Genomic DNA, 141,708 nt, shown 5'->3' with positions numbered 1-141,708 from the left:
TCCTTTCTCTCTCTCTTCTCCTTCTGGGACCCCTATAATGCGAATGTTGTTGCGTTTAATGTTGTCCCAGAGGTCTCTTAGGCTGTCTTCATTTCTTTTCATTCTTTTTTCTTTATTCTGTTCTGCAGCAGTGAATTCCACTATTCTGCCTTCCAGGTCACTTATCCGTTCTTCTGCCTCAGTTATTCTGCTATTGATTCCTTCTAGTGTAGTTTTCATTTCAGTTATTGTATTGTTCATCTCTGTTTGTTTGTTCTTTAATTCTAGGTCTTTGTTAAACCTTTCTTGCATCTTCTCAGTCTTTGCCTCCATTCTTTTTCCAAAGTCCTGGATCATCTTCGCTATCATTCTGAATTCTTTTTCTGGAAGCTTGCCTGTCTCCACTTCATTTAGTTGTTTTTCTGGGGTTTTATCTTGTTCCTTCATCTGGTACATAGCCCTCTGCCTTTTCATCTTACCTGTCTTTCTGTGAATGTGGTTTTTGTTCCACAGGCTGCAGGATTGTGGTTCTTCTTGCTTCTGCTGTCTGCCCTCTGAGAATTTTCTTATTTTAGTTGGAGGAGTCAGGGTTCACATTGTGATGATAGCTCGGCCTCCCGTCCCCCAAGAACATCCCCCTACCTGGGATGTTTCAGGTGGAATTCGTGCTGTCCCCTGCTTATTATGCCCAGCTCCGTGTGATACTGTGTGTCCTTGACAGGAGTCTGGTGGCCAAGGGCCAAGGAATGCCAGGAGCTAAGAAGCCATTCAGGAGGAAGACGCTTGAGCAAGGTCAGGGGTGCGCAGGAGTGCAGGAGGAGACTGTAAGTCGTCGAAGGTGCGCCAGCACCATTATACAAGTGCTAAAGAATGAATGGGGCTGGGCACTGAGCATTAGTGCTGCTCACCTCGCAAGAAGGGCAGAGGACCACACAGTGCGTGCCTCCTGAGGGAAGAACAGAACCACCTGTGAAGTTGCAAACCTGAATCTGATCAAACCTCCCACTTCCAATTCACAGGAAATACAGAGAGCAGAGAAACGTGTTAAACAGCACCATGAGGATGCAACCAGCACAGTCCAGATGCTGGGAAATTTACCTACAGGATGAACAACCAAGTTGCAAGGAAAAGCAAAACGATAGAGGTGGAGAGGGAACCTACAGATCTAAAAATACTTAAATATATATATCAACCACTAACGGTGTGTGGACCTTATTTGGATCCTGAATCAAAGAAACAAATGGTGATGGGAAAAATTAGTGAGACCACTGACTGGATATTTGATATTAAGGAATTAGTGTTAACTTTTTAAGGTATGACAGTGGTCAAAGCCCTTATCTTTTAAGGACACATACTGAAATATTTACAGCTTACATGAGATGTCTGGTATTTGCTTCAAAATTACACAGGAAGGGGTAAGTGGATGGGAGCGTAAGTAAAAAGATTGAGCACTAGTTGATAATCGTTGAAGCTGGATGCTGGATACATGGGAATTATTTTATACTATTCTGGCACTTTCTCGAAGTGTATGTTTGAAAATTGCCATAATAAAAATACTTAATAAAACTATAAAACATATGTGGTGAGGAGAAAACATCTGGATTTGGAAGGAAGGTGCAATCAGCCAACTGGCTGGGGGCCGTGAGTGGGAGTGCAGGAGTCAGGCTGCCTGGGCCTGGGACACACATGTGGGGAGGGCCTCCTGGATGGGCAGATGGGGTGAAAAGGTGAAGGAGTGGTCGGCAAGCCTTGCAGTTCTCAACTGTTGATTAACAGTCAGCTTCCTCCGTTTCCAAGACCTTAAAAGTGTTTAAAAGAAAATAATTCCACAGAAACAAAATTGGCCACAGAAAGCTGTCCATGCCTCCCACCTACTTTCAGGCTCTGTTGTGAGCACCGGTTTCCAAGCCCTACACGATGTCGTCTTTGCTTGGAGCCTGAGGGTGCGTGCAAGCTGCTGCTGTTTGCCGTCCCTGACCTCGGGCTGGCCAGGCATCCTGGCTTCAGTCATGTCCTCATGGGCAAAGTCCCAGAGCCAATAACAGTGTTCCAGCTGATGGAGTACGGACGTCATCGGGTCCAGCCCTCTACAACTGCTCTCCAGAGAAGCCCCAGGGAGTAGAGTCTTTGTGTCCAAGCAGCACTGGGAGCAGTCTTAGGTAAAAGTAAGTAATTCTGCGGAGTTTTCATGTTGAAGCATACGTTCACCCAGTACACTTGTATTGCATGTCTGCTGCATGTCAAGCCCTGGCTGGGCTTTTCCGTGAGGGATTCGCAGATGAGTAAGAAATAATTTCTGTCCTAGAATAGCTAACTAGATCTGAGTTGGAGGGAAGGGAGAAGGAAGGAGCAGAGAATTAAACAGAATATTCACATACGTTATGGGCAAGAGAGCACTGGCATGGGAATCAGAAAGTCCAGGGGCTACTATCAACTGTGGGTTTCTGGGCAAGTGACTTTCCCTCTCTGACCCTTGGCAATCCTGTCTACAAAATGGGTGTGATAACCTCAGCTTGGCCTAACCCACAGAGAAGGCATCTGGAGAACCAATACATTAGCTCATGTAATATATGGTTGAAGGTATTTTGATAAATGAATAAATATGTTGATTTCAAACAGATACGTTTTTACCACACCAAGGGACTGGTAAGTGGCGAAAAGATTACATACTGCCTCCTACCTTAGCTGAAAGCAGCCCCCTCCCAAGGCCCTGAGCTCAAGACCCTGGGCAGATGTACAAAAGGGGAGACAACATGTCTGGGGTGGCTGGAGGGGGCCAGCTGGCGGAGGCGGCGCAGAAAGAGGTAATGGAAGAGGTGAGATGAACATTTCCTTCCTGCTGTGCTGTCAATGGAGAATAATAGGAAGAAACTGGTCTGAGATTTTGACACAACGTCTAATCATAGTGACTAGACACAGGTGCTAACAGAACTTCTAAACTGTGGGGCAAGTTTGAGATTTAGGAATTCCAACTTTAAGACCCTGGAGATGGACCAGACTGACCCTCTTGTGGGCTCAGCCCAGAATCGGGTGAACTTTGCTCAAGGAATACAGAGAAATAGAAAGAAAGAGACAGCAAGTGAGACAGAGGCTGAGGCAGGGCCAACCCGGGGCTCTTTCATCTAAAAGCCACTTTGTCAAGTGCTGGCTGGGCTCCATCAGCAAATCAACTGGCCGCCTCTCAAGCTCCTGTTCTGTGTGGGTAGCACTGGATACTCTGTGTGCAGAGGAACAAGGCCCTTGACCTTGGAGAATTTGCAGAATGATGGAGAAACAGATTTGCCCCTGAATAATAATTCCCCTACAGACTCGGGAAGCTCAGAGCAGGGCATCAGGGAGGCCTGGAGAGACTTGGGGAGGCTTCTGTGGGGAGACAGGCCTGGAGCTGGCTCATGGAGGACAGACTACAGGCAAAAGCTTGACAGATTCACAGTCAGTCCTTGACTGAAGAGAGAAGCAGGTGTTTTGAAAACGTGATGCCACTTTTCACTGTAATTAGTAAATGTGCCCTGTGAGTTAGGAGTATGCCAGTATAGTAAAGATTTTAAGGTCCCTACCCTATAGTTTAAGGGCATTGTGTCCTGTGGGAGAGGCCTGTGTATCCTGGCTGAGTGGCTTCAGAGGCTGCGTCTACTCCCTTCCCAGGGAAGATAATCTTTGCACATCTTAAAGAGAGCAGAGAAGATGAGTTCAGAGCCCTCTCCCTGCAGCCCACATGGGAAAGTCCTGCTGCCCCCTGACTAGTTTCTCTTGCTGCAATGCACTGCAGTCACTGTTTTGGCTGCCCTTGGAGCCAGTGGAAGACAGCTGGTAGCTCTCTCTTGGGTGGAGAGCAGTTCCTCTGTATGAATTTGAGTAAGTGTTGCCCAACTGTCTGCCACCCGGGCTTCTCAGCAACTGTCACTGCAGCAGATCAGAGAAGGGGAAGTCAAGAACGAAAACCTCAGGGCATGAGGTTGGCCGGTGCAGCTATGGGCCGGGTCAGGATTGGGGTGGAGAACAGGATGACAGACTGGAGAGGAATGGAAAGACCTGGGCCTACCTGGCCAGCCCTTCCTGGAACTCCCTGGCACTGGAGCCATGACTGACTTCCCCTGACTGGAACATGCCTGTTCCAGGAAAAGGCCCAGCTCTTGCTGGAAAGATGCCTCAGTGGGTTCCAGGGAAACATGACCACTCATGCAAAGACTCTGAGCTGCCCCCATAACCTGCCCTGCCCACCAGGGAGTGTTTGATGTGCTGTGGCTGGGAAGTCAAGTCAGCAGGAAGCAGATGGTTTGAGATATTTCAAAAGAGGATGAGACAATTTGAACAGCAAAAGAAATAATGATAATAATGAAATAAAATTAATACTCATGAGTCTATACTGATATAAATAAATAAATAGGAAGAAAGGCTAACTTTCTTACAGTAAAATTCCAATTAAAAAATATAGAAAGGGGCTTCCCTGGTGGCGCAGTGGTTGAGAGTCCACCTGCTGATGCAGGGGACACGGGTTTGTGCCCTGGTCCGGGGAGATCCCACATGCCTCGGAGCGGCTGGGCCCGTGAGCCATGGCCGCTGAGCCTGTGCGTCTGGAGCCTGTTGCTCTGCAACGGGAGAGGCCACAGCAGTGAGAGACCCGCGTACCGCAAAAAAAAAAAAAAAAAAAATATATATATATATATATATATATATATATATAGAAAGAATGATGGAAATAGAAAGTGACCATTTGGCAAACACCACAGTAATAATCGTTGTCAGAAAGCATCATCGGTAGATGCTAAAATTAGTGGTAAAAGTATGATAAGAAGCAGGATATTTGCATAGTTTCAAAGTACCTCCCCACAAGATGCTTATTACAAAGGAATAAATAGTAATTTCATGGTGGAAAAACCTGGCAGATACTACCTTACCAAGTGATCAAAGTTAACATTGCCAGTAATGAGCCATATTAAAATGAGGTACATCTGGTATCATGCGCTGAGAGGGACACATCACTTCTCTGGTGTTCCTGCCCAAAATGCATAGCCTCAATCTAATCATGAAGAAGCATCAGACCAAAATTTAGGGGCATTCTACAGTTCTCTTCAGAACTGTCAGGTCATGAAAGATAAAGCAAGACTGAGGAACTGTCTCAGAATGGCGAGACCAAGGAGACACAACAACAAAATGCAGGGTGGGGTTCTGCTTCAGATCCTGGACCAGAGAAGGGACATTAGTGGGACAATTGGTGACATTCGAATAAGGTCTGCAGATTAGTTAACTGTGTTGTGTCATGGTTCAGATCGTTGTATTGTGGTTTTGTAAGATGTTAACGGGAATTCTGTGCACAATTTTTTCAAGTCTAAAAATTATTTTTAAATTAAAAAATTTTTAAAAGCGAGTGAGGAAGGAGCCCAGGTTCTAGAACTTAGTTGTTCCCCAAGATGGAAGCAGGACTCTTTGCCTTATTCTCCCTATTGGTAACTAGCATTTGGCCTGGAGAGACTTGGAGACCCACCCACTAGGAAGGTCCCCTGCTTCCCTCTGTGAGAGTGAGAACCCATCACAGGCTTGGCCTCCTGTGGCCTGTCGATGCCAGAGAAAGGCAAATGTCTGCCTTTGTCCACCTCTCTGGGGACCTTCAGTTCTCATGCCTGTCTGAGGGAGGCACCATCCCCACACCCCCAAAAGATCTGAAAACCACGGCTCAGAGAGGTGAAGCCACCATCTCTAGGTCACACAGCAGGTACATAGCCAGATTCAAGCCCAGCTCTGTGTAACCCAATTGCCAGTGTCTGTAACCACCTGACATTATTCTATTACTGCTCAGTTCAGGTAGGGGCAACGAGCATTCACCAAGCAACTACTGTGTGTCAGGCTGGCAGTGGGGCTGGAGGTGAAGGTGGCTGAGACATTGACCCTGGACCACAGGTGCCATCCTGGCGGAGAGGAACCCTCATACTGCCAAGCATATGGCAGGCAGTGTGTCGCACACACATATTCGTTCATTCAGTCTGCTCTTGCCTGGCCCTGGACTCAGGCTGGTGGGTCAAATATGGTCCTTGCCCTGGGAGCTCGTGACCCAGTAGCGGAGCAGACAAGTGAACAGACAGCTAGCTATGCGGAGATTCATGCCATGATGGGAATGGCAGGGGGAGTAGGGAAAGGGAAAGAGGGAATATGGTCTAGAAAGTCTAGGAGATGAGAATATCCCTGACACTGTGGGTGGAACAGACACAGCACTGCTTGGAGGGAGTTAGGGTCAGAGAAGGAGGGTTGGGGGTGAATGAGGGAGTGGGTAGAATCCTGCTGGGGAGGTATCCAGGACCAATGAAGCTGGAGGCTGGGAAGGCCACCTAGATAGGGGACAGGGTAAGCGAAAGCCTGGAAGTCTGGACTGAGACAGTTCATGTTCTTGGCCCAGCTGCAGGGGAATCGTTCCAGAGAAGTATGGTTGGGGACACATGTTTTCCAAAGTAATTAGAACCTCTCTTTGGGGGAGATGTTCTTTCATGGGGGCAGTCATTTGAGCTTGACTCATCTTCAGTGAGGGAAACAGCTTGTGGCTGTGCAGCTGAGGTGGGTCTGGGGCAGGCGCAAAGAGGTACTTTGTTCCAGCCGGAAGGCAGGATGTGTGCAGGAAGCTGTCCAGGGAGGGGAAGAGCTTATGAAGGATCACTCCCTCTGCACTTCACTGAGGAAGAAGGACCCAGGCGCTACTGCTCTCCTCCTGGGTGCCAGGTGGACATCCCTAGGCAAGTGGAGCTGGCTCTGGTAGGTTTCTGAAACTCTCGGAATGGGGTGGGCCCTACACAGGGGCCACAGGTTGAGACAGGATCTAGTGGCCTGGAGAGTGTGGACTGTGTGGGGAGAGGCAGGTGCTAAGCGGGGTGAGTGTGGAGCTCTGTCTCTAGGGCAGCTGTTGGAGCAGTTGCCCCAGCAGCTGGGGAGTAAGGTGGTCTGCTGGCCCCTTGCCCCCTTGATTCCAGCTCAGAATCTGTTTCGTGGATTCTGGAAATCCCTGAGAGTTGCTACCGACATGGCTGGGTGACCTCAGGCATTCCCTTTCCTCTCTGAGCTGTACTGTGATGGGGACAGATGAGATGGCCTTTAAGGGTCCCCCTCCCAGGGCTGAGGTTCCCAGCACCCATCCACACTCACTCTTTATGCACCCCCATCCTCTCTTTTTACCCCCAACTCCTGCCAAGTTCTCAGTCCCTCCATCTGCCCCAAACAGTCCCAGGATCCTCTCTTATTCATCCCAGCTTGAGCCAAGTGTCATTTTAGGGTCTGGAGGGGAACCAATAGTTATGTGCTAGGCACTTATTTCATTATTATAAAAATGCCACCAGGAAGCATTTTATAGGTGAGAAAACTAAGGCTCAGAGAGGTTAAGTAATTTGCCCAGGGTTACTCAGCCATTAAGAACTGGACCAATCTATAGTCTATTCTTCCATGCTGCACCATGCTGTGTGTACCACCCTCCCTGGGGGTGGTGGCGGTGGAGCGGGTATTTCATTTTGACCCCAGCATAATGCTGAAATGCAAACGCGAGGAGCTCGAGTAGCGAAATTTTGGGCAACAGCGAGAGAGGCCCCAAAAAAGGCAAAAATAGTTCAGGAAAGATGTGAAAATCTTCAGCAGCAGCTCCTTGAAGAGTCGGGCTCTAAAATTGCTTAGTTTTTATTAATTGAAACAAACTTTGGGAGGAGGGGTTGCTCTTATGATTTCATCAATGTCACAAGCATCTCTGTTTCCTGGTAAGAGCCAGGAAACATAGAGTAGTGTGAGGTCCCAGGGAGTGGGAAGTGGGTGGGCCTTACGGATCCCAGGGAGTAGGAGGCAGCATGTCCATCAGGAGGCTGCAAGGGGCCCCCTGCCTGGTGGGGACCGGACAAGGCCACTTTCTTCCAGCCAGGCTCTGTGACTCCACAAACCTAGGGAAGGTTAGTGCAGGAGATGGGGGCTCTGGGCATGAAAAAGGCAAGATACACCAATATGTTCCCAAGGGTTATTTTGGAGGGAGGTAAGATTATGGGGAGATTTTTAGCCTCTTTTCTATTTTTTTTCTTGTATTTTCACATTTTACATTGAGCATATATTACTTTTGTAATCAGGAAAAATACATGTCAAAAAAGTAAAAAGGGGGCTTCCCTGGTGGCGCAGTGGTTGAGAGTCCACCTGCCAGTGCAGGGGATACGGGTTCGTGCCCCGGTCTGGGAAGATCCCACATGCCGCGGAGCGGCTGGGCCTGTGAGCCATGGCCGCTGAGCCTGTGCTTCGCAACGGGAGAGGCCACAGCAGTGAGAGGCCCGCGTACCGCAAAAAAAAAAAAAAAAGTAAAAAGGGAGAGTGTGTGCAGTGGTCCAGGACTCAGTGATCAGGGCTCTAGGGTCAGCTCTGCCTGGTTTGTGGTGAGGCCCTGAGCTTCCTGTGAAACCGGGGAGGGGACACCTGCTACTCTCCTCACAGGGAAGCCAGGAAGACTTGCAAGGACCAGGGTATAAAAGAGCCTCATGTAAATGTCAGGACTGGTTTGTATTGTTTGCATTGTGTTTTATCATCACAAGGAATCCAAATGCCATGCTTCCCAAGGGGGACGGTGCAGGGGGCAGATGTCAGTCCTGTGAGTCTGCGAGGGCTCACAGCAGCTCGCAGTGTGTGGTCCAAGGCTCCAGATCTAGAGCCGACTGGTGGGACTTGATTTCTAATCCTGCAGTACACTTGCTGTGTGTCCTTGGGCATGTTACTCCCCCTCTGTGAGCCTCAGTTCCTCACTTGTAAAATGGGAATAACAGTAGTGCTTGTCTCAAAAGGTCATTGTGAGAGCAGTAAGTACCTTAACACATATAAAGCTTGGCAGGCAAGTGGGGGAGCGGTGGGGGGAGGGACCACAACTCACTTGTTATTTTCTTTGAGAGGCAATGTAATTTAGTGTTTAAAAGCATGGACTCGGGGGAATTCTCTGGCGGTCCAGTGGTTAAGACTCTGTGCTTTCACTGCTGAGGGCATGGTTTTAACTCCTGGTTAGGGAACTAAGCCATGCTGCATGGTGGAAAAAAGGAAATGGACTCTGGGTTATAGTTCCTGGTCTACTACTCACTTGCTCTTGGGCCAGTTCCCTAATCTCTGTGCCTCAGTGTTCTCAGCTAGAAAATGGGACTAATGATATGTTTAATTTCTATAAGGTAAATATGAGAATTAAATAATATATGTGAAGCTCCTTGTCCCTGCACCCAGCACACTGTCAGGGCTCCATGGTGTTAGCCATTATAATAACTGCACCACATTTAATCCCACGAAATCCTTTGCTGTAGTATTATTTATTTTATGATGAGAAAACAGCCTCGTGGAATTCAAGGGTTTAGGATGGAAGCCCTGACTTTGTCTTGGGGCTGCATGAAGGTTTAAGCCCAAGAGCATCCCAAACTGAGCAGTGGAGCAGAGACCCACCTCTGCCCCCTGAGTTGGTCATTCCTGAATTCTCCCCCTGCATGCCATTCCCATGGCCCTGGACCTCTTTCCTCCTGTCCTTGTGTGGCTCCCGTTCCTTTTCCTGTTTTCTATTCACATACCGTCAGTCCCACAACCAGCCTTCCATTCAAGCATCCTGAGCAATGGCAGCCTGGTCTCCTGTCACTCTCCATCTCTAGTCCCCAACCTTCACCCCTATCTTTTTTTTTTTTTTTTTTTTTTTTTTTTTGCTGTACGCGGGCCTCTCACTGTTGTGGCCTCTCCCATTGTGGAGCACAGGCTCCGGACACGCAGGCTCAGCGGCCATGGCTCACGGGCCCAGCCGCTCCGCGGCATGTGGGATCTTCCCGGACCGGGGCACGAACCCCTGTCCCCTGAATTGGCAGGTGGACTCTCAACCACTGCGCCACCTGGGAAGCCCTTCACCCCTATCTTTTAATGAGCTAGCCTAGACTCTGGGCCTAGGTTCAAATCCCAGCTCTGCTACTTACTAGCTATGTGCCCTTGGGCATGTTCCCTAGCCCCTCTATGACTCAGTTTCCTCACAGGTAAAATAGAGGTAATAACTATCCGCCTCAGAGTGTTATTGCAAAGATGAAATGAATTAATGCATGTAAGGTTCTGAGAACAGAGCCTGGCCCATAGGAAGTGCTATGTAAGTGGTGGGTATTGTTGTTGTTATTGTTATACATACAGTAGAGTTTGATATCTTGTGTTTTCCCAAACCCAGCAGGAAGAAAAGAGAGATCCCAATGCTGTTACCAGGTCCCCCACCTGTGCCCCAACAGAGCACTTTCCACAGCCCGACACTGTGGTCGGAGTGTCAGTCACTTCACAACTCCTGCCTCAACTTTTCCAGCCACAGCTGGGCCAGGAATACAGGATGGGAATGCTAGAATTATAGGCAGAGAGGGGGGCCCATCACTAGCTGAGCCAGGTTGGAGTCCAGGCCTTGGGACTCTGTCTCCACCCTAATCCTCCCAAAGCAGTCAGGGGAGCCTTCTGAGGGAGGGAGCAGGGGGTGGCCACAGGGAGGCTTGCGCCAGCTGGAAGTGGCCTTGAACTTGGCTCAAGTGGAAACAGTGGGGGCTCTGGGCCGGTCACACTCCATGATCACGGGCTCCCAAGACTGCTGAGGCAGAGCTTGCCCAAGCTGAGGAAATAACTCACAGAAGGAGGGTCTTGGCTCAGCTGTGTGCAGGGCACCAGTGTGGGAGGGAGAAAATCAGGCCAGGGAAAAAGGAGGCGAGAGAAGAAGGGAGGGAGAGGGTGATTGTGCTGATTAATTGCCTGGTCATTTGTTGAATGCCTCTCAGATGTCAGCCCTGTGCCGGGGAGTTCCAACGCCTGGGAATCCCCAGTCTAGCAGAGGAGGCAAGTGATCCTCAAAAGGTGACTCTGTTTCTGGGAGGTGGATTTGAGGCTGAGGAGTGACCTTTTTTTTTTTTTTGCGGTACGCGGGCCTCTCACTGTTGTGGCCTCTCCCGCTGCGGAGCACAGACTCCGGACGTGCAGGCCCAGCGGCCACGGCTCGCAGGCCTAGCCGCTCCGCGGCATGTGGGATCTTCCCAGACTGGGGCACGAACCCGTGTCCCCTGCATCGGCAGGCGGACTCTCAACCACTGCGCCACCAGGGAAGCCCAGGGAAGCCCAGGAGTGACCTTCTGTGAGTGCTTGGGGGGCTGGGGCAGGGGGTTCACCAGGCCAGTGGCCCAGGTAGCCTCCTGGGAGGGAAGGATTGAGATTGCATTTTAAAGGATATAAATCTTTTTCCAAGGAAGCCAGCAAAATTATCGTCCACTGAAAGTGATCTCAAATGTTATTCTTTGTTTTATATTACAAAAGCCGGTGTGGCCTCTTAGGGTCATGTTTGATCTTGTTTATTCACTGGTCTCAGCTGCACTGTGGGCAGCACACTCAACATGGGGGTGCTGTGGTCAACTGGGAGGGGACCTACACGTGACCCTGTCCTCAAGGCCTCTTGGCTGGGGAGGAGGGCAGCTGTGGGGTTGATGTGAAAGGTGTAAAAGGGAAGGTGGTGGGTGACAGCAAGACAGGCAGGTTTGGTCATGCTCCATGGGATCCTGATCGGAGGTATGCTGCTAAAGGTTTAACAGCCGATTCTCAGCAACGGTGGGTGAGGGAAGGGAAGCTCCCGTTTATAGCATTTGCCTTGGTGTAAATATTCCCACCATGATCAGTTTCAGGCTACTGATTTATCACTGAATGTGGAATTGGTTAATCCCATGACGGCTTGTTGAATGCCTCCCGGATGTTGCATTACTGGCTCTCGCCAGCCGGTACGAGACAGCCTCAGCATATGGCTGACTTTGAGTCTTCTCTGCCACCCATTAATGAGGCCAAAAGTCCCACTATCAGAGGCTCATCCTTCAAATTCAAGTTTGGTTCATGTTGAAAAGGGGAGCTGGGGGAAAAGGGCCAGTTCTGTTACTGAGTCCAAGCTTGTACTGCTCCCCTGCACGACAGGGGACGAGGCGTTGGGCAAGGAATAGCGACTTTATTCAGAAAGCCAGCAGGCCGAGAAGATGGGGGACCCGTGTCCCAAAGAATCATCTTACCTGAGTTATTAGAATTCAGGCTTCTTTTCTACTAAAAGGGAAGCGGGGTGTGGCTGGTTGTTGCAGACCTCTTGGTACCAGCCAGACCTCGGTGGGGATGTGATGATCCTTTGTTCCTGCAGCTGACCACGTGGGACTGGTCAGATGTTCCTATAAACCTTCAACAGACAAATGTTATTTTTTGTTCTGCAAATTTTTATCTCTATATGAATGAAAAGTGTTACACCTTTAATGGTCAAGCTTGGGAGGCAGAGTCTTGAGAAAGGGTTATTATGTATATTTCAGGCTGTAAGCATCATTCTTTTACTGTTGGATGAGACAAAGGTACAGAGCCTGCATGGCTAAGCCCAGGCAACAGAGCCCATGTGGAGTCAGCTTTGTTCTTCTCTGTTGCAGTTCTACCTTGTATTGTTAGGGCCATCCAATCCTGGGCCCATCATTTGCTGATCTTAAGCTGTGGGCAATTGGGCTTCACCTCTCCAAGCCTCAGTTTCCTTATCTGGAAAATGGGGATCATAATGGTACTGCTTATCAGAACTATGGTGAAGATTAAATGAGAAGGAGCTCAACTAACATAGCTGCCTTCCTGTCTAGATGGACATAGCAGTATCCTCTCTCTTATTGCCTTAACTTTGACTTCTCTGAGAGGCCTGGGGAGGGGAGGCCTGGATCCTCAGGAGAAGACATTAATCTTCAGCCAGATTCTTGCTAAGTTAAAGCTGGAGCCAGCCCAGGCCAGCAGCCTCAGGATGATGTTACTGCCCCAGAGACAAGCTGTAGTTTGCCCTTGTGCCCTTGGCTTCATTGTACGGGAAGCTCAGCTGACCTTGCCCTTGCTGTCCCTGCTCCTTTCAGCCTCCTCTCTATCTAGTTGTCCGGATTCCCCAGAGGTTCTACTCCAGAGCTTCATTCGGGATTGCCTTACTATCTGTGAAGATGTGAATAACTGACACTGCAATCCATTCCTCTCAAGGTGTTTCTGGGTAAGCCAAATAAATGAATTCCAGTATTAAGGAAAAGTGAAAAAACAAAAAAAGGGAAAATAGAACAGGGCTAGATGGACTATTAGGGGTGGGGTAACAGAGACCTGAAGGGCAGTCAAACATGGGGTTTGTGGCTCAGTGCAGCCGTACAGAGATGACTCACTGTATGCTTTGCGCAAGTAGTTCTCTTTCTTTGAGTCTCTGTTTCCCCACCTGTAAGTTGGAGGAGGTGGACACCATGCACTCTCACTCCCTCAGTGTGAGATGTGGAGGGCACAAAGGGTCACAGGAAGTGACCCTATTGCCACTGTGTCAAATTACCACAAATTCAGTGGCTTAAGGCAACACAAATTTATTAGCTTAAAATTCTAGAGATCAAAAGTCTAAAATGGGTCAGCCCAGCTGCATTCCTTCCGGAGGCTCAGGGGAGGATTAGTTCCCTGCCTCTTCTAGCCTTTAGAGGCTGCCTGCATCCCTTGTCCTGCAACCACATCCCTCTGACCTCTGTTTCCACCGTCACATTTCCTTCTCTGATTCAGATACTCCTGCCTCCCTTATAAAGGACCTTGTGAGTACAGTGGCCCCACTGGGATAATCCAGAGTACTCTCCCTAGCTCAGGATCCTTAATTACTTCTGTCAAGTCCCTTTGGATATGTAAGGTAACATATCCACAGGCTTCAGGGATTAGGATCTGGATATTTTGGGGAGGCTACTCTGTTGACCTGTAGGGAGACTATGTTTCCCAAGGAGGCTCCATAAAGCCTTGGGGACATTAATGGTGGAATCTACCAAGGGTGGACCAGCCAATGAGGGCGAAACCTGGGCAAGCAAGACCCCCTGAGCTCAAATCACACCTCTCTCAGGTGGCCCCTTTGAAAACTGCTAGACAGGGCAGAACAGAGGCCGAGAATGAGATGAGACCAAGGACAAGGCACTGTTTCTGAGTCTGAAGACCTGGGGCTCAGATGCGCTCAGCCAGTGACTTCCTGCGTGATTGTGGAGAAGTTACTTTGCTCCTGGGTTAAGTGGGGCTGACAGTTCCTTCCTGGTTTGCCTTCCAGGACTACCAGAGTTGACATGAAAGTGCCTGGCCAATTGTCACATGCATATGACACATGTTGGTTGCTGTTGTCATCGTTGTTGGTATTATTGATGAAAGTGATGGGAGGGGCTGGTGGCCCCAGAGGTCCAGAGAATGTGGAAAGATTTCCAAGGTGAACGATCAGGAGGCCAGAGGCCCCGAGAGGGAAAAGAACGGAGTGTTCCAGGTGAAGGGAGCCTTGTAAAGGTGACCTGGTCCAGCCTGGGGCCTGCTGGCCCTGACTTCTGGCTTTGACCAAAGCAATTATCAGACTTGGTTGTTTGCGAAAGCAAAAGCCAGAGACTTTCAGAAGCCAGGTCAGGATCAAGGTCAGTGCTAACAGACTAGAAGAGCTGGTATTTAATTAGTGGTAACTCCTGACTAATAAGCCCTCATCAGGCCCAAGTGCAGAAGGGCACTCCCTCCTCCCAATGCCAGCAGCTCATGGACTCCCAAACCAGCCATGTGCTGGGGGTGGGGGTGGGTGCCTATACTGGTGCCCAGGAAAGAGGGGCTCAGGGACAGGAGAGCCCAGATGCACAGGAGGGGAGTGAAGGACGGAGAAAGGAAGGCACAGGGCCAAGTTCTCAAGGCCAGTCAGGAGCAGAGCCCAGCCCTAGTTAAAACCTCCCAGGCTGAGGTCTTGGGGTGGGGTTAGGACATCTGTGTTTCCCCAACATCTGGCCCAGAAGCCAGTTGACAGGAGCCCAAGGGTGGGGCAGAGGCTCAAGGAGTAGGAGGACTCCAGGGCTCTCCTGAGAGAGGTTCTGCCTCAGCAGAATTGCATATTTCCATCACAGGGTCACGGTGTCATGGATACTAGAAGGATCAGCTGAGGACCTGAGTCAACATTTCTTTCAAAATTCTACCTGGAAAAAAAAAACAGACTAAACTTCTACTGGGAGGGAAAGGACTGGGGAAAATGTTTGCAATATATATGTAAAAAGCTAAAATCCTTACTATATAAAACCTCTTATAAAATGAGAATCCCACCCATTAAAACAGTAAATCATGCACAGAAGACACACATACAAAATAATACATTCACTGTATTAAGAGTTCAACCTCATTTGAATCAAGGAGTAAAAACTAAAATACAGAGGCACAAGGTGGAGTTGGTTTGTATTTCTGGGTTTGTGGCCCATTATCATCACCAGCCAACAGGTCTTATTCTGGTGGCTGTGCATGATTGCCTGCTTGGGCCACAAATTCTTTTTTTTATCTCTTTCCTCTCTCCTCCCCAAACCCTCTTCCCCATTGGTGAACAATCTAGTGGGCTGAACATGAAATCTCTCTCCTTTTAGAACACAGAACAGGATTGAGCATAATCCTTGGTTCATGACACGTTTCTCACTGGTTCATGTGAGGCTCTCTTTTTAAAATTATGTTTAATAATACAATTAAAACCTGGGAAACTGCTGCCCAGAGAGAACTTGACCATGGACAGTGACCTGCCCCATCCCATGTCTCTGGCTTCTCCTGCCCAGGCAGCCACCATCTTCAGTCTTGTGCCTATCTTTCCCCTGTCTTTTATCTCTTTGAGCTCCTTCACAGCATATATTCATATACTTCCTGAGGTGGTGGTTGTTTTATATATATATATATATATGTTTCATTTGTCTTAATTTTATTAAAAAGAGTATCATGTAAATATTTTTATCATGTATGTATTTTTATGGAACCTGGAGATAGCAGTAAAGAGGTAGAGACACACAGGGTGATGATGAGGGTTGGGGGGAAGGGGTCTGTGATGTCTCCCACGTTTCAGTCTTAGGTGACCGAATAGCTGGTGGAGCTCTTCAGTTAGATAGACAAGGGAGAGGAGAAGAGGCTGGTTTGGAAGATGATGAACTCAGCTCTGGGCAAAGCAATAATTTAAGCAAATGTTTATTGAGTGCCTCCTATGTTCTGGGCATTCTTCATAGAGCTCGAAATGCTCTGCCTGAATTATAACATTTAAGCCTCACAAGAACCCCACGGAAAGGCACTATAATTAATATCATGTTAAAGATGGGGAAACTGAGGGATTAGTAGGTTTAGTTCTGAGTCTGTCGACATGCTGGTTCACACCTTTCTGCTGCAAACCTAGAAATAGCGGATAAAATATTTTTAAAATATTAAATATTTATAAATGAAGATATTGACATTAAATATGTATAAATAAAATATTTTTAAAATAACCAAAAGAAGGGAAATCCTCAAGTGAGAGAAGTAAAGAGAGTTCAAAGCCAGAGTGGGCACACTAGGTATTTATAGAAAAAGCAAGCCCCACTGAAGAGAAGCTCTCATTAAAAAGAAAAAATTATAAGCCACACAAAGAAGAATAATTTCAAGCCACACGTGAGGAAGAGTATGTACACAATAAATAAGTGAATTGGTCTCCCTAAATAATAAAGAAAAACATGAAAGACATTATCAGTCTTTATAAATGATGAGGGGGAACATAAAGAAGAGAAACCATCATGAAAGAAGTGAGTACTGGGCTTCCCTGGTGGTGCAGTGGTTGAGAGTCCGCCTGCCGATGCAGGGGACACGGGTTCGTGCCCCGGTCCGGGAGGATCCCACATGCCGCGGAGCGGCTGGGCCCGTGAGCCATGGCCGCTGAGCCGGCGCGTCCGGAGCCTGTGCTCCGCAACGGGAGAGGCCGCAACAGTGAGAGGCCCACGTACCAAAAAATAAAAATAAAAAAAAAGAAGAGAGTACTGTGAGAACATCTGAGGTTAAGTCAGCTACCCAAGGTGACATAACTATTAAGTGGTAGTTAATAGTTATGTTAATAGTTGGGCTCCTCATCCTTGTTCCCGTACTTGCTAGCCTGTGGGTTACTGGCGTGAATGCGAAGAGTCTATTGGACACCCCAGAGCACTGGCTAAAGTGGGTTTGGAGAGAGGGTGGATTTGTCTCCTGTTGCTCACACTGCTCTCTGGCCCACAGAACTCCAGCACTGGATGTGTCCTCCCGCCATGGCCGCCACCGCCTCTCCTCTGCCACCCAGCACCAAGGTGGCCAGTTCTGAGAACAGCAGCTCCTTCTATGACTATGAGTACTTCCTGGGCGACGTGGTCTTCATGCTCTGCAGGAAGGATGAGGTGCTGTCGTTTGGCAGAGTCTTTCTGCCACTCTTCTATGGCCTGATCTTTGTGCTGGGCCTGAGCGGGAACCTCCTTCTCCTAGTGGTCTTGCTCCGGTATGTGCCTCGAAGGCGGATGACCGAGATCTATCTGCTGAACCTGGCCATCTCCAACCTCCTGTTTCTGGTGACGCTGCCCTTTTGGGGCATCTCTGTGGCCTGGCATTGGGTCTTTGGGAGTTTCTTATGCAAGGTGGTGAGCACCCTCTACACCATTAACTTCTACAGCGGCATCTTCTTCATTAGCTGCATGAGCCTCGACAAGTACCTGGAGATTGTTCACGCTCAGCCCCACCACCGGCTGAGGACCCGGGCCAAGAGCCTGCTCCTCGCAGCTGCCGTGTGGGCTGTGGCCCTGGCTGTCTCCATCCCCGACATGGTCTTTGTGAGGACGCAGGAAAACGCCCCAGGCGTGTGGGACTGCTTTGCGGATTTTGGGGGGCACGGGACCATCTGGAAGCTCTTCCTCCGCTTCCAGCAGAACCTCCTGGGGTTTCTCCTCCCCCTGCTTGCCATGATCTTCTTCTATTCCCGCATTGGCTCCGTCTTGGCCAGGCTGAGGCCCCCAGGCCAGAGCCGGGCTCTGAGGATGGCCATAGGCCTGGTGGTGGCCTTCTTTGTGCTGTGGTTCCCGTACAACGTCACCTTGTTTCTGCACTCGCTGCTGGACCTGCAAGTCTTTGGGGACTGCAAGGTCAGCCAGCACCTGGACTATGCGCTTCAGGTGACAGAGAGCATCGCCTTCCTCCACTGCTGCTTCACCCCCGTCCTCTATGCGTTTTCCAGCCGCCGCTTCCGCCAGTACCTCAAGGCTTTCCTGGCCACTGTGCTCAGACGACACCAGGCTCCTTACCTTGCCCAGACCCCACCGTCCAGCTATTCTGAGAGTAGTAGGCTCAGTGGCCAAGAAGATATAACTGGCATGAATGACCTCGGGGAGAGGCAGGCTGAGGACTCCCCCAACAAGGGGGACACAAGGAAAAATTCAGCCTGAGTGGCCACACCACAGTCCATGAGAGCAGATGGGACCCAGCTCAGCTGTGCGTCCACCAAAGTCCTCCCTTCAGAGGTCTCAGTGACCATGTTGCTAAACCAGTCAGTTCTTGGTCCTCAGCCATCAGCAGCGTTCACTGTCTCCTGTCTTCTCCCTCCTCTTTCTCCACTGCCTTCCAGGACTCCATACTCGCTGACCTGAATGGCTGCCGTAGTTTTCCAGCTGACCTCTGTGCTTCCTATCCTCGTGCTCTCATCCAATCTACACCCAGCAACCAGAGTAACCACAACACCCTCAGCCATCTCTCCCATCCCCCTCAGAGTAGCCCGAGGCCTGCCACCCACCAGACTTCCGCCTTCCCTGTGGCTCAGCTGGGGGAATATTACTGCAAGACTGTTTGCTATCACAGCCTTGAAGGTGGATCCAGGGTCTGGCAGTCAGGAGGGGCTGGAGGTGCTCCACACATGGGAGTCTGCGGGTGGGAGGCAGAGTGAACACGTGTTCCTGGTGGTCCAGGAGCATCTGCCTCCCTCTGCCTCCCACGCCCCCTCTCAGGAGGCTTCAGGGCTCCCTAGACCCTGCACTATCAAGTCCAGAACGTTTGTCCAATTTAAGCCTGGAGCTTTCACAATTAGAATCCCATACACCGTTTCACGCTTGTACTCCTTCACCTCCCTTTTCATTTCCTGGTTGCCACGCCCATTGTTCTTTCCTGCAGGTTCCAGTCTTTGCTTTTGCGCTTTCTGGCTCCCTTATGGAACAGGGATCATTTTCCAGCCAGGTATCCCCTCACCCTTGTCGTGTAACTGAATCCTACTTGCTCTGGGAAACCACTCCGGGGTCACTCTGCCCTGTGCTTAGGGTGGAGGTTGGGTAGAGCATGGGTCTTTGATCAGTGATGACCTTATGTTTCCCTGGCACAGTGATTCATTTATGGCTGGACACATGACCCAGGCAGAGCTTGTGAAATGTTACGTGACTAGAGCATGCTAGAACAGAGGCATGAAACTGAAGCCAAGGGGATGTGAGGTCTGGAGCTGCTCCTTCATTGGCTCGAACTTCAGAAGGTGAGGTGACAGCAGTGAGTGAGCAGATGCTGGGGGCAGCGCTCGAGCCCTAGAATCAAGGCACGGCTGAAGCTCATCCCAAGCCTGGACTTGACAGTGACACGAACCAATAAATTCTTTTCCAGTTTGGGGTGGTGGTGTTTTGTTACTTGCGATCTAAGGATTCCTGACGGATATGCCCTGCCTGGGTGCTTCATGTCTCCCACGGTCAGCATCCTTCCTGCCCGCTGACACGTCCACTGAGAAGCCTTTCACCAGGGAGCCCCTGGCCTACAGTGCCATCTCTCTTTCCTGAGCTTCTGAAGCATCACTGCTTTCTCCTACCTCCCAGAGCCACGTGGCACAACCTGCCATGTCCTGCCGTGTCTGTCCTGCAAAACCCAGCACAGAGCCTGGCAGACAGTAGTGCTCAGAGGGAAACCTTTAGATGGATAGATGGAGACCAGAAGGACGTACGGCTGGGTGAACGTAAACTCCGGGGAACAGGGACTCTGCCTGGTGTAAAATCTGCATCCCCCGTGCTTCAGTCAGTGCTGGGAATGTAGCAGGTGCTCACTACCTTTTTTTTTTTTTTTTTTTTGAATGAATAGCTGGATGGATAGAGAATTGAGCAGGTGGTCAGTATCCTGCCCACTCTTTCTTCTCTTCCCCTGAGCTTGGATGGTCTGGTCACAGCACATGTGTCATGAGCAGGGCTGTCCCTGGATGTTGCCTGAGTTGACCGGGCTGATTTTTCCCACTGTGTCTCAGCTCTGGTGCCTCTGGTTCTCTCTCCCCAACGCCCCAGATTCCCCACTGTCAGGAAGGACTGTGAGCCCACTCAGTCCCCTGGGAAATGAAGATCCTCTGGATATGAAGGTGGTGGTTTGTTTGAGGATGTGGTGGTGATGTTCTATTTTAGAGCTCTTGAAATCTTGCCCGACAGGGGACCTCAGTCCTGCCCACATGGCAGCCTGACTGGTGAGATACAGCCTGAGCCGTACTGGTAGGATCTAGGTTCCCAGAGTCTCTGACTTGGGTGCCCGTGACACACAGATGGGATGGGACAAGGTATGCCAGGCAAGGGACACCCAGGAGGGCTTGTCACCAGCATTGGTGGATTTGCGTGTGTGCACGTGGGTGGTCTGTGTGCGTGTGTCTGTGTTGCTGTTGGGGCCGTGTGGAGCACATATGGCTGTGTATATGGATCTAGCGTGAATGTGTCGCTGTGTCCACGTGCGTCTGAGTATGGGCCCGTGGGTTTTCCGTGTGTTCCTATGTGCCTTTCTCCGGCTGCGTAAATGTGGGTGTGTGCTCTCTGTAAATAACAGGTGTATAAGATGTAGTGCCCTGAAGCCTGTGCCTAAAGGGGAGGAGAAGGCCTGGCTATAGGTGGCCCATTGGTCCCTCCCACTGTCCAGTTGCCATACACCGCAGCTGACCACGGTGAGGGCTCTGAGTGCAGTTTGCGAGAAGGCTCGCTGGCACTGGTCAGGGAGTGAATTGGAGGTTGGCTCTCATACACAGGTCAGGATGGAGAGGGCCGGGACAGTGCCCTCTCCATCCTGACCTGCCTTCCCAGCCTGGACCTTGGTTCCTCCTGCCACTCTCTGTCCACCCCGAGGCTTGGCTTCCCATCTGCACTGCCCAACATACCTGTATTTCCTACCTGAGGTCTGAGGAAAGCCCCCAGGATTCTCTTGGCTCTCAGACTCTGAGGCAAGGGAGACTCTCCCGCCTGGCTGAGCCAGGGAGAAGGGTGGGCATGGCTCTGCTTGGGAACAGGACTGCCCACCCTCCACCTTGTGAAGTGTGGTGTGAGCGTTCACAGCAGTTACTGCCTATAGAAAAATATCCCTTTATTTTCCTAGGGGCCTGCAATTCCACCACCGGCATGTCATTCCTGATCTTGCTTTGTTATAAGCTATCCTCAGAGAGGATACACAGAGGGAGAGAAAATTTGGTGCAGAAATGAGGGCTTCGCAGACAGAACTGCTGGGTGAGGACAGGCAGCGACTAGATGCGTCCTTGTGGGTCTCAGTCTTTTCACTGCCCCCTCTGCCGGGGCAGGAAGGGTGCCCTTGTGGAGCATGTGTCCAGCAGTCCCCAGGCCAGGGGGAATACAACTACAGGTGCCACGGGCCCCTCCCCTGCCAGCAGGTGGGCATGGGCCTCCACGTGCACAGGCTAATCCTGGCTGCTCGCCACTTCCTGGGGGCTGTTGTTATGGTGGGCATCCCTGACTGTGGGATGGTACACTCGTCTTCACCTCACACCTGACCCCCCCTGAGGCTTCCCTCGGTCCCAGGCAGACCCTCAAACCGATCACAGGATCCATGAAGTTCCTGGGACTTCTGCACGTGGTCACTCTCAGCTGAGGCCTCTTTGTCCTGACTTAGTGGGCTTGGGCCCACAGCCCCGTCCCAACCTGTCCACAGGCCTGGCTCCTGGTCCACAGTCCTCTGGGTGTGTGGAAAATGAAGGGATGCAGCACCCAGGTCCGGGCAGGGCCAAGGAGGTGTAGGGAAGCCCTGTGTCTTTATCCCTGTTCCCTCACCTGCTCTGGCATAGGGCCTGGCTGCGTGGAGGAGGTTGATGGTAAGCTACCCAGAGACACCTCCTGGCCTCCAAGGCCCCTTCTCCCTCTCCTGTGTGCCCCATGGGGCTCTTCTCCTTGCGCCCCTGGCCCTTGTGGAAGGGGGTCAGATGCCTGGCTTCTCCTAGCCAGTCAGAGCTCTATCAGGCTCCAGGCAGATGTCACCATTTGGGGGCAGCTAGACCCAGAAGAAGGCAGGCCCCAGCCCAGAGTCACCCAGCTAGTGAGGACAGACTCCTGTCCCCGGCCCGGCCCCTGCCCACTCTTAACAGCCTGTTATCCTGGCCAAACTCGGGGCAAAACAGGCAACCTTAAGACAAAGGAAGAGGCCAGTCAGAGGTGTAGGGTTGGGGTAGCAGAGAGAAGCCCCCTGGGTGGTCCCTGCAGGGGGTCCATGCTGCCTGGGCCTCCCTTCTCCAGGACCCTCTATCAGCTCCCACAGTCACTGCCCTTCCTGTCCCAGCCCCAGCCAGGGCCCTGCCGTCAGCCCGCTGCAGCTCTAGCAGTAGCACCCTCTCACTCTCTCCCAGCCCTGGTAAGCACGCCTGGCAACAGGGATTGTCTCCATTTCACAGGCCGAAAAGCTGAGTGAAGGTGGGAGGGGAAGGAAATTATTGGAGGACATGAAGTAAATTAGCCGAGTCTGGAAGTCATGTTTCTGTAATTTAATCTACATTTAGGGAATTGGGGTCAGAGATGAAGGAAGAAGATACCAAGCCCTATGGGTTCCAGTCTGGAGCAGGGGGCAGGAGGCAGAAACCAGGACACGGAAAGCAATGACATAACAGATGTGCTGTGATACACTCGGTGGCAGGGGAGATCCAGGGGCTGGAGACCATTTCTGGTCAGAGGATGGGATGGGCGAGGTTCAAGAAGGCTTCCGGGAGTAGCTCGCACCAGGGTTAACAGTGAAAGCGAGCCCTGTACTTTACGGACAGTTCCATTGGAGAAAGTTGCCAGAGTTGAATTGCACTGGATTGAAAATTTGGGGACCAACTGTGGCAAAACTTAAATGTCAGGTGTGTGGAGGTGATGGGGAGCCAGAGAAGTAAAAGGGGGACACCCAGAGGTGCTTTTGGAAAAAAAAGTCTCTGGCAGCAGGGTAAATGGAGGGCCCACAGGCCCCACGTGGAGAGAAATGTCGAGTTCTGAGCTCTGAGAAGGGCAGCGGGGGATGCGGGGGGAAGCGGGGGGACAAGGTTCAGTGGCACCACAGGGGTCAGGCTGACAGAACTCTCTCCCTATGGGGGAGAGAAAGGGAGGAGCCAGTGTGTCTCCTCTGTATCTGCCTCGGGGGAAGGGGTGGATGGTGGTGTCCCGCGCAAAGAGAGGCAGGGAAATCGGGAGAAGCAGGTGGTTCAGGGCAGAGGCTGGGGGGACAGATGCTGAGTTCTGCGTGGGCCGAACTGAGTCAGAGGTGCTGTGAGACCCCTGTGGGGAGATTGGGCGTCTGGAGGTAGCAGAGAGCTCTGAGCCCAGCGATGGTTGTGGAAACCAAGTGAGGGGTTGAGATCACCCCAAGGTAGGGGTGCAGAGGGGAGAGGGGGGCACGGAGGAGGGACCCTGAACAACTCCTATGTGAAAGGCAGCCCTTCTCTAGAGCTGCTCTATCCAATACAGAAGCCACTAGCCCCACGTAGCTATTGAGCACTTAGGATGGGGCTAGTCTGAACTGAGATGTGCTCAGTATCAAGGGTTAAAAAGTACATACCAGATTTTGAAGGGAAAAAGAGATGTAAAAATACTTCATTAATACCTTTATATTGACTCCCTGTTGAAATGCTAATATTTTAGATATATCAGGTCGAGTAAAATATAGTATAAAAATGAATTTCACCTCTTTCTTTTTACTTTAAAAAAAAGGTGTCAACTAGGAAATTAAGAATTATGTGCGTGGCTTGCCTCATACTGCTATAGGATGACACTGTTCTAAACCCTGAATTCCACAGGATGTGGAATAAGTGTTGAGGAAAAACAACAAAAGCAGAGTGGGAGGGTGGAAACTAACGTTTGCAAGATGCTGCATTGCCCACCGTAACCAGTGTCTATACTGCAGGACTTGTCAAGGCATGTATTAGCCCCCAAACTGAGTTGCCCACAGATATTTCCCCTTCCCTGGACTTCCTGTGAGAGGCAGTTTCTGCAGAATCCACTGTGAGAGACAGTGTTTTAAAGAGAGAAGAAGAAGCCTGTGAGGCGCCTAGAAGGAGGCCGAAGAGCAGAGAGGGCAAGCAGGTCAGAGGAAGGGCTGGTCTGGGGCTTCAGAGGGCTGAGCGGAGCTGGAGACCCCAAGGGAAGCCCCTAGCCAGGCTTGCGGCCACCTGGGCAGAGCTAACTCCACAGGCGCAGGCGGTAGCGGAATCGCACCTCGTGGCTGGGCTGTGTGGTGCCAAAGCCCCAGCGCTGGGGGTCCACGGGTGGCACAGGTGTGTCAGGGTCCACCAGCTCCAGGTCAAAGTGTGTGACCACGAGCAGGACAAAGAGCTTCATCTCGCTGAGGGCCAAGAACCTCCCAGGGCAGATGGAGACACCCGAGCCCCATGGCATGGTGTAGTGGTGGATCTTCTTGCCTGCCTTGTAGAAGTCTACTTTTCGGCTGCCGCTGGGGGTGAGGAAGCGATCGTACTTGAAGGTGGTGGGCTCCGAGTGGATGTCGGGGTCCATGTGCACTGAGAGATAAGGGAAGAGGGCCAGGATGTCTCCATTGCGGAGCAGGTACTCCTGCCCATTGGCCATCTTCAGGCTGTGGTCACTGTGCACCACCCTGAGGAGGGTCGGCGCGGCCCTCAGCCGCAGTGTCTCCTCCATCACGCTGTCCAGCACCGGCATGCGGTGCAGGGCACCGACATTAAAGTTGAAGGACTGCTTGGCCTCCAGCCTGGCCTCTCCCAGGACCTGGGTGGCCTCCTCCCTCACAGCCCGCATGGCTTCTGGATGCTTCAGGAGGAACAGGAGGACCCAGAAAGAGGTAGGCCCTGTGTTACCCTGGGAGGCCCAGAGCATCATGAAGTTGAACTTGTCCTGCATGGCTGGGGCGACTCCCTGCTCCCTCAGAAACTGAAGCATATAGGTGATCCAGTTGCTTATGCCGTACTTCTCCATGTTGTGTTCCACAGAGAGCGTCTTATGGAAGAGACGCTGGAGCCGGCCCACTTCCAGCCACTCCCGGGGTCCCAGTAGGGAGTAGACAAACCTGGGGAACAGGCGGTCGAACTTGCGGAACTGCACGAATAATTCCTCTGCCTGTAGCAGGTCCTGTTCCTTGTCCTTTGTGTAGCCAAACAAGCCCAGGTAGCCGGCCTTGAACAAGATGTTGTAGCAGAAGTGAAAGAGGCCATCCTCACGCCAGCTACTGGCATCCAGACTGGGGCCCGTGGGCCCCAGCATAACCAAGGACAGGCTGTCCAGCATGGCTTTGTTGAGCTCCTCCAAGCCATTCCCCATGAGGTGCTTGGTGCTGGCTGAGTGTATCATCTGGTAGTCTCCCTGCAAGGAGCGGTATCCAAATACCTTTAGCACCAGGCTTTCCGCATACTCCACAAAGTCTAGTCTTCTCTGCGTATCCTTGAGGATGGGGCCAAAGGAGAGAGGGTCCATGACAAAGGTGAAGTACTGGCCCCCTAGCTGCACCGTGAATATGTCCCCGTGTTTAGCCCGCATGTGCTTCAGAAATTCAAACATATTCTTCCGGAAAGCTAAAGCATGGCCCAGCCAGGGCACGGAGCCCTTATCCAGAGGGGGCTCCTTGGGTCTCTGTTGCCGGAGCAGCTCCTGCAGGCACAGGTACCCCACAGTGGCCACAATCAGAGCTCCCAGCACCAGACCCCAGAGCACCATGGCTGTGCTCTTCCAGGTTGAGCTCTGGACACGTTGTTCTCTGGGTGCCAGAGAGTTTGGGAGGTCTTGACAAGTTGAGGGTAGAAAAATCTGTCCACTTGGACCTTGCCTGGTGACTGCAAGTTACAGTAAATAACCCTGGCGAGACAGTACCTGGGAGCAAAACGTTCCCCTGGATTTTGTTAGGACCTTGTCATGTGGGAGGAGGAGGCGGGACTAGGAAAAAGCCCAGAAGGAAACCTCTAGCTATGGTCACAGCCCCCTCACCAGCTTCAGGCTTTGTTCTGACCTTTTCAGACCCAGCTCCAGCAGCTTCTCTGCCAAGCCTTCCTTGACTCCATCCTCACCCCCGTGACTTACTGATTATTCACTCCTTTATTTACTCATGAATTCATGTATTCATTAATTTGCTAGTTCATTCAGCAGAAATGCACCGAGCACTTACTAAGTTTCACATCCACCCCTTCCTTATCTTTAAAAGACCCACAGAACCTCCCAGACAGAGGACCCTTCAAGCACAGGCCCAGACTTCAGTCTCCAAGCCTCTCGCCAACTGGCTTGCATACTTCTCTAGCAAGAAATACAGAGTGGGGGGCTTCCCTGCTGGCACAGTGGTTGGGAGTCCGCCTGCCGATGCAGGGGACACGGGTTCGTGCCCCGGTCCAGGAGGATCCCACATGCCGCGGAGCGGCTGGGTCCGTGAGCCGTGGCCGCTGAGCCTGCGCGCCCGGAGCCTGTGCTCCGCAACGGGAGAGGCCACAATGGTGAGAGGCCCGCGTACCGCAAAAAAAAAAAAAAAAAAAAAAAAAAGAAATACAGACTGGGAATCTTGGAATTATGAAATGTCAGAGATGATAGGGACTTCAAACAAACTGTTTTATTTTACAATAAGGATCTAGGTTCAGAGTGTAGTGGGGACTTTTTCTGATACCTGCTCTAGCTTGGGTGAGGTGAGTTGACAGTTTACTGGGGACCTTCTGTGAGATGTCAGGCCAGGTCCCTGCCAGTAGGCCCAAGAAGGGGAAAGCTGTACCGTTGACTCTAAGGGTTTAGTCAAGCAACCTAGCTCATTGTTGCAATAGGTGATGAGGTTCAGACTCGATTCAACCAGTTCTGATAACCCCCAAGTTACTCTTTAACTTCCTAAATGACCTGCAAACAGGGACTTTGTCTCCTCAGATGACCATAAGATTCCTACATCCCCTCTTGAGGGAGCTCCCTTTGCCTTGTGCAGCTCCTCCCAGCAGGGAGCTGAAAACATCCACACTCTGCCTCCATGAAGTCCTCTCTGATTGCTCATGGCAACCACAGCAAGTACTCAGCTCCACCAACTCTCCTTAGCCTTAGAATATGTTCAGAAAGGGAATTCCCAGGACTTCCCTGGTGGTGCAGTGCTTAAGAATCCACCTGCCAATGCAGGGCACACGGGTTCTATCCCTGGTCTGGGAAGATTCCCACATGCCGTGGAGCAACTAAGCCCGTGCGCCACAACTACTGAGCCTGCGCTCTAGAGCCTGCGAGCCACAACTGCTGAAGCCCGCGCGCCTAGACTACAGCCTGTGCTTCACAACAAGAGAAGCCACCGCAATGAGAAGCCCGTGCACCGCAACAAAGAGTAGCCCCAACTAGAGAAAGCCCGCGCGCAGCAACGAAGACCCAACGGAGCCAAAAATATAAATAAATAAATAAAATTTTCAAAAAATAAAAAAAGGGAATTCTCTGGTGATACAGTTGTTAGGACTTGGTGCTTTCACTGCGGTGTCCCAGGTTCAATCCCTGGTCAGGGAACTAAGATTCTGCAAGATGTGTGGCGAAAAAAAAAAAAAAAAAATATATATATATATATATATATATATATATAAAATCAGAAACTGTGGGTCAAATCCAAAAAGCTGAACTTTGTCCCTCAGTTTTTAATGGATGGCAGCACCATCTTACATTCATTCTCACCTTCATTTATTCATTCACTCACACCCACTCATCCATTCATTACCCCCTTTCTTGGAACAGCACCTTCTATCCATTCAACAGATGTTTACTGTGCACTCAATTGCCAGAAATTTTGCTACAACCCTAAATGAGATAGACCTTGTCCCTGCCTTGTTGGAGTTTATGGCCTTGACCAAAGAAGCATATCATCACAATTGTGTTAAGTGCTGCAAAGAAGGGCAGAGTGGAAGGCTTCTCTGGTGGCGCAGTGGTTAAGAATCCGCCTGCCAATGCAGGGCACACAGGTTCCAGCCCTGGCCCGGGAAGACCCCACATGCCGCGGAGCAACAAAGCCCGTGTGCGACAACTACCGAGCCTGCACTCCAGAGCCCGCGAGCCACAACTACTGAGCCCACGTGCCCCAACGACTGAAGCCTGCACGCCTAGAGCCCGTGCTCCGCAACAAGAGAAGCCACTGCAATGAGAAGCCCGCGCACTGCAATGAAGAGTAGCACCCGCTCGCTCGTCGCAACTAGAATAAGCCTGCGCACAGCAACAAGACCCAACGCAGCCAAAACTAAATTAATTAATTAAATAAATTTTAAAAAAGTGGGGGGGGGGGGCAGAGCGGGAAGGAGGGTGGGGAGTCAGGGAGGCCACACTGATCAGGTGGTAATTAAGTGGAGACCTGGAGGACAAGGCCAGGCCAATGTGTGCTGTGTGTAAGGGTGTAGGGGACATGCTTCTAAGGCATGTGGCAGGGTCGTCCCAAGGGAGCCTATGTGGCCGGAGTGCTCAGAGGAGGGGGAAGAGTCTCCAGCTCAGTGCGGTTTCCGTCTTTGACCCATCACGCGGCACTGAGCCCTTCCCATGACAGCAGGTCCAGCCACCCGTTCGTCTGGGTCCGGGCCACTGAAGGGTGGCCAGATATACCAGCAGGTGGAGGCTGGCCTGCCCCTGGGAAATCGGCCCACGAGGCTGCCCTCCCAGTCCTCCGGAATGGCCGGGGCCCAGCAGGGCAGAGTGAGGACCACAGGCCTGCGTCAAGTCTCAGCCTTCCCCACTCCAGCCGCACCTCCGGGTGAGGGTGGGGGTGGAGTCACCATGGTGGGATGGTGGGCGGGGCAGACGAGGAGGATCAACAATCAGCATAGGCGACCTCCGGGCCTGCTAGAGAGGCCTTGGGGCCTGAGGGCCGGAAAGGCGGTGACGTACTTCCGCTCCCCGCCGCCTCCGTAAAGGCGTCTTTAGGTAGGCGCCGCAGGCAGTTCTCAGTCCTGAGGCGCCCTCTCTCCGTAAGTCGGCGGAGCTTTGCGCAGACGGTTGTGTGTCTCTCATTTCGTCTGCGGAGCAATCAGTAAGGGAGTGGGGCTGAGGGGGGGAAGACGTGTCGGAGAGGGCTGACTCCTTCCCGCCCACTGTGATCGGGAGAAGGAAGGCTTTATTATTACTTGCAGCAAGTAAGGAGAACACCAGAGCTCTTACCCAAAGCAGTGTCACCCTGAACAGCAAAGTTGGGGAAGGTTTAAGCTAATGATACATGCATATCATGCATATTCATGAGGGGGCTTGAGGGGAGCAGAATTTAGCATAGAATCCGGGCAAAGGTTGACAGAGTCCAAGCTTTAGTTGATGGAATTCAGGAAGGTTGACATCTTAATTCCATCCTCCACTTGGGGGGGGGGGGCTTAGTTCCTGCAGAACTCAAAGATATGTTATTACGTATATCCCTTGAAGAACCAGGAGGCTGCCCCAAGGCTGCCCTATGGTTTCTTGACTGGTCCTCCGGTGTTTCTGCATTCCCTCCTTTAAGATCATTAATTACTGAGACCTGTTCAAGGGCAAGCGTTGCACCCGGGCTTAGATCACAAAATGGGTTAGGCCAGAATGGGTTCTCAAGAAAGTCATTCTTTGTTCTCTTTCTCAGGGGACCCCCTAACCTATCTGCTTAGACCGCTGCTGTTTCCAATGCGTGCACGCTGAGAGAAGCCACCACTTAAGGCTCACCTCATTTGCACATTACGTGGTGGGCTGGAGGGTGGGATGAGTTCTTTTTTGTTTTTTTGGCCGCTCTGCACAGTATGTGGGATGTGGGGCCTTAGTTCCCCCACCAGGGATGCGCGGAGTCTTAAGCACTGGACCACCAGAGAAGTCGCTGGGTTGACCCACAGGGCTCAGGTGGGTTTCAGGTGCCGTCAGATCTCATGTCTTTTCATTCCATACATGGCCCAGAACTTTAAGCAACTGTGCACCGGCGAAAGAATTTGTTTACCTGCTGTGGTTCCTCTGGGCATGCTCTAGACCGGCTACACTGGCTATCCCTTGAGTCTTGTTTGCCCTTTGTTCCAATTCTGAGTGATATTGACTTCTCCCCCAGTGCTAGCCACTTCCTGCCCACTGCCTAACCCCTAGGAGTCAACAGCAGTACCTTTGAAATGGAGATGCAGGGAAAAAAATTATTTCACTCTACCTTTAGATCAGAAATAGTCTCATTAACTTAGAGCTGGGCTTATTTATGGCTCCTCTTCCTCCCTAGCTTTCAAGTTTTCTTTTTTCCAGGAAGAGAAGGAAACCCATCCACAGCACCTGGGTTCTTGACAGCCTGGCCCCAGGTTAATTACCTTACTCCTAGTCTGCATCTCATGTACCAGGTGACATTGAAGCCAGTGTAGGACTTAAAGGGCAAATTGGATTCTTGTCTCAACTCTGTCACCAACTCACGACATGATATGGGACATTTCATTTCACCTTTCTGGGCCCTGCTGTTCTGCTATATCAAACAGGAGGCTGAACTTGAGGTACTTGCCGGCAGTGAGATGCCATTATAAAGGTATTGGGCTGTTCATTCACTAAGAGGCTAAGAGATATGAGGGCATATGGTGGAAGTGAATGAAGGAATAGGATGGGGATTGGAATAATTGACAGGGGACCCCCTACAAAGGTTCAATGAGGTGGAGAAGAGTGGTCAGTAGGAAGAAAAGGGCCCGGAAAGGATTCCCAGAGGAAGCCTCCTCCCCAGCCTCCCCCCACCCCCACCCCGCTACCGTTCTCCTTGATTTCTGCAGGGCCCGGAGCGCTCTGTGTCTCTAGGAGAGCTGGATCACTCTCCCCTCCCGACTTTGCGTGGCGAGAAGGGAGTACCATGGAGACGCGGAGCCCTCCACCGTCCTAGAGAAGCCGGAATGGCGAGCGTGCTGCAGCCTTTGCCTCTCGCATGCAGAGACCTGGCCCACGCAGAAAGTGGGGAGGTGGGCATGGGGCTGGTAGGGGCTTGGAGCGTGGCTCTTGTTCGGGCGGCTCCCGGGTGGGGGGGGGGGCCGCTATGTCAGCCCCGCCCGGGTCTGGAGCGTCCCTCCCTGACCCCGGGTAGTACCCGGTCGGGCTCGGTGAGCGCTGAGCCGGCGCCACGAAGCTGGCTCGGCTCTGCCCGGGGCTCTAGGCCCACATGAGGGGCGGAGAGGAGGCAGTGCGGCTACCGATAAACCGTGGTACAGCCCAGAGTGGAGGGCCCAGAGGAACAGGTAGGGGCAGAGTGGATTCGACATCCCCCAGGCTTGTGGCGGCAGGGGAAGCACACGTGCAGATGCACAGGCATGAGCCAATTCTGAGGCAGAGGTGGCCCAACACAGAGCGCTGTGTGCGGCGACGAATGGCCAGAATTTCCACGACTGGTTTTACAGAGCTGGTTTTGTTTGAGGTGGGTCTTGAGAAGAACATGAGCTTGCAGGAGTAGGAGGAAGGATCTGGATCTTCAGGCCGGGGGTGGGGGGGGGGGACGGGGGGGTGTAGGTCCAAGGATACAGATCTGGGCAAGGAAAGGGTTTGGGTTCATAACGGAACCGTGACAGTATAGGGCATGAGGGTGGTCTTGCAGGGGATGATCCTTGGGAAGTAAGCTGGGTCCCTGAATGTGACTGGAGTTGTCTGCAGTTCAGAGGAGTTGGACTTTTTTAGGCAGGCAAAAGTGAGCCAGCCAAAGTCTTTGAGCCTTGGAATGCTGGGGAAGTTGCTGTGAGAACATTGCCGGGCAAGGACTGATGGGAATGGACCAGAACTGGCCCCTCCATAGTATTGAGATTGAGACCCTGAATGAGGCAGTGGCTGGGAATTATAAGAAGTCTTCATGGCTCCAAGTTAGCACTGTTTGTGTTTCTCAAGGAAGAGAGTGAGAGAGAAAGGCAAGAAAAGAAAAGGTGCAGGAGCTAGGGCTCCGAGAAATACAGAAAAAGGAACACTGAGACTGGGATGTGGGGAAGAGAGTAGGGTAGGTGCGTTAGGGAGTAGTCAGAGTTGGGCTCTGCCCTGTTGAGTACAGCCTCTCGAGCAGCCTGAGTGTTCTGAGGGGCCCTTAGCTGCCTCTTTGGCTGGTGGCAGTGACTGGGAGGGAGAGAAGAGCAAGAGTCCTAGACAGGGGCAGCAGGGGTGGCAGGAGTGAGGACAGAAGACAGTGTGCCATAGTAGGTAAGAGCCAGAGAGTCCCACAGGCCTGAGTTCTGTCTCAGCTCTTTAACTCGGGGGTTGTTAATCTCTGAGCCTCAGTTTCCCTTCTGTAAAATAGGTCTAATGTCCTTCTCACATTCTGTGAGGCGTGCCCAGAGTAATATATGTAAAGTGCTTGGCACAGGCTCAATAAATGTCAGTTGCTCTTGTTATCAAGGGTTGGTGACCTCTGAAGGAGGATACACTGTGGAGAAAGGTTGGCACTTAGAGCACATATGGGAACGAAAAGGGAAAACTTGCAGAGACTCATGAAAAAGATGAGAGGATGTTTGCTGAAGTAAAAATGAAGAGACATGAGAAGATTGGTAGCTGATCCCTTATATCTTTGTAAGTAGGGGGCAAAAATCTGTTGCGAGTTCCCTTAGACATTCAGAATCCAGAAACTCAGTGGGCATCCCCTCCAGTACCTCTTAGTGCCTGGGTCTACCCAGACTCCAGGCCTGGGTCCTGGGATTGTCCTAGGGCATTTAAACACATGTTGTTTCAGGAGTCAGTGACCTTCGAGGATGTAGCCATCTACTTCTCTGAGAATGAATGGACCGGCCTGACCCCTGCTCAGAGGGCCCTGTACAGGGATGTGATGCCGGAGGATTATGGGGCCGTGGCTTCCTTGGGTAAGGGTCTTTCCCTCTGGACTCTGCCTCTACCCTTTGGAATTTCTTGGCTCCTTCTTCCTCAAAGGCTCAGGAGTCTTTGATAACCTCAGTTGAGTGGCAGCTTCAGGCTCTTGTATTCTTAATGACCCAACCTTAGTGGTTGCTGGGAAGTAGGAAGTCCTGGTATCAATTCAGGCCTCACATAGGACTTCCTTACCCCCGGCTGAGAGCTGGTGTTCTCCTGACTCATGTGCTGTGGATACAGTGGGAGGAGAGAAGATTCCTGGTGCCCCTCTGAGCCCTCAGTTCCCACCACCTCAGTTTGGGAGACCCAGCCCAATACCAACCATCCTCATGCAGACGTCTGAGCTTGAGAGCTCTCGGAGAGGGAGAGCACAAGAAAGCTCAGTTCCTCAAAGAGTGAAGTCATCTGTTTGCTCACTCACGCTGTTATTGAGCGCCCCTTCCTCTCTGTTTCCTGACCTTTGTGAGCCTCCAGGCCCCTCTCCCCTGGGTCTCCTGTCCCTTTCCCCGGACTTCTTTTTCTTGTTCTCCCTAGTAATTTCCCTTCTTTCCCCTCCCACCCCTGAAGACACAGGCCTGGGAGGAGCCCTGGGGTTGCTCTGTGTCACCCTACTCACCCACCTGTCCCATTTCCTTCCTGTCAAGCAGCATTTCCATTTCCCAAGCCGGCTCTGATTTTCCAGCTGGAACGAAGCACCGTGGAGCTTGGCTCCTCAGGGAGCTCTGGATGGAGAGGGCCCGAGGGGCATCTCCTCAGGTGAGTGAGGATACATGTGCCAGTCATCTGACCAGTTCCCTTGTCTTAATCTTTAAATTGTCATGGGTGTGTTCTCTTAACCTAGTGCTGTAGACACCAGTGGGATTCCTTGTTTTCCTCTGTGTTCCCATGGTTTTCCATCTTGAGTCCTTGCTGTATTCATCCGGGCTCTTCTGTCTGCCATCTTCATGCACCTGTTTTTCCTCTTCCCCATCTCCACTGTTATTTTCAGGGCCGTTATGTATCTTTACTCCCTGACTTTTCTGTTTCCTTTCTGATCTGAGGTGGCCTTTCTACTTTCCTGGCCTGCTTATAATCTTCCAGCAGAAGATTCGGACTGCCCTTTGGGGTATCATGGCCATTTTTTTTTTTTTTTTTTTTTTTGCGGTACACAGGCCTCTCACTGTTGTGGCCTCTCCCGCTGCGGAGCACAGGCTCTGGATGCGCAGGCTCAGCGTCTATGGCTCACGGGCCCAGCCGCTCTGCAGCATGTGGGATCTTCCCAGACTGGGGCACGAACCCGTGTCCCCTGCATCGGCAGGCAGACTCTCAACCACTGCGCCACCAGGGAAGCCCTTATCATGGCCATTTTTATCACTAGAAATCAAGAAGTCTAAATAACCCTGAGCCAAATACTTCCTGTTCCTCAGGGATTTCTGGTGGGAAAGCCCTGGCATTTGTTTAGGCCCAACACAGGGCTTCCCTGCTCCTAATTTCCTACTGAGAACTGTGTCCTCTTATTGCCCCCTGGCCCCATTTCATCTTCTTCCCACAGAGGCTCTTCTGTGGGCACAGGTGACTTGAGCTGTGCCCTCAACTTCCCCATTCACACAGTTCCTTGCTGTGTCTGGAAGTCTTTCCATGTTAGGATACCGTTGATTGCAAGTAACAACCCAATTCAAACTGGCTTAAATAAAAAAGAGGAATTTATTGTTTTGTGTAATTGGCAAGTCCATAGGTAGAATGGGCTGCAGGTACATTTGGATCAGAATTTCAGTCTCTGCTCTTCTCTGTCTCCTCGTATGTTGGTTTTGTCTACAGTCTGGCTCCTCTCGTGGTTGTAAGGTGATCGGTAGTTGTAACCAGGACTGTGCTTCTTCACACCGATGGAGAGGAACAGAGCAGGCCTTCCTTAGGCTTTAACCATTGTGAATCACAGTCCCAAGTATTGCTCTGCTGCACCATCTTAAGTCTTATGCCAGCTCTAAATCGGTCTCTACAGCCAGGGAAAAGCTCTGCACTGATTGACTTGGCCTGGATTGCTGGTCCCTGAAAGGATCTCTCATGTAGTGAGTGGGATGGGATAACCTGTTTGGCTTAGCTCAGTGAGGGCCTGTACCAGGAGCTGGACTTGGGATCACTCCCACCCAAAGGGCCTGGCTACTCCCTAGTGGGGGAGGGGTAGAATGGATGTAGGGAGGCACCTACAGTGTCCTCTACATTCTCTCAGCATCTCAGTACCTACTCTCCCTGCCACTCAAGGGCATTCTCATCTCTGCTTTAGGCAGAAAGCTAACAGCTAAGTTATTCCTTGAGCAAAACCCTTAACTCCCTGACTTGCAGCAGCCCTCCTTGGAGCTCATGTCCCTACTCAAAGTCTTAAAGAAGAGAGTACTCACGAGGCATGTAGTCCTTTGCCTCAGCAGCATGAAAGGTCATCATTTTTTTTTTAAGTCCTCTCCATATATATATTTATTTATTTATTTAATTTTTTTATACAGCAGGTTCTTATTAGTTATCCATTTTATACATATTAGTGTATATATGTCAGTCCCAATCTCCCAATTCATCACACTGAAAGGTCATCATTTGGAAATTGCAGAATTGATCTGTTTCTTAGGAGGATTTGGTTGGGAGTTACAAAGAGACCAATCTTAGCTAAGTCTGAAGAATTTATTAGAGTGGACCTTTGTAAATAGAGGTGTTTATTGTTAGAGCAAGAAGTGACTTCTGGGAATGGCTGAATGAGGCTATGAGGCCATTTCTTATGGATGCCATAAGACATGAGAGACCCATTGTTGATCCTTTGTGAAAAGAGAAGGCAGTAGATAAATAGATAGGAAGGAAGGGAAGTAAGAGGTGGTGCTTTCCCAACATAGCCTCAGGGACAGCTCCTTGCAGTTCTTTCCTATCCTGATACTTTGCTATGTGAATTGGCTTTCAGCTCCTAGGGGCAGGTGCAGAAGAGACCTTAGTCTTTCCTGTTTCTTCTTGACATTTTAAAATGAGTGATAACTTTTTGTATATTGGTGAACTGATGGAATCACAACTTCCCTGAACCTCTATTTCCTGTCCTTTATATTCTTATTACTCTCAAGTTTCAGGTCACTGTTTTACCAGTCTTTCCCCCGACCTTCATTCTCCCCTACCACTTCCGTCTCAGCTCCTTTCCTAATGGGCCCCACTCCTCCAGTTGAGTCAGCCTTATTTATATCTTGATCCTGGCAGGATATCCATTTCTAAAGCCTGCTGGGATCTCCCATCTTGAGCAGGTAGAAGAGCCATTGAAACCGAAACTGCAAGGAGAGGGTCCAAGCCTAATTTGTACCGGTAAGTGAGAGGGAAATGAGCACTTTTCTCCCAGTCACACATTTTTCTCCTGTCTTTCCTTTGTAAAGTGTTAAAATTCCATTCCATTTATGTTCTAAATAAAAGACCCTCTAAAAATCCCCAAATCAACTAATTAATCAGAGGAAATGTAAACTCTAAACTTCCAACTTTTATTTGGACAAGTGCAGATAATTAAATTTGGATGGATCTTTCATCTTAGGCTCAAACTGAACAGAGGGCTTACCTATCTGGCTGCAGTGGTCAATCAATATGTTAAAAGGTAAATGCTGTATTTTTCTCATTGTGTTCATTGCTAGGGATCAGAAATCAAGTAATATATGGCTCCTATCCCGGAAAGGCTCACAGTCTGATGAGACATTATACAAAAATGTATAATTATAACAAAATGTGATGCTGTAACAGAGATTTGAATAAGACACTATGGAACAAAGAGACACTTTGGCCAACACTGCCTAAAGTAATTCAGGGAAGCACTTTTCATGGTGGGACCCGGTGTTTGGATTGAATGAGAAGACTTTATTTCCATTCAGTGTTGAAAAGTATAAGAGAGTCTTCTTTGTGCTCCCCACCGTGTGTGATAAGCTCAGGGTCCCCAGGTATACCACAGATATTCTTTATTTCTGAACAGGTCCTCTGTTCTGAATCCTGGCTAGTTCTTCTCATGTTATAAACTGAACTACCTAGAAGGAATTTTGACTTATCTCCCTTAGAATTCAATTCAACTATTTCCCAAGAGCACCCCCCGCCCCCAACTCCCCACCTGCCGGCCCCATGCTTGCTCTGGTGCTGGAAATCAGAGCCCTCAGCCCTCAGGGACTGTCTGCCTAATTTCTGCCTTTTGATTTTTGTTGCTTTCTGTATGTTAGCTCTGTTTCGCCGTTTTCAGCTACGTCAGGGCCACTTAGACACAGGGGTGGCACTTGGAGGAAAATGGACATATTAATCCCACTTGGTGACCTCAGTCACTCTGTCATGGGTAATGATGACATTTGCAGCTCTGGTTTCTTCTTTCAGAGTCTGTGTCCAAGAGTGAGAAAGAAGGTTTTATTCTGAAGGAGGATACTTTTGAGGAGGCACAGGACCACATGGTGCTATCAGGTGGACCCCAGTGCTGTGGTTCCCAGGAATTCTGGTTTGGAAAAACCTGTGAAGAGGAGAAAAGCAGGTTAATGAGATGGCCTGCCTACCCCAATAGGGAAAGTGTGGAGAACACTACATGTGACATTATAGAAGTGATTGTCAAGGATGAGATGACCTCAGTAGGAGAGCATTTGAAAGATGCTGGTGTTTATACCCACCTTGTACCTCAGAAAAGTCTACATGAGCAGGTATTCTATATATGTGAAGAATGTGGCAAGTGTTTTGTTCAAAATGAAGACTTTGATCAACATCAGAGAATTCATATTGGGAAGAAAGTCTGTGGATGTAAGGAATGCGGGAAGACTTTCAGTTTCAGATAACACTGCATTGTACATCAGAGGACTCACACTGGAGTGAAACCCTACGTTTGTCAAGAATGTGCTAAAGCCTTCATTTGGAAGTCAAACCTGATTAGGCACCAGAGAATTCACACTGGAGAGAAACCCTTTGAATGTAAGGAATGTGGGAAGGGCTTTAGTCAGAACGCAAGCCGTACACAACATCAGCGAATCCACACCGGGGAGGAACCATATACATGTAAGGAATGTGGGAAAAGTTTTACTCAGAACCCAGTCCTTCTTCGACATCAGAGAATCCACACCGGGGAGAAAGCTTATGAATGTAAGGACTGTGGGAAAGGCTTCATGTGGAAGTTGGATCTTGCTCAGCACCAATGGGTCCACACTGGAGAGAAGCCTCATGAATGTATTGACTGTGGGAAAAGCTTCATTTGCAAGGCACACCTTACTCGTCATCAGAGAATCCATACTGGGGAAAGACCCTATAAATGTAATGACTGTGGGAAGGCCTTCAGTCAGAATTCTGTTTTGATTATGCACCAGAGGCGCCATGCTAGAGAGAAACCCTATAACTGTCAGACTTCTCACTTTCTTGAACATTAGAGAATGCATAATGGTGATACTTGTTTATAATTCTTATGCTGCAGGAACCCCAGCCACAAGATGAGATGACTGCCCACAGTTTGCTGTAACTGTAATAGCCAGTATTGTCTTGCCCCTTCTCCTGAGTGGATACCCTGTCCTCTAGCAAGACTGGTCTCTCTGTTCAGCCATACTCATACTAGGCAACATTTAGTTGAGCACCTACTCTATTTCAGGTACTGTGCTAACCATTTTACATACATTCCTTAACTTTTCTTAATCCTATAAGGTAGGTACTCTTATCCTCATTTTACAAATGAGAAATCTGAGGTTGAAAGAGGTTATAAACTCATTCAAGTTCACTCAGGTAGTAAAGTTTAGAGTTAAGATTGGAACCAGGCCTATCTGACTCCCGAATCTATTGTTCTTTATCTGTGCACATTTCTGCTTCTGCCTGTTTTTATTTGCTCAAATTTCCCTGGGCTAAAAGTCTCCTTTCCTCATCTAAGACTCAGCTCCTTCAGGTGAACAGACCTCTCTTCATTTTCTAATTGTAGTCAGTACCACCCAAGTTGGTATTTAATTATGTGCTATCTTCTATTTTTTCTAATAGTCTCATGCCTGTTAGTCTGGCTAAATGACTCTTTGAGGACCAACACTGCATTTCTTTATGTTTTTCAAATTTTGAAACGTATTTATTTTTGACTAGCTATAACATACTCATGATAAAAAAAAATTGAAATAGTTCAAAAAGGTGTTCAGCGAAAAGTAAATTTCCTTGTCACTCCTGTCTTCCAGTCCTTCTCAGAGTCAATGCGTTGTTTCTGTGTCTTTCTGGGTACATGCCCGCACAAGTATTTATTAATACTACTTTCCATAAGTCTACCCCACTTAAAACCATATTTGATATAGTGATATTGCTATTACTTTGCCAACTCCAGGACCTTCTCTTCCTCAGAAGTTGTTGGCCTCCTTTAGGTCACTAAGGTAACTTAAGGAAAGCAATGGAGACAGTCTGGGTTGTGCAGTCTTGGGAGACCTGATTGCCCTTGTGTTATAAGAGAGTACTCTGGGACTGGGAAAATGTAAACCAACGGAATTTTTTTTCATAAAAATTTGTAGAGCTACAACCCCTCTCATAGCACCACTATCCTAAATTCTCTCCTAGTCTGTCCCCTTCTCATCACCATAATACCTACGTCCCAAAGTAAGCTGTGGGGCTATCACCAAAGGAGGGAGAAGTGGTCACTTCACGCTCCTTTGGGTATCCTCAATCAGCAGTGGCAATATAATCCAGTACCTTGGTGTCAGGGTCACAAATGCCCTGCATAGGTCCATGATCAAACATAAATGCTAGGCACTCATAGATTCTACGCAGCAAGTAAGGGGAAGGTGAAGAATTCCAAAATTAACTTGATTACAGACTTGAAATCAAGTCTGTAAAATAAAATATTTTTTAAAAGGGGATACAGGCTGTTAAAATATTAATTATGAAGAAATTCAGGATATTAATGAATGGTATGAACCATCTTGAAGAGTCAGAGAACCAAAGGCCCTATTCATAGAAGAAGAACGCTGGCCAAAACAGATGAAACATCCATTCCAGACTCTCCACCTTTAGAGCCATTTTCCAGACTGCAGTTTGCTCCATTGCTATTTAGGCATCCCACTTTATAAGCTCCCAGCCAGTGAGTATAATGGTTGATAAAGGAGCAAGGAGGAGAAGCCAGAGGCCTGCTTGGACCAAACTTCTGCTTCCTGAAAAGTACAAACATACTGATAACTCTGGAGTTTCTGACTGCTGAAGCCAAAGGCCATGTAGTAAGGAGAACTTGGTCTGGTGTAGTCCAGCTAGAGTACCTCTAATAAGCAGGAAAAATTTTATTTTGTTACTACACAGACCCAGGAAATGGAAATGAGTGATGTGAACACGTGTTTTGAGGAAGTTGTTTATTACGCAAATGTTACCGAGCACCTGCTTGTATGCAAAGCACTGTGCCAGGTGCTGTAAAGGAATGATAAGTCAGACCTGCTCCCTGCCTTCCTGGAACATTAATCTAGTGAAGATTAAAGGGACCAACCAAAAAAAATCAAGTGAACAAGATTATTAAAGATTGCTAAGTGCTCTGAAGGGAATGAACAAGGTACAGAAAGTGGGACCCTCTTTCTGTAGATGCTCACAGGAGGCCTATCCTAAGAGGTAACATTAAAGGTATGACTCAGAGGATGAGAAAGAGCCTCTTGTACCAAGAACAGGAAGAACCGCAGGCAGAGGGAACAGCTGTGCAGACTCCCTGATGTGTGAAGAGTTTGGCACGTTCAAGAAAACAGGTTTTAGCAAGACGAACAGGGCATGTGTGGCACCAGCTGGGATTATACAGATCCATGGGCCAGATCATTCAATTCCACCCTAAGTGAAAAGAAGTCATTGAAGAGTATTCAGTGGAGGAATGACGTGTTTGATTCTGATTATAAGATGATGATGAACACTCTGGCTGCTAATAGAAAATGGGTTGTAAGGGGACAAAAGTGAAAGTAGAGATCATGTTGGAGACTGCTAGCCGTCCAAGTTGGGGATGACGGTGGCCTGGAGAGGGTGGTGGTAATGGAAATGAAGAGAAGGTGGATTTAAGATATATTTTGGAAATAAAATCAGTGAGCTGCTGCCAGTGGATTAGATGCAAGGATAATGGACAGGGAGGAATCAGGGATAGCTTTCTGGCTTCTGACTTGAGCAGCTGAGTTAGACAGTGGTGCCATTTACTGGAATGAATAAGACTGGAATGGGAATAGGTTTGGAGATGGAAAAGTCTAGAACTCTACTTTGGATTAACATTTGCAATAAGTGTGAGATGTACAATTAGAAACTTCAAGTAGGTGGTTTTATATATGGGCTGGACCTCTGGGTTAGTGATACCTGGAGCTGTACATTTGAGAGTGGTCAAACGAACAGAAGGTATTTAAAGCCATGGGAAGAAATGAATGTAATCTAGAGCTGCACTATCCAATACAGTAGCCACTAGCCACGTGTGGGTATTAAAATTAAATTTAAAGTGTATGTCCTTAGCCACACTGGCCAGATTCCAAGCACACAGTAACTATATGTGGTAGTTGGCTACCTTATTGGATGGTGTAGGCGTAGAACATTTTCATTGATGCAGAAGGGTCTATTGGACAGTACTGCCCCCAGAGACAGTACAGGCAAATACGAGGGCCCAGGATGAAGTCTTCTGGAATACCAACTCTACTTAGGGAATTGGACAGGGGGACACACCAAGAAGAAATGCTAAGAAAGAGCATCAGTGAGAGATTGGCAACACTACACTACCAGTGGCAACGTTATGCAGGCAGCAGTTGAAATAGGGTTGACTTTCCAATTGGGAATGTAAGGAGGTGATCATTAAAATCCTAAATATTCAAAAGCTCCCAGAGTGAAGGTGACATATACGTTAGATGAGTTCAGTATTTTAAAATGGGAGAGAGAGAGACAATGAATAAGAATAAGAACCCATGGAAATGGAACTATGAAAGAGAAGAAACAGTTTAGACTTACAGAAGAGGATCATGGGAGTTGATCAACCCTAGGAATTCTCTTTCAAAGATGGAAATGTTTGTAGGCAGAGTGGTGGAATGGCAAGACAAATTTTAGAAGTATCACAATGAGAGAATTAGCAAAACATGGCAAAAGATAGGTGGTCTAGGAGGATTAAGAAATAGCACGTGGAAATGGATGTCCAGTAAGGGTCTCTAGCAGATATGAAAATATCCTGGGCATTCCACATGATCTGACTTAAAACACTGGTGACGTGGCAAACCCAAAATTCACATAGGTAGGGTAGGGGAATCTGGAAGATAACTCAAAGAGATTGGAAATTATCCACTGGAGAATCTGGAACTGAGAGTATATTTTCATCAAATTTGGAAGGTGTGTTATGGTATGACAAACATTAGTCTGGTGGGATTCACGAAGTTAAGGTTAGGGCATGAAAGGTACCTATTTAGACACTTAACCTTCAAGCAACTGAGATGAAATACAAATGAGGAGCTTGTGTGACCACTAAGAGAAAATATGATATTAAGGTGCTGTACAAGAAAACAGTGCTTTCAAATATAAGCCAGGATCAGTATAATTAATTTGCAAATGACAGAAAACCCAAATCTAACTAATAAAAGTTGTTTATAGGCTCACATAACTGAAAAGTTCAGAGGTAGGACAATGTTCCAATACCTATTGAGAGGGACAGAGTTCAGACCTAGAGAAGATTCTCTGATGTTGAAAGACAATTCCTCTGCCCAGTGATTGAGATGTAAATTACTTTATAGAGTGGAAAATTGCTTCCTTACTTTAGCAGAAAGAGAAAACAAAAAGAACTGGCTTTAACCATTTTTTTTTCTCCGAAAGAAGGACTATATTTGTCTGGTGGAAGTGATATAGATATTGGAGTTAAGCAACTGAATTGTTCAGCCTCTACCCCCATTTCCAGCATACGTAGTCCAGGCTAAAGTGTGCTTAGCATGAATGCAGCTGGAAACCCGATGTCTTCTGATTTCCACTGTATTGTACCCCCTAAAGTCGATAAAAACTTATTCATTGTCAAGTATATAACATAAACTTTATTCTGTTGATAATATCAAGAGAAATGAGAAAGCACTGGTGTGAAAGAAGAAGCCAAACAGTACATTTGTCTGGCAGACAATCAGCTGGTGTCTTGGGTTGTGTCTCACACTACAGATTTCTCTTCCCACAAGAGCACCCGGTAGAAAACTCGACGTAGACTTTTCACTCTGACCCCTTCTCTTTGAGAAAATATTAACTCTGAGTGCAAGGGATCTAACTACCAGGCCCCAAATTTATTTTATTATTTTCCTAGGAGGCTCAAAGGGTATTCAGGCAAATGGGGCTAAGCTCCCTTACTATTTCTGCCTTGCGGGTGGCAGATCAGATTCCCTGATGTTCCTTTGAAAAATACAAGCCTGGGTGAAGAGGAAACAAGAAAAAGAGGGGAGTGATATATGCTGGAAACTGGTGGCAAATAAGATTCAAAACAAAAAGAACCCCCAGGATATATAAAGCGAAAGTATTCTGAAAAGGTGACAGATATACCTGAGGGAAGCCGCACATGGTGATGTTAATATGGAAACTGAAAATCAACTCAGCGCAAACATAAGAGGTGGACATGGTCCATCCAGAGAGCCTCGATGCCGGCTCCACCTGCAGGTGGGGCTGGAGGCTGTTGCCCTGCAGAGTGGGAGTTGTTCTGAAAGACTAGTTCTGGTTCATGACAGCTACTCTCTGTTTCTCTTCTGTCTGTCCACTAGCTCCTCAGCCCGTAGCAACTGACCTCTGCTCCCACCAAACTCCTTGAACTGAGGTTACTACCAGCGCCTGGCTTCCCGGGCTTCATCATCTGCAGTATGTATCCCTGTTGATAATTTACACCCCTTGCAAATGTCCTCTTGGCTCTCGGGTCACCACTTTCTCCTGACGTTCCTGATTTGTTAGTTCCTGCCTCCTTTGAGTTTCCTCCATTTCTGTCCACCCTCTAAAGATAAGCAGTCACCTAGGGATCCAATCTTGTCCCTCTTCTAACTCTATACAGTGTCACCAGGTGACAGGATTATTTACCCATTTGGATTAAACTATATCTGGGGGACTTCCCTGGAGGTCCAGTGGTTAGGACTCCTTGCTGTCACTGCCGAGGGCCTGGGTTCAATCCCTGGTCAGGGAACTAAGATCCCACAAGCTGCGTGGTATGGCCAAAAATAAATAAATAAAAATAAATTACATCTGGGAGCCACATGTACAAAAATGAACTTATTATCCTTACCCACAGGTACACACTAACCCCTGTTTTCTCCGCCACCTGCCCACTTGTTCAGCCCAGGAACCTCATGGAAATCTTCAGTTCCTCTCTATCCTGCACCCTTATAAATAGACTACGTTTTAATGATTCCATTTCACAGATGCAGCAGGTTGGCCATTTCCTTTCCACATCCTCTGCTCTATTTTCCATAGTTAGCACGTCAGAGTTTTGTGATAGCTGTTGTCTTTTCAATCCTCTCTCATTCTTAGATCAAGAAAATTTCCTTAAAATGAAAATCAAATCGTATCACCCTCTTTCTGGAATTCCTTTAATGATTCTCTCTTGTCTATAAAACAAAACCCAAGTTCCCCAGGTGAGTATTCAAAACTCTGTCAGTGACTGGTTATAATCTATGATTTTATGCTCTCTCTCCTCAATCTCCCACTTAAGTCTCAACGGCACCCATACTTCTCTGCTTCTCATTCTCAACCACATCTTGCTCTTTCAAGGAATGTGTGAATATATCAGTATAGGTCAGTGGTTCTCAACTGGCAGTGATTTTGCGCCTTTCTCCTAGAAGACGTTTGGCAATGTTTAGACACATTTTTTGTTGTCACAATTGGGGATAGGGCTGCTACTGACATCTAGTGGGCATCTAGAGGCCAGGGATGCAACTAAATATACTACAATGCACAGGGAAGTCTCCCACGACAAAGAATTATCTGGCCCCAAATGCCATTAGTGCTGCTGTTAAGAAAATCTTGTATAGGGCAACCACATGTGGAAGTCTGTTGATCATATCTACTGTATCAGACAAATAAGTACAAAGAGAAATAGAACATCCATGTCCAAGGAGTACCTATTTACTCTATTTGCAAGAAATCACTACTTGTGTTAATATTGGATAGAAGCTCTGTGAAATGAGCTTTACGTGTGAGAATTTGTGTTGTGTTTTCTTTTGTGTCCTTCAGTTCATGCTTTTAACTACTCTTTGTCCTTAATAGTCTTTCTACCCACAAAGATGTGTTGTCTAGCATCATCTGACAACTTTTCCCATGACCCACGTGCCTTGCTTCCCTCACCTTCCTGGAAGTCTTTTTTTTTTTAAATTTTTATTTCAGTCTTTTTATTTATTTATTTATTTATTTGGCTGTGCCAGGTCTTAGTTGCGGCACGGGGGATCTTTAGTTGCGGCATGTGGGATCCTTTAGTTGCAGCATGTGGGATCTAGTTCCCTGACCAGGGATCGAACCTGGGCCCCCTGCAGTGAGAGTGCGGAGTCTTAGCCACTGGACCACCAGGGAAGTCCCCCTGGAAGTCTTTAGAGTCAGAATACCATGAACTTGGCGAAACTGCAGACCTGAAATTGGGTTGTGAGATTTTTGTCTTGCTGTTCATGCATGATGTATGAGCAGAGGGAGGAGAACTAGGTGTGACAATAGCAATCATTTTGTCTCAAAACAAACCAGTTAAAGTGTAAAGATCCACCAGCACATATAGTTTTATGCAGTTGGGAATCTGTGGTCTAACCAGTGGCAGCTGTTGTGTTGCAGGCATTGTCATTAATGAGTGTACCTCGCAGAATCAATCCACAGCAGGATCCCTGTTTTCCAGTGATGAACTAAGTAGTTGACACAGAGTGGGGTTTGGAAGTAGGTTACTATTATAATACTGTAATATTTGGGACATGCCTTATAACTTGGGATGTAATTTTAACATGACTACCATTCTTTTTTTTTCCCAACTTACCTTCTCCCCACCCTTGCCAGAGCGATAAAATTAATGAAGAATCTTAAAATCCATTGATATGTCTTAGGAAAAAAATAGTAGTAGGGAGTCATCAAAATTTATTGTTAAACCATCTGTAAGTCTTGTTTCAGTTTTGTTCCTTTGACTCATTGACTTTATTGCTGAAAAGGACATTTGAAGTTGTCTAGTCCAACTATCTTATTTCTAAACAGGAAAAAAACAGAGGTTGAGAGTTAAGGACTTTTTCAAGGTCTTCCAGTGTTTGCCTGCATTTTTTTTTTTTTTTTGAGGAGTGATAGCATCTTTATTATTGCTGTTAATGGAACAAAAGGTACCTAATCACACCAGCTTCTCTTTTCAAAGAAAACTACAGATATCTTAATAACATCACATATCAAAGAGTAGTTACTTTTGCTGCCTTCTATTAAAAGCAGTTACATGCTAGGAAACAACACATTGCTCACACATTGCCAGGAGCATTGAGGGAACTGAATAGACCGAATAGCATCAGTCTATTCTTATCACATGAAGCCAGACACAGTCAACTCTCAGTAAGCCGTTCGCACAGAGGGAACACTGATAATTCACAATAGTTATATCTGCCATTTGCATGCATCACATAGTTTGTCTAGGCTCCTATAAAATTAATTTAAATTAAAAATATGATCCTTAAGCCAGTGTCAACACATGACAAGGAGCATGAGGTAATGGTGCCGGGGAGGCAGGGAAACATCAGACTAGTATTAGTACTGGGCCACTGGCTAAACTAAAGGCACACCACACATACGTGGAGAACTTAGCCAAGAGTGGCTGGGAACTTCAGTATATTGTCACTCTTTCTAGATTGGTTTTATATTGGGAGGTATGTTTTTCAACACACCGTATGTACATTTTGTTTGTTTGTTTAGTGGGCAAATTGATTCATTCAGTTCTGTCACTTTATGAGTATAATTTTACTGGGTCGTATTAATAGAAATACATTAATACTCTACATAAGCTAGGTAGCATTGAGTACACAAGAATAAAGTACTTAAAAGGGCAAGATCACATCAATAGCCTTTCCTTGTCCTGTGGGACAGATAAGGGGATCTTGAATTGAGGTTTTTGATAATAGAGCTTTAATCGGCACAGTCATTCTACGGAGAGATGCAGTGGTGTTGAAAAGCACAGGCTATGGATTCAGTCTCGCTCTAATGATGCCTGCATCTTTAATAAACATTTTCCTATCTCTGGTGTGTAGTCTCTAGGGAACTCTGTTTACAGTTTGGGGGCTCCACATTTCTTCTTGGCTTCTAAATCCTGTATCCATTATCTCCCCCAGCTTCCTCTCCTGGATGCTTTCCTGCGATCCTGTGATTATGAATCTAGGTTCATGGAACCTACAGTTTTCTCAGGCTCCTTACTGGAATGATCTCTGCGTTGTCTCAGCATTCTGAGATGTGCCTGTTATCTTCCTCTTGTGAGCAGAGAATCATGCTGCCAGTACAAACAATGTTAAATGTGAAAACAGAACCTGGGGGAGAGGTTCTTTATGGGAGTTGCGATCAGTCCATCTTGCTGATGTATCATTCTCTGCCTTAAGCTACTGAGAATCATACTTTTCTCCATAAGAAGAATTGAAGAAGCTAGATGATGACAGGTTGTGTCCCTTAAAACCAAGCCTCAGGTGAGCTTTGTTCCCTTTGACCTCTGTCCACTTGAGTTTTGAGGTAAGCCAGTGCAGGTACTTCATGGAAACTGTGTCCGAGGTAAAGATGCATCCATCTATATTCACCAAAAGGAGCCTCTGAGAGGTTTCAGGTAAGACAAGATAGGTACAGAGAAGAAGTACACCTGGCCTGAGAGGACAGGATGAAGCCTGGAACCCGAGTGGTGGCAGCAAGAATTACCCTTAGGACATGGGTGTACATGAGGACAGGCATAAACTAGTCATATGGAAACTCATTCGCTTATTCTCTTATTAACCAACATTTGAATATATTGGCGTAACGCCAAAAATGTGGGATATTCTAACCAACATTTAGAAATGTTGTAATTGATGATTTGGCGTCCATTGATCATAGGGTCAAACTAACAGCCGAAGTTGATTATATTTCCCCTTTGGATGTGCAAAAATCCTATTACAAACCTTCCAACCACAGACCCCAACATCTGTGTTTTGCTTCCTGCCCAGCAGGAGGACATGCCCACCTAACAACTTCCCACCGCTCTAGTAATAGAGGCTTTTGCCTGTGCTTTCTGCCCCCTCCTCTGCCTCCTGACTGACCCCATGGTGCTTCCCATGGGCCCCCTGCATGGTGTGGCATGCCCCCTCTTTTCAGGAACTGTAAGTACTTCTTCTTTCCAAGGCAGTTGTCTTCTTGTCTGTGACCTTACCATACATGATTTCTAAAACTCCTGGGTGTATGTTAAACACGGATGAACCCCACAATGTATAAATTTTTATGGCAAGTAATGGTAAATGCTATGAAGGATAATAAAGCAGGGAAGGGGTATAGAAAGGGATAGATAGAGTGATCAGGGACAGACTCTGATGAGGGGACATGTGAACAAGAGACCAAAGTAGGGAGCGAGATGTGCTGATATTTTGGGGCAGCGTTTCAGGCAGAGGGAATAGCAACTGCTGGGGCCGAGGAGGAGGGAACATGCTTGGACCGTGTCCATAGGGAGGTGGTGAGGCTTCGGTACTTAGGCGCGGGATGGGTTCAGCATATGGCAGGTGGACTGAATTGTGTCCCCCCCCAACTTTATATGTTAAAGCCCTAACCTCCATTACCTCAGCATGTGACTGTATTTGGAGACAGGATCTTCAAAGACATAATTAAGTTAAAATGAGGCTGTTATAGGGTGGTCGCTAATCCAGTCAGACTGGTGTCCATATGAGAAGAGGAGATTAGGACACAGACCCCAGGGGTGCACATGCATAGGGAGGTGACCGTGTGAAGTGGCAGCAAGAGGTTGGCCATCTGCAAGCCAAGGAGAGAGGCCTCAGAGGATACCAGCCAGCTGGCACCTTGATCTTGGACTTCCAGCCTCCTATACCATAAGAAAATTAATTTCTGTTAAGCCATCCAGTCTGTGAAATTTTGTCATGGCCTAGGGCTAAATCATGATGGCCAAATGTTACCTTGCAGTTATGGTTAGTTAGTCAGTGTGGGTGGAAGTTTGATCTGTGTTCTCCTGGCCCAGTGTGGTTTTCTCTAATCTTTTATATTGCTTATGTTTTCAGGTAATTTGCAAGCTTCGTGATAGCATTCCTCACATACCCCTAAGTTGGAATATCTAAGTTATTTGATTTAATTTTTTGTTTGACATTTAATTGATGATGAGGAGTCTCACCAGCCCGCCCAACCCAATATCCTTTTCACTTTTCATTCTTTTTTGGTCTTCTGAGGCCATTCCCATGATCAGATTTCCATTTTCAACAATGTTACTCTCTTGGACCAACCATAATTATCCCGTCTTCTTTTGCATCTTTGGCCGTGAGACCAGATGTAGCCCCTTTCCCTTTTGGGTCCCAGGGCTTTTCCTTGTCTTTCTTCATTCCCTATGCTCTGTGAAACCAATTTGTAAACATACAAAAGCTGTGCATTTACAGCATACAGTTGTATCTTTGATGATCTAGTTCCCTCTCTAACATTTGCATTTATTATTTTTTCTCAGGTTGTGAAATCAGGGCTGAATTTGTGCTTTTAGGCCTCAAAATAAGACATTTCTGAGAAAAGTGAATCCCGTGGCTTGGCCTCAGAGGAACATTAAGAGACCTTCCCCAGGGACCTGGTTTTCAAGTTACCTGTGAATCAGAGAGCAAGATAGAGAGACCTTCAGGAAGTCTCATAAGGGATGGAATGAAGAAAAATAAGAGAGATTCAGCAAAGGAGAGAGTAAATAATGAGAAAATTCCTATAAAAAATAGGAGTGGCTGCGCCCATGAGCCATGGCCGCTGGGCCTGCGCGTCCGGAGCCTGTGCTCCGCAACGGAAGAGGCCACAGCAGTGAGAGGCCCGCGTGCTGCAAAAAAAATAAAGAAAGAAAGAAAAATAGATGTCATGCACATAAGAGATCAGAAAAAAATGTTGGGATCAGTTCACACATCTGCAATTTCCAGGTGTGTAAAGAGTGTGGCAAAGCCTTTAACTTCAACTCAGCACCAGCAAGTCAGCACTGGAGAGAAACCTTTTATTTTTTTACCTGTACGTGGGCTTCTCACTGTTGTGGCCTCTCCCGTTGCGGAGCACAGGCTCCGGACGCGCAGGCTCAGCAGCCATGGCTCACGGGCCCAGCCGCTCCACGGCATGTGGGATCTTCCCAGACCGGGGCACGAACCCGTGTCCCCTGCATCGGCAGGCTGACTCTCAACCACTGCGCCACCACGGAAGCCCGAGAGAAACTTTTTAGATGCAAGGACTACAGCAAGGCCTTCAAGCAAAAAGTCAGCTTAAATCAATATCAATGGATCCAAAAGAAAAAAAGAAAAGGAAGGAAAAAAGAAAAAGAAAACCCCAAGATCAATGGATCCACCCTTGGGTGAAGCCCTACAAATGCAGAGTGTGGGAAAGGCTTCAACAAGAGTTCAGGATTGAAGCAGCACTGAAGGCTTCATGTTAGAGAAAAACCCTGTGAATGTGAGAAATGTGGGAAAGTCTTCATTCAGAACTCAAATTTTATTCGTCATTGGAGAATTCATCCTGGAGAGAAACTTTTAAATGTAATCTTGTTCTGTGTGTCCCCCTAGTGCAGGTTAGCAGGCCCTCCCCTTCTTGGCCTGATTATCCCAATCCAGCTGTACCTCCTGCCCTCCCCAGACTCTGCTCCAGCCAGTCCTCTCTACTCACTGCAGCACACACTGTTGCAGTTTCTTCCTCTGAGCTTGTGCTTTTTCTGCTCCCCCAGATGCCCTCTCACCATCTCTTCCCCTTTCTTTGATCCTATCTAGCCTTAAGACTTTTTGAAGCTTAGCACTTTGACCCTGCCTTTCTTACTACAGCCTCTTTTGTCTGTTTTCTTAAAGGCAACCTTACTACTTTTTAAAATTTTTGGCCATGCCATGCGGCATGTGGAATCTTAGTTCCCCGACCAGGGATCGAACCCACGCCCCCTGCATTGGAAGGGCAGAGTCTTAACCACTGGACTGCCGGGGAATTCCCAAGACAGACATTCTATTTACAATGAATTTATATGCTGGTTGTTTTGTTATTGTTGTTTTGTATTTTTATTTTTTGTTTTCCCTCCAGTTGACTCAATGTTATTTCCAACTCTGCAGTGGTGAGCTTCTCCATAGCAGGATTGGTCAGGAAGGTGGACTGTCCCCAAAGGAGTTGAATATAAGGAATGACCTTGAGAGTGTCTGTCTTTCCTTAGATTTTAGGTAAGTTGTTTGCCCTGAGACTTAACTCTCTGATGTGTTCAAGGAAAAATTTCAGATTATCTGGCTTTTTTTTTTTTTTGGTTGTGCCATGCAGCATGTGGGATTTTAGGTCCCTGACCAGGGACTGAAACCACGCCTCCTGCAGTCTTAATCTCTGGACTGCCAGGGAGGTCCCAGTTTGGCTATTTTTTGTTGTAAAGGTGGAGCCATATTCTTCAGGTTTTTAAAATTATTTATTTATTTTTGGCTGTGTTGGGTCTTCATTGCTGTGCGCAGGCTTTCTCTAGTTGCGGCGAGTGGGGTCTACTCTTCGTCGCGGTGCACTGGCTTCTCATTGCGGTGGCTTCTCTTGTTGTGGAGCACGGGCTCTAGGCACACAGGCGTCAGTAGTTGTGGCACGCAGGCTCAGTAGTTGTGGCGCACGGGCTTAGTTGCTCCGTGGCATGTGGGATCTTCCCGGACCAGGCTCAAACCCGTGTCCTCTGCATTGGCAGGTGGATTCTTAACCACTGCATCACCAGGGAATTCCCTTCTTCAGTTTTTCTACATCTTGAGAAGAGGTGGATTTTTGGATTTTTAAAATTTTCAAAGTGGACCACACTTAAAACAAAACACTGAACAACAATTTGTAGATATTCATTAGCAAGCAATGCAATGTGATGATTTTTGAGAGAGATGAGACACATAACATGAACTTAACATTCCCCAGACCTTCTCCTTGGGAATATTTGCTGAGCTGTGGCCCAGAGAGTTACAGCCTTTCTCAGTGTGTGGAGGAGATAGAGATCAGACCTGCTATATGTTTTTCTTATTTTAACGTATTGTATAAATATGGAGAAATGTGTTGAAAAAGCACCAAGTAGTTGACAAAGGGGAGGAGTGTGTGACATTACCAGTGGCTGAATCTAGAGCCATTTCCAGGTCTATCCTTTGTGGTTGTGATCATCGTGCAAAGAGGAACTGGCTTAAGGGACAGATGGGAGTTGAAATCCTGCCCTTGTTCCATTTGCCATGTCACGCACCTATGGGATTGTATCTTTTTAGGGGCTACTGTTTCCTAATAGGTACTGATGTGCCTTATGGGCTATTCTGGCCTTTCCCAGCATTTTTCTCTGTTGCTGTCTAGAGTATAGGAAAGCTAGATATTCACATTTCCAGACTATCTTGCATTCTATTGTGCAGTGGACATGGTAATGACTGTTACTCGTCACCTAGTCTCCATTCTCTCCTGCTTCCATAGAAATTGCTAAAGTTTCCAGTTTTTTCAGCAGGTGTATTTGGCCATGTGACCAACCTCTGGCCATTGTGAAATGGTACGTGCAACTCTCTGGCCATGCACTTAAATCCATGCCCAGCACCACCATTAGACCAAGGAAAACAGGGTCCCACCCCAGGGCATGTGCCCAGGGTGTTCAGGGGGTCCTGCACTTAGGAGGTCCTTCCTCTACATTTTTTTTTATTGGTTTATTTTTATCCTTTTATTTATTTATTTATTTTGGCTGCACCGGGTCTTAGTTGCGGCATGTGGACTTCTTAGTTGAGGCATGTGAACTCCTAGTTGCGACATGTGAACTCTTAGTTGCGGCATGCAAACTCTTAGTTGCGACATGCATGTGGGATCTAGTTCCCTGACCAGGGATTGAACCTGGGCCCCTCCATTGGGAGCGTGGAGTCTTACCCACTGGACCACCAGGGAAGTCCCCCCTTCCTCTACATTTTTAAAGTCATCTACTGTTGCCTGGGTGTGGCTAGGTCAAATACGGCTGTCAGATGGGGTGCTCCGAGAGTAGATTGTGATCTCTATGGGCCCTGTGCTCTGTTTGTCCCATTTGGGGTGCTCTCTGAGCATTTACTCAGTGTGTGGGCTGACCAGGTGTCCTAAAGAGCTCCAGAATGCACACCTGTAGGATTGTGCCAGGGCCCTATGGCTGGACCTCATTTCTAGGAGGGCGGCCAGCGTGGGTTTTTCCCACAGGATCACATGACACTGGGCCATCAGAATGATGCTGACTGATTCAGGGTAGCTCATTCATCTTAGGCACAGGTTTGAATTCAAGGCTCTGGGCTACTGTGGTTCTGCTGTCAACCCTTGGGGTGGGCTGCATGTGTGGGCCCCTGTGTCAGCTCTTGCTCTTCTGCGTTCCTACTGCAGTGCTGCTTATGGGCTACAATACCCGACGACAAGAGAGGTGGCAGCAAATATCCTTTATCTTGTGCATTCCCCACTCTTGGCCATGAGAGTGGTCACTCTTCCCCGCACAACATGTCAGGCAGTTCTCTGGGGGTGGCCACACCTCTCTCCTCTGAGGGCTTTCTGATAGATGTCCTCTCTTACCCCCCACTGATGCAGTGACGGCATGCCGTCCTGGGTCAGTCTTAAGCTGCACTGGAAGGGGACATTCATTTCTTGGGTGAATTGAACTGCTCTTCTTACTCTTCGCATGGGCCCATTGCTTATCTTCCCCGTTGGTGGTGGTGGTATGGAAGGGAGAAGGATAACTGACATTGAAAGACATCACATTCCAGGAACGCAAAGATTATAGCAGTTGCTATGGTCTCAATGTTTGTGTCCCCTTCAAAATTCATACGTTGAAATCCTAACCCTGATGTGATGGTATTAGGAGGCAGGGCTTTTGGTAGGTGCTCTCATGAATGGGATTAGCGTTCTTACAAAAGAGATCGCACAGAGCTCCTTAGCTCCCTTCCATGTGAGGGCACCGCAAGAAGGCCCTGTCTATGAACCAGGAAGAGGGCCCTCACCAGAATTCGAACATGCTGGTGCCTTGATGGTGAACCTCCCAGCACCCAGAACTGTAAGAAATAAACTTCTGTTCTTTATAAGCTACCCAGGCTATAGTGTTTTGTCTAGCAGCCTGAATGGACTAAGACAGCAGTTTAAGAGCAGTTGTGGTTGTAAAATATATGATTCAGTGATTAGACTATAACATTCCAAATGGTAAATTTAACATGACCAGGAAACCTATTACAGTTAATATTTTCCTGAATATTCTGCGTAAGACTTGTATTTGCACTTATTGTAATAACCTTTGAGGATGTCATTGGAAGCCAATATTCATGGGTGGCATGATGATTCAATGCCGTTAGTAATGATCTAATCAGCATTCAATAAATGGTATTAAAGAACTGAAGAGGCAAGAATATCTATATTGTTTCAATTCTGTGGTGTGTTCAAGGATTTGAGGGATGATCAAGAAAAGACAAGACCTGAAACATATAATATTGTACATCAACTGTACCTCAATCCAAAAAAATTTTTTAAAGAAAAAGAAAAAGATAAGACCACTAGATGGCACTATTGTACAACAAACTACATTGGGAGGCCTCTGTACAGATTGCAGGACAGGGGAAGTCCCTTACTGAAGGGATAACCCAGCAGGGGAAGAAGGCGAGGGAATCCTGGGGAGGGGGTGGGGTGGAGAGGCGAATTGGAAAGGAGGCTTACTTGTCTAGGCAGTGTTGCTCAACAGCAAGGTGGGAGTCTCTGCCCTTCAGAGAGCGTTGAAGGGCAGCAGCAGTTTGGGGTCTTTTACGGCCACAGAGTTTGTCTTATCCATGGCTGGCCGACGTTAGGTGCAGTTTCACGAATTATGCAAAGCAGGCAGGCTCTAAATGGCTAAAATTATGCTAATATGGGTTATGTTTAAAGCAATTGGATGAGTAAGAATTTGTAAAATGTGTAAAAAAATATTGTACCCTTAAAGCTTGATATAAATTTCCTATGTTTATAGGTTATTCCACAATTACAACTGAACATTCAAATTCGATAATATTCAAATTGCATTAATTTAATATTAGGAACAGTGATGTTTTGCTAAAACTAGATTGCTGTTCTAAGATGAGTATTATGCTATAGGGTTTTTTGTTTGCTTGGCCTCACTGCACAGCTAGTGGGCTCTTAGTTCCCCAACCAGGGATCAGACCCAGGCCCTCAGCAGTGAAAGCTCACAGTCCTAACCACTGGACCACCAGGGAATTCCCTGGCATAGGTTGTTTTGATTTTGCCTTGGCAAACCTACCTAACCAAGTATCTTTGGTTGATGGGAATTGGGAATGGCCTACTCCAACTGTCAGCATGATTTCCAGGCTCCATATCTTCTACATGGAAAATATGTCAAAGGGTAGGAGCAGTGACTTACATCTGAGAACATCCCAGTGGGAGGGAAAGAGAAATCATGTTTACTCCTCAGGAATACCGAAGTGCCCTGGAGTAAGCTGACACTCTTTGGTAACAATGTTATCAGTAATGCTTTAAACTCCAGGTTCTTTTGAGCAGGGAGATCCTAACCCCTGCTCTCGCATATTTAAAGGTCTTTTGGAGGTGACCACAGACACTCCTATAAAGCTCTCAGGTTATGCAGACGATTGAGGACTTGAGGTTATCTTGAAAAGATGTGACCTGGATTCCACACAAGGGCCTCGTGGATCCTGGGGAAGTGTCGGCCTCAGTAGGATATGGCTGAGGGCTGGATGCTCCTCTGGACACAGCCTTCTTGGCAGTGTGAGATGAAAAGACTTGTAAACTGTGAGCCCCATGTGGGGCATCACAGTGGCCGGAGTAGTAACTAGACACATGAGGACATTTGGCAGTGGTGGACAAATGAAGTGGCGGACAAGGCTAAGAAAGGTTGCAGGACTGTGTGTAGGCTTCTAACTGGGGCCCGGATTCACTTCTCACCCTCCGTCACTCATTCATGGTGGCTCTCCCTATGCAGGACAGAAAAGCACCTCCTTTTTGACTTTCTAAGGGTCTTCTGGGTATATATTAAGATTGCTACTCTGTTCCTCGACTTTCATTCATTCAGCAAACGTTTCGGTGCCTCCTCTGTCTTGAGGTCTCCACCCCGTCCAGGTCAGGCCCTCAGCCCAGTTCAGCTGTCTCTCCAGGTCCCTGATTTCTCCTCTAGTCCCTGAAGGGAGGGACTCACCAGTAGGTGGAAAATCTGCCAGGCCGGGGCCGGGCCTGTCCCGGCAGGGAAGAGGCTCCTGCCTCCAAGAGGAAGGATGACCTCGCAGGCTCCACTGCTCATTGGCTCAGCTGGGCCCCGCCCCTTCACCCGATATCCAATGGAATGAAGGCCCTGCTTCCTTCTCCGGCCTTAAGGTTAGGACAAGCCAAGTCCTCTGCCTTGACTCAGAACGCGGAGTCTCATGGATTCCCTAGTGGTCCAGTGGTTAGGACTCTGCACTTTGACTGCCGAGGGCCAGGGTTTGATCCCTGGTCAGGGAAATGAAATCCTGCAAGCCGTGTGACGCGGCCAAAAAAATAAAAAAGAATGCGGAGCCTGAGAGGAAGACACTACCTCGCCTTTTTTTCCTCAGGCTCGTCTGGTGGGAACTAGAAGGAGGAATCACCGAGATGTGGGGTCCTCTAAAATCACTAGAGAGAATTTAAGGTAAATTATAGGTTGACAGGTCACTGTGATGACGTACTTCCGGCTCAGCCATTGCTGTTAGCGCGTGAGGGTTTGGTTTTTGAAGACCCGCGAGTGGTTCCTCAAAGCTCTGTTCACTGGAAAGGGGCAGAGGCCCTCAGAGCCCACAGTGAGCGGGTCTGGCTTGGTCTGAGCACGACGGGAAGGACCCTGGGGGAGACCGGCGCGGCTACTGCTGCTCCCGGGGTCCTCACCCCAACGCCCATGCTCGACTCGTTCGCATGGAGAGGGCGCGCTGGCGGGCCGGGGACGCCGGCCGCAGGCTCCTGACGCCTGGTTTCTCGTCCCCAGGACAGCCCGTGGCCTATTCAGACTTGGATACTGACACAAATTCAAGTGTTGACACCGAGGTTCTCAAATTTTTTTGTCTGCGCTCCAGGACGCGCTGTCAGCAGAGAACACTCCCCTTGGTCGCTCCAGCCCCGTCTTGTCCAGGCTGCGGAGACCCCAGCCCTACCCCTAGGCCTGTGCACAATTACTTAACGCTCTTTCCCTTTTCAGGTGGTCTCAGGAAATCAGTCTGTGATCACTTTATTCGCCTTACTCGCCTGGCCATGTTTAAACCCAATCTGGAAGCGATCCGTAGAGTACCCAAAGTTTTAAGAGGACTGAAATGGTTTTCTCCCCCCACCCCCATGGAGGATACTTCCTTCACAGAATTGGAGAACGTGGAGCCCTGGATTAAGATTGGCTCATATGAATGTTTAATCTAAAATCTTGGGACTTCACTGGCGATCCAGTGGTTAAGACTCGGGGCTTCCACTGCAGGGGGCACAGGGTTCCATCCCTGGTTGGGGAACTAAGATGCCTCGTGCTGTGCAGTGCAACAAAAATAAATAAATAAAAATAAAACTCTCTTGAGGGGTTATATCTATCAAGCGCCTAATATGTGTCTAATGTTTAGCATATAATATCCTATGCACAGTATTGGGGCTATGGAAACATTATTTATTTATTTATTATTATTATTTTTAAATTTTATTTAATTTTATTTTTGGCTGTGGTGGGTCTTCATTGCTGCACGTGGGCTTTCTCTAGTTGCGGTGAGTGGGGACTACTCTTCGTTTCAGTGCGCGGGCTTCTCATTGCGGTGGCTTCTCTTGTTGCGGAGCATGGGCTCTAGGCATGTGGGCTTCAGTAGTTGCAGCACGCGGGCTCAGTAGTTGTGGCTTGTGGGCTCTAGAGCACAGGCTCAGTAGTTGTGGCACACGGGCTTTGTTGCTCCATGGCATGTGGGATCTTCCCGGACCAGGGCTTGAACCCGTATCCCCTGTATTGGCAGGTGAATTCTTAACCACTGCGCCAACAGGGAAGCCCAGCATTTCTTGATTTAGTTCTCTTCCCATCCTTTATTTCACTCCTCATTACATTCTCTTAACGTAATTGTCATAACGTAATTGTTAAGGTTCACAATCAATCAGATAAAACATATGGTCCCTGCCATTAGTGAAGTGTGTTGTGATTTGTTTCCCACCTGGGCTTGTTGTTTATGCTTCAATTCCATAGCTATGGTTTTCCCCACAGGAAAGAATGAGTGTTTTGTACTTTGTAAGGGTGGCCTCTGCTGCTGTTCTACTTCCAGATGCTTTGCTTTTCATAGTGTCAACTGTACAGATCACACCTTTTTGCTTAAGGCCATTTGTTTAATATGTCAGTAATATTAAGTATCCACTGTAAGGGATGTTTATTACAAAGATACGATGACAGTATCATGATTTAAGAGAATTAAAGTACACAACTACAAGGGTACCCAGTTACTCAGTATGAATCCCTGCTTTTGTTACCTTTGGACAAAAACCATCCATGAGTTTAGCAGCATTACCTGTGTAGGTTTGCATTGTGTTGTTTTATTTGTTTTTGTTTTTGACAGTGCCACAGGGCTTGTGGGATCTTCGTTCCCAGACCAGGGATCGAACCCAGGCCCCCAGCATTGGCAGCTTAGAGTCCTAACCACTGGACCACCAGGGAATTTCCACATTGTGTTTTATTTTAAAGTTCTTTTGTTTACAGTTATAGCTACTCTTCCCTGTCCATTCCCCGCCCCCCCCATCCTACCCCTGGAATCCCTGCAACTATCAAGATGTGGTTTTTAGCCTCCCCTGACAGCTCTTTCCCTGACAGCCTCAGCTTCCTCTACCTTCCTGGATAGCTTTCTGGATTCGCTAAGTAGGGTCAGTGGAGGAAAGGGCTATGTGCTGACTGTATAAAGTCTTTTGTCTGATGGACCCTGAGACTTAATAGCAAACTGCAGATAAGGAGTTGAAATGGAAGTTGTTTTTAAGTCTACGAGTGCATGCACGTTTATGCTTATTAACGATTTCCAATCTAACTAATGGTGGCTATTTGTATTTCAGGTGTCGCCTTTAATGTGTAAACCTTGCTGATTCATTCTGTGGGATGGCAGAAGGCTTATTTCCTAATGATGAACTGGTTAACTGACCTAGAAAGGGAGTTAGAACTATTAGTTTACAAATAAAATTGCTTGGCTTCCCTGATGCAACAATATTTAGAACTTGGAGTATTTGAGACATGTCATGAAGTTGATGGATCATTTAATATGGTAGTGTTTTTCTTCTCACCACCTATCCCCAACACTCTTATAAAATTGAATGATCATCTTATAATCAATCTGTATTTAGAGGAAAAAAATAGTAGTAGAGAGACATCAAGGTGTTCCTAATATGGGATTTCCCTGGCAGTCCAGTGGTTAAGACTTCCCTGGTGGTCCAGTGGTTAAGACTTCACCTTCCAGTGCAGGGAGTGAAGGTTTGGTCCCTGGTCCAGGAGCTAAGATCCCACATGCCTGTGGCCAAAAAACCAAAAGATAAAACAAAAGCAATATTGTAACAAATTCAATAAAGACTTTAAAAATGGTCCCATATCAGGGCTTCCCTGGTGGCACAGTGGTTAAGAATCTGCCTGCCAATGTAGGAGACACAGGTTCGAGCCCTGGTTCGGGAAGATTCCCCATGCTGTGGAGCAACTAAGCCCTGTGAACCACAACTACTGAGCCGGCACTCTAGAGCCTGCAAGCCACAACTACTGAAGTCCACGTGCCTAGAGCCCTTGCTCTGCAACAAGAGAAGCCACTGCAATGAGAAGCCTGCACACCGCATCGAAGAGTAGCCCCCGCTCACCGCAACTAGAGAAAAGCCTGCACACAGCAACGAAGACCCAACACAGCCAAAAAAAAAAAGAGGTCCCACATCAAATCTTTAAAAAAAAAAAGATGTTCCTAATAAACTATTTTCAAATTCCATTTTGACTTTTACTACTGTCTGACTGTGTGGATTCTTGGGATTTTTTTTTTTTGGCTGCATCGTGTGGCAGGCAGGATCTTCATTCCCAGACCAGGGATCAAACTCACACCCTCATGCAGTGGAAGCATAGAGTTTTAACCACTGGACCACCAGAGAAGTCCTGACTCTAGGGATCTTAATTGGAACTCCAGTTTTCTTTTCAACCCATAACATTCTCTCCACTGTACCACTGTATGCCCTAGTTTCCTTTTCTGTCCTCTTTCCTAAGATGTCTTCTTTGGAGTACTGAAAATTAGTTTTGTCAGTCCACCTTCGCATCTGTTCGCTGAACCAGTCAGCTGAATATGTACCTGGGAAATTGTATACTAATTATATTCTCCACACAATTTCTGTTTCTGTGTTCCCTCTTATGCCTGCTGTCTCACCTCTGTGACTTGAGAATTGCCACCGATACAAGGCAATAACTAATGAATAGTATTGATAGTTCATGTAGCCCCCAAAAAGAATGGGTCAGATGCTATATGCAAGAATTAGGGTCAGTAGAATTATTGTCACTAATGCTTCTTTCTTTACTTTCAGTTCCTGAGAGTGTTACCTTTCCCTGAGACAGGAATAAAAGCGGTCAGATGACGACAACAGTGTCCTTAACAACCTGGCCCCAGGTGAGCTGGGTTCCCTCTGCCCCTGCATGTATGCATGTGCATATGTACAGATATATTTATATATGCACATATTAAAGTATACAAGTGTATATAAATATAAGTTTATATATGTTACATATGCATATATAAAATATATGTAACATACTTTTATATATATAAATATGTAAATTTGCTTTCTCATTGAGGTATAACTTATAATAAATATAACTCACTGTATAGCTCACTTTTTAGAAATATACACACCTGTAAGACCATCATTCATATTGAGACATAGAGCATTATCAGTACCTCAACAGACTCCCTCATGCACCATCCCAAGCAGTCCACCCCAAAGTTGACCTTTATGGGACTTCCCTGGTGGTCCAGTGGTTAGGACTGCCCTCACTGCCAAGGACCTGGGTTCAATCCCTGGTCAGGGGACTAAGATCCCACAAGCCGCGTTGCCAAAACAAACCAAAACAAAAAAAGATGACCATTATTTTGACTGCTATGACAATATATTGGTTTTATTTGTTCTTAAATTTCATGTAAATGGAATCATTCAAAATTTACTTTTTTGTATCTGCCTTCTTTTGCTCAGTTTTATGTCTGTGAACTTCACCCGTGTGGTTGCACATAGCAGTAGTTTGTACTTTTTCATTGCTGAATAGTTTTCCATTATATGATTATACCACATTTTATTTATTCATTCTACCGTGGATGGACATTTTGATTGTTTCCAGTTTTCGACTACCATGAATAAGAAGGCAGTGAACATTCTTGCTTATGCCTTTTGATGGACACATGCACTCGTTTCTCTGGGGTGTATCTTTAGGAGTCAAATTGCTAGGTCATAGGCTATACATTTGGTTAGTTTTAGTAGATGCTGCCCAACAATCTTCTGAAATGGTTGTTCCAATTCATACTTTTACCAGCAGTAGAAGAGAGTTCCAGTTGCTCCACATCCTTGCAAATACTTCTCATTCATTCTTGATATCATATTAGGTTTTTTTAATTGCCTTTTCTCTACTAAGGAGTGATACAGAGCACCATTTCCTATGTTTATTGCATACGTGGATGTCCACTTATGTGAAGTCGCTGTTGAGATACGTTCCCATTGTTTCTTACATTGTGTGTCATTTTTTTCCTCCAAGTTGTAGTAATTGTGGATATGAGTCCTATGTCAGATGTATGTATTATGAAATTCCTTTTCCCAGTCTGTGGCTTGCTTTTTCACTCTCTTATTAATTTATTTTTTTGGCCGTGCCTCGAGGCTTGCAGGATCTTAGTTCCTCAGTCAGGGATGGAACCCGGGCCCCCTGCAGTGGAAGCGCAGAGTCCTAACCACTGGAAAGCAAGGGAATTCCCACTTTTTCACTCTCTTCATGTTGTCCTTTGATAAACAGACTTTTCTCTAGCCCATCTCAAGTAAGCGGTACTTTCCTATGCTTCTCTGACCTCACTACCTCTACATGGGGGTGGGGAGTCATGGACAAATGTGAGAGCATTGTGCCTGGGGTCGTGAGAAAGGAGACAAGAAGGAGGAAGAACTTGGATGAAAGCACAATTGAGAAATGACAGGAATGTGAGCAGCCCAAATAATCAGCCAAATATATTATACAAAGTGGGAAGGGGCTCAGAGCTAAGGTAGCAGCCATATCCCATTATATGTTAGTTTTTCTTTTATATATATATATATGTACATTCATGCTCAGGCCCAAGCCTAGCTTCTATATTATAGTCTATTTGGAGGTCGCATATGTTTGGAAGCTCATAGTGAAGGTGTATTTTGTTCTAACTGGGAAAGTATGTGGAACTCTGGCTGGCTGTCTACCTTTAATTTGTGTCCTCTTCCTCTACACCTTCCAACTTTTACACAAAAACCTCTCAGGCACATGAGGGACCCAGTACTACATGTACGTCCTTGTAGATGCTGTTCTCAGCCTCTCATTGACAGTTTTGACCATCACCAAAGTCCTGAGCCCTGGGATAGGAGGAACTTGTCGTTTCAGGAATCAGTGGCTTTTGAGGATGTGGCTGTGTACTTCACTGAAAAGGAATGGGCCAGCTTGATACCTGCTCAGAGGGCCTTGTACAGGAGTGTGATGCTGGAGAGCTCTATGTAAGGCCTTCCTATGTACGGCCTCTCTGCTGCTGTTCTCTCTGGGCCCTAAGAAGCTAAAGGTTCTCTTACAACTATTAACTGACCCCTAATGGCGATGTTAAGGGTTTCCAGGTACACAGAGCCCTGGAGTCTATTTGACTTTCAAGAAGGCTTTCCTTCTTTTTCCATCATAAAAGCTGTCCTCCCCCTGTACCTGCCTTAGAGGTGATTCTCTGGGTACACCAGGGCTCGAGCAATCTCTTGGTACCCTCACCCTAGTATTGAACCTCCAGATTATCTTGAGAGAACTCAGCCCCTTTGTCTCCGTGTCGGAGTTGCTCCTAGGAGCCATACATCCGTTTTCCACAGTTAGAGAATTTTCCATTCTTTAACAAGGAAGGTAAAACATTTTGTTTTCCTTTAAATAGAAATTCGCCTCCCAGAGTGTCTCAGGCTTCCTTGGAAGCACTGTCCAAGATCTCCTCCCAGAACCTGTCCTGTACCTGTTTAGGGTACCTCTTGCTCAGTTCCCCCAGGGTTACTCTCCCCGCCGAGACTGACCCGTGTGACTCTGCTCTTCATTGTGTTGTTTCTTCTTCCCTTCAAGCAGCATCGTCCACTTCCAAACTAGCTCTGATCTCTCATCTTGAGCAAGGGAAAGTGTCACGTTTCACCCAGCCCCAGGGACCCCTAAGCAGGAGGAAGAGGAGAGCAGGTTCTACAGGTGAGTTAAACAAGGAATGCCCTTTGTTTTTATTTGATTAAAATGATTAAGTGTGTTCTCTCTGCCCAGCATCATGGAGTGTTTGGGATCCTTAATCACACTGTTTCTGATTGGTCTGTTTTTCATCTATTTAAATGGAATATGCAACACCGTGCTTCAGTGTCTTACATACTAGGATGATTTTATCCCTGGGGATATGTGGAATGATTTTTCGAAGTACTTTACTGGTTATGTGTGATAACCATTTACCAGTTTCTCCCAGTTTTACAAAAATGATAAACTCAGTGCAAGTATTATCTTGTCAACTAATCAACAAAACAAATAGAAAAAATTATTTTTGCTTTTCATGATTATTAATAAGTTAAACATTTTTTAAAATTTGATTCTTATTTTATTTTGGAGTACAGTTAATTTACAATGCTGTGTTACTTTCAGGGGTACAACTAAGTGATTTAGTTATACGTATCCATATACCGATTCTTTTTCAGATTCTTTTCCATACAGGTTATTACAGAATATTGAGTAGAGTTCCCTGTGATATACAGTGGGTTCTTGTTAATGATCTATTTTATATGTATATTAATGTGTATATGTTAATCCAAACCTCCTAATATATCCCACCTGCCCACCTTTCTGCTTTGGTAACCACACGTTTCTTTTTTAAATCTGTAGTCTGTTTGGGGCTTGTCAGGTAGTTCATTTGTACCAATTATTAGATTCCCCCTTACGCTTCACCTACCCAGGCAGATGTCAACTCCTGCAAAACCGCTCTGCTGAGGGTTCGTCATCCGTACGTGGGGAGACTCTAAGGAAGGAGGCTGGAGGTGGGGACCTTACTGCTAGGAGACTTGGAGACTAGGTGACTTGTCAAAGCTCTTCGAGGCCAGCGGGTCCACCATCCTTTGGGTGCACTAGGCTTGGTTAAGCTGTAGGGGGGCCCGCCTGGATCTGGTGATGGTGGTCCCATGCAGAGGGGACCAGGCACTACAGGGCCAGCGGGAGTGCATTTGCTGGTACATCCTCCCCAGCTCCCTCAGCCCCAGGACCCTCCATCCTTGGGACCCAAGCCTGCGCAGGCTCCAGAGATGTGACATTAGCTCAGGTTACCAGGCCTGAGGGGAATATAGTAGGCATTTCTTTCCTTCTTCTTTTTGTTTGTTTGTTTCTAATTTAACTTTTAGGTTATATTGGAGTAGAGCTGATTTACAATGTTGTGTTTATTTTAGGTGTAGAGCAACTTGATTCAGTTATACATATCAATATAGAAATTCTTTTTCGAATTCTTTCCCCATTTATGTTATTACAGAGTGCTGAGTAGACTTTCCTGTGCTATAGTGTGGGTCCTTGTTGATGATATATTTTCTATATATATGAGTGTGTGTATGTTAATGCCAACTTCCTAATTTATCCCTCCTGCTCACCCTTCCCCTTTGGTAACCATAAATTTCTTTTTGAAGTCTGCGAGTCTGTTTCAGGCTTGTGAAGTAGTTCATTTGTATCAATTTTTAAATTCCACATGTAAGTGATATCCTATGATATTTGTCATTCTCTGTCTGACTGAGTTCACTTAGAATGATCACTTCTAGGTCCATCCATATTGCTGCAGATGGCATTATTTCATTCTTTTTTTTTTTTTTAATGTCTGATGGATACTCCATTGTGTATATCAACCACATCTGCTTTATCCATTCATATGTTGATGGACATTTTGGTTGCTTTCATGTCTTGGCCATTTTCAATAGGGCAATGAATGTTGGCGTGCATGTGTCTTTTTTTTTTTTTTTTTTTTTTTTTTTTTTTTTGCAGTACGCGGGCCTCTCACTGCCGTGGCCTCTCCCGTTGCGGAGCACAGGCTCCGGATGCACAGGCTCAGCGGCCATGGCTCATGGGCCCAGCCTCTCCGCGGCATGTAGGATCTTCCTAGACCGGGGCACGAACCCGTGTCCCCTGCATCGGCAGGCGGACTCTCAACCACTGCGCCACCAGAGAAGCCCCAAGTGTCTTTTTGAAATAGGATTTTCTGCGGATATACTCCCAGGAATGGGACTGCCGGATCATTTGGTAGCTCTAGTTTTAGTTTTTTAAGGAACCTCCATACTGTTCTTCACAGTGGCTCTTAACCAATTTCCATTCTCACCAACAGGGAGGACGGTTCCCTTTTCTCCACACCCTCTCCAGCATTTATTGTTTGTAGACATCTTGATGATGGCCATTCTGACTGGTGCGATGTGATAGCTCGTTGTCATTTTCATTTTCATTTCTCTGATAATTAGCCACGTTGAGCATCTTTACATGTGCTTTTATTTTCTTTTTCCCTTAAACAGTGTGAGTAAAAGTTATCTCTTGAAATGGGCTTCTGGAAAGTCTTCCCGTTTTTGAATTCTTCTTCGATGACCTACCCCAGGACATTACTTGAGGGCAGGTATCACTTAACGCCCCTCAGGCCTTGTGAACATTAAGTGCCCAGCAGCACCGGGTTTATAGCTGTTGTTACAGGAAGCGGCCACAAGGCGGCAGGATTTCTTCATGCTCCAGTGCGGTGACTCAGGCAGCCAGAGCCTTAGGGAAGGTTGTGTTCCTGGCTTGTAAATGAGAGGGGAGTGTGCCAGCACAAAGACTCAAGGGCTTGTGCCTCATTCCTTCTTCCCCCTTACCCTGGCAGATGGCAACCCCTGCATAACCACTCTGCAGAGGGTGCTGTCGTCCGTACAGGGGGCTACTCTAAGGAAGGAGGCTGGAGGTGGGGACCTTACCACTAGGGGACCTGGTGACCAGGTCCCTTGTCAACGCTCTTTGAGCCCAGGGCGTCCACCATCTTTTGGGTGCAGTAGGCTTCGCTTAGGTGTAGGAGGGCCTGCCTGGATCTGGTGATTGTAGTCCCACCTCGAGGGGACGGGGCACTCTGAGTCCGGGCGGGGCTCATTTGTTGGGACATCCTCTCCCCGGCTCCCTCCGCACCAGCGTACTCCAGCCAGGGGACCCAAGGCTGCTCAGGCTCCAGGGATGTGACACCAGCCCAGGTCACTAGGCCTGAGGGGAATAGAGTAGGCATTTCTTTCCTTATTTTTTTTGTTTTGTTTTTCATTTAACTTTTACTTTAAATTGGAGTTGAGTTGATTTACAATGTTGTTTTTGTTTTAGGTGTACAGCGAATTGATTCGTTATAGATATCCATATGTCTATTGTTTTTCGAATTCTTTCCCCATTTAGGTTATTACAGAGTGCTGAGTAGAGTTCCCTGTTCTGTATAGTAGGTCCCTGTTGATGATCTATTTTATATATGTGTGTGTGTGTGTGTGTGTGTGTGTGTATGTATGTTAATGCCAACCTCCTAATTTATCCTCCCTGCCCACCTTTCCCCTTTGGTAACCATAAATGTCTTTTTGAAGTCTGCGAGTCTGTTTCTGTTTTGTCAAGTTGTCATTTGTATCAATTTTTACATTCCACCTATAAGTGTTATCCTATGATATTTGTCTTTGTCTGACTGTGTTCACTTAGTTTGATCACCTCTACGTCCATCCATTTTGTTGCAGATGGCATTATTTCATTTTTTTAATGGCTGCATCATATTTCATATATATGTATACCACATCTTCTTTATTGAGCACCTAACGTGAGCCAAGTATTATTGTGTGGAGTTTATATTCTTTATCTCAATGGTATAATAGCTCTGTGCAGTTAGGGGTTATTATTGTCACAATTTTTTTTCCCATAAATAAATTTATTTATTTATTTATTTAGCCTGTGTTGGGTCTTCGTTCCTGCATGTGCGCTTTCTCTAGTTGCAGCGAGCGGGGCCTACTCCTCGTTGCGGTGCACAGGCTTCTCACTGTGGTGGCTTCTCTTGCTGCGGAGCACAGGCTCTAGGTGCACAGGCTTCAGTAGTTGTGGCCCGAGGGCTCAGTTGTTGTGGCTCACGGGCTCTAGAGCTCAGACTCAGTAGTCGTGGCACACAGGCTTAGTTGCTCTGGAGCATGTGGGATCTTGCCGTGTCCCCTGCATTGGCAGGCGGATTCTTAACCACTGCACCACCAGGGAAGTCCTATTGTCAGAATTTTACGAATGAATACATGGGGGTTTACTGAGAGGTTTGAATTCATATTCAGTGAGTTTGTCTCCACGTGTGACCGTGGTTGTACCACTTTCGTTTTTCATCTACCCCTATTGCTGCCTTGTGCCCCACTCTAGGTTCTTGAGGTAGGTATCCCAGGCTTCTCTCTCTTCACTACTCCTGGCCCTGCCGCTGAAAGACCTCCCGTGACCTGGCTCCCGTACACGGAGCCTGTGGAAGGGCCAGTCGCAGCCTCTGTCTTCCCTTCCATACTCAGAACTGAAGATCTTACTCAGAGGCCTTACTGGTGAGGAGTCAGACGCTCACAGAAAATAATAGGAACAAAAAACAGAAAGGTTGGGGAAAGCAACTGTAGAGTTTATCACAGCCTGGCGATGGGGAAGGAGGCTAGAGAACCATGTTGGCTGGCAATCGATGTTACATAAATGAATATGTATGTGAAGATCTGATCGTTTATGTAGCAGAGCCAACTGTTGAGATAGGCATGTATGACAAGAAGCTGATAGCTGCTTGGACTTGCTAAAAATTGAATTAATTTTAAGCAATACAGTGTTTAGTGAGAAGTGGCTGTGCCTCAGTATATTTCCAATGCCAAGAATATGCTGGTACCTAATTAGGCACCTGAGTCTTGTGCCACCCTGTGATAGAATCTGCACTGCATGCCATCCGTGCCAGGAGAACCAACCACCAGTCCAGCAACTGGAATGGAGGAGAAGCCCTCAAATGGACACTATAAGGTGGAGGGTTATTGAGATAATACCTGAAACAATGTCCTGAGAGCACCATGTTGCTGGATTTGACTTTAATAAAGTTTTTGCTCCAGGCATATTGATACCTCAGAAAAGCCTGTGTAATTATAACAAAATTAGAAGTTTATTTTTTCTTTATTGAGTGTTGTAGTACAATGGGAGCTGACACAGCAAAATTTGTTAACATTGCTAGAAGGTGGGTTATGTCCTTCTAAATTTCACTGCATCTACCAACTTGTAGGCAATAGGGATATGGTACAACCAATTTAAATTTTATATTTTAAAATACCACTCAGAAATGTTTAACTTAATATGATGATTTGAGCACAGACATCCAACTCTCTAATTCCCCATCCTTGTGACTGATCTTGTCCTGAAAAGAATACAAAAGAGAAGAGAACAAATAGCAATATACTACCTTTTGCCTCAGTTCTTAAGGACTTTTCTTCATTCTTAAGGACTTGTGTAGATGGATCTGAATTGATCCTGAGGGGTGACTCAAAGCCTTTTCTGAGAAAGTTTCTGTTTCTTAGGCAGCAAGTAGAGGAGATTTGAGCAAGGTTTTATTAATGTCCCTGAGTTTGGAGGAGCTAGGAGGGCATACTGAGTGACTGTTGAGGGACCAGATGAGAATGTCAGTATTTGTTGCAATAGCTCAGTAGTAATAGAAACTCTATTAAACATTAAACAAAGCCAAAGATGGATGGGTCTTCTCTCTAACTATCCTATACTGAAGAATAGGACAAAGAAGGAAGGTACACACAACATGGCCAGATCACAGGGCTTCTCGGTCAAAGATAAAACTGCTAAAGCCAGTACCTGGTGGATTGGCATCATCAAATGTGAGAGACACTCTGTAGGTTCCCCTCAATTCCTGAATTCTGGTCGATCTTCGAATGGGAATGTTGACTCGTATCAAACAGTCCTGGAGCTTACTGTCTGTGGGGAGGACCGCTCACACGGGCAATGAGCTCTTATTGCCATTCACCAAAGAGTCACTTATTCTCTCTGCGGGAGGGTTATTCTTCACACTCTGTTGAAGTCAGGCTTGGCCATGAGACTTGTTTTGTCCAATGCAAAGTGACCCTGACCCAGCCTCATGCACAGCATCCCGTTCCCTTTGAGTAGGATGCCTCCCCTTCCCGAGTTGCCTACTTAGAGAGCTGCTACTCATCCCAAACAGTCAGCTGGCTCAGAAGCCTTAGCCCACCTCTTCAGGCAGGTGTCAAGAGCAGCCTTTATGATAGCTCTGGTCATATTATTCATTTCCACACCTTCTCTCTCCCACCTGGAGATCCTTGTGGGCAGAGGATAATGTTCTAGTCATCTTTGTCACCCTGGCCCCTTACATAGTTCATGGCACGTAGAAGATACTTAATAAATCTTGGATCAAGAAGTGAGTGAGTGAAATGATTTCTGCAATCAGTAGTTACAGCATATATTGGACAGTTCAGGCGCGTCAACATTCATTTATTTGGCAGGCATTTATTAAGCTCATTCTTTGTGCCAAGCATCGTGACAGGTGCCAAGATTACATTTGTGAATAAGTTAGTCATGGCATCTGTCCTCATAGTGCTTAGGAAACCTACAAGAAGATAGACAGCCATATACAGTGGAAGGCAGGAGTCTGGCAAGAAATACACTTTCATGAATCCCACCCACATTGAAAGATCAGAGGGCAGAATATAGAATTGGGGTGGAGTACTTCCCTGGTGGTGCAGTGGTTAAGAATCCGCCTGCCATTGCAGGGGACATGGGTTCGAGCCCTGGTCCAGGAAGATCCCACATGCCACGGAGCAACTAAGTCCGTGCACCACAACTACTGAGCCTGCGCTCTAGAGCCTGCAGCCACAACTACTGAGCCCGTGTGCCACAACTACTGAAGCCTGCGCGCCTAGAGACTGTGCTCCACAACAAGAGAGGCCACTGTAGTGAGAAGCCCGTGCACCACAACGAAGAGTAGCCCCCGCTCGCCGCAACTAGAGAAAGCCCGTGTGCAGCAACAAAGACCCAACGCAGCCAAAAATAAATAAATAAATTTATTTATTTTTTTAAAAAAAGGGACTTCCCTGGTGATGCAGTGGTTGAGAGTCTGCCTGCCAATGCAGGGGACATGGGTTAGTGTCCTGGTCCGGGAAGATCTTACATGCCGCGGAGCGGCTGGGCCCGTGAGCCATGGCTGCTGAGCCTGCGTGTCCGGAGCCTGTGCTCCGCAACGGGAGAGGTCACAACAGTGAGAGGCCCGCGTACTGCAAAAACAACAACAACAACAAAAAAAAGGAGTGAGGTGGGGCTTGCTCAGGTTAAGGTCTGTCCAATGCCTATGGCAAGAGGTTGTTGAATTAATGCCTGTTATGAAGCTAGGAGGCCCTAGAGGCATAGTGGGCTCAGAGCCACAGATCTTCTTGGAGAGGAACAGATTATGGGAACAACTGTACTCATTTTCCTGAGTGTGTCTTAGTTCTCTCTCCACCCTTGTGAAGCCAGGACATGATACAGCAGTTAGGCAAAACTCCAGGCTGAATCAAAGCAGAGAACAGCTTCCATATGGAATGTTGGCCACGCAGGGGTGCTATTTACTTCTTCAAATCCTCATTATTTAAAACATTTCTCTTATACTCCTGATTCTGGGACTAGCCTAGGTGGTCTCTGTCAAACCGCACCTGCCAGCCTTGAAGTTCAGTGCAGTTCCTCATTTTTATGCCTTCTGAGGGGGTTGCTGTTTGTGACTGGGGAGAGCAATTCAAGATACCCATTACTATGCGTTCTCGGAATTCATCCTCAGGTCTTAAATGGTGTGATCAGCTAGACAGTGTCTCCTGACCTTGAGAAGGAGCGATTGGCATTAGGAAGCACGATGAGCTGATGCTGCCCTTCACTTATTCTCTAGACTGCCGCTTGGCTCCAGGAACAAGGTAAGAGAATCATCATAGCTTTTCTGAGGGCTCTGTGAGCAAGGCCTTGATGAGGCTGGAAGAGAAGACAGCTGTCATTTGATGAGCACCCATTAGGTATTACGTTCCTTGCGTTCATTGTCTATTTAAAATTTTCTAATAAACTTCACGAGGTAGGCATTATATCCCCATTTTATAGATGAGGAAACTGAGGCTGGATGGGTACATTATTTGTCCAAGGTTATACAGCCCAAAGTGGTGAAATTCAGTTTTAAAACCAGGTCTGACTATCTCCACAGCTCCAAATTCTCTTTCTTCATGTGATTTGCAAGATAGAGCCCCTGCCCTTGTAGCATTTGTAACTTGCTTAGGGAGACAAGATTCCTGAAAGTATGTTTAACAAAAAAAGGTGACAGCAACTTAAACTTGATGAAAGAGAGCTACTTTTATTGACATGGGAATGGTCACAATATATTGCTAAGTAAGAAAAAGCAAGCTTGAGAATAGCAAGGTAGGCTCCAGTGGAGGCAAACAGTGAGGTGTATCGTGCCCCCTACCCGGATCAAGATAGCCCAGACGGCTTCCTCACGTCTTCTGCCTGTCAGCCTCCTCCCAAGGGTCAACCACTGTAATGATTTCTCTTACTATAGGTTAGTGTAGATGACAAACAAAATAATTCAGTATCTGCTCTTTTATGTTTAGATGCTTTTACCACCTTTTGTCTGTGAGGTTTATCCATGTTGTTACGTGTAGCAGAGGCTTTTTTAAATTGCTGAGTACTAGTCCGTTGCCTGAATATACCACTGGTTGATGGCTATTTGGGTGGCTTCAGACTTGGGGCTTTTGTAGATACTATGAACGTTCTTTTACATGCCTTTTAACTGACCTATTCATGTATATCTCTTGAATATCTATAGGTAGATAGATACATTTATATAATTTTATATTAATTATTATATGAGTGGAACTGTTGCATCATACAGATTAGGCATATGCTTGGCTTTGACAGATACTGCCAAAAGTTTTACAAAATAGTTGTAATGATGTATCCTGCTGCCAGCAGTGTATGAGAGTCTTAGATACTCTGCAGCCTCCTCTTCATAGTCTTTTCTAGTTCCCCGAACACGGATCGAACCCATGCCCTCTGCATTGGAAGCACGAGGTCTTCATCACTGGACCACCAGGGAAGCCCCTGGGTAGTCTTTTTAATATTAGCCATTCTGGTGTTAGTATAGATGTAACATATTGTGGTTTTAATTATATTTCCCTAATGACTAATTATGTTGAGTACCTTTTTCATATCCTTTTTGGCCATTTGGCTATTCTTTTTGTGTAGGTAGTAGCATTGGGGTGAGGGTTCTAACTGTGCCTGCAGGGGCTGGCATGGTTTGAACTTCCACTGGCACCAGGAGAGGGAGCCCCCAGGGTTTCTTACAGGCCTGTCGAGGTGTGGAGCAATAGGAGAAGAGGGAGGAAAGAGGCTTGAAAGCTGTTAGTGATCAAATATCAATAATGAAGTTAGACTCTGTATTACAATGTTGCTCAGCTCTGTGGTGATAAGATAATAAATCTGAAATAGCCAATACTCACCTCGTTGCCTACATTTGGAACACAAGACAAATAAGTATGAAAATGAGATACTGGTTATCTTAACCCTTTGGTCTGGGCCAGGGAACTAGCCTTTAAATGTGATGTGTCCTGCTTGGCTGAGCTGTGACTGTTTTCCAGGTGAGAACTAGTGGTAGAATTTCAGGAAAAAAAATACAGTCGTGACATAAGCATGGATCCTTGACTCCCCAAGTAGTAATAAGCTTAAAGAATATGTCTTATGTAAGTTATTTCTTCTCAATTCTCACAGAGACTGTGGAATAGAGAGGGAAGGCATCATTTTATATTTGCTTTTATAAGGAATATAAATGTTAATTAGCTCGCCCGTAGTTACTGCTTTCTGGAGCAGTAATTTCAGACAAGGATTTTGAAATACAAGGTCAAAGTGTATTTAAACGTTTTAATAATGATTTCATTATTTTAACATTAAAGTACATGCTGACCATAAGGTGGTTTACAGCCTCATCCCTGGTCATGTGCCTTGAGTCTAAATTTTCTCTGACCTGCCATTAGAGACAAAGTTTAAGAATTACTGCATAAGGGATGCAACTCTTAATAAAACAAGGTCCTAATGTTCCAGAAACAAAAGGAGCCACCTGGAGGGCGCAAAGGGCAGTGGGACTGGCAGGCCCTAACTCGCCCCTCTATAATTTGTTGTCTTTCCCTGAGAGTTACTGAATTTTCTCCTCTCTGACAGTGTGTCTGACCCCTAGTTTACTCAGATATGGTTCCTCTCTAGCCAAGGCAAGGACAAAAATCCATTTTACACTTTTCCCCAATTCCATGAGTGGTAGAGCCTAGATTTTGAGGCTTACTTTTTCCATCTATAAAATGGAGACTATAACAGCTACTTGTGGGGCTATTATAAATATTTTTTAAAAAATTAAATGCACATGAAAAAACCTTGCACTATACACCTGATCATTGTGGACGCTCAGTAAGTGTAGCTAATTACTCGTTGAATTCATCCATTCTGGAAGTTGATATAACTGATATAGACTCCGAGCTTCCTTTAGGCAAGGGTGACTAACCCCCTGGCTTGCTCCGTACTGTCCCAGTTTTAGCACTGAAAGTTTAGCATCCCAGGAAACCCCTCCTCAGGACACAGAAAGTCCCAGTTTTTGGTGATGGATGTAGAAGTCTGGGGGAGAATATAGAACCCCACAGGGCTACATGAAAAATAGGGGCCGAAAGCAGTGCTATTTTTAGTGTCAGATGGATACGGCATAGATTATCTGCCTTCTGTAGTTGCTGTTGCTTATTTTTTCCCCTTACCATTGATGCAGGCAACCATGATTTATGGTTCACAAAAATGGAGCATTCATTGTAACATCACTCCAAATGATGTGACTTAAACGTCCACCTTAAGTGTGTTGTAATCAGGAGCACTAACAGTCTATTTTACATTTTGCTTGTGAATTAACTATTGGACTTTGTATTGAGATAGTGCTAGTTTAATTTTTGACACTGAATATCATGACCATGTTTTCTAAGAGTTCAGATAATGAAAGCAAGAGTGATTACCCTACCAATGCCAGTATGACACAGACATCACTGAAAAAGAAGGCTAAGTGACTTATTTTTTTATTGAAATATAGTTGATTTACGATGTTGTGCTAGTCTCTGCTGTACAGCAAAGTGACTCAGTTATACACATACAGACATTCTTTTTTTTATATTCTTTCCCATTATGGTTTATCCCAGTAGATTGGATATAGTTCCCTATGCTATACGGTAGGACCTTGTTGTTTTTCCATTCTAAATGTAATAGTTTGCATCTACTAACCACAAACTCCCAGTCCATCCCTCTCCCTCTCCTCTTCCCCCTTGGCAACTACAAGTCTGTTCTCTATGTCTGTGAGTCTATTTCTATTTTGTAGATAGGTTCATTTGTGGCATATTTTAGATTCCACATATAAGTGATATCATATGGTATTTGATAATATCTAGTTGTATCCATTTTGCTGCAAATGGCATTATTTCTTTTTTATGGCTGAGTAGTATTCCATTGTATATATGTACCACATCTTCTTTATCCATTCATCTGTTGATGGACATTTAGGTTGGTTCCATGTCTGGGCTATTATGAATAGTGCTGCTATGAACATAGGGAGGCATGTATCTTTTCGAATTATAGTTTTGTCCAGGTATATGCCCAGGAGTGGGATTGCTGGATCATATGGTAATTCCATTTTGAGTTTTCCGAGGAACCTCCATACTGTTTTTCATAGTGACTGCACCAACTTACATTCCCACCAACAGTGTAGGAGGGTTCCCTTTTCTCCACACCCTCTCCAGCATTTGTTATTTGTAGACTTTTGAATAATTAGTGATGTGGAGCATCTTTTCATGTGTCCGCTGGCCATCTGTATGTCTTCTTTGGAGAAATGTCTATTAATGGCTTCTGCCCATTTTTCGGTTGGGTTGGTTTTTTTCGGCTTTTTTTTTGAGTTGTATGAGCTGTTTGTATATTTTGGAGATTAAGCTCTTGTCAGTTGCATCAGTTGCAAATATTTTCTCCTATTCCATATGTTGTCTTTTCATTGGTTTCCTTTGTTGTGGAAAAGCTTGTAAGTTTGATTAGGTCCCATTTTTTTTTTTGCGGTACGCGGGCCTCTCACTGTTGTGGCCTCTCCCATTGCGGAGCACAGGCTCTGGACGCACGGGCTCAGTGGCCATGGCTCACGGGCCCAGCCGCTCCACGGCATGTGGGATCTTCCCAGACCGGGGCACGAACCCGTGTCCCCTGCATCGGCAGGCGGACTCTCAACCACTGCGCCACCAGGGAAGCCCCATATTATTATTTTTAAATTAAATCTAGGTAATATCTGTTTAAGTAGTCCTATTACATTTCTGTTATCTTTTTAAGCAATCTTACATTTATATAGCTTAAGAATATACAATGATATAGTTTATATAAATATCCAATAAAGAGTTTAAATAAATTACTATATGAGAGGAGAGAAAGAAACCAAAATTTTGTTATATTTTTCTCACATATTTTTCATTGCTACTAATTACTATTGCTAAGTAGTCCTATTTTTGTTTTGTTTAAATAATAGACTTTATGAAACAAAAATAAATAATATAGAATAATAGATAATTTAATATGACATCTGTTTATATATTTTTATGTTGAAGTAATAGCACATATATGTATAATAATTTGTTATATATTATGTTATTATGAGACTTTTTGGTATGATAGAGCTCTTTTTTGTTTTGTTTTTTTTTTTTTGCTATGCGGGCCTCCCACTGCTGTGGCCTCTCCAGTTGTGGAGCACAGGCTCCGGATGTGCAGGCTCAGCGGCCATGGCTCACGGGCTCAGCCGCTCCGCGGCATGTGGGATCTTCCTGGACCGGGGCACGAACTCGTGTCCCTTGCATTGGTAGGTGGACTCTCAACCACTGTGCCACCAGGGAAGCCCTGATAGGCCTCTTTTTTTGACCTGGGAGCCCTTTTGTCCTAGATCGACTCTCTAAGCGCTTGGCCCTCCTACCTGTATGCCTCAACTTTTACTATAATAATGTCATGGAACAAACTTCTCTAAGACTCAGTGATTTCCAATCGCAGCGTTTATCCTCATGCCTCTGGGGCGGCTGGGTGTGACTCCAAGCAGTGAGTTGGGCTCAAGTCTGTCCCACGTGTCTCATTCTAGGGCTCAGACTAGAGGGTAGTGGCTACCCAGGGCTTGTTCTTTACATGGTGAACCCCCAGAATGAAAGCCAAGTGATGCTGCACAAGCAGATATAATGCCTCTACTTGCTCACATTCTAACGGTTATGGTGAGTCCATGGCCAAGCCAAACGACAGTGGCACAGACACATGCTCTGCTCACAGCAGGGCGAAGGGGAGTGAATATTTGCTGAGCAATAATCAAAGCAATGCCAGCCCCCTGGGAAGAGCTTCCTGTGGGCCCCACTCAATGACTTCTATTTACTGCCCATCGACTGTCCCTTTTTGCAAGTGGGGCTGTGAAATACGTAATTCTTTTGGCTGAATACACTGCTGCCCTCTAAAATACAGGGGTTCAGTGAGTGAAGATAAAAAGAGAAAATGTAAACTGGATGTTAGCCACAAAGGAAGCTTCTTTCTTATTCATTCATTCCTTCATTCATGGATTCAACAAATGTTTTTGAAAGTTTGTCATGACACAGGCTTTGTTCTGGATGATGTAATTTATATGAACCCATTATGTGGTTGTAGGAATCCAGGGAGGTGGGCTGGGCAGGGATGATGGTTCTTATTTGTCAGGCGAGGAACGTGAAGCCATTGGAGCAGAGTTGCTTTACTGAGTACCCATAATTGGTGAGCGGCAGATTCATTATTGAACCCCAGTCTTCTCTCTTATTTCTTTATTCAAAAGCATTTACTGAGCAGTTACTTGGTGCTAGGCAAGTAGACACAGAAGGTCCAGAATGGTCCCTTCCTCTAGGGAGTCCAAGGTCCACGAGAGAGACCAACAAGGTAATAACTTCAGGGAACATGCTGTGCTGGGTCTTCAGAATAGAGAGGATTTGGGGGTGGGGGTGAATGGCGGTGGAGGTGTGTCCGGTTAGAAATGAGTGTATCAAGAAAAGGCTTTGAGGGACTTCCCTGGTGGCGCAGTGGTTAAGAATCCATCTGCCAATGCAGGGGACACAGGTTTGAGCCCTGGTCTGGGAAGATCCCACATGCTGCGGAGCAACTAAGCCTGTGTGCCACAACTACTGAGCCTGCACTCTAGAGCCCACGTGCCACAACTACTGAGCCCACGTGCCACAACTACTGAAGCCTGCATGCCTAGAGCCTGTGCTCTGCAACAAGAGAAGCCACTGCAATGAGAAGCCCATGCACCACAATGAAGAGCCGCCCCTGCTCGCCACAACTAGAGAAAGCCCACGCACAGCATCGAAGACCCAACGCAGCCAAAAATAAATTAATTAAAAAAAAAAAAGGCTTTGAGATGGAGGGAACTGCACTTAAGAAGGTTTAGAAATGTGTAAGAGGCCTGAGAGGTCATCAGAAGTCAAACGCTGAAGGACCTTGAAAGTTATGCTGAGGAATTTGCATTTAATCCCAAGAGTTATGGGGAGCAGGCCAGTGGCAGGTCCACATTTACATTTTTGTAGTGATGTGCAGGATGGATTGGAAGGAGCAAAAGCAGGGCCTGGGAGTCCCTCCAAGAGTTCTGTGAGTGAGACAAGAGTTTGGGTCAAAGAAGTGGCAGTGAGAATGGATAGGAGAGAGATTCCAGAATCATTTAGAATGGTCATTTAGACGTGGGAGCCAAGAAAGAGGAGTTGCTTAGCTCAGCAGTTCTCAGCCTGGCTGTGTTTTAGCATTAATTATGGTGCTTAAAAAAATGGATAGATTCTCAAGCCTTGGAAATTTTGATTTAGTAAGTCTGAGTTGGAATGAGACATGGAACCATACCAAGGAGTGGGCCAGTTGTGGGAATTCCCTGGTGGTCCAGTGATTAGGACTCCTCGCTTCCGCTGCAGGGGGCATGGGTTCCATGCCTGGTCGGGGAACTGAGATCCCGCAAGCGCAGGGCACAGCAAAAAAAAAAAAAAAAAAAAAAAAAAAATAGTACCCAGTTGGGCAGCTGTCTGCGGTACCAATTTATAAGGAGCTCTAAAAGTCATTAGAGCAAATTGTAAGTCTTACTCCTCAGGAACGGTTAAGGTGAAGATAGATTCACTCCGCGATGAAGTAGGAAGCTCTCTCTGGTGGAAATAGTAAAATATTCCTCACTAGCACCAACCTGTCTCAGTTGAATGTTTCTCACTTGCAAGCTCCACTGTGTAACCAGAGGCCCTACCAGTATCCTGGGAGCAGCCAACTCTCAAGCAGCCCAAGTTCTGAAAGTAAATACTGCCTGGAGTGCTGTTTCCTAGAAAGGAGGGATTTATTGGTTGTCTAAATTTAATATAACTTCATAGGATTTCAGAGCTGGAAGGAATCAGTGTCAATTAGGAGTTAGTGAAGAAAGGGAAGGCAGGAGTCTAGGCAGGATCTTGTGCAAGGCAGGTGGATGATTGCAGAGCCCACGTGCGTCCTCAGCTGGATAGCTTATCTGCTTCCTCAGCTGTGGTCATTCCTGGACACTGCTCACGGTCATTCTGGGTTGTAAAAGTGGCAGTTGTTCATTTACGAATGGAGTTCCTACATTCACCATCTGGGTAGTTGATCCTTCTCTGAGCAGAGTATCAGGTGAACAGAATGGTGCTGAGCTTGGGAGTCGGGCTTCAGAATGTAGGGTTTTCACTCCCTGTTCGTATGCGACCCTTCACTTGTCTGGACCAGGTCCTGGAACAGCTTTTCCCAAGGGTGTCCCATGAGTCCTGAGAGGTGACTCCTCTGAAAAAGAGTTCTACATCCAGTAAACCTGGGAAAAACTGGGCACTATCCTCCTGTCTCAGAAAACCTCAACATACATTAGCATCAAAGGCTCTGGCAAGTCCTATTGCCAAAAACAAAAACAAAAAGCAAAGAAACTGTGCTCAGTGTTCTCAAACTTGACCAACAAAATCCCTGCCTTTAAAATTCCTTTTCTATATAACAGATACATTCTGTAGAAGACCACAAAGCTCTTTGAAAACGTTAAAGAAATGTCTCTGTTCTACTCTCAAGTACAGTGTTTTTCAAACTATACTCAGTAGTGGATGTTAGGGAAATAGAGTGATTAGAGACCACCGTTAAAAATAATTAAGATGGGGCTTCCCTGGTGGTGCAGTGGTAGAGAGTCTGCCTGCTGATGCAGGGGACACGGGTTTGTGCCCCGGTCGGGGAGGATCTCATATGCCGCGGAGCGGCTGGGCCCGTGAGCCATGGCCGCTGAGCCTGCGCGTCCAGAGCCTGTGCTCCACAACGGGAGAGGCCACATCAGTGAGAGGCCTGCGTACCACACACACACACACACAAAAATAATAATAATTAAGATGGAATAGAATAGAACATATTGGAGTGCACTACGTGTAACAGTGATTTATAAAACTTTGTTTTAGTTACGTTTGTACGTGTATGTTTGTGTAAAAGGTCATGACAAAGAATGTACATCTTATGTGGGTTGCAGTCAGAAAAGGAGGCTCAAAAGACCACATCGTCTCCCCAAACATCTGGAGAGAACACAAAAAAGTTTGTACTGTCTGTCCCTCTCCCCCTTCCTCTACATTCCTCAGCCAGCACTCAGATTCTCAGTTCTCGCCGTCCTCCCTATGCACAAATAAGCTCTGGTTTTCAGCACCGCATCCTGCCTCCTGTTCCTGGCTTATCGATTTCTTCCTCTTTCTCACGTGCTCTAGCAAATAGACTTTGGTTTACTAAACTACTAACTGACTATCTGGCCTCAGGAAAGTCACTTCAACTGCCTAATCCTCAGTTTCCTTATTTGAAAAATGGTGGTAATAAAATTTCTCTCTTAGGATTGCTTGTGATGATGAAATGAAATAACCTCTGGAAAGCATCTGGAACAAGATAAGGACTGAAAAAAATACTTTCCTTTCCATCTGTTGTAGCCCCAGCACACACACACACACACACACACACACACACATACACACACACACACACACAAATTTAAGGAGACCCTCTTAAGAAGCACTGTCATCAGTGACAACCTCAAAGCATTCTGTAGCAGGGAACTTCTGGGAACATACCAGTTTTTGTCCATCTAATGTGGTTTGTACTAGTTTCAATCTTGGAGGGTAATATTTTAGCCTGGTTTTCAGATTCTCTGAGTCCTACTGCTGACACTATCCCCACCTCCACCTTCTTGCCTGCAGGCTGTTAAGAATCCTGAGATACAACGTTGGGCTGCTTAGGGACACTGGTCTCAAAGAGGTCCAGGCACTGGTAGAAGGTCACTGAGCTGTTTACAGAGGGGCCAGCCCCCAATTCCAGGGCTATGGGCTCCAAGCCCAGTCTTCTCTCCAACAAGGAGCATGAAGACCCCGGGGACACAGGGCCCTGCGTTTGCATCCTTAGCAGAGAGGTTGGTATCAGTGGCTTACTGCAGCAACTTAAACACTGATTAGTTCTCAAGGAGAAAACCTGTTCATCGTTAATGATCTTAAGTGGTCAACGGATCCTCCTTCCGTGTTTCCTTCCAAATCGCCCTTGGGGACTGGGCCCAAGCAAGGCTATGAGGTGCCAGTAAAGTTGTCTTTCTGAGGCTTTGCAGGGGAAAGCGATAGTTTGGGAGACCCTCCGCAGGAACCCCCGGGTTGCCAGGGGCTCGCAGTGCACCGCACCCCTTGGAGGAGAGATCGAGGCGACGTCCCCAGGCCTTGCGCAGCGCCCCTCGCCCCCCAGCCTCGGCTCATCACCCAGCGGACCGGCGGGCGGGGCCCATTCCTTCCTAGCACCTGGGCCCCTGCTTCAGGCGGCTGCGGCTGCTCGAGCCCGGGGCAGGGCTTTTATTGTGAAAGGAGCTCCCCCCTCCCGCGCTTTCGGGGAAGTGGGGAGGCTGGGCCGGGACTCGACGCCAGGACTTTGCAAACTCTGCAAACGTCCCTAGCTGATTGAGGAGGCTCGAGGCTGCGGGAAGGCTACCGCAGAACGAGAGATCCCGCGTGTGCATTCTCCTAGACCTCCTCTAACGAAGCCTAACCTCAGAGCATCCTGCCGCGCATCGCCTGCCCCGGAATTGGCCGCTAGAAAGCTGTGGCCCCTCGGTCCGGATCCCGCGTCCCGGGAAGCCCGGAGAGCCACGGTGCCGGGGGCGGGCCGGGGCGGCGGGATGAGCTGGCGAGCAGGCTGAGCACGCCGAGGAGCCGGTCCAGCCACCGAGAGGGACATGGTAGGAACCACGGGAGGGGACGCGCGTGTGGGGTGGGCACCCAGACAGGTGACCGTGGGAAGCGCCCCCGCTCCGGGCGCGCTGAGCCTGCGCAGCCTCCTGGGGCCAGAATTGTTCCCCGAAAGTTGCAGGAGGGCGGGTACTTAGGTCGCTGGCAATCGGCTTTTCTGCTTGCCTTGGCGGGGGGGAGGACCGTAATAAGGCGGCTTTCCTTCTGGACCTGCACACCCTGGCTGCACTGTAGCCCTCTGGCAGCGCTGCACAAACTCCATCCAATCCACAGCGCAGGGAGAGGAAAGGATTCCATGGGACACCCAAGGCAGCCTTTGGAGTCACTTTATTCCTCAGAAAAATGCGTGTGAATTCTGTATTAGCTTGTATCTTAGCCATGTTTTAATATTAAGAAGTAATGCCTTGGGACTTTCCTGGTGGCACAGTGGTTAGGAATCTGCCTGCCAATGCAGGGGATGGGGGTTCGATCCCTGGTCCGGGAAAATCCACATGCCGCAGAGCGACTAAGCCCGTGCACCATAACTACTGAGCCTGTGCTCTAGAGCCCGCGAGCCACAACTACTGAAGCCAGCACGCCTAGAGCCTGTGCTCTGCAACAAGAAAAGCCACCACAATGAGAAGCCCGCGCACCGCAACCAAGAGTAGCCCCTGTTCACCGCAACTAGAGAAAGCCCGTGCACAGCAACAAAGACCCAACACATACAAAAAAAAAAGAGAAGTAATGCCTTACACTTATTACCATAGAATTAATTTGGCCCTGGTAAAGTTCAAATGCCTGTCTCCCAGTGCCCCATTTCCCACCACCTCCTGGGACCACAGGGCAGGTATGGGAGCACTGGATGGCCTGGGGCATCATTCATGAAGCCAGGGACCTTGTGAACAGTGGCCCTTCCATCGATAAAACTCACAAACACCAACAAGCAGGAAAAATAGACCCTTTGAGAATGTGATCCGGGCAGCTTAAAGCACAGGTGCAGCCTCAGGAAAAGGGCTTCCCTCAGCACTGGCTGCTGATCAGCTCTGCTTCCAGGTAGAAGCTACATGGAGCTGCCAGCCCCCCACCCCTCCTGCAGTTCACCGTCCTTCCCCGGGGGCAGGGGCTGGTGTCAGCTACTAGGATGACTTTGAACTCTGAAGGAACCCAGAGGGGCTCTCCTGTCTGCTTCTATGGACAGCCCTCCCCCTCCCCACCCCAAGCTCATAGAGGGCAGATTGGAGCTCAGGGGAGATTCTCCTCAAGGAGCTTAGCTGTGGGGCTGGAGTTGAGAAGGTGCCCAGAGATTCCCCTGTAGGATGGATGGTCTCTGGGAGAATAGTTCCCTGTGTTCCAGGGTGTCCTGGCAGTGTCAGACCCAAAGGCAGGAGCCTGGTCACCAGGAGCGGGGCCTATGAGGCTGGGTGTGTGTGTGTATTTCACTTTACCCCTGCATAACACCTTCTCCGCAATCCTCAGAGTTTTTTGTTTTTTCCCCTCAAGGCTGCTAAAGAGGAGTTAATAATGGAATCTTGAGGTTGGAAAAGGGGAGTGATCAGAGGTACAGGAAGTGAAAAGTGTGGAGATTTTTTTTACCACAAAATTCCCTATTTGGTGGCCAGAGTGTTTGCAGAAGAGAGCACGGGCTAAGGCCGCCCACTCAGGGCTGTTACTGCTGTCTACAGGAGTATTCTGTCCATGGCAGAGCGTCTCAGGCCTCCTGTGGTGGAGGCCGGTGCAGGAGGGAGAAGATACCTGCCTTCTGCTCGGGCAGCCTCTGGGCGCCAGTGGAGTGATTGCTCCACTGCCAGGGTGGGCTTCCTGTTTCCGTGAGCCAGCAGCCTCCTGGCTTCTCATCCTCAGTTCTGGGGTGTGTTAGGAAGAGGACTTGAGTCAGGATTTCACTGTGTCTGGGTCCACTTGCCAGAGAGAGGGGCCTGATGGGCAACCTCTGGCAGCAAAATGGCCTTGGAGATCTGAAGGTTTCCTTTGCTTCTCCCTCTGAATGAAGGGTGTTGTGGTCCAGAGGCCTGGGGGCCCAGCATTGGCAGGAACCAGTATAGGAGGAGACAGGGGACCAGGAGTCCTCAGTTTCTTCCTCTGTAAAATGAGAGATTAAACTAGATGTCCTTTGAGGTGGCATTTAGCTCCAAAAATGGATGATGCCTGAATAATTCTGAGGTTGGACCCCAGCCCTGGTGTTGACCTCTTCTTCTCATGGGTAGCTAAGAGGGTGTGAGGGCGAAGTGGTTCTCAGCACTGACTCTCAGTGCTCCCTAGACCAAATCCAAGGTGGGACCCAGACCAAGAAGTTTTTAAAAACGAAGTCTCTCTAGATGATCGCAGTATGCAGCCAGGACTGAGAACCACCAGGGCTAGAGGGCTGAGGGAACAGAAACTGCGCCTACCCAGATGTCCCTGCATCTATGGAACTGCTGCTCTTTGAGATAGTCCTAAAATAGAAGGCTTTGGTGAACTTCAGCTGGCAAATGATATATGTTATATGCCCCTCTTGGAGGATCTTTCCACAGAGAAACTTCTTTTAATTCATTGAAACTGAGACGTGAACTTCCCCAGCTTGTTTGAATATTCAGTAATTCCTTAACACCATCTTATTACCAATCCAAGGTACCTAAAATGGGAAAGCCTGAGTTAGAAATATAAAAAGTCTGGAATCCTTAAATGTCTTTTTTGCAAAAGTGAACATTGAGCTGCGGGACCTGTAAGGGCATTTTTGATCATCATGAAGGGGCTGTGAGTCTCTGCCAGGGCTTGATGTGTGTATTTCTAAAGCTAAGAGTGGGACACTTGTCCCTTTCCTTACAATAATGGTGGGAGACTTGATGTATGCTGAACACTTTGAACTTGGATGAAAAATATTGATAGAAGAAGTTAAGACTATTACTGCCAACTTAAAAAAAGTTTTCTTTCTGGTCCTTGGGGGATAAAAAATATATATGATAAAAAAATATATGAAATATAATATATTTTATATAACAGCCATACTGCCAACTTCTACAGGTAACCTTGGTTATCATTTTGGTGTATCTTCTACTCTCTTTGAGTATTATTTTAAAGAGTTGTATACCAAACATGCAGTTTTGCAGTCTGATGTGTTTTACTTCACTTTTTGTCAAAGCAAGTTTCCATGTGTGCATCTCTAAAAAGATCTTCATCGCTGTACTTTCAATGCTCAGTACCATGATTTTGATAATCATCTCCCTGCATGTGGACTTCAGGTCATTTCCACTTCGGGGCTGTTTTCAGTGGCATGGGGCCAGCTTCTGATCATCCATGGAAATGGAAATGGGGATCTGAGTGCCTGGTGAAGTGGCACAAGCACAGATTCCTTCAGCCTCTTCGTCAAAAATTTTACTGCAGCCATGCTTGAGGGCCCAGAGTGTGGGTGTAGGAGGAGTTTCCTCTTGTCTCTCTTCACTCTACTATGAGCATGTCATCACGCAGGCCGTGGAGAGAAGGGGGTTCCAGGAGAGCCCACACGTAGGTCAGTTCTCCTCGGAAGAACCAAGACCTCAAGTCCCTGGAGGTTAAGACTCAGAGGGGAATCTCTAGGTGAAGGGGCTAAGGCCAGAGAAGCGGTGTGACCTTCTCAAGGTCACTCAGAGCCGGGCTAGAGCCCAGGTCTCCTAGTTCTTCACTCCTCCACCCCAACCCTACAGGTTCCATCAGACACTGTGGCTTCTTCATATTCTTGAGGCCTTTGGTGCAGCTTGGAGTGGTGGAGCAAAGGCACAGGGTTTGAAATCAGAACGAGGTTTGTGCCAGACGAGCTACCGTGCAGCTTTGAGTAAGCACTCTAGTGCTCTGAAGCCCAGGCCCCTCGTGTGTAAAATGGGCTTATACTAAGGGGTTGCTCTGAGGAGCAAAAGGAATCTTGGAGGTGAAACCACTTGGTACCCCAAAGGTGGTATAAGAATGGGGGTTTGACAAAGAACCCACAAAAATAAGTTTTCTTTTTGTCGGGACCTAAAACAAACAGTAAGGAAGTCATCGATGTATTTCATTCAGTACCTGACTAGGGGGTGCTTCTGGGACTCTAAGTGTGGACCAAGTGTAGACAGATTCTAGCCTAAAGAAGTTTTCTTGCTCCTTTAGATCTCTCTTCTCACCAGGCAGGAAATACCCAGCCCGTAGGAGATGTTTGCCCTCTGTGTGCCCTGGGCCTCCTTGCTGAATGCTGGCTGGGTGAGAAGGCAGCCCCACTCAGCCGCAGCCCCTGAGGTCTAATGACGGGGTGCCCTGGGAAATCACCCTGCCGAAGGTCTAGGTGAAGCCCTCAGGTTCTCGGGCTCAGCCGGAGAAGAGAAGAGGTTAACCAGTTTTGGAATCAGAACTGGGAATCGGGACTTCCAGCCCTTGGAGCCTGCAGGGAATTTGATACCCTCTCTTGTGGGCACCTCCCTCATGGAGCAGCTCCTAAAACATACACAAGCCAGGTTCTGTAGGGCTGGCTGGGGGGGAGCAGAGGGGTTTAAATAATCCACTGATCCCAACCTGACCAAGCAGGAGTTGGTCCAAAAACAGGGGGTTAGAAGGGGTAGGAGGGGGGTGGGGGAACTGATAGGCCTCACAAAGAAGTGAGCAAAGGCCTTAGCAGTTTCAGGGGCCAGGGAGAGAAATGTGCTTCAGATGGGCCGCAAAGATGCTGACAGTCCCCTCAGAAGAGGTCTGGGAGGCTAGCCCTCCCTCCCTACCAGGGTGCTGACGTAGAAGCAGGGTGCTTCCGGTTTCTTTGAGGCCTGGGTGCCTGAGCCACCTGGGCTTTCTTTGCTTGGATTGTTTTTTTGATGTGACTGCTAAAGTGTTTCCATCTGGGGCCTTCGGGGTGCAATCCCTGTATTGTCTGAACGTGTCTACATAGGCCTGCGTCTGATGGGCCACCTGGCCTGAGAGTGAGGATGGAGCAGGGGTTTGTGGGTGACCCCCAGGCTGCCCTTCTCTGTGTGTCCACCCCCCCCCCCCCCCCGCACCATGTGCACATATTCTTGGAAGTGGCCTTGGGGCTCCAGAACTGCTTACTGAGAGGGAGCCAGAAGGTGCTTTAAGGTAGCAGCCGGTGAACTCAGAGGTGAAGGGGGTAAGAGTGAAAGGTGGGGAGAGGGCCTCCGCTGGTCTCCAGGCCTTGACTAGTTCTGAACCAACATGGGTCTCCTTTGGCTAGGGCCTGAGTCATATTCCCTGTGGCTTTGGATTTTTTTTTTAATTAATTTATTTATTTTTGACTGCATTGTGTCTTTGTTGCTGCACACGGGCTTTCTCTAGTTGCGGCGAGCGGGGGCTACTCTTTGTTGCGGTGCGCGGGCTTCTCATTGCGGTGGCTTCTCTTCTTGCGGAGCACGGGCCCTAGGCACACGGGCTTCAGTAGCTGTGGCACGTGGGCTCAGTAGTTGTGGCGCACGGGCTTAGTTGCTCGCGGCATGTGGGATCTTCCCGGACCAGGGCTCGAACCCATGTCCCCTGAATTGGCAGGCGGATTCTTAACCAATGTGCCACCAGGGAAGCCCGGCTTTGGAATTCTTGAGGGAGGTTTTTGGAGTGATGGAACTGTTGTGTCCTGATCGTGGCGGTGGTTCTATGCACATGTTCAGACTTATAGAACTGTATATAAAAATTTTAGTTTTACTGAAAAAATAATAGAAGAAATAGTTAAAAAAGAAGAAGAAGAAGAGGGAAAAGCAGTCTAGCAGAAGGAACTATGTGAGCAAAGCCCTAAAGGCAAAGGTGAGCTATCAAAGTTGCCTGGGAGGGAGTTGGGGGAAACCTTCTGGAAATGGGGGAGGCAGAGCCTGGAAATGGGGCACAAGTGGTGTAGCCAGGAGGGAATTTGTGTTATTATTCTGAGGACAGAGCGGGCAATGGAAGGACTTTGGAGCTTGGAGAGGTGGGACTGTGTTTGCATTTTAGAGAGCAGTTTCCAAGGGAGGGGAGACTCCGGGGTGTGGGGTGGAGGGGGAGCGTCTGGGGAATGATTATGATCCCAGTGGACCAGAGGGAGGAATGGCCCTGTGGCTGGCCAGAGGGAGCAGGGGTGGGAGATATTTGGGCAGGAGAACCTCCAACCCTTGGCAACCTGAGGGCAAGTCAAGAGCAACTTCTGTTTCTTGCTCAGGCATCTGGGTGCAGAGGTTTCTGTGCCTTTCTCCTCTCTCCTCATCTCTATTTTATTTATCTTATGGGGTCCTTTAACTAGTCACATTTAGAAGTAACCATGATATAGAAGGTACTTATTTAAAAATGATACTAACCATTTCAGCTGTATAAAATGGATCACTATGGTATATTCTTAAGAGCCACGGTGAAGTGTCTGACATTTCTCCCTTCATCCTCTGGATTGGTTTTGCCATTATAATCATAAAAATAGGCTAGAGGTAGTGGCAATGGTAAGTGAGTACGGTGTTATTTATGCCGCTCCAGCCACCTTGCCTGCAGCCCCTGAGGCCCTCTGCCAGGCAGCGCAGCCACAGAGGTCCCCTTCCTCCTGGCCTCCAGGCCCTGCTGGAGGGTGGGCAGGGCTGCGGCTGCTCCATCTCTCCTGGCCAGCTTCCCTGCCTGCCATGGGCTTGGGCTTGGGTTTCTGCTAAGTGGCCGCAGGAAGGGCTATGTCATATGCTGTTTACTTGCGGCCAGTTTTTGTTTGGCTTTCAAGGGTATTTGCTTGCAGTGAGCAAACAGCTTCTTCCAGAACCATCTGGAGACTTCAGATCCTTCCATCTTGGCTTGGGCAGCATGGTCACGGTTCCACGTTCAGAAGCCAAGTCGGGTAGGGGTTTTTACAAAAATGCCTTCAGCCAAAGAGCTGGTCAAAGACAGCAGAGGGGTTAGGGCTAGAAGAGAGAAAGGGAGAGAAAAAAGAGAAGAGTAACAGCTGGAGGTGTATGGATGTGAGACGAGTAGACTGAGGCTCAGAGACAGAAAGGACGGCCCCGGGGAGGCCCTTTCACCCCTCGGCAGGTGTGTGGAGCCCACAGGTGCCCCTCGAAGTCTGAGCATGCCAGTCGGGGGACACAGGATCGGGGCTGCGCTGGGCACAGTGCTCCGGGCTGGATTTCAGCGGCGCGCTGCCCTCTGGCAGAGCAGTGATGCTCTCTGCTGGCCTGGCTGCCTAGGGCTGACTGCCACTGCCTCTCTGCGCTTCCTGTGTCCCCGTGTCTGCCCTGTGCTCCTGCCAGGGAACTTTATCAGCAGAACAGACTTGGTCGTCCAGCAGCTGGCCTTGCCTCTGTCCAGGCTGGTTTCGCATCCATGCTATGAGTTGCCTTCCAGTGCACTAGGTACCGGAGAATTCTCAAGACATTCTGTCTCTTATATCTCAGTCTCCACGTTTCCTGAAAGGAGTTTATCCATGAAAGTCCAATCCTCCATTCCAAGTTTCCTTCATATACACACACAGGCAACTTACACCTCCCTCAGTAATTTCTACAGCCTAAGTAATTAGCGCAGCAGTGTTGTGTATGGTCATGTTCTCATCTGGACTGTAAACTAAAGGCAGAGGCCGTGCCTTTCTTCTTCATTCTGGCCATGATTTAAAACTTTGCTTTAGTACTTTTAAATGCTTGGGGTCTTATTTGAGGTGGGAAGGGAAGACCCACATACAGTTAAACCTGTAACCTTAGAAGGTCATAATTTCAGAAAGTACAGGATCCGTAACCCCCTTCATCCTTTTCTCCAAAGGAAATGAAGGAACTCCAGCCCCAGTGATAATGTGATAACTGGTTTCCAGCCAGGTGGATGGAAGAGGCGGGGGGAGTAGCGGACTCACGCTGTGCCCAGGCTGGGATGAGGGCTTTGGGTTGTGCTGCCTGGGATGCCTGGGCCCAGTGGAGGTGGAGGCTGCAGCCAGTTTGAGGCTGGGATGGCCAGTGAATAGGCCATTTGGATGCCCATCCCTGTGCTGGGAGGAGAGTGGGGGCAGGGCACACAGGCCTCTTTCTCCAGGACAAAGTGGCTCTGTTGTCTGTTCACACAGAAGCTCAGTGTGTACCTGTTGGGGGACCTGGTTCCCGGCTGGGGAACTGGCCACCGGCAGCGGTGGCCTCCTGGACAGTACTCCCTCCCGGCCTCCCCTCACACCCAGCCACTGTCTGCAGGCCCCAGTCCGAGTCAGCTCCTACAGTTCTGTCTCACCCTCCTCCCCCCTGCTCTCCCCACTTCTCCTGATGCCCTAGAGATCCTGTTGCAAATACAAAGATGCTATTGTATTCCTTCCTTTCAGAACATTCTCTCTTGAAACTCTAGTTTAAATCTCCTCATTTCCCTTTGGGAAGGGCGTAGGGAGGGCTGGGCAATGCCACCCTGTTCAGCCACTTCTCTGGGTGTCAGGAAAGGCTCCTGGTCCTTGTTCACATTCACCCATCTCCTGGGCAGCGGCCCAGGGTGACTGGGCTTAAACTGTAATTGTCACAATACCTTACTTGGTATGGTTTTAAAGCATGAAGGATTCAGAGGTGAGATGTAATCAGAATTGAATTCAAACCCTGCTTATCTCCTGGGGCAAGTCAGTGAAACTTTAACCTCTCGGCCTCTGTTTCCTCTAAGATAACACTGCCTCCTTGTGGGGTTGTGTGTTCGACCTGTAATGAGCATAAAGCACCTCATACGGTAGTCATCAGCACATAGTAAGTGCTCAGTTAATGGGAGCTGTGGTTACCTTGTCCCTAGACAACAGATAGAAGATGCAGCAAGGAGATGCAGCAAGGCCTGGGCCACTAGGACTGTTAGTAGGATCCTTCAGTGCATCAGGGGAGCAGGAGTTGGGGGGTATCCTTGGACCCTAGCTCCCATGCAGAAGAGATTCTGGAGTGGGGGAATTAGGGAAATATGTGCTATAAAGGGCCTGCCTTTATATAAGCCATATGGATCTATCCCTATAACGGTGAACTAGAGAAAGGCAGAGTCAGATGGTACCAGGTCAAGGGTACCAGTTCAAGGATTCTTGACCGGGATCCATGCCTAGAATTCAGAGGAGCTCTAAACTTGGATGAAGAAAAGTTCCATCTTTATTTTCTCTAATCTCTAACAGAAATTCAGCATTTCTTTAATAATGAATGTAGGCACTGACCACAGTAGCCTTAGCAAGACCTGTGACTTTGTCACCAAGAGGAATCAGAGAGTTTACAACGTGAGAGTAGAACCAGATCCTTTGAAATATAGTCTTTACTCCTCACTACTTTGAAAGTGCATTGGTTATTAGATGTGCTGACAGATCTCATTATTTAATGGGTTAATAAAGAAGCACATGCATTATTATATCGCAAATTTGTTTTTTGGAATATTTTGATGACTGTGTTTCAGTATAATTGATTGCCTTTGTAACCCTATGCCTTTTATTTATACATTTAAAAAAAAAAAAAAAGCATCCTGAGAAAGAGCCATGTCTTTACCAGGCGGCTGAAGTAGTCTTTGGTACTAAAAAGATTCAGAAGTCCTGCTTCTGTGTAGATGTTTGTCTGGGTGACCTGATCTTGGAATATGCCAAGAGTCCCCTTTGTCTAAAAATGTCTTTCCTCACCTTCTACTCCGGGATCATTAAAAAATAATCTTCAACAAACTTCTAGTGAGTGCTGGCCTCTGTGCTGGCTGAGGGAAGATCATTCCGCCTTAGAGCTAATAACAACAAATACTTGTGTTGGGCTTTGTAGCTTTCTTATCCATTATCTCATTGAGTCTTTAATCCTTCAAGTGTTAAGGCTGGTATCATTAGATCCATTTTAGAGAGCAATAAATAAAGTAACTTAGAGATCAATGATGCTGTAATTGCTGAGTCATGCAGTTCATAAGTATGAAGGACTTTAAGGTGGGCCCTACAACCAGGAATCTGAGTCTCTTTCCACTTGATCAACCTGAAAATTCTCACACTTAGATGCAGCTGTTTTCTTTTGGTAGCATCTATGGAAATTTTCTGTTGAAAGTAAATATTCTTGGAAATTAGTTTCTTGTGTAGAGCGTTACCCTGAGGGTCTGGGTCCCAGGAGTGTCTTGTTTAGACATAGGGGAGGGAAAGGCAGTGGCTGGAGTAGGAGCCCTGGGAGTGGGCGAGATCTGGATTCATGGAGAGGACAGAGGACAGCCTCGAGGGGCATGAGGACAGGAGACACAGGCAGTGGGGTGTGTTGGAGTTTGACTCTCCTTGTGTGTTTTGCTTGGGGAGCCTCTAACACTTACGCCAGACATCAAAGCAGCATCACCATGACGGGGCTGAGAGAGTCCCGGTCTCTGGAAGCCTCTGAGGAGACTGCCTGGACTGGGCCGAGAGGGCATGCAATGGGCAAGCAGAGCATTTTCTTTGTATCACGAAAACAGAGACCTGCTCCCCTTCTCTGGCTCTGAGAGGGTCACTGTGACACCAAGGGGTACTTCCTGTCATCTCTTGTCGCTGGCTATGGCTTTCTCCCTAGTTAGATAGTGAACCGCTGGAAGGCAGCAGCTCTCCCCAGAGCTCCCAATGTGGCACAGACGTAGAACTCAACAGGTATCTTCACTGGATGGTAGCCTCCACATCTTATATTTAAATCTCCCCAGAGTCCAGCCTAGTACGACTTTCTGAGATAATGGAAATGTTCTCCTCTGCGCTGTCCACCACGGTGGCCACTACTCCCAGGTAGTGGAGTTGAGTACTTGAAATGTGGTTAGAACAACCAGGAATGGAAATTTTTAATTTTAATTAATTTAATGTAAATAGTTACACGTGGCTCATGGCTCTCATATTGGACAGTGCAGCTCTGGACCGAGAAGTATAAACTGAAGTGCTTATGGAGCCTGGGCTGCTGGCATAAGTGAAAGAAGTGGGCTGGGTATAATGAAGAAAAAAGCAATCTATGTTTTGTTTTCTCAAATTGTCTTGAGCTGTGGTCAGAGAAGTGTTTATCTCCTATGAAAAACAATAAAGCAAGTGAGATTCCAAAGGCAACTGTCCTTCCTTCTCTTGGGAGACAGACAATAGGGAGTGGTGGAGCCTGTGGTGAATGGCAGAAGAGCATATCATTGAGAGAGGGAGCCATACTTGACTCCGGCCATATGAGAATGTGGGCCCAAGTTGTGGCTAGAACTTCCCCCTTTTCAGAGGAAGCCGGAAATCTGGATTTTTGTGGGAAATATCCTGGTTTTTCAACATTGGCTCGAATTTATTCAAAACATTTCAAGCCAAACAAAACGCATCTGCAGGCCAGATTTGGCCCAAGGATCCCAGTTTACAAACTCTCCTCTAGGCCTTATTCTGGAGACGTCCATATGACCTGCTGTGACTGGGATGGATTTAAGGCAAAGAGTGAGGTGGATTTTCCCCTTAGTGTCCCTCATTGGCTTAGCCGCGTGTTGTCACGGGTTTGGTTGGAATTGGGGGGAAGTGTGTATGTAGGAAACAGACCTGCTCCCCCCACCCACCAACTCTTCTCTGGGGCTGTGTCCTGGCCTCTGAGCAGCCAGAGAGTAGAAATCTCTGGAAGGCTGGCACAGAATGGCCCAGAGAGAAACTTTAGTTTTTCAGCCTCAATCCCCACTCCCAGGCCTGAGACCAAAATGTATGGCTGTTAATACCAAGGCAGCCAGAGAAAATTTCCAACAAATGGCAGGGTCTCAAATATTCCATCAGGCCTGCGGTGTTCCCACACTAGTGCTCTTGTGAGCTGGAACAAAATGGTAATTCAGTTATGGGTATGGAGAGGGCTCTTGGGGCAGCCAGCGGGGCTGGAAAAGCCCCAGCATATAATCAGCGTAGAGATTGGAGCAGAGCAACCAGTTGGCAGGGAGGGGGAGAGAAAGGACATGTCGTTTAGCCCCCTCCCATCTCGGGAGTTGGGGGTTCGCAGGCCCACGTGATGGGCATGTGTTGTGAGCGCAGGTGCCAGGAACCCTGCCATGGAGGTAACCCCATGGGTCCTGCTAGAAAATTATGATCAGTTATGAGTAAACATAACTATATTTCAGGTTCTGTTTTGCATGTTTTACCTACAACAGCTCATATAACTTTCACAGTACTTGGTGGAGTGATCTTATTTTTATGAGTGAAAAGTCACATTTTTTTCCCCACCAGAATGTCACCATCATAAGGGGAGTGACTTTTGTCTGTTTTCATGATGTTTCACTTCTGCCTGGAGCAGTGCTTGGCTCAGGAATATCTGCTCAATGAGCTAGTGAATGGTCCACCCTATGAGGGGGGTGCCATTCTTATCGCCACAGTACAGGTGAGGAAATGGAGGCCCAAGTTCACACAGCCAGGATGCAGTGGAGCTGGAATCAACATTCAGGCAGCCTGCCTCTGAACCTATGTGTCATTAAGGGGCTGGTGGTGGTAGGTGAGCCTGGGGAGCTGCTGCATCCCTCTGGGACCAGAGATGAAGCTTGCCAAACAGCTTGGGGACTGGGGGAAGGTCGTGGTGAGCAGATTTGCCCTGGGGGTTGGTCCTGAGGTCAGGGACTGAGTGGGGCCCCCGGGGACATTTGGATGTGGGTGTTCAGTCCCTTGCTCAGCCTATACCCCCTTGCTCAGTGGGCTGTGGGCCGTCCTCACTAAGCCTGAGGGCAGGGGGCTCCCTGGAGAGTGTGCACAACCCCCAAGAGGCTGTTTGTCTTTCTGATGACAAGTAGGTCACTCTGTCCTGGAGCAGAGACCTGGCAGCTGTGCCCCTGCGGTGGGAAGACATCTTAAAGACTGTGTGGCCCATCCCTGCAGCAGCCAGGGTAGGGACTGTATTAGTTTCCCCTTGATGCTGTCATAAATTACCATAGACTTCGTGGGCTAAAACAACACAAATTTGTTCTCTTACAGTTCTGGTCAGAAGTCCGAAATCAGTTTCACTGGGCTGAGGTTAAGGTGTTAGCAGGGATGCTTCCTTCTAGAGGCTCTAGGGTAGAATCCTTTTCCTTGTCTTTTCCAGCTTCTAGTAGCCACCTGTATTCCTTGGCTTGTGGCCCCATCTTCTATCTTCAAATGGAACCACTCCAATCTCTGCTTCCATCATCATACTGCCTTTACCTCTTCTGTAGTCAAGTCTTCTTTCGCCTCCCTCTTATAAAGACACTTGTCATTACATTTAGGGCTCACCCAAGTAATCCAGGATAATTTCCCCGTCTCAAGATCCTTAATTTAATCACATCGGCAAAGTCCCTCTTTGCACATAAAGTAACTTTCACGCGTCCCAGGCATTAGGTCCTGGATGTCTTTGGGAGCCCTTATTCAGTTTACCATAGGAGTCATCCAGCCTCTGCTTTGAGGATCATGAGTTACTCCCCCCTCATCAGCTGGCCCTGCGAGGTCAGGCTTGGGCTGTGCTCTCCTAGGGGTCCTGTGGGACCAATGTGACTTCAAATTCCCAAATCAGTAGTAATTAGGTATTTAACAAATAACTTCCAGAGTTAGGTTTACAGCTCTTCAATCGAGTTCTTTTTTGAGTCTGTGGAAACACAGGGAGCTGCAGAATCTCGGAAGTAGAAGGAACTTAGAGAGCGTATAAACCAGGGGTCTCAAACTGGTGGCCCCTGGGCCAAATTAACCAGATTCTCCAGGCTTGGTACTTGATGCTAAGGAGAGGTGAAGGAATCTGGGAAATTGTCTTTCAAGACAACAGCCTCATCTACAAGTCTGTGTATTTCCACATAATTCTGTTTTGCATGTCAGAAGTTAGAAGGTCTAACTCCTTGTACCTTTTTGTAACATTCTTCTATATCATTCCCAGATAGATGGATAAGATGCAGCTCAGGGTCTCAGGAATGCAAACAGGAATTAATACTTTATAAACACTATCCTTCTTACACTTGTTTTAGAGTGCTACTCCCAAGAGATGAACTGTATAATCATCTAACAAGTGGCTGAGGTTATGGACAATTTCATTTTCGATGTATTTGGGGATAGAATGGGGGCATAGAGGACACTGAAGACTAATTTCTCCTCCTTGCTAGTTTTGCCTTTTAGAGTCTTGCCCTGGACACACCTCCCTAACTACATTTTACATTTTCTTGCAGATGGGGAAAAATCTCATTCTTTTGTCATACACTGATGAGGTACCCAGCGGATGCCTGTCCCAGGAGGGAGATGGAGTTCAGCCACATTTTCCTGCCTAGGAGAGCTCTCTCCTTGGTTCCTCTTCCCTTTTTCCACCTCTGCCCCTCCCCCGGTGTGTCCACCGGACACACATCCCAGATGCTCCAGTGTTGGGAACACCCAGCACCAGATCTTCACCTTGGCAGAACTCTGTCTGACCAGGGCTCTGGCATGTTTGCTTGTTTATTCATGAATACAAAGCTGCAGATGGGGGAAACATCGACTGACTTTATCCCTTTCAAAGAGGAGAGCTGAGATTCAAGGTGGGGCGGGGGCGACAGCTCCTGACTTCCAGAAACACCTGATTTTGCCAGGAGCTTCAGTGAGAAATTAGGGAAACAACGTAGGTAAGGGTGAAGGTGGGCCCCTTGGGTTGTCATCAGAGAGCTGGCATTGGGGGGTGTCTGGGGCAACATTACTTTTAAAAATTTACATGACCAGTGAGAGGGCAGTCAGGCTTGCTTTGGAGAAAGAATTTCTGCAGGCTAGAGAGGCTTCCTGCCAACTGGAACCTAGGCTCACTTCTTTCTCTTATCCTGCAGGCTGCTGCCCCTCTCCTCAGGCACCCTTTTTCCCACCTGAGGTTGTGTTTCCTCAAGGCCCCCAGCTGCCCTTGAGGCAGCTCCCTGACCTTTTTCAAGGTCACACACACCCCCCTCTCCTTTTTGGATTCTTCTTATTACCAGAAACTGCACAACATGGAAACTCTGCTGATTAGAAATCTGGTGTTAATTATTGCTAGTCTTCTTCCAAATGTGAATGGAGCTAAGTGGGTCTGCATTCAGACCTCCCTCCCCCAGAATCTCTTGGTAGATGGTCCAAGTGTTTCTCAAGACACATGGTCTCAGAGGCTGAGTGTGCTACTGGAATTTCCCAACTCTGTGGTTTTATTTGTTTGAGACAAAAGACTCAGCCTCTGTTCTAAGGTTGGAGGAAAACTAGATGTGTATAAATTTCTTTCTTTCTTAAGGGATTTTCAAGGGTAGTTTTGATTTAGACTTCAGTTTTGCCTAATTTGCTCTATTAGAATCTAACTCTCCCGTCAGCTGGAACCCCATCGCACTGCAAATTTTATGCTTGCCTTTGTGTTTGTGTTGACAGCTGCATTGGTCCAAGTGATCTGGTGCTGAGGAGTAAACCATTAGGAAACATTGTATGTCTGAAACTGCTCTTATTTTACCCTCACAGTGGGATTGATAGTTTGGCTGAGTATAAAATTCTAAGGCAGAATATAAAACTCTAAGCCAGAAATCATTTTCTGTCAGATTTTGAAGGATTTGCTCAGTTGCGCTCTAGCCTTCCATGTCGCAGTAATGAGGCCAAAGCCTTTCTTATTCTTGATTACTTTGTATAAAACCTGTTTCAGTTGTTTTCTTTCTCTCTGGAAACTTGTAGGGTATTTCCCCCAGTGTTCTGAACTTTCACAATGATGATGTGTCTTGGTTTGTCTTCACCTGGGTTTCCAGTAGCTGAGCCTGAGGCAGAAAGTTTGTGTGCTATTGTTTTGTTGGAGAGTGAGTGCAAGCTCAAGGAACACACAGAGACGCAGGGAGAGATGTTAAGAGGATCCGTTTTTAAGCTGGCTGCTGCTAAGTGTAATGGGCTGCAGGATCTTACGGCCCTACCGAGATGCTGCACAAATTGAATTCAGGACCACTTGAATTTATCCACTGAGTTCATTCTCCCAGTGATCAAAGGTTTGCTCCACTCGACCTGAATTTCGCTGTGCTTCCAGGTTGTGTAGTCGTGGGTACCACCCACCTGCTAGTCATGGGGGCCAGGGGAGGGGCAGGTGAGAGGCATAGCAACTGTGGTTAGGCTGTCAGGATGTGCCTAGTGGTGGCTGAAAGAGCCTCAAGTAGCCACCGCTGTGGAGGCTTTGGCGTTGGATGGCTGCAGCAACAAACTGACTCCATGACTATGGGGACAAGCCAGGCCATCGCTAGGGCTGATCCATCAACATGCAAATGTGTGAATGTGTGTGTGTGGTGGTGGGATGCAAATAATTGTGTTCACTACTACTTGGGTCTTCTTTTCAGCCATTTTCTTGGCTACTTGGGGTGGGGGGGGCCCTGCAATATTTCAATGTTCAGTGTGTAAATGCTTTCTTAAAGCTTCTCTTCTCTACTCTAGGGCAGTGTAGTTCCCTGCCCTCAGTTGTGCCGGATGCTCCCCAGTATACAGATTCCCTGGCTTTCTCTCTCCAGGTCCTTAGCCAGGTGCAGGGGTGCGTTATCTGGCCAAGCAGCATGCTAGCTTCTTCTTAAGTAGACTTGCAAGCAGCCCTCTTGTTTTTGACTCACCTTCACCCCCTCCTCTGGAGGTACTTGGTGGCACCTCTGGACATGTTGGGGTGGCTTCTGCAGGGTAAATCGTGGTGAGTCTTACCCTTCCGCCTTCCTGTTTAGAATCCAGCCTTCGTGGTCTGCTAAGTCCATTGCCATTCACTCACCTATTTTCTAGCGTCCTGAATTTTGCTTCCATTGCCTCCTGCCCAGTTCTCTTTATCCTTGTGGGTTTGTCCCTTAAAAATAAGAGCCCTTTACTGTCATTTTTATGAGGTTTCAGGAGGGCAGAGAGGAATGGCATGTATTTCATCCACCAGTTTTAGATGAACACCAGCATTGCTTTTTCTAAATTGAATTGTTTGGCTCCAGTCGAGCCCTCACCTAGGTAACCCAATATCAGACAGAAAGCCTAGCTTAATTCACCTCTAGAAGCCTTGGCTTTTGAAAACAAAGGCTTTTTATTCTCTCTTGGGGCAGGATGAGGCCAGCTTTCCAGGTTTGCTTGCTTGCTTGCAGAAGGGTGGCAGGGAGGGAAACAACTCTTGTTCTTTGAGGCTTCTGTAATAGCAGGGACAGAATTCTAGTTAATACACTGATGGAGTCAGCCAGACCCAGGTTTGAATCCCACCTCTGCCACTTAGCTATGAGGCTGTGAGGACGAGACGCGAGCTCCCTGTGCCTCAGTTTCCTCAATGCCTGATGTGAACAGTGATGCCTTCCCTAGAGGGAGGTTGCAGGCAGTAAATGAGCTGTTGTGAGTCAAGTACCTGGCATGGAGCCTGGCACAGGAGGTGTTCCACAATGCTGGCTACAGCCGACGTCATGGAGTTTCCTGGAGGGAGGACCTCCGTGCCTCCAAGACGGTTCCATCTGTGCCCCTAGACATGGCTGCCCAGTTCCTCCCTAGTCCTTTTGAGCCCCAGGCCTCCTGCTGGAAGGAGTTCTATGCCCCATGGTTGTCAGGAAATGCCCCATGAGCCCTCCCACAGGAGGGTCCCTTTATTTCCCCTTCAGCCCACATACTGCCCATCTGATAAACTTGCTCAGGTTCCAAGGGTAGCTTTGTTTTAACCCTCCCAAGGGCTAATCTTCAAGGCATTTCATGGCTGAGCCCTGCTCTCCTGCTGGCAAGCTTCTCTCCAAGAGTATTTAACCCTCTCTGGGGCTCCACAGCCGATGTCCAGAAGTTTGGGGCACTGGGCTGGCCAAGCTGGAGTCAGTGGCTGCTCTTTTGGTCACTTGAGCAAATGGTGGCTCTGAGGATATATCTTAGCATCAGTTCCTGAGACTTCCCAATGCGCCTTCCTCTCAACCATGACTCACCAGTCCTCAGAGCGCTGTGACTTAACCATTACCAGCTGTTCACAGTTGGAGAGAGTGAGGCACAGGATAGTAACCTAAAGAAGGTACTGGAGTCGCAAAGCTCTGCAGGGATTTAATAATCCTGGGATTAAATAATAGTGCTGAGTAATCACGATAAAAATACATGCAGTGCCCTGTTCTTAGCACTTTATTAAAATTAATTGAATCCTCCCCACAATTCTTTGAGGTCGGTACCATTATCATACCCATTTTCCAGGTGAGAAAACTGATGTTATATGACACACTCAGTAGTGGTGGAGCTGGGGTTTGGACCTAGAGAGTCTAGCTCATGTGTGTCCTCCAGGGTGTCCTTTAGGATTCTGCCTTTCTGAAGTGGATGTTTGGTTAAGTATTTACTGAAGGATAATGAAGCCCATCATCTCCCGTGTCTCGGCTGGTATCAGGTTCCCAGCTCATGTAATGAAGAGACAGACGTAGGAATTTCTCAGGTCTTCTAAAGCCTTTTGCTGGCACTGGCTCCCCCATGTCAGCTGGGAGCATCAGAAATGCTTCTGAGAGAAAAACAAATACCGTATGCTAACACATATATATGGAATCTAAAAACAAAAATGGTTCTGATGAACCTAGGGACAGGACAGGAAAAAAGATGCAGATGTAGAGAATGGACTTGAGGACATGGGGAGGGGGAAGGGTAAGCTGGGACGAAGTGAGAGAAGTGGCATGGACATACATACACTACCAAATGTAAAATTGCTAGTGGGAAGCAGCTGCATAGCACAGGGAGATCAGCTTGGTGCTTTGTGACCACCTAGAGGGGTGGGATAGGGAGGGTGGGAGGGAGACGCAAGAGGGAGGGGATATGGGGATATATGTATATGTACAGCTGATTCACTTTGTTATACAGCAGCAACTAACACAACATTGTAAAGCAATTATACTCCAATAAAGATGTTAAAAAAAAAAAAAAGAAAATGCTTCTGGATGAGCACCCAAGGGCCTTAGCTAATGCTTCCCGCGTGTGTTCCCAAATCCCCAGGCCTGGCTCCTGTGTGCAGGAAAGCAGTTGGTCTCTGGAGGCTGAAGACCTGAGTTGGAATCCCAGCTCTTCTATTTAGTTGGTGTGCCACCTTGCGCAAATGGCTAGGTCTCTCTGAGCCTCAATTCCTTCATCTGTAAAATGGGCATGGTGAGAATTCCTTCTTCCCTTCCAGGGTTGTTGTGAGAATGTCTGGAAACAACATCCTTCTAGCCATATAGTGAAAAACACTAAACAAATGTGAGATGTTATCTGACTGTGGTGGAGTCCTTGGGGAGTGGCACCCAGCTCTGCTCCCTGGCTTTCCATACTCTGCCATCTGCACCCCTTCAACCTTAGGAAGATAGATGCCCTGGATGTAGGCAAGGCCAGTTTTGTGGGGGGCTTTGGGGTGGCCAAAACAGGTTTGGGGCAAATGATTGTATCATTCACATTTTTACGATGAGACAGTGAGTTGCTTAAGGGCGGAGCCAAACCTTCCTCATGCTCATGTCCCTGTTTCCTGATCCAGTGCCTGCCCTATTGGGGTACGCAGTATAAAAGGGTAAGATTGTGATGTAGCAGAATTTGGGGAGCAACACTTTTCCTTGCCTCAGCCCTACACTGTCCCTTTGGAGGAAGTTGCCTGCCTCCTGCCCTAGGTACCTTGAATCCCCACACTTGTGCCGTGAGGGTCTCAGAAGTGTCTGACATCACATGGCTCTCCCAGTGTCCTCCACTTCATGGTGCTCTAGTCACGTGTTGGTTTCCAGGCAGTTGTAGATAACAGCTCAATTGCCACTGACAGAAATCACTACAGTGAACGATGGAGACTGAAAAGGCAAACCCATGCTCAGGTGTTACCCAGCCAGAGCCTCCCTCCTGACGGGCGGTGTCCTCCAGTAGAGCTCTAATGCTTGCAAGGGCCACTTCCTAGGCTTTCTTTTTTTAAGTTTTTATAAATTTATTTATTTATTTTTGGCTGCATTGGGTCTTCATTGCTGCGCACAGGCTTTCTCTAGTTGCAGCAAGTGGGGGCTACTCTTCATTGCAGTGCGGGAGCTTCTCATTGCAGTGGGTTCTCATGCAGAGCACGGACTCTAGGTGTGCGGGCTTCAGTAGTTGTGGCACATGGGCTCAATAGTTGTGGTTCGCGGGCGCTAGAGCGCAGGCTCAGTAGTTGTGGCGCATGGGCTTAGTTGCTCTGCGGCATGTGGGATCTTCCCGGACCAGGGCTCAAACCCGTGTCCCCTGCATTGGCAGGCGGATCCTTTTTTTGTTTTTTGGGGTTCGTGGGCCTCTCACTGTTGTGGCCTCTCCCGTTGCGGAGCACAGGCTCTGGACGCGCAGGCTCAGCGGCCATGGCTCACGGGCCTAGCCGCTCCACGGCAGGTGGGATCTTCCCGGACCAGGGCACAAACCTGTGTCCCCTGCATCGGCAGGAGGACTCTCAACCACTGCACCACCAGGGAAGCCCTGGCAGGCGGATTCTTAACCACTGCACCACCGGGGAAGTCCCCTAGGCTTTCTTAAATCCCCAAATCTGAAAACACCTTACAGCCCCTTATGTCCTAAATAAAATGCAGCCAAGTGGGTGGAAAGAGTTGAAATTTCAATTTCTGTTAAAGTTCTTGAAAAATAAGTTTTATTTTGGCTGAACCCTTTGCTGAAACAATTTCTTGAATTGCTTTTCGTATTTTCATGAGGGTGTGGCGAATTCATTTGGCTCATAGATGTCTGCTATCTTGAAATGTAACATTCTTCTCTTTATTGTTTTTAGAGCTTGTATTTTCTGGGGCTCTCCCCACTGTTTCTTTTCTTTCCCCGGAATGAGAACCATCACTTTCTGAGACCTCATTTGGTCTTCCTTTCTATCTCTAGCACTAGCTATTGCCATTGTTCAACCAGGAAGTTTCCATCACATCACAAGGTTACTATGTGCCTGAAGTTATGCTGTGGAAGCTAAGCGGCAGAACCTGGGCAGAGAGCCATGGACTCATTTGCTTGAGGTGAATGAGATTCAGATCTGAGCCTTAGGAGAGCTTCAATTTATCCCCCATCATGAACCTTTAGACCCCGTCTCTGCCATAAATCCCCCAAGGCCGAATACCTGTAGTGCCTTTATGTGTTCAAAATGCTTTATTTCAGGTGTGCCAAGGAGAGCATTTACTTGGGCAGATTAAGGAAAGGTGAAGAGGTAATGAAAAGAGATTTTCATTTTTTTAAAAAAATTGAGGTATAGTTGCTTACACTGTTGTGTTAGTTTCAGGTGTACAGCAAAGTGATTCAGTTTTATATATATATATATATATGTGTATCTGTATATATTTTTTCAGATTCTTTTCTGTTATAGGTTATTACAAGATATTGAATATAGTTTCTCATTGTTTATTTTAAATGTAGTAGTGTTATCTGTTAATCCCAAACTCCTAATTTATTCCTCCTCCCACCCCTTCCCCCTTTGGTAACTGTAAGTTTGTTTTCTATGTCTGTGAGTCTATTTCTGTTTTGTAAATAAGTTCATTTGTATAATTTCTTTAGATTCCACATATAAGTGATATCATATGATATTTGTCTTTCTCTGTCTGACTTACTTCGCTTAGTATGATCATCTCTAGGTCCATCTGTGTTGCTGCAAATGGCATTATTTCATTCTTTTCTATGGCTGAGTAGTATTCCACCGTATATAAGTACCACATCTTCTTTATCCATTCCTCTGTCAATGGACATTTAGGTTGCTTCCATGTCTTGGCTATTGTAAATAGTGCTGCAATGAACATTGGGGTGCATGTATCTTTCTGAGTTACACTTTTCTGCGGATATATGCCCAGGAGTGGGATTGCAGGATCATATGGTAGCTTTGTGTTTAGTCTTTTAAGGAACCTCCGTATTGTTCTCCATAGTGGCTGTACCAATTTACATTCCCACCAACAGTGTAAGAGGGTTTCCTTTTCACCACACCCTCTCTAGCATCGTTTGTAGACTTTTTGATGATGGCCATTCTGATAGGTGTGAGTTTTGATCTGCATTTTTCTAATACTGATTAGTGATGTTGAGCATCTTTTCATGTGCTTTTTAGCCATCTGTATGTCTTCTTTGGAGAAATGTCTGTATATGTCAGATATGTTCAGTTTCCTGGCTACAGTCTTGAGAGTGCTTGAGCTGGAAGGAACTTGGGCACCATCTTCTTTTGGACGGAGCAGGAGACATAGAACCTGCGTGGTTTTGAGTCAAGCCCTAGGTTTAATTTGAGGGTAACAGATTATTAGAAACCCGCTTCTAATGTTACCTCTCAAGTACGCCCAGAGTTGAGTGGGTCAAATGGTGGCATTTTCTCACTGATATTCTTCTATGTAATAAAGTAGAGCATGAAACACAATAAATTATTTTCATTTTTAAAGAAGAATAAATGTAGCCTGAAAACGTTTTATTTTCCCTCAACTTGTCCCAGTGCAAAAAGGCTGTCACCTACCATTGATCTCACTCAAGCTTCATTTTACAGATGAACTGACCAATCCCAAAGAGCTAAACCTTTGAGAGCAGGGCCCACCCCTGAGACCCAGTGCAGTCCTCTGGAATCAGGGCTGGAGCAGGGGCTGTGGGTAGCAGCCCCTTTCTAGAGTGACCCAGTTATTAGGTCACTGGCTCTGGAGCCAGATGGCCTGGGTTCATGTCATGACGCTGTCCTCTGTGAAGTTTGGATCGCCTCATTTCTCTATGCTTTGTATTCCTTACCTGTAAAATGGGTTAGTAATCCTCATATCTACCTTGTAAGACTGGCATACAGATTAAATGAATTAATAGAAGTAAAGTTCTTCAAATAGTCTCGGGCTCATAGTGAACACTGAATAAATGTTAATTATCATTCCTTTGGGTTTCCCCTGCCTAGAGATTGGCTGGACCAGAAATTACAGGGGCAAAATTTCCTTTCTTGTCTTGAAGTTGCTGATGTGGAAGGAAAATCACAGCTCTCCAATGGAGCTGAGCAAGGGGCCTGGCTGGGTGGTGGCCTAGGAGACAGGCAGCCTGGGGTTCTGCCCACAGTAGCACGAACAATTCTGGCCTCCCAGGACCCAGAGATCTGACTGAGAGAGGGACGCCTTGTGCCTGGAGGGTCCGACTGGCTGTGCCTGTCGCCTTTGCCCCCAGAGTCTTGGGCCAGCCCAGCTCCCCCTGCCTAGGGCCTGATTCTGGGTTCACCCAAGAGAAGCAGACTTTGAGCAGGTCTAGCCTGCAGTGTTACTCACAGGACCAACATGTGGTTTTAATCCAGCCCTCTGAAAATATGCTTACGTATTCCCTCTCACCCGAGCCATGGTTTTGTTATGAAAATTATTTAACTGGTCTTTAAAAAATGGAACAGAAATTCCAAATTGCAAAATCTCTGCCAGTCTCACCCAGAGTCTGAGTAGTGATAAATCAGTGATCAGCCAGTGCGGGCTGCTAAGTAGAGGGCAGAGGTCGGGGGATGGAACAGAAGGGGCTGTCACACCTTAGTGATGACTCCAGAACTAGAGCCAAACTTGATTCTTATTACGTACACACATGCACACACACACACACACACACGCACACCCCCCCCCCCCATGTGGCTTTCCTCTGCCCCTTCTCCCACCCAGGAAACTCCCACCAAGAAACACTGTACAAGTGCTTTGTGATTCTGTCTGTTGTGATGGGGAGAGGAACATGCGATCTCTGTATTCTCCCCACCTTCCCTGCCCTGCATGTTACCCCACCTGCCAAGGCAGTTCAGTGGAGGACCAGGTTTTCGTTGTCTTTTTTTGATATCTGGGAGTTGAGAAAAGATGGCTTTGCCTCTGTCCCTGCCAGCTCGTTCCTGTGCAGCAGCTGGTGAAAGTCATATTTGATGAGCCTGGGATGTCAGAGTTTACAGCAGGGCATTCTGGGAGGTAGTCTGGGAAAGGGAGAGCTGGTGCCCCAAAGTGAGGCCAAGTCCTGACTAATTTTCCCAAAGAAGAAGAGCTTTCCTTTTCCTGTGGCCCTTTAGAAATAAGAAAAAGTCTCCTGCTGGTGGTTACAGTACTAACTGTAATCGAGCCCTTTTCTCTAAATGTTCTAGTTTCTCAAACTGTGTCTGTACAAAGGCCACCAGTGTATGTTGGAATTTTTCCAAAAAGTTCTTCTCAAAAGACCGCTCTGGTTTTCATTTGACAGAAGGCATCCTCCATGCCATCTGCCCATCTCATGGGGGAAACTGGTTCACGGGATGTGTCCGTGACCAGGTTGCACCATCATCGTCGTCAGAGTCTGTCATGCATCTGTAGTGACACCACTATGCCCTTATTAGTCAAGGGAAGGGCACTACATTACTAAACTGCCTTACAGTTTTCTGACAAAGGGCACACATTGAGCCCAAAAGAAATCACCAAAGGATCTGTATTAGTTAGGGTTTGCTGTGATCATGCTGCATAGCAAACAGCCCCACAATCACAATGGTTTACAACAATATACACCCTGATCTGGGTTCCAGGGCTGTGGGTATGCTGGGCCCAGTAGTGGGTGGCTGGGTTAGGTCCAGGCTGGGGACTGGGTTCAGGTCTGCTCCAGGTGCCTTGCCTGGGACATGCTCCTGTCATGTTGCAAGACAAGTTTGCAAGGTGGCAAACACCACACAAGCACAGTTAAAGCCTCCAGTAGGACGTGGCCTGTGTTTTGTCCACTTATATTCCATTGGCAAAAGCAAGTCACACGACCGACGTCAAAGACAGTGGGTGAGGAAGTGTATTCCATCTTCAGTGAAGCCATGGCAGGGTGAGGAGGAAGGAATAGTGAACAAATGATTCCATCAGTGGGGACTTCCCTGGCGGTCCAGTGGTTAAGACTTCTCCTTCCAATGCAAGGGGTGCAGGTTCGAACCCTGGTCAGGGAGCTAAGATCCCACATGCCTCGTGACCAAAACAAAACCCAGAAGCAGTATTGTAACAAATTCAATAGAGACTTTAAAGAAATGGTCCACATGATTCCAAAAGTGACACTGTCTTTCACTTCATGTTTAAGAGCTGCCTGCACCCTGTATGGAGGGAGGCGATGATGGGGAGTTTGGTGGCGGCTCCTGTGTCCAGCCCAGCACAGCCCACAGCTTCTCAGTGGACCGGGCTCTTTACTACTCTCCTGGGTCCCCTTCCTACAGTTATTAGGGAAGCCAAAATCTCAGTCTTTTCCTTTTAGGCCTTGTGCATACGTCCTTCTTGGTTCCCACCCTTTCTCTCCTCAACTTCCCATATACTTTTTAAAAAATTTTTAATTTATTTATTTTTGGCTGCATTGGATCTTGTTGCTGCGCACGGGCTTTCTCTAGTTGCAGCGAGTGGGGGCTACTCTTTGTTGCGGTGCGCGGGCTTCTCATTGCAGTGGCTTCTCTTGTTGCGGAGCATGGGCTCTAAGTGTGCAGGCTTCAGTACTTGTGGCATGCGGGCTCAGTAGTTGTGGCTCAAGGGCTGTAGAGCGCAGGCTCAGTAGTTGTGGCACGTGGGCTTAGTTGCTCCGCGGCATGTGGGATCTTCCCAGACTAGGGCTTGAACCCGTGTCCCCTGCATTGGCAGGCAGATTCTTAACCACTGCGCCACCAGGGAAGCCCTCCCATATACTTTTAAGCCAAGTGATTCCTTCCTGTTCCATCCTGGATTATCTTTGGATGGAGCCTCTGCAGGGCAAGACCCTTCTCACTGCCCAGGTGGCCTCCTCCTAATTTATGCTTGTGGCTTTATGATGAAAGAGTTTCTCTTTCTGGCTCTGCCTTGAGCTGTACTTCCAAATGTCCCCATTGCAATATGCCAAAACTCAGGAAGGGGTGGTGGTGGAAAATTTTCAGATCCCAGAAATCAGAGGGGGTTCGGAAAGTGGGGACAGAAACCCTGATCCCACTATGTAAATGTACCAAACTATGTAGTGGGTCCTTTCTATATTTTGACTCATTTTTTTCTCATGCCAGTCTCTGGAGGGAGGAATTATCTCATTCTCGCCCATTTTATAACTGAGGAAATGGGCAGAGTGGTTGTGTATCTCACCCATTGTAACTCAACCCAGAAGGGCGCAAGCTAATCTAGAACTCAAATGTGTCTTCCCCAAAGTTTTTCTGGCTACTCTCTTTTTTCACCCCGCTTCCTCTGCAGCCGTGAGTGGATGTGACTACTGGTCCAGTGGGCATCTTCTCTGAGAAGTTAAGGGGGGGAGTCTTGGTGAAAGGGTGGGAGGTGAGATTTGAGGAGGGAGGAGAAACAGAGCAAACTGTAGAACCAGACACCATTCTCCTTTCCCTACTGCCACCAGCGTCGCAAGAGACCGTGTGTGCGTTTTGGATGGGAGAATTGGGGGCGGGTTCCACTGGCCGGTGTGTAGCAGTGGGGTCAGTTGGGCTCCACCAGCAAACTTTCTAGTACATCATGCATCACTCCCTTTACTACTTTCTCTAAAGTGCTCTTTATTATTCAGCTGAATATTTCTCTTCAGAGGATGTTTTTACAGTTCAATCAAAGCAGCTTTTCTTTTCCCAAAAGCTTTGCTTGTGTGGCCCTACAGGGACATCTGCTCATGGCCGTTTCGAACCTTTTTCTCTGCGCAACTGCACAATTGCCAACTTTCCCCAGGTTGTCTGAAGCCAAGTGAGGCCTAGAGAAGGATCAAAACAGTCTGTCTTCTTGAAACATTTTTAAAAGATGATTTATTTTTCCCTAGTGGTATCCAGAACTTTGAGAGTCCAGATTGTGAATCCAACTTGAAAACATAGTTTTCTTTTTATTGTAGAAGGAAAAAACAAAACCAAACAGATTCTTTGTCCATGGCCATTTCTACTTTTAGTTTTAATTAAAAATACTGGTATTCTTGCCAGCTGTGTGACTCTGGGCAAATTAGCACTCTGGACCTTTCAGTTTTCTCATCTGTAAAACAGGAAATTGAATAATTCCCATTTCCCTACGTTGTTGTGAGGATTAAAGGAGATAATAACTCATATACAATTGAAAAGTTAACATCAATAATGGGGTCTGCAGTTGGTTGAATCTGGGGATGTGGAACCCATGATTATGGAGGACCAACTGTGTTATCTGGGTTTTTCACAGTGCTTATCTATGCATATATTACACGTATGTGTGTGTGTGAAATAGTAATAAAGATCATATTAAAATATATCTAATAAAGACAAAAATTTAGACTCTCACCTCAAAAGGATCATCAGCTAAAGGTGTCTTAGGGGGAGACAAAGATCATCTGTTTTATACAAAAGAGGCTCAGTCCCACTGGGCATATCCTGTGGCATCATATAGGATACTTCTCAGAGTGGTCCCTTTGAAGGACGGAGGCTGGGCATTTACCCACTGACTTTTGTCACCTATGTGTTGAGGGTTGTCCCCAAAGGTGTTAATTTCCTCTGTGCCTCCCTGAGAGTGGGCAAGAAAGCAGGGAATGGTTCCGGGGCTTGAGGTGGGAAGCTGGCAGTGTACAGAGGGATTGTCCACTGTAGGGACAGCTGGACTCAGTCGGGGGCTCAGGGGAACATAACAGAGGGTACAAAAAGCATACTCTATAGAGAGGGGGCCCCTGGAACCCCAAACAGAAATTGGAGGAGCGCTTCTGAGGATTTATCTGAAGGAAAAGAAATCTTGAAGAGATGTCTGCACTCCCATGTTCATTGCAGCTTTATGCCCAATAGCCAAGACATGGAAATAACCTACATGTCCTTCGATGGATGAATGGATACAGAAAAATGCATACATGTATACAATGCAATATTACTCAGCCGTAAAAAAGAAGAAAATCTGCCATTTGCAACAACATGGATAAACCTGGAGGACATTATACTAACTGAAATAATCCAGACAGAGAAAGACAAATACTGTATAGTATCACTTGTATGTAGAATCTAAAAAAAAAAAACAAAAAACTTTCAGCTATAAAATGAATAAGATCTGAGGATCTAATGTACAGCATGGTGACTAGCTAGTACTGTATACTTGAAATTTGCAAAGAGAGTATATCTTAAACATTCTCACTACACACACAAAAAGTTCTATGTAAGGTGATGGATGAGTTAACTAACTTGATTGTGGTAATCATTTCACAATCTATACATAAATCATCATGTTTAATAATTTAAATATACACAATTTTATTTGTCAATTATACCTCAGTAAAGCTGGGGAAAAAATGAAAAAAAAAAAGGGAAGGAAAGGAAAGAATTCTTAGGGCTCCTAGGCAGGGTAAAAAGCCAGTCTAATCTTAGATTTCTCCGCAGCATCATTTGATGTTAGAAAACTGTGGAGCAGAACCTACAAGCTATTCCAAGAAAGAAACTGTGAGCAGTATTTTATATCTTGCCAAACTTTCTTTCAGGTATGAATGCTATAGAAAAATAGTTTTGAACATGCAAGAACCCAGAGACTATTATACCCATGAGTACTTCTTGAGAAAATTATGGAGTTTTAACTTCAGTCAACCAAGAAATAATGGAAAACTAGGGCAAAAGGGGACAGGCGTATGCAAAGAATATATTTAACTGAAGAACTAAGACCGAACAAGTGTAAGTATTGGAGTAATAGAGCAGAAGGGACATGTTTTATATCCTAACAATATAGAAATGACACAAATAGGAAACTTTGGAAGGTGAATGAGGGAAAAGTGGGAGAAAGAACAAACATGCTGTTTGTGAATAATAGCTGGGGACCAAAGAATATCATTTAAAGCTGACAAAATATAGTAGAAACGTAAGCATTTTAAATTGTACAATGGCAAACATTAAAAAAGATAATACTAGTGATTAAAATTGAATAGCAAAAAAATGGTAGGGAATGGGGGAAAGGAAATAATCGTATGATTATTCTTACTCGGGTTTAAGAGCTACTTTTTAAAGAACTAGACATTTAAGGGCATATAATCATAAAGGTAATCATTAGGACCCAGATCAAAATTGCCTAAATGTTATAAGAAATATACACCCCAAAAGCAAAGTAAACATAACTGAAAACATAGTGGAGGACTTCAAAAATTATAAATACAAAAAAATACCATAAGATATTATGACAGAACAAAGACTAAACGTGTATGGAATCTCAAGTGATGGAAATGGGCTAAATCCACCCAGTGAAAGAAGAACAGAGAGCTGGGCCAGGTCAGGACTGGAACCAGAAGCTTCAGGAAGCTGGGCAGGTGCTCCCTCCTGTTTGGGTTTCTGGTTTGCAGCTGTTTCTTCTCTCTCCCTGCAGACTGGCTCTCAATAGCATACGGCCGCTGCTGTCATCGTTAGCTGGGCAGCCACGTGCCCCTGATCTCAAGTGCACGAGCAGAGCAAGCCAACCTTGCTGACTCGTCACAAGCCTTTGTTCCCGGGGCAAGGTTGGGGCTGAGGAGCGATTTGGACCAGTGTAGATCAGGGTCCAGGATGGCCCCATCAGCTTTGGTCAGGGGTCAGTGTGCCTGGACGGATGTAGCTGCTGGGGTGTTGGAGGGGATGGAGATGGCGCCTCAGGCTCACAGTTAGGGGGGCTCCAAAATACAGTGGCTTAAACAGCTCTTGCCAGTTCTGCTCCCATGGGGTCACGCAAGCTCCCAAGTTCCTTCCTTCTGGTGGCTCCACGGTGCCCAAGCAGCAGAATCACCCGGAGAACTTGTTAAAACACAGGTTGCTGCGCCCCTGTTTCTGATCTAGTGGTTCCGGGGTAGGACCTGCGAATTTGCATTTCCCACAAGTTTCCGGGTGATGCTTATGCTGCTGGTGCAGAGACCACATGCTGAAAACTCACTGCCCCAGGGTGTGTCCTTGCCAAGATGTGGAGCTGCCACTGCCACACCTGTGTGCCCAGAGAGGGGAAAGCCGGGGCAGCCAGCCTCCTTTTGGCTGCTTTGGGCCATAGGCAAGGACTTAGTCCCAGGGTCACACTTGGCTGCTAGGGAGGCCGGGCAAGGTCATCTGTAGCTGGGCGGCCGTGTGCCGCAGAAAAGGGAAGAGCGTGTTTGTGGGAGACGACTGCAGGTCCGCAGAGTGGGATCACGTGGAGACGAAACGACAGGGGCCCGCACTTGGTGGTGGGGGAAGATGGGGAAAGGCTCTCAGTGCGTTTGCTGACTAGAGTCATCATGGCAGTTTACTCAGAGAGGAGAAGCCTAGTCTGCCTGCAGGCATCGGCCAGGGCTGTCCTGGGGACAGAGCAGGCTGAGCTTTGAGGCAGGAGCGCAGCTGGCTCCCGGGCCTCTCGAGGACAGCTAGGCGTTACTCCACCTGGCTCTGCTCTTTCCCCTCTTCGTTCACCCACGATGTTCCTTCATCCACCGTCCTGTTGTCTTGTGGGTTAGGGCTGATGTTTTCGCAGGTCTCAAGCTTTTTTTTCTACCCCATCCCCCAGGCATCTTGGCTCTGGAGAAAGCTGCGTGGCAAGAGGCGGTTGGTGACGGCATTCTGCCTCTTAATGGCTCTGTCTGTGGTGGCTGTCACCCGCTTCCCTCCACAGCACCCAGCCGCCAGCCCAGACCCTGGTCCCGTGGAGCCCCAGCAGGTAACTGGTGCCCCTGTCCCCCAGAGCAGGCAGGCTCTGAGCTCCGGCTGGAGGCGGTGGGCAAGAAACCTGAGGTTCCGGAGAGGCTGGGCCTTGCCTGGGAGCTCCATCCTGGTGTGTGCTGAGGAGCAAGGCCACGGAGGGAGCGTGGACAGCAGCAGGCAGTCCCCAGGCATGGACAGCAGGAGTCCAGGGAGGGTCAAGAGGGGCATTACTTTGGCACCTCCAGGAGATCTGAGACTCAGTACCCGGCATCTGGTGCTCCTGAGGGCAGATGAGGTCAGGGGTCCAGGAACCAAAGACCTGGACCTCTCCTGGCACAGTGGTCCCCTCTGGGAGGCACAGAGCGAGACGGGCACCCCAGATGGCCCCCTCGCAGGGCACAACATGGCAGCATTACAGACTTGGAGAGCTACTGCTGGACCGACTCTCCAGCCTCATCCAGCAGAAGGCGGGGATCTGCCAGGACTGAGGAACAGAGCCTTGACTGGTGGACGACAAGCAGGGGGTCCCTCCCCGGCCACGGGGGCTCGTCAGTGGCCTGGCTCTGTTGGGGAGCTGCAAGGATCTGTGTGGTGTGACGCTGAGACCCCCAGGCTGTCGAGTGGCTTGAGGACCAGCGAACAGGTGCCCCCGTGGCTCACAGAGCAGGATGTACAGACCCTCCAGCTGCTGGCGCAGGGGCAGGTGGTGGGCAAAGCCAGGGTCCCTGGCCACGGGCAGGTGCTGCAGGTTGGCTTCTCCGCCAAGGGTGCCCTTCAGGACCTGTCTCCGGGGCTCAGCCACCTCTGCTCCCAGGGGCTCTGTGGCCTGATCAAGAGGCCTGGGGACCTGTCTGAGGTCCTGTCCTTCCACGTGGACCGCGTGCTGGGGCTGCGCCGGAGCCTACCTGCCGTGGCCAGGCGCTTCCACAGCCCCCTGCTGCCCTACCGCTACACGGACGGTGGCGCAAGGCCCGTCATCTGGTGGGCACCCGACGTGCAGCACCTGGGTGATCCAGATGACGACCAGAACTCGCTGGCCTTGGGCTGGCTGCAGTACCAGGCCCTGCTGGCACGTGACTGCAGCCAGCCGGGCCAGGCCGCATGCCTGGGCATCCACCGTACTGAGTGGGCACGCCTGGCACTCTTCGACTTCCTGCTGCAGGTAAGTGGGTCCAGGCGGGGCGGGGGTGGGGAGCAGTGGAGGTAGGGGATTTGAGGTGAATTGAGACGCCAGAACTGTCCACCTGAGGATGGACGGTGACTTTCCCCCTAGTCCTTGTCTTTTGATCACCAAGCACCCGTTTTTGTTATTTTTCTGCCTCTGAGTTCATTCATCCATCGGTGTGCTGGAACGAGCTCATATAGGCTCACAAGAATTTCAGGAATTTTATGACTTGGCTGTGAAACACAGGCGTTATTAAAATTTAAATTATATAAACTCACAATATAATAAGTTATATTAGAAACAAAGGTAATAATACTCTGAACTCATCGCTTCATAATTATTTTACATTGTACTATTATCTGAGCTCTTGAGGTTTTTTGCATCTACCTAGTAAATACTACATAATGATGAGTTACTGCATATCTCTTGCTAGCTCCACATTCATCCATGTTGGTAGCTTGAAATTGGCCAGCGTAGGAGTATTTACATCAAGGGAATCAGCAAATGCTACAAATCAGGACTCCTCCCTATTCCCTGAGAGCTGGTTGTTAAACATTTATCAGCACGCTACTGTTGGTAATGTTTTATCCTTGAATCAAGTAGGATTCAAGATGGTTGCATAATTCGGAAAAGAAAGTCGAGGTGGAGGAGAGACAGAATGGGAGAGGGGAGAGATAAAGGGATGATAATGGTCCAGCTTGGGCCCTGAAGAATGAGAAGGAAGCCACAGGGCCAGCTGAGGCCTCTGCTGGGCCAGGAGTTAACCCTGGAGTTTTCGGGGGTCCTGGAGAAGGGGTTGGCGATCAGGGCCCAGAGGTTAACAGGGGGACTGCAGCCATCAGCTATTTACTAAGTGACCTGTGAACAGCCAGTGTGGCTGTTCTGGGACCTGTGAGCTGGATGTCAGCCGTGGAGACACGAGTGGGAAAATGTGGCCAGAAAGAAAGACAAAAAACGATTAGAGCGCAAAGCAGGTGGATATGTGTGCTAAATGCACACCAAGGCAGCCCCCATTTCTGTAGGGACCCCTGTTGAGGAAAGAGATCAATACTAGCCCTCAATTTACCTACTGGGGTGAGTGGACGCACCACAGAACGAGTTCAGTGCCGTAACCGGGTAGCCAGGGACTGATGCGCCCTCTTTGGTCCATATAAGGTTGGTTCAAAATGTGTTTTAGAAAATTCTCAGACCACATTTAATACTCTGGAGATTTCTCATGAAATCCCACTTCCTTTGAAACATTGGATGGTTTAGTAACATGGGGCCTTCATTCCCACGTGGCAGGAATCCTCCTGAGCTGAGTAGCTGCTGCCCCCTTTAAAGGCTGCCATACTCTCCTTTTGGCCGAAGACCATACCTCTTAATTGTCTAACACCCACCCCCGAACGCTTGGATGTTACCTGTCTGCCTGTGGATGTTTGTCTCCAGTCACTGGACTAGCTGGGCTCCCACGATACTCGCAGCTCCTCTAACCCTTGTCTCGTGGCTGCCCTTGTGGAGGGAGGAATGTGGGCCCTGGTGGTTGGCATGGGCTTTGGCATCAGACAGACCTGGGTTTGAACCCCCTGCCCACAGGCCCCTTGCCACTGTGTGACGCTGAGCAGATTAGTTTGCCTCTCTGAGCTTCACTTCTCTCACCTCTAAAGGGGACCGGGTGTCCCAACCTTATGCCCTTGGGCACATGGTAGCTCTGAATTGCCAGCATCTGCATCTTCGGGCTCTGCGCCCTGAGCCTGCTCTGCGCAGGGTGTGACCAGCTGAGGGCTGGGAATTAATGCCCTCCAGACAGTGTGGCCTGCCATCTAGCCTGGGATGCAGGGGTTTCCCGGACCAGACTTACAGTCCTGGTTAAAGTGGGAGAGCTGGTCATGCTCCCTCCAGGAGCTGCCCTCCTGTGACTGATGGGAGCTGGTGTGTAAAAGCCCCTGGGGTAGCTCTGTGGTGCAATTCCATGTGTCTCTCAGTTCCCTACCAGGACCGAGCCCTAGTTACCCACAGTGGTCATTGCTGGCCCTCCCTGTCTCCCTTCCCTTCTCCTTGCTTGTGTTTTTGAATTAGCTCACAGATAAACTGGTTTTGCTTTGAATTCTTGTCTCAAGGTCTGTCTCTGGGGGGAGCCCAGCTTCCATCAGATAACACTGACCTTGTGTGCTTTGTGCATGCAAGGTCATTCACGTAATGTACTTCATATAGCGCCTGGCGGGTGGCCCAAGCTCAATAATAAACAGGCACTGTCTCCAATACTTTACAGGAATTAACTCATCCAATCCTCATGGCAACCTTACTAGAGAGATACTACGTTTCTCCCTGTTTTAAAGTTGAACAGTTGAGGCCGAGAGAGGTTAAGTTACTTGCCCAAGGCCATGGCTAGTGGAGCTGAGATACAGCCTGGACGGTCTGACTCCAGAGCTTACCCACTTACTCACAGAGTCCTCTTCACCTAGCCATGAATGAGGGCAGGAAGAGGGGGTGCTTACAGGGATGCCCTGGGGCTTTGAGCTCGGAGGCCCCTCCTTGCAAAGCCCCAGTCCAGCTGATGTGCAGGCAGCAGCTTTCGGCCCACACAGAGCCCCGCTGTCCATCTGTGGAGGCTGTGGTGTGGAGCCTTTCCCCAGCTGCCAAGCCCTGCCATGGGGGTGGAAGGTTCAACAGCCAAAGCACACGCAGGTTGGGTGTGTGTGGTCAGACGCAACTCGGCTGGCCTCGTGCCACCTCTTCCTGGGTTTGCTGAACACCAGGCAAGTCAAACACCCCTGTCTGGAGGATGCCGCCTTCCTAGAAACCACAGGCAAGTTGGAGAGAGGCGGGGCTGTGGGTTTCCCAGCCCAGGAACCTGAGGTCCCTTCTGACCAGAAGCCAGGTACAAACTCCACATGCAGCGCACTCTGCAGTATGCTTGCTCGTCTGTTTTGTCTCATCCAATATAAACCCTTGTTATTCTGTGTTTATGTATCACAACATAACATTTGCCCAGACACAAAATACACAAACACATTCCTCGTATCGCACAAACCATACCCCGTGCTTTGCAAATCCCCCGTAACACTCTGTATTAGTGATTGCTGAAGTAATGCCACGTAACAAACCTCTCCGAAACTCAATGGCTTGAGACACCAGCTCTTGATTTCTTGCTCCAGGGTCTGTGGGTCAGCTGGGCTCAGCTGAGCTTGACCCAAAGCTGTGGGTTCAGGTCTGCTCGTCGTTTCTCATTCTGGAGCCCAGGCTGAAGAGGAAGCACCACCTGGGGCAATCCTTCTAATGGGGAAGAAGCCCAAGGGCTCAGCCAAACTGCAGAAGCACATTTAAGGCCTCTGCTGATGTCACTTCTGCTAATATTCCCTCGGCTAGAGTTAAGTCAGTGGCCAAGCCCAATGTCAGGGAAGGGAAGTACACTCTGTTCAGAGTAGAAGGGGGAGCAAACACTTGTTAGACAATAGTCAGATCAGTCAACACGCCCCCAAAACACACACTGTACATAAACTCACACATGAACATAGCCACATACATGCTATAGCCACATATGTGCACACCATTCACATCAACCCACATACTCTCCATGTGGTGTCTGTACACTGCTGTGGGCAACTGGGGCTCAATCCCGGAGACCTTTGGGGGAATATGTAGAAAACGCCTCAAGTCGTCCCGCCCAAGGGCCAAAGAAGCTGGGCCACTAACTCCCAGCCATCGCTGGTTGAGACTGCTCCTGAGGGCATTGACTTCCGGGAACCTCTAGACTGGTCCATGCTCCTGCAGCCAGAAAGGGGCAAAGGCAGAGAGCTGCAGGCACTTGGGGTAGAAAGCCATCAGTATGCACAGGAGTAGTGAGTGCCAAAGAGCGGAGATGGGTCCCAATAGCATCTGCTGCTCCCAGTGAATGATCAGTCAAAACCAAGTTTCAGCAGGCTGGCGTGACCAGGATGGTGTTCTTGATTAATAAACTGGTTTCTCTAAGAAAGATAAAGGACTGATAGTGAGTGGGTGCCCTCCCACCCCACCCTGGGCTGTGTCATCAGGAGAAGTAAGACCAAGAGAGAAAGTCAGTGAGAAGCTGGTTGTACTCGCTGGGCACAGTGGGTGGGAGAGTGTGTATGTGTGTTGCTGGGGGGAAGGGGCTCAAAGAGCTCTACTCGCCTTCCTGCCAGGGCTACTTGCTGCCAGAGTTGCATTCACTCTGGTGAGAGACACAAAGTCCTCCTCCTCTTGGGACAGTGAAGGTGGCACAGCCAACCGTGTTTGGGAGGAGCTATGACCATCACATCCGCCGTAAGCCAAATCCAGCCCAAGGGCTGTTGTGCCTGGACCCAAGAGGGCCTTCTACCCAGAGGCCAGAGGGAGAGAAGGAAGTGCTGGGGGCTTGGGCACGTTTGCATTTTCCCCTTTTAGACAGGCTTCTTTTCTCACGCCCTGCTTCCTCTTAGGGGGCATGTGCTTGGCTCGGCTGGGTGAGAAGCTATGGAGAACTCGGACAGCCTGTGAGAGAGCAATGTTCGCTCACGGAAGTCATTCTGCAGCTTCTGCTTATGAAGGGCCTTCATGTTCTGGAAAGTCCAGACCCCAGAAAGCCTCGGCTCCCACCAACCTGGTCCAGGCCGCCATCTTTTCTTACCTGGACTTGTCTCCCCACCTCCGCTTACGTCCCCCTCCAATCCAGTCTCCTTACAGAAGCCGGAGTGATGTCTTGGTTTCGTTTCCCCCAGGCAGACCCCGAGACCAGGATTCCACTGTGGTGGTTCATCTGCAAGGGGACCCCAGGAAACACCTGTAGTGAAGAGGAAAGTGAGATGGAGGGAAGGCAGCCAACAAAGGGCGTCAACAAGCGGGTCACCACTGTGGGCGACTGGGGCTTAGTTCCACAGGAACATTCTGAGAAATGGTATAAAATACACGTTCAGAGTTAGCCCACGAAGAGGTGAGGGATGCGAGGTATTTATAGCGAAATCTCCCCTTGGTCTTTGGTTGAGGGCTGTTCCTGGAGGTGTTAATTCCCTGGCATTTGGAGAAAGCCCCTGGGCAAAGCTTACAGCAGCTGGAAGTTGGAGGGAGACCTCTGAAGTTCGCAGACAACTGGTCAGGTAGAGAACATACCTCTTTTAGGATTGTAAATCAGATTGTGTTACTTCCTCGTTACCATAAGGCAAAGCATCTCGATGCCCTCGGTATCAGGTTCTGCAAGGACCCACGTGATCCATCCCTGTCTGCTGTCTCTAGCCCCGCCTCTTGGCACGTGGCCTCGGTCAGTTTCTTCAGGTGCAAGAGCCTGACATGCCTCCGACTCCTCCTCCCTGGGGCCTCAGCTCTCCTGACTCTACTTCCCCATTGTTATCCTCTTTCTCCTTTGTGCTATCCTATCTATTTCCTTTCTGACTCCCAGCACAGTATGTAAATTTTATTTTATTTATTTGTTCATTTCTGTCGCTGTGTTTTGTTTACTACCACATCCCCAGCACCTAGCACAGGGCCAAGCTCTTGGTTTGGTCCTAGATAAGCACTTGTTGAATGAGTGAACGAGTGGATGAATGGATGAACAAATCAATGAATGAATCCAGGGTCTCTGTACGACTTCCTATCTAGGTGCTGCTGTGTTCTGTTTCCTCAAATGTCACTCCTTCCTCTAGACTGAGAAGAATCCCAAGGCCTTCTCCATTTCTTTTCGGGTCTGGTAGAGAATCTTAGAGGCAGAAAACAATGTGACAGTCATTTGTCCAGCCCTTGCCTCTGGCACGTAATTAACTTATGCATCCAGAACAGATGACAGCATAAAATGCTGCCTGACGTCCTCCACATCAGGTCCCGTGCCAGCACTTAGCATGTGTTGATGCATAACAGCCCTAGGGGGGCACAGTATTTTTAGCTCCTTTCCACAGGTGAGGAAACAGGCTTAGAAGGGCTAAGGAACTTGCCCACAGTCACGAGGCCTTAAGTGTTGGAGCTGGGATCGAATCTAGTGCGGCTTGGTCGTAGAGGGCATACCCTTGCCCTCTTTGCTGACTTAACTGACTCTGGAAAAGTCATTTCTTCTAGGTCTCTTTGGGTTAAGGTTGGCCCATTTCCTTCCCGGGGAGCCGGGTTCAGTCATTTGTGATCCTGTGTGTGTTCCTTATTTTGAGTTCAAGTCTATGGTTCATGGCATCTCCTCTGGCTTGGGCTCCCTGGAACATCAGGTGTTGTGGCAGTTAGAGAGGAGCCCAGATCCGTGACCACTGCCGACCTCTCAGGCTTCCAGCCGGTGACATGAAATATAATAGTAGCTACCGTTTATGGAGTGCCCACACATGAGCTCCTTCAAGTCCTACAACAGACCCAAGAGATGGGTGCTGCACTCCTCCCTCCTGCACAGGTGGTACAGCCAACGGTGGAGGGGTGAAACAGCCCGCCCGGACAAGGGTGTTTAAAGGGTGACATCAAGCATCTTTACATATATTTAAAAGCAGGACCTCGATTAGGCTGAGGTGTGATGGGCAGAATTCTAAGATGGTCTCCAAGATAACCACCCCCCTTAGCGTTAACTCCTGTCCTTGAGTAGGAATGAGACCTGCGAATAGATGGAATATCATTTCAGTGATTAGGTTATCAATCAGTTAACTCTGGGTGTTTATTTTTTAATTGAAGTATAATTGACCTACAACACTATGTTAGTTCCAGGTGTACAACATAGTGATTTCATATTTCTGTACATTACAAAATGATCACCACGATAAGTCTAGTTTCCATCTGTCACCATACAAAGTTATTGCGATATTGTTGAGGTTACTAATCAGTTAACTTTCAGTTAATCAAAAGGGAGATTCTCCTGGGTGGGCCTGAGCCAATCAGGAGAGTCTTTCAAAGATGAAGCATCAGAGAGATTTTCCTGAGGGCCTCGAGGAAGAAGGTAAACAGCCACGCTATGAACTGCCTATGGGGAGGGGCGGCCTCTGGAAGGACCCTGAGATCTCAGGGAACATAGTCTTAAAACCACGAGGAATGGTTTCTGCCAACAACCTGACTGAGCCCAGGAGAGGAGCCTGAGTTACAAAAGAGATGCAGCCCCGCCTTGAGTTCAGCCTGAGACCCTGGGCAGAGAAACCGGCAGAAACGGGACAGAATTCCGACCCACGGAAACCGAGTTAATGAGTCATTTTTAAGTGACTAAGCTCATGGTCATTTGTTATGCAGCAATAGAAAGTGAGTTCGTGAGGCAAGGGAGGGGCCCCAGGTGCAAACATTTTAGGAGTGCCTGTCTGCTGTGCGTGTCCCTGGCAGCGAGAAGCACTTTCTTCTGCCTCACCCTCATCCTGCCTCTTTTTAGATTTTTTTTTAATCGTTCATATCCTTTGCCCCATTTTCTGTTGGATTGTTGATCTTTTTCTTAATGACTTTAAGAGCTTTATATAGATTAAGGAAATTAGGCTTTTGTTTTCATTGCATTGTAATATTTCTCTCAGGTTCCATTGTCAATTAAACTTTGTTTCTAGTCTTTCTGCTGTGCAGAAATTCAAAAAATTTTTTAATGTTGTTAACATTATCAGGTTTTTCTTTTATGATTTCTAGGTTAGTGTACTATGTTTTAAAGGGCCATCCTCATTTCAGGGTTATTTAAAAAATTCTCCCATGTGTTTACATATATTTTTGATCCATCTGGAAGTTATTTTGGAATAAGAGATCAGGTGCAAAACAATGATTTTTTTTTCAGATGGCAGCCCAAATGTCCCAGCACCATTTGTTGAAAAATCGTTCTTTCCCCCAGTTTGAAATGCTGTCTTTATCATATAGCCAATTTCCATATGTACTAAAAAGTCTATTTCTGGACTCTTCTGTTCCAGTAAAGGGTCTATTTATGTGTCAGAATCACACTGTTTTAATTATCATGCTTTATATTTTAAGTTAATAACTGGGAGTGCTCGGTCTTTCTCATTGCTCTTTTTTAAGGTTTTTCTGATATTCTTGCATACTATTCTTCTGTGAAATTTAGAGTCAGCTTGTTACTTCCTTTGCCTTCCCAAGTCCTTTTGGGACTTTACTGGAATCAAATTAAATTTGCATGGACTAACAGAGAGAGCGTTTACATCCTAAAATACAGGGTCATTCTAGCCAAGGACAGGCTATGTCTTTCCATTTATTCCTGTTCCTCAGAAGCATCTTGATGTTTTCTTGAGCTAGATCTTCACTTCCATGTTGGGATGATACTGTTATTTCATCTTCTTGTGACCACTGAAAATGGCCTCTTTCCTTCCATTATATTGTTACTGACCTGGGTTCTTGGACTCTTTAATCAATAGAAGTTTTTTATAACATCTTTATTGGAGTATAATTGCTTTACAATGGTGTGTTAGTTTCTGCTTTATAATAAAGTGAACCAGCTATACATATACAATGAAAAGACAACCTTCAGAATGGGAGAAAATATTTGCAAACGAAACAACTGACAAAGGATTAATCTCCAAAATATACAAGCAGCTCATGCAGCTCAATATCAAAAAAACAAACAACCCAATCCAAAAATCGGCAGGAGACCTAAATTAATAGAAATTGATAAGAAGTCAGATGAGAAATTCAGGCAAGGCTTTATTGGAGCTCGTGCTGCAGCACACGGGCGCGAAAACAAGAAACAGGTGCCCTTGCTCACTTCCCAAGGCGAGGGCGAGCTGGTCCCTTAGATGGGGTGAGGCTGGGGGCGGATGGGTGGGTTGGACAGGAGGCGTAGCTTAGGTGGTCTGCACACCCCCTTGGTGGTGCTGTGTGCAGGGGTCATGCGCGCGGGGCCCTGCTTTTGCGGGGCCCTCCTTTTGCTCCCGGCACCTCAGAAGTGACAGTTGGTTTGTGACCTTTTTGTATCTTATTGTTCATACTTTGCCCCACTGAGCCTGTGTGCAGTTATTTTTAGTCCCTTATAGTTTCTTTGTATTGCAAGCACTCTGGTGAAGGGTCCCAGGTCCCAGCCTATCTCAATATGTTCTGGCCCGTAGCTCTTGGTCTGTGTGAAGGATATTATTTTTGTGTCATAGTTTGGTTACTGGCCTCTTGCTTACTTCGTACTGCTTCTAACAGTTGCTTGGTTTATGCCAAGTATACGATCATTTCTTCTGTAATGAATGCACTTTGTCTCCTCATTGCCTCTTCTTTCTTTCTTCTTACCTCACTACAGTTGTGGTGCCTCTAGATTAATGGTAAATAGTAATGGGATGATGGACTTGACTTGTTTCTTTTTGGGACAATTTCTAGTGTTTTGCCATTAAACATCATGCTGGCTTTTGACTGAAGAACTATTTGCTATTCTTGTTTTATTAGAGTTTTTCTTGTCAGGAATGGATGTAAAAATTATATCAAATGCCTTTTGAGTATCCAGGGAGGAGCTCACAGTACTCCCCCCTCTAGTGTATTGATGTGGGGACGTTTTGTGAAAGGTGTTCCCATGGTGACTCATCCCAGCTTTCTTGATTGGAACCTATTTTGCTGTGGTGGATTCATCTTTTCACGGCTGCTGGGTTTTGTGTTGATGTTTAAAATGTAGGGTGATCTACAGATGTCTTTTTAGATAAGGTCTAGTTCTTCTCAGACCATCTCCTCAAAGCCCACCAGCCAGTCTATTCACCCACATCCAGAGCTGGTGCTGGGACCTCTGGCCTCAGGCTTGGGGCAGATGAGGCATCCAGATGTTCCTCCCCTGGGCCTCCGGGAAGGTTGCCCTCTGTCAGGACACCAGGGGAGAACTGCAGAGGGAGTCATCAGAGGAGAGTAAGAGTCAGTACAGAGTAACCCACACCTCCCCCACCCCGACCTCCCCAAAGCCTCACGAATTCTTTAACAGACCAGCCTGCTGCCCTCCTTGGACAGAGATGCTGCCACTCTGGGGCAATCTGGCAGTGAGCTGGCCCGGCCAAGAGCCACCCTTCCCATCCAGAAGAACCTGGGCCTGTGACTGTCCCCAGGTGAGGGGAAGGTCCTGCATAGGGGGCAGGGCCACCAGGGACAGCAGGCAGTTCTTCTGGAATCCACCAGACTCAGATCAGGCACTGGCTGAGGAACGCGTCTTGGCCCAGGAGCCTGGTGGATGGGTTAGAGGACTCGGGCCACCCCTCGTGCCCTGTGCTGGGCTCCTCCCAGACCTCCCCTCCCCACAGCTGGGCCTGGTGTCCCTCTTGGCAGACTGCAGTGTCTTGTCCCACCAGATGTCCTGTTTGGGGACCCCAGAGCCAGGCCTCCCCCCGAAGCCTTCTGGTGTTGGTATCCTGGGCAGGGATGTGGGGCTCACCTGACAGGCAGGCTTTCAGTGATAGTCCTCACGTGAAGCACCCCCCGATCCTTCCTGCTGTCAGCCAGCTATGCGCTTCATTCATTCAGCCTTTCACTCAGAAAACCTCAGCTGAGTCTCGTTGTGCAGAACAAGTGCTGGGGATCAGGCTGAACCATATCTGCTCTTTTGCATTGGGGAGCTTGTACTCTCTGGTGCCAAAAAACGTGCATCTGCCACCCAGTCTGACTCAGTGGCCAGAGCCAGACTTGCCTGGGTCTGAGTCTAGGCGCCACCGCTTTCTTTCTTTTTTTTGTCCACGCAGGCATGTGGGGTCTTAGCGTGGCGTGTGGGATCTTAGTTGCCCGACCAGGGATCAATCCCGCGCCCTCTGCGTTGGAAGCGTGGAGTCTTAACCACTGGACTGCCAGGGAAGTCCCTAGGTGCCACCACTTTCGCTCTGTGGGACCCTAGGCACGTTACTAGCCTCTGTGACTCAGTTCCCTCATCTTTGAAATGGGGATAATAACTGTATCTGGCTCCTGGCTGCTGGGAGGGGTTAAATGAGTGGTGATGGGTAAAGCACTCAGAGCGGTACCCAGCACAGAGTAAGGGCTTCACAACTGTTTAACTAGAATTAAACAAAAACTTCACGATCATCCAACTCTGCTAGGTTCATCAGAAAACCAAAACTGCAAAGGAGTATCATTTTTTCTTGGTAACTCCTCATTTTTTCAAAAAGGGGGAAAAAAATCAAATCCTGAAGCAATTTGGGAATGAAGCTTAAGCTTGGTCCTGCTTGACTACTGCAGTTTAAACTGAATTTCTCTTCAGTGGAAAAAAGTTCCCAGACAGCGTGGCAGATTAATCACACTGGCAACTGCACCTGGCCAGCCCCTTCCTGTTCAGCATTCAAATGGGTGTAGATTTGGGGACGCCAGCGCCGCCTGTATCACATGGGCTGTTATTCCTCGTAGCTTCCAGCATTTCAACTTGCAACGCTGCAGCGAGTTGAAATCTGCACAGGGTCAGGGAGCGTTTGGCAGGAGAAAGGGGGTTTGGCTGGCTGTGCATCAGGCATCACGTGAAATCCAGAGCAGTTACCGTATTTCAGTCTTGCTAGAACTGTCCTGGCATTTATTCTCCCAGCCAAAGAGGACTTGGTAGGTGGTGTCCATCTCACAGATGTGTCTGCACTCCAGAAACCAGGCCTGCACGTAGAAGAGAGTGGCTAGATTGTCATGGCGTTGCTTTATTTCAGACTCTGGTTCTCAGGCCTATAGGTGGGGTGGGGCCGGGGCTTCTGGAGGGAGGAACCCTGAGATTCCTCCAGGCCTTCGGGCCTGTCCCTTCCAGGGCCCTCCAGGACAACCACCCTTGCTTTGTTTACATCATCACCTTGTGTGGTCCTCAGTGAGGTCCTGAGGGAGCATCACTGCTCCACTTTGTGGATGAGAAAACTGAGGCGTAGTGGGGTTAACTAACTTCCTTAGGTCATGGAGTTAGGACACAGTGGAGCCACGATTCACCCCCAGATCACCTGGGCTCCAAACCAGGGTCACAGGCATGGCCCAGATTGTAGGCCAAATTCCCCTCTCTGTGTTTCTGTATGGCCCATGAGCTAAGAATGGTTTTAGCATTTTTAAGTGGTTGAAAAGCTCAAAAGAAGAATATTTTGTGACATATAAAAATTATATGAAATTAAAATGTCAGTGTATGTAAATAAAGGTTTTTTGGAACATAGCTATGACCATTTGTTTGCATATTAGGTAGAATACGTACAATATGCACTACAGAGGCAGAGGTGGGTAGTCGTGACAGAGACCATATGGCCTCCAAAGCCTAGAGTATTTACTGTCTGGCCCTTTATAGAGAAAGCTTGCCGACCTCTGTTCTAAACCTCTGTGTGGGCAGCCTCGAAGGCTCCTGCTGAGGAAGGCATGTGTGTGAATGCATGGAGGAGGACCACCCTCACCCGCTAAGTTCTAGGACCATATGGAGAAATATGGGGGCGTGATACTAGCCTCAGGTGGATTCAAAAATTGTTAGGGCAAATAGAGGTCTCTGGGGCATATGCCGCAGGGCTCCGTCCTCAGCCCTGTCCCGGTCAACACTTGTGTTACGAGCCTGAGCGAGGATACTGGGGCTCCCAGCTGATTGCTCTCGTTCCTTCTGCACAGAGCCCTGGTGTGATTCACCTTCCCCCCATGCCTGGGCGCAGAGGTCTGTGCATCCCTGACTGCCACTGGACCAGGGATGATCCTGTGTCCAAATGTGGTCCAGTCAGGCTGAAAGGAAGGACTTCTATTCCGTGACTGTTGGGGGATAGCTTCCTTTTCTCTCCTCGCCTCCCCGCCCCTCCCTCCCTCCCTTCCTGTGTCTCTATCTCCTTCTCTCTAGACATAACAAGGAAAAACATACCCACAACAGCCACCTGCAGGCTTCCTGAGACAACAAAGGGATGTCCTTAACATTGTGCGGGTACAGTGAGAGGCAGAAAGAAACCCGAGTCCTTACCGTGACAGTAGGAACTGCTAAATCCCCCCGCTGCCCCACCACGAGACTTCCTGCGGTAGATGATCTTAATTTCCCCTACAGTTAAAGCCATTTTGAGCCAGGCTTTTCTGTTACTGGTAATTGTTGTTCTCCAAAGTCTGGGAGACCAAAGCAGTGACTGTCTGCGCCGGGGGCTCATTCGTGGGCTCGCTGCCTGGACAGGGCTCTGGCCGTTTGCCCCCGGCCAAGCTGGGCCTGTCCTCCAGGTTTGGGACAGTAGCTGGGACTGTTTAACACTGTCTCGTTTCTGGACTCCGGTTTTGTGAGGTTGATTGGTGAATAGAACTATAGTTATTTTCTGGCTTGTGTAGAAGGAAATCAATTTTGTATTTCTTCAGAATATGTGAGAGTTTCCTACAAAGGGAGATGGAAATGGAGGGAGACCTTTTCCGGCCAGCGCTGAGCTGGGCCCGAGTGGACTGCGAGGGGGCTGGCCCGGCTTTGATGAGCGCCGCATCCTGGGGCTTATAGGTTGTGTTGTCCCCCCAACCCCGCCCCCGTCCCCTCTGCCATTTGTGGAGGGGGTTGGCTGCATGTGGCAGAGGGAGGCACGATGGTGGTGCTGGCTAAAGCTGGATCAGATCTGCGGCTTGGGTTGGCAGAACAGCCTCCTTCACAGTTTTGAAAGCTCTTCTCCAGCCTTAACTAGTGTAATGATGGGGACCTCACTTGACCTCTAACTGGCTCACCCTTCCCGACCTTCAGGGAAGCAGGGCAGGATAACAGAGAGCACTGGGCTCAAGCCAGGCAGACCTCGGTTCAAATCCCAGCTGTACTGCTTTCACATGTAGGACCTTGGGCAAGTCTGGGGTCAGTGTCCCCCTGTGTAAATGGGGACAATAATATTTCTCTTGCAAGGCTGCAGTGAGGAGTGGGTGAGATAGAGATGCAGCAGTGATGCCGGTCATCTGAGTGATGTCTTCTGACCCCACCAATTCTCCAACTCCAGCTGGGTGTACAATTTGATTCTGACACTATCCACCTGGACTCAATGTCGGATCCCACAAGTGAAGGGCTCATTCCCACAAGACTGCTGATTCAGATACCAGTCACAAATCCTGGGCCACCCGGACTTCTGACCAACTGGCTATAAGTTGGGGGTTCTCGTGACCCCCTCCTCATGTTTAATAATTTGCTAGAGTGGCTCATAGAACTCAGGAAAACGCTTTACTTTTGTGTACTGGTTTATTACAAAGGATGTAAGTGAGCAGTCAGTTGAAGAGGTACATGGGGTGAGAGGTCTGGAAGGGTCCCAAGTATACAAGCCTGTATGTCCTCATGGAGTCGGAGTGCATCACCCTCCTGGCATGTGGGTGTGTTCTCCAACCTGGAAGCTCCCCAAATCTCACTGTTGAAGACTTTTTATAACCCAGTTTCCAGCTCTCCTACTCTTCCCAGAAGTTGGAGGGTAGGGTTGAAAGTTCTGCTCTCTCCTTGTCTATCTGGCAATCAGCCTGAAGTGATCTAAGGGCCCCGCTGAGTCACCTTATTAAACTCTGATATGGTCAGAGGGTTTATTATGAATAACAAAAGACACTCATATCACTGAGCAAATTGCAGGGGTTTTAGGAGCGCTGTGCCAGGAACCAGGGAAGAGACCATATTTCTTATTAAAGCACATCGTGATCATCCCTGAGGGAGCGTCATTGCTCCCATTTTAGGCATCCAGTGTAAGAGGAGCCAGGAACAGGAATGCTCTCCTTCCTGACTTTGATTCAGGCCTCCTGCAGGGTGAAAGCACTGTCCTAAGGCAGGAGCTGCCTGGATGGTCATTAAAAGATTTTTACCTCTGTAAAGGGAGGAACCCCTGATGTAGCATTTGCTGATTAAAGAGAAAGTGGTCATGTGTGGGTCTCCCCAGGCAGACGAGACAGTCAGCCCCAGGCTGGAGCTCAGGGCCAGTGGCAGAGATTAAGCAGAGAATGTTGGGTGGAAATCCACGCAGTGTGAGCAAGCAGTCCTGGTGCAGGGCAGGCTGGCTGAGGAGCAAGCAGAAGCCCTGTCACAGCCGGAGGCCAGCAGCAGAGCTGACCAGTGCCAAGATCCCTGAGGATGGCCCCCAGCGTGTGGCCCCAGGGCTCCGGCGGCCCGAGTGCTGGGCCCTCAGAGGACGGTGTCCCCGCAGGTCCATGACCGCCTGGATCGCTATTGCTGCGGCTTCGAGCCCGAGCCCTCGGACCCCTGTGTGGAAGAGAGGCTCCGAGAGAAATGCCGGAACCCGGGGGAGCTGCGGCTGGTCCACATCTTGGTATGTCCCCGGGTCGCCCCAGACTCAGGTTTTCCTGTCTCCATCAGCAGATGCTGTTGGCAAGTGTCAGAGATCACGTGACCTTGGGGTGTCCCAATCCTGTTCTTTTCAGCAGCAGAACCCTTTAAATGTTTTCAGGAAGCCTTAATATATAGAACTGACACAGGTGGAACTTTGAGGATGTGGTTTAGGTAGGTATGGGGTGTGGGCTGGAGCTGTTGTCACTAACTCCTCTGAGCCCTGAAGACTCCGGGGACGCCCTAAGGCTCCAGGAAGCAGAGTGTAATAACCGTGTGTCTAGTAGGATGCCCTCAATGTGCCAGTAAATATGGAAACTGGGGCCTGGAGCGGGGAAGGGGGTTTCCCAAGCTGCATGTCTGGTTGGTGGCAGTGACAGGGCGCTCTCCTGGCCCCTGATGGCTCACAGGCTGGGGCTGTTGGAGGAACACTGTGCTGCCTCCTGTGAAAACTACAGCCCAGGGTGGGAAGCCGTGTGCCGTGGCCATCGGTGAGAGGCTGGTGGGGCAGAACAGCCGCTTCTCCTGCACGAGGAGCAAAGTGCCACCCTAGGGAGGGGCTGCTCTGTCTTCCCCCAGTGAGGCTGGTGTCCTCACCGCCTCACCTTGGCCAGCTGCTCTGGACGGTAGCCATCAGATGCTGCCCTGGGCCGAGCGTCAGGCAGCCCCACCAGCCTGCAGGCCAGGGCTGCCTCGTGGTGCTGCTGGGTGGTGGGAACTCTCCCTCCCCTGCCCCAGAGCCACCTCTCTCCTTCCCCAGTAAAAGGCACATATTCCTGGGAGAGGGAGGGCTTTTATATCCATCCTTTACCCCTGGTGGGCAGCTGTCTCACACATCCTTCCCGATATCAGTTTTTGGAGGGAGGAGTCATTGGGTTTCGAGAAATAGATGATCCCTGGTATGTGCAGGGGGGTGAGAGGTAGAAGAAGCAGAGAGAGGGGAAGCTGAGGTCCTGAAGACAAAGGTTCATAATTTAAGCCCAGGTTGCTGAAGAGAATTATGGGAAACTACCAGGGAATCATGGCAAATGTATAAGAACGGAGTGTGTGCATGGAGGTGGGAGCCGGAAGAGATGGCCTCCTGTTCCCACCATACCAGAGTTTTAAGGTGCTAAAGAATTCCCTGCTGCTGATTTCAGTGGGTTTTTTTTTGTTGGTTTTTTGTTTTGTTTTGTTTTGTTTTTTGCGGTATGCAGGCCTGTCACTGCTGTGGGCTCTCCCATTGCGGAGCACAGGCTCCGGACGCGCAGGCTCAGTGGCCATGGCTCACGGGCCCAGCCGCTCCATGGCATGTGGGATCTTCCCGGACCGAACCCATGTCCCCTGCATCGGCAGGCGGACTCCCAACCACTGCGCCACTAGGGAAACCCTGATTTCAGTTTTGAAGGGTTTTCAGAGGCCCTAAAACTGTGGGGACAGAGGATGGGCAGTGCTATCTGAGGATGGAGGGTGTCTTGTGTCCTCGGTGATGCTCAGGGGAACGCCTGGGACAGGGGCACAGGGCGCACGTGGGCGGGCATACGTGTGTGAGGGTGTACATGTACGATACATCCCGCAGCCTCAGCCCCTGGGTGGGCTACCTCTGCCCCTTCCCATTTCCACCCGTGCTCCTCAGCCCTTCGGCCACCAGAACAGGAATCAGTCCCTCTGCCTTGCAATTTTGCAGAAGGTGCTGTGGCTTTTGGCTACGGGTCCAGGTTTGAACCAGCCAGCTACTGATTAGCTGTGTGACCTTATGCAAATTACTTCTTTGTGCTTCTGTTTCTGTAAAATGAGGCTAATATCAGTGGCCACCTCCCAGGGTTACTGGGAGGGTTCACTGAGAGGGTGCCTGGATGTCCTAAGCACGGCAGCGGCATGGAGTGAGCTCACTGCTCAGTGCGAGGGGAGCATCTGGGCGAGTAGCAGGCTGGGTGTTGGGACTGACAGCTCAGGGCTCCCCAAGCTGCTGAGCCCCGACAGAGTCCAGGGGCACCGGCTAGGCTGCTCCCTGACTCTCCTCTGTCTCTGTCCATTTCTTGCCTGAGGTCCGGAGCAGTGATCTCTCTCATCTGGTCTACATCGATAACGCCGGCAACCTTCAGCACCCGGAGCACAAGCTGAATTTCCGGCTGCTGGAGGGCATCGACGGGTGAGGGTCAGAGCGGCTGGGTGGAGGTTCAGGGGCTGAGGCTTGATGGCCCTGCTGTAGACCTTGAACTGTGGCTCCAGAGAAGCCCACAGTCCCTCAGACAAAAGCTGCTGGGTGAGCCTCAGAAGGGGGTGAGGAGTCCTGGGAAAGCTGAGGGGATACAGCCAACAGGCCCTTCAAGTCCATGATGGGCTGCCCCCTCCCCAGTATCCAGAGGGCCTCCTGGCCCTGCACAACATGGGCTGCCCTGCTGGGGAGTGGGCAGGCTGGCCCTTCCCTGGCAGGGAGCTAGCCTGGGAGACACCTTCCCTGCTCACACCTGCAGCGGCTGGGCCTTCCTAGGGCTCCTTCTCACTTCACCCGGGCCAGCAGAGTGGATTCACCCACCCAGGGAGGTGGGACCCATCGAAAGCTCTATCCCCTGCCTGCTGTCACAGCAGAGCGGGTGGAAGGGTTCCTGGATAACTAGTCAGCAGGTGGCCCCGGAGACTTTGCGGGCTGGCTTTGCGGGCCCCCAGCTGTGCAGGTTCTGGCCGACTGGCCTGGCCTTTCACGGAAACTCTCTGAGATGGCTTTTGCTCTTCCTTTCTGTTATGGGACTGGGGGACCTTCCTCCAGGTTTCCTGAGTCTGTCGTGAAGGTTCTCGCATCAGGGTGCCTACAGAATATGCTGCTGAAGTCACTGCAGACAGACCCGGTGTTCTGGGAAAGCCAAGGCGGGCAGCAGGGCCTACGGCGGGTCCTCCAGACCCTGGAGCGGCGAGGACAGGTCCTGCTGAGCCACATCCAGACGCACAACCTGACACTCTTCAGGGACGAGGGCCCGTAAGCCCCCCACGGTCTGGGCGGGACTCTCACCTCACTGCAGGGGGAAGAAGCGGGGGCATCTCACGACATGACCTGAGTGGATAAGTGCCCATCCTCACGGCCACATTTTCTTGGGTTTACCCGCCTTGAAGACAAAAGGGAAAAGCCAGAAATCAGGAGGGCACCATGGATTCCACAGGACGTGTCATCTGCTTGGGATGGTGGAGGAGGTGGTGAGTGTTGGGTTTTCAGTCTCATCACGTTCTTTTCTGCCTGCTCAGCCCTGGCTACTTACTCCCTTGCACCAATAAATACACAAGAATGTTCTATGAACTGCCCCAGGTACTGTAAAGTCGTGCGTTCCACATGCACATGCGGAGCTGGACAACTCTGTGTGTGTGTGTGTGCATGTGTAGAGGTGTGCAGGTAGTTGTGCACGTGTGGTATGTGTGTATGCCCGCATGCATACATGAGATGAGCCTGATTAAGGATCTTCACAGAGTTGTACTTGTGGCCCAGAACTGCTCTGGCTGAAAGTGAACTCAGCTCCAAGAAATGAAACACTAAGCATTTTGTCTTTATAGGCTTTAGATGTTCAATCCTTATTCACTTATGTTTTTGGTTTAAGAATTATGAAAGTAATACATGCTCACTAAAAACAGATTCATAAATAACAGAAGCATGTAAGATAAAAAGTGAGAGTTCCAGAAACCCCCTAGAGATGTGATACGTATTTTAGTCACACTCACACTGCATGCAAATGAAAATATAATAAAGTAGGATATCTTTGTTTGTCAACTCACTATTTGTACTTTACTATGTTTACTATGTTCTTTATCCGCCAACTGGGTTGACCCAATTCTTATTCATGACTGCATGGAACTCCCAGGCAGGGACGTGTCACATTTCATTTAGCTGTTCTCATTATGATGAACATTTAGATCGTTCAGACTTTTCACCAATTCTGGACAGTGCTGCCGTGAACATCTTTGCATGGTGTGCAAGTATTTCTGCTAGCTAGGTTTCTATGGGTGGGTTTCTGCATCAAAGTATATGGGCATTCTTTATGTTCAGAGACTGCCGAATCCCCTCCAAAATGGTGGTGTCAATTTGCCCTCATACACAGAGGGTAGGGGACTTACTATTTTCCCTACACCTCGTCAACACTTGCTATTCTCAAACTTTTTGTTTTTAATTCATCTGATAGGGAAACCTATTTCTAATTTTCATTTTTTATTGAAGTATAGTTGATTTACAATATCATGTTAATTTCAGGAATACAGCAAAGTGATTCGGTTATATATCTGTAATTTCAAATTATTTTCCATTATAAGTTATACAGGATATTGAATATTGTTCCCTTTGTTATACAGTAAATCCTTGTTGCTTATGAGTTTTATGTATAATAGTTTGTATCTGTTAATCCCAAACTCCTAATTTATCCCTCCCCATCCCTGTTCCTCTTTGGTAACCGTAAGTTTGTTTACTATGTCTGCAAGTCTGTTTCTGTTTTGTATATAGATTCATTTGTATTATTTCTTAGATCCCACATATAAGTGATATATAATATTTGTCTTTCTTTCTCTGGCTTACTTCACTAAGTATAATATTCTCTAAGTCCATCCATGTTGCTGCAAATGGCAATATTTCATTCTTTTAAAAAAATATTTATTTAGGCTGCACCAGGTCTTAGTTATGGCATGTGGACTTCTTAGTTACAGCATGCAAACTCTTAGCTGTGGCATGAATGTGGGATCTAGTTCCTCAACCAGGGATTGAACCCAGGCCCCCTGCATTGGGAGCATGGAGTCTTACCCACTGGACCACCAGGGAAGTCCCAATATTTCATTCTTTTTTATGGCTGAGTAATATTCCATTGCACATGTATACCACATCTTCTTTTTTTTTTTTTTTTTTTTTTTTTACGGTACGCGGACCTCTCACTGTTGTGGCCTCTCCCCTTGCGGAGCACAGGCTCCGGACGCGCAGGCTCAGCGCCCATGGCTCACGGGCCCAGCTACTCCGCGGCATGTGGGATCTTCCCGGACCGGGGCACAAACCCGCGTCCCCTGCATTGGCAGGCGGACTCTCAACCACTGCGCCACCAGGGAAGCCCAACCACATCTTCTTAAACCAAATCGCCTGTTGATGGGCACTTGGGTTGTTTCCATGTCTTGGCTATTGTAAATCATGCTGCTATGAACATAGCAGTGCATGTATTTTTTTAAGTATAGTTTTGTCTGGATATATGCCCAGGATTAGGATTGCCGGATCATATGGCAACTCTATTTTTAGTTTTTTGAGGAAACTCTGTACCATTCTCCATAGTGGCTGCACCAATTTACATTCCCGCCAACAGTGTAGGAGGGTTCCCTTTTCTCCACACCCTCTCCAGCATTTGTTATTGTAGACTTTTTAAGGCTGGCCATTCTGACCAGTGTGAGGTGGTACCACACTGTAGTTTTTATTTGCATTTCTCTAATAATTAGTGATGTTGAGCATCTTTCCATGTGCCTGTTGGCCATCTGTATGTCTTCTTTGGAGAAGTGTCTTTTTAGGTCTTCTGCCCATTTTTTGATTGGGTTGTTTTTGTTGCTGTTGTTGTTGAGTTGTATGAGCTATTTGTGTATTTTGGAAATTAAGCCCTTGTTGGTCGCATCATTTGCAAATATTTTCTCCCAGTCTACAGGTTGTCTTTTCATTTTGTTTATGATTTCCTTTGCTGTACAAAAGCTTGTAAGTTTGATTAGTTTCCATTTGTTTAGTTTTGCTTTTATTTCTTTTGGCTTGGGAGACTGACCTAAGAAAATATTGGTACGATTTATGTTAGAGAATATTTTGCCTATGTTCTCTTCTAGGAGTTTTATGGTGTCATGTCTTATATTTAAGGCATTTTGAGTTTATTTTTGTGTATGGTGTGAGGGTGTGTTCCAACTTCGTTGATTTACATGCAGCTGTCCAACTTTCCCAACACTACTTACTGAAGAGACGGTTTTTTTCTTTTTCCCTTTTTTCCATTGTATATTCTTGCCTACCTCTGGATCTATTTATATTGTCTGATTTTTTTTCCTTCCACTGTCTCTTGATATCCTGGGAATTTTAGTTGAATGTCAGACACTGTGTATAAAATATTGCAGAAGCTCTAAATGAGCCTTTAGCTTATGGCAGGCAGGTAGAATTAGGATAGATCGTTTTAATCCAATCACAGAATGGATTGGCTATCAGTCTTTATAAGATTTGGTTTACTTTTTTTTTTAATAACTTTAAAAATAATTTATTTATTTTTGGCTGTGTTGGGTCTTTGTTGCTGCATGCGGGCTTTCTCTAGTTGCTACGAGCAGGGGCTACTCTTCATTGCGTTGGCTTCTCTTGTTGTGGAGCACGGGCTCTAGGCACGCGGGCTTCAGTAGTTGTGTCATGCGGGCTCAGTAGCTGTGGCTCGTGAGGTCTAGAGCGCAGGCTCAGTAGTTGTGGCGCACAGGCTTAGCTGCTCCACGGCATGTGGGTTCTTCCCAGACCAGAGATCGAACATGTGTCCCCTGCATTGGCAGGTGGATTCTTAACCACTGAGCCACCAGGGAAGCCCTGGTTTACTTTTAGTTCACTTTTATTCCTAGGGTTGCAGGCCTTTAGGAGTTCCATTTGAAAGCATGAGGTGCTTACCAGAGTCTGTCTCTCTCTCTCTCCTTTTTTTTTTTTTGGCCACGCGGCTTGCGGGATCTTAATTCCCCAATCAGGGATTGAACCTGCGCCCCCCGCAGTGGAAGCGTGGAGTTCTAACTACTGGACCGCCAGGGAAGTCCCAGGAGTCTTTCTTGTCAGGACTTCAAAATCGATTTTTATCTCCCATCCTTCTGAGGCCACAAAACTTCTGTTGGCTGCCACTTTCTGCTTTGTTTCTCTCAGCCTGCACTGTTTGTGAACTGGTGAATGCCTTGAGATAATAAACACGTCATTTTTCTGTACCACTGACAGGATCTTAGCCTCTCAAGCCATAGCTGTCTTAAAAGCTTGGAACTCTAATTTTTGCCTCCTCAGACCCTCCTCAGACTGCTGACATCTTTGCTCAGATTCTGTGTCACTTAAAAGCGTTTCTTTGTTGCTTAGTCTCTTTGGATGTACCATCCAAGAACCCTCATAGGCTTTGAGGGGGAAACAGCATACAATGTCAGACTCACCTTAATTACTTTTCCATATATCTCTAATCTCAGATCCTCAGACTGTGACTGTCTTGGTAACCCTCCAGTCCCCAAACAGATTTGTTTTAGTCCAGCCTTTTTAGCTGTTTTCAATGAGAGAGGTTTTTTTCCCTGCAACAAATTAATCTGGCGTTATCCTCCTTTTTTTTTGTTACTCTAAATATTGCTTCAGTGAACATCCTTACACATAAATATTTGTCTATATATCTCCTATTTTCTTAGGGTAGACTTGCCGTAATGAAAATTTCTGAGTCAAAGGGTACACCTTTTTAAGGCTTTTGATATATATTGTCAAGTTACTTTCCAAAAAGATTGTATCTATTTACATTGCCACTGTCTGTGTGTGAAGGTGCTTAACCCAAACGGTTAATTATTACTCTCTTATATAATATGCCAAGCTTCATAATAAGCAAGGATAGCTTCAAATGCCTGGAACCAATTGATTTTTACCCTTAAAATCAGAGTCGATAATCCAACATTTGTTGAAGATGGGAGCAGATGTAGTTATTGAAACATGTAATGAGATAGGCATGTTATATATGTTACAAGAAAATATTTTGTTTTGTAGAGGCAGTAGATTAGATTGCTGCCCCAATTCTTGACCTATCGCTACCTGTCTTCTTTGCTATGTGCCTTTTCACTTCAAAGCAGTGTGGTGTACATTGCTGATTCTGAGTTCAGCAATGTGACTTTCTTCGGCCAAAAGAATTGTTAGCAGACATGGTACAAGCAGAGGTGTGAGAAAGCACTTATATACAGTGGGGCCTGTGCTCTTGCTGTTTTGCCACATTCTTGAGAAGGTACACGCCTGCCCAAGTCCGTTGCATCCAGGAGGAGGGTGAGACATATGTAAGAGAACTGCCCCAGCTAAGCCGCCGCAGTCAACTCACAGACGCATAAGCAAACTGACGGAGATCAACCAGGGCAGTCCCCTGCCTGACATACACACATGGGAGTTGTAATAAAAAATGACTGTTACTGTGAGCCTCTGAATTTTGGGGTGGCTTGTGGTGCAGCAATAACCAACTGATAAGAAGGTAGCATTGCATGCATTTTACAGAGGAAAAAACTGGGGCTTAGGTAGGTTCAACACGTTTCTAGCTTATATTATCATATTAAGATGTCTCAGTAACCTATGAAATACATCCTATTAATATTATTACCATTTATGGAGAGCAAGCAATTTGCCCAAGGTCACACAGTTAGTAAGTGGTGAGTCAGATGTTGAAGCCAGGCCTCTCTCATTCTAAATTCCACGCATCACCCACCTCATCGTGCTCCTTCTACTAAAGTGGGTATAAAAGGGTGGTGTGACATAGGTAGAGGCATAAGTTAAAAATCTTGCACCCGCAGAGCTTACAACCCAAACGAGAAGACGAAGTGTACAGACACAAAACATTAAAGTATACGGTAATTTTGTATCAGTGCCGAAGACTTTCAAGGCCGTGTCTCAAGACCACTTCCTCTCAGCTTCCAACATAGTGATCTACAACTACCTGCTTGACATCTCTTAGATGTCTCAATCGTTCCTCAGACTCAATATGTCCAGAACTGACCTCATCATGTTTCCCTACATAGTCCTCTGCCAGCCTTCCCCATCTCAGTGACTGTCCACACATCCAAGCAATTGCTCAAGCCATTAATACAGATGACAACCTTGGTACCTCCCTCTCCTTTCCTCCCTGTATGCAATCCATCACAACTATTGCCAGTTACCTGCTAAATATCTGTTAAATCTGTTTACTTTTCTCCATCTCCACCGTCTCCATCAACTTGGTCTAAGCCACATCGACCCTGATTTTTTTTTTTTTTTTTTTGCGTTACGTGGGTCTCTCACTGTTGTGGCCTCTCCCGTTGCGGAGCACAGGCTCCGGACGCGAAGGCTCAGCGGCCATGGCTCACGGGCCCAGCCGCTCTGCAGCATGTGGGATCTTCCCAGACCGGGGCACGAACCCGTGTCCCCTGCATTGGCAGGCGGACTCTCAACCACTGCGCCACCAGGGAAGCCCGACCCTTATTTTTTAAATAGGCTTTTTGAGATATAATTGAAGTAGAATGAGTGGCACATATATAAAGTATACAAGTCGATGAGTTATGGCATATGTATCCACTCATGAAACTATCACCACAGTCAAAACAATCAACACATTCACTCCCCCAAAAGTTTCCTCATGTCCCTTTGTAATCATTTCTTCCTGCCCTTCCAGCCCTTCCTGCCTAGGGAACCACTGATCTTCTTTCTGTCCCTATAGATTTGCATTTTCTAGAATTTTATCTAAGTGGAATCATACAGGATGTCTGACTTCTTTCACTCGGCATATTTATGTTGTTATTGATATCACTAGTCCATTCCTTTTTGTTGTTGAGTAGTAGTATTTCATTGCATAGATAGACCACAGTTTATCTATTTACCTTTTTTTTTTTTTTTTTTTTTTTGTGGTACGCGGCCCTCTCACTGTTGTAGCCTCTCCCGTTGCGGAGCACAGGCTCCGGGCGCGCAGGCTCAGCGGCTCATGGCTCACGGGACCAGCCGCTCCACGGCATGTGTGATCTTCCCGGACCGGGGCACGAACCCGTGTCCCCTGCATTGGCAGGCGGACTCTCAACCACTGCGCCACCAGGGGAGCCCCTCTATTTACTTTTTGACGGATATTTGGGTTGTTCTACTTTAGCTGTATGAGTAGAGTTGCTGTGAACGTTTGTGTACACGTCTTTGTATGGGTGTTTGCTTTCTTTTATCTTAATTAAATACCTAGGAGTGGAAAGGCTGCATTGTGTGGTAGGTGTATGTATAACTTTTTAAGCATTTACCACACTGTTTTCCAAAGTGGTTGTACCATTTTATTCCCCTTAAGTAGCGTATGCTAGTTCCGATAGCCCCACATACTCACCAGCTTTTAGTATAATTTAATTTTTAATTTTAGTCATTCTAATATGTGAGTAATAGTATTCATTATGTTCTTAATTTGCATTTCCCCAATAACTAATGATGCCAAGCATCTTTTCATGTGCTTATTTGCCAGTGACATAGCTTTTTTGGTTAAGTGTCCGCTCAAATCTTTGCCCATTTAAAAATGTTTGTCTTGGGACTTCCCTGGTGGCGTGGTGGTTAAGAATCCGCCTGCCAATGCAGGGGACACGGGTTCAAGCCCTGGTCCAGGAAGATCCCACATGCCACGGATCAACTAAGCCCGTGTGCCACAACTACTGAGCCTGTGCTCTAGAGCCTGTGAGCCACAACTACTGAAGCCCACATGCCACAACTACTGAAGCCCGGGCACCTAGAGCCCATGCTCCGCAGCAAGAGAAGCCACCACAGTGAGAAGCCCGCGTACCACAACGAAGAGTAGCCCCCGCTCACTGCAACTAGAGAAAGCCTGCATGCAGCAATGAAGACCCAATGCAGCCAAAAATAAATAAATAAATTCATAAAAAAAGTTTCTTTCTATTGTTGAGTTTTAAGAGTTCTTTATATATTCTAAATACAAGTCCTCTGTCAAATATATGTTTACAAATATTTTCTACCAGTCTGTGACTTGCCTTTTTCATTTTCTTACCATCTTTTGAAGAGCAAAAGTTTTTTGTTTTGTTTTGTGTTTTTTTTTTAAGTTTTTTGTTTTGATTAGGTCCAATTTATTAATATTTTTCTTTTAAGGGATATTTTATAGGGTTATCAAGTTATCTATTTTTTCTAGAATTTTGATACTTTGTATCTTTCAAGTTTCTATGGGGCTTCCCTGGTGGCGCAGAGGTTGAGAGTCCGCCTGCCGATGCAGGGGATACGGGTTCGTGCCCCGGTCCGGGAAGATCCCACATGCCGCGGAGCGGCTGGGCCCCATGAGCCATGGCCGCTGAGCCTGCGCGTCCGGAGCCTGTGCTCCGCAATGGGAGAGGCCACAACAGTGAGAGGCCCGCGTACAGCAAAAAAAAAAAAAACGGTAAGTTTCTATGGTTTTTAACTTATTGTCATTAAATTGTTCATAACTTTTCCTTATCAACCTTTTAATATCAGTGAAATCTGTATGATGTCGCCTCTCTCATTCATAGTATTGGTAATCTTTTAATGTTTCTTTTTATTCTGCTCAGTCTTGCTAAAGGCTTACAAATTCTCAAAGAATCAGCTTTGGGTTTCATTGATTTTTCTCTATTGTTTTTCTGTTTTCTATTCCTATTTCTACTGCTGTTCTGATCTATCGTTTCCTTTTCATCTGCTTACTCTTGTTTTAATTTTTTTTCTTTTAAGTTTCTCAAGGTAGAAGCTGAAGTCATCAATTTGAAAACTTTTTTTTTTAAAACCTAGGCCTTTAGTGCTATAAATTTCTCTTTAAGTACTGTTAGTGACATCTCACAAGTTTAGATTGTTGGGTTTTTGTTTTCATTCATTCATATTTTCTAATTTCCTTTTTGATCCATGAGTTATTTATAAATGTGTTATTTAGTTTTCAAAAATTGGGGGGGTTTCCAGGTATGTTTTCATCACTGATTTCAGATTTAATTCCACTTTGGTGAGAGAACCTACTTTTAACTTGAATCATTTTAAGTTTATTAAGACTTATTTTATGCACCAAAATATTGTCTGTCTTGGTAAATGGTCTATGTTCATTTGAAAAAAATGAATATTCTACTATTTGGGGTATTCTTTAAATGTCAGTTAGGTCAAGTTGGTTGTCTTCTATATTTTTACTTACATATTCAGGTCTTCTACATTTTCAGTGATTTTCTCTCTGCTTGTCTTATTAATTATTCAGAGGGAGGTTTGCAATCTCCCAGCCCTGTGTGAGCTCTGGGAACTATTCCCTCTAATCCTTTTAGGTGACTCTTTCTTTGGCCTCTGGGAGTTTCCTCATACACATACACTGATCGATATTCAACCAAAAATTTGAGGGGGACCCTATCCAGAGCTCTAGAACTCTCTCTTTTATTTTATTATTTTTCAAATTGAAGTATAGTTGATTTACAGTGATTCAGGCATATAGCATAGTGACACATATATATATATTTTTTCCTTTTTTAGATTTTTTCCATTATAGGTTATTACAAGATATTGAATATAGTTCCCTGTGCTGTACAGTAGGTCCTTGTTGTTTATCTATTTTATATATAGTAGAGTGTATCTGTTAATCCCAAATTCCCAATTTATCCCTTCCCCCGACTTCCCCTTTGGTAACCATAAGTTTGTTCTGTATGTCTGTGAGTCTATTTCTGTTTTATTTCTTTTTCTTTTTTTTTTTTCTACGGTACGTGGGCCTCTCACTGTTGTGGCCTCTCCCGTTGCGGAGCACAGGCTCCGGACGCGCAGGCTAAGCGGCCATGGCTTCACGGGCCCAGCCACTCCGCGGCATGTGGGATCTTCCTGGACCGGGGCATGAACCCGTGTGCCCTGCATCGGCAGGCAGACTCTCAACCACTGCGTCACCAGAGAAGCCCTCTGTTTTATAAATAAGTTCATTTGTATCATTTTTTTAAGATTCCACATATAAGTATTAGCATATAATATTTGTCTTTCTCTGTCTGACTTACTTCACGTAGTATGATCATCTCTAGGTCCATCTGTGTTATTGCAAATGGCATCATCTCATTCTTTTTTATGGCTAGAACTCTCTCTTTCTGTTTGAGTTCTCTCCAGTACTCCGCCCTTTGAACTCTGGCTGCTCTGTCTCCCCAAGACTTCCAGCTCTTTTTCTCAACTCAGGACTCTGCCTGGTTTCCTTTTCTTTTGGCCTAGAAACTCTCCATGCAGTAAGCTGGGAAATTATAAACTCTACCTCATTTGTTTATTCTCTCTCAGGGATCACTGTGCATCATCAAGCATGCTCGATGTCTTAAAAACCATCGTTTCATATGCTTTGTTCAATTTTATAACTATTTCAGGCTAGAGGATAAATCTGGTCCCTGTTACTCTATTTGGGCTGGAGCAGAAATCCTGCCATCAACTCTTGACTTCATGACTTCTTCCACTCTTTCCTACTCTGACCCATTCTCTGCCCAGCAACTATCTTTTCTCTTTTAAAAATCTAATTACATCGCTTCCTAGCTTAACAATCTTCAATGGCTTCCACTGCTCTAGACCAGAGACCAAAACCTCGAGCACAGCTCACACAGCACTGCACAGTACGTTTCATGCTCACCTTTTCAGCCTTATTTAGCCCCACATCTTCCTCTTGCTCTTTGACCTCTAGCCTCACTACTGTGGTCCCTGGTGCCTCAGGGTCTTTGCACATGCTATTTCTTCTGCCTGAAATGCTCTTCCCATCTCTCTCTCACCTCTAGTTAGATAACTCTCACATCTTCCTCAAAGAAGCCCTCCATGATTTCTCAAGCCAGAGTATGTTTTCCTGCCATCCTTTCCCTGAACTCACAGTTCTTTTATTCTACCTCACGTTTTCACTGGTTTTATTATATACTTGCATGCTTATTTAATCAACATGAGGCTTCTTTGCTAGATTTTAAGCTCCAGGACATTGCAGATAGTGTCCGTGTTGTTCTTCATTGCAGCTACAGGATCTGGGACAGGGCTTCACACAGAGTGATGAGTTAGTGAATAAAGGAGGGAAAGTACAGCAGATGCTGTCATTGCCAACCCACATCCCCTCAACCTTCCCCACTCCCTTGTATAATGATGGTTTCTTGAGGAACACCCCTGGGATTCTCCATCTGAGGGCTTTCTCCATGAGTGCAGGGAAGGAAGTTCTGAGACTCCTAGAAACAGCTCCTGCAAAATGGATAGTAGGTGAAGGATAAAAGCCTCCATTCCTACCCCACTCAGGGAAGATGACAGTGAGGTGGGGTCTGTGCAGTCTCCAGAGCTCCCCAGTGGGACTGAGACACTGATTCCCACAGTGGTGGTATTAATTCCCCCTATATTAGCTTCCTTCCCTTCCTGTATCACTTCTCCAGCCCTTGGCTGGAGCTTCCTGGTACCGCCTCTCAAACTACTTTCTCTCA

General features: G+C 47.6%; 4 protein-coding genes, 1 long non-coding RNA gene and 1 other non-coding gene across 16 annotated transcripts in view; 4 read left to right on the top strand and 2 right to left on the bottom strand.

Annotated features, from left to right (window-relative positions):
* Positions 1–1,464, top strand: part of LOC132432192 (uncharacterized) — a 33,526-nt gene extending 32,062 nt beyond the window's left edge. For both annotated transcript variants that reach the window (XR_009520859.1, XR_009520858.1), the window contains exon 3: positions 999–1,464. This is a non-coding gene — a long non-coding RNA (uncharacterized lncRNA). The remainder of the gene's footprint in view (positions 1–998) is intronic.
* Positions 1,465–6,648: 5,184 nt separating this feature from the next.
* ACKR2 (atypical chemokine receptor 2) lies at positions 6,649–20,742 on the top strand. Of its 2 annotated transcripts, none has more exons than XM_060022251.1 (2): positions 6,649–6,720; positions 16,999–20,742. In XM_060022251.1, exon 2 carries the CDS (start codon positions 17,013–17,015, stop codon positions 18,186–18,188), a length of 1,176 nt encoding a protein of 391 aa, XP_059878234.1. In that variant the 5' UTR covers positions 6,649–6,720; positions 16,999–17,012; the 3' UTR covers positions 18,189–20,742. The 2 variants fall into 2 exon arrangements, with proteins under 2 accessions (XP_059878234.1, XP_059878233.1); XM_060022250.1 differs by lacking the exon at positions 6,649–6,720 and adding an exon at positions 12,861–12,982.
* A 2,466-nt stretch (positions 20,743–23,208) lies between these two features.
* On the bottom strand, positions 23,209–25,841 carry CYP8B1 (cytochrome P450 family 8 subfamily B member 1). Its single transcript, XM_060022249.1, has one exon. The coding sequence runs from the start codon at positions 25,665–25,667 to the stop codon at positions 24,162–24,164; it is 1,506 nt and encodes a 501-aa protein (XP_059878232.1). The 5' UTR covers positions 25,668–25,841; the 3' UTR covers positions 23,209–24,161.
* A 4,813-nt stretch (positions 25,842–30,654) lies between these two features.
* On the top strand, positions 30,655–49,841 carry ZNF662 (zinc finger protein 662). Its single transcript, XM_060022248.1, is given in 6 exon segments — positions 30,655–30,844; positions 32,584–32,710; positions 33,365–33,404; positions 33,406–33,473; positions 37,059–43,478; positions 49,282–49,841. Coding segments are annotated over 5 exon segments (1,329 nt in total). The 5' UTR covers positions 30,655–30,778; the 3' UTR covers positions 38,087–43,478; positions 49,282–49,841.
* Positions 45,101–45,173, bottom strand: TRNAE-CUC (transfer RNA glutamic acid (anticodon CUC)). The gene has a single exon. It is a non-coding gene; the product is annotated as a tRNA-Glu (tRNA).
* Positions 49,835–132,247, top strand: GASK1A (golgi associated kinase 1A). 9 transcript variants are annotated; one of them, XM_060022238.1, is made up of 8 exons: positions 49,835–50,986; positions 60,279–60,361; positions 62,353–62,462; positions 63,055–63,168; positions 70,775–70,904; positions 109,291–109,477; positions 111,297–112,592; positions 127,487–129,748. In XM_060022238.1, exons 7-8 carry the CDS (start codon positions 111,360–111,362, stop codon positions 127,688–127,690), a joined length of 1,437 nt encoding a protein of 478 aa, XP_059878221.1. In that variant the 5' UTR covers positions 49,835–50,986; positions 60,279–60,361; positions 62,353–62,462; positions 63,055–63,168; positions 70,775–70,904; positions 109,291–109,477; positions 111,297–111,359; the 3' UTR covers positions 127,691–129,748. The 9 variants fall into 9 exon arrangements, with proteins under 9 accessions (XP_059878221.1, XP_059878222.1, XP_059878224.1 ...); XM_060022243.1 differs by lacking the exon at positions 109,291–109,477 and having other exon boundaries at positions 49,837–50,326; positions 50,882–50,986; XM_060022240.1 differs by lacking the exon at positions 109,291–109,477 and having other exon boundaries at positions 49,837–50,358; positions 50,882–50,986.
* The last annotated feature ends 9,461 nt before the right edge of the window (positions 132,248–141,708 follow it).

Source organism: Delphinus delphis, chromosome 10 (genome assembly GCF_949987515.2).
Source record: "Delphinus delphis chromosome 10, mDelDel1.2, whole genome shotgun sequence".
NCBI classification, from domain to species: domain Eukaryota; kingdom Metazoa; phylum Chordata; class Mammalia; order Artiodactyla; family Delphinidae; genus Delphinus; species Delphinus delphis.
This window is presented reverse-complemented; position numbering and strand designations above follow the sequence as displayed.

What these genes read in the sequence shown, in the direction of transcription:
- ACKR2 (XM_060022251.1), top strand. Translation starts at nt 17,013, where the DNA reads ATGTGTCCTCCCGCCATGGCCGCCACCGCCTCTCCTCTGCCACCCAGC.
- CYP8B1 (XM_060022249.1), bottom strand. Translation starts at nt 25,667, where the DNA reads ATGGTGCTCTGGGGTCTGGTGCTGGGAGCTCTGATTGTGGCCACTGTG.
- GASK1A (XM_060022247.1), top strand. An exon ending in TCTTCGACTTCCTGCTGCAG is followed by an intron (nt 112,593 to 127,486) that starts GTAAGTGGGTCC and finishes GTGTCCCCGCAG; the next exon opens with GTCCATGACCGCCTGGATCG. An exon ending in CTGCTGGAGGGCATCGACGG is followed by an intron (nt 129,758 to 130,375) that starts GTGAGGGTCAGA and finishes ACCTTCCTCCAG; the next exon opens with GTTTCCTGAGTCTGTCGTGA.